We start from the raw sequence: 144,179 nt of genomic DNA on the forward strand, positions 1-144,179 counted from the left end.
TGAATTTTCCTGGCAGAATACCACTTGTTCAGATCAGATCTTGGAAATAAGCTCTTTTGGTCTAAGAATTTCATGGAATGCTACTGATATGTGCACACTGACCCCAGGTTGAAAGTGATTTATTTCAAATTTTGGGCAGAAGTTGATAATTTCTGTTGCTTTCAGAGCAGCAGAGTCATGAGAATTGAGTAATTTAATTATTTTTATTTTGCTATCAAAGATTTCAACAAGCATAACAATACTTTTGCCAGAGCTAAAATCAAGAGAGAAAAATTGCAAGCACAAATTAAATTTAATTCTCAACAGGATTAATTATATATGTTACAGATGCAGAGGACTTTACTCCAGTTTCTTCCAGTTTTGAGCTTTCTCAACTTTGCATAGCATAGTAATTCAGAGTGAAAAGAACTGCAAAGATTTGAAGTGTATAATCTTTTTCTCAAGTTATCCCAAAAGCACATACAGAAGAGGTAAGAGTAACTGTTTTGCAGATTAGACATCTAGAAGAAAATATACCAGTAAATAGAAATATCTACTCAAGGAAAAGATGAAACCTGATGGTTTTGGTAGAAGATGAGGATGTGAGGTTGATCAGTGCCAAGATAAGAGGAATATTATTAGCTCGTTTGAATTCAGCATGAGGTCTTCCTGTTATTTCACCCTTGGTTGTAGAGATGCTTAAGAAGAAATCCCACAGTAACATGAGCATCAAGTCGAACCAAATTAAATAAATTAATTAAATAAACTAATCAAGTCACTTTTTCCATTTGCTTCTTAACGTGATTAAATGTTCAGTGTTTTTAAAAATACCTGACAGTCTGGACCACTGGTGGCTATAGTGCTTTTTAGCTGTGTGCGTATGTAATGTAATAGAAATTTCACAAGTACATGATACAAATCAAGAAAAGAACAAGTTATTCATTACAAAGTTACTATTAAATTTGACAGTCTTCAGTTTTTATGGCAATTGCATTAAAAAGAATGAAAGAGAGAGGGAAGGGAGGAAGGGAGGAAAGGAGGGAGGGAGGAAGGAAGGAAAGGTGGGAGGGAGGGAAGGAGGGAGGGAGGGAAACATGTCTTCTGAAAAGCAAACCAGACAGATTTTCAATGTGCAGTTGCATAGATGGGTAATGCAGAACTTTATAACATGGTTAAGCTGCAATTTAAAACAAACAAAAATCAACTGTGGAAATTTATTATTTTACAACACATTGGAGATCTTGTTGACTATTCTCAAACTTACAGAGATATCCAAGTAGGGTTAAAAAATGAAACAAATAAATAAACATAGCATCCAGCCACCTTACAGAGGCATAGAAAATATAGTTAGTAACTTCATCACTGCATCTTATGTTATTCTGGCTCAAGAAAAAAAGAAACAGTTGCAGACAAAAAATAATTGAAAATAAATAATGATTAAACATGATATGTTATGTTTAGAAATGAAAACTGGTTTGTCAACTATTTGTTCTGAGGTATTTGCTTTCCATATAGAAAATCTTTTTTTTTTTAATTTACAGGGTGTTGGCTAGACATAGACTTTTATCATTCCAGAATCACCCTTTAACTTCTGAATAATCAACACCAATAAGCCATGTTCTGGATATCTTAACACTTCTATCAGGGCACATAATACGATCCTGTTGGGATGCTCTGGGGGCTGATCCTGCTGTGAGACTGAGGCAGCATACTATTGATGGTGGGAAAGCTGTGACCAACATCTACCTAATTGAGGTCACCTCATACCCTTGATACTTTTAGAAAAAGCAATTCCAATGTAATGAGGCATATGAGATGAATTAATCAAAGGGATAAGAGCAAGTGAATTTCATCTCAAAATGTAATGACAATTAACAAATTTTTATACGGACAATTAAGGACACAAAATGTTACATATATATGTGGAAGATAGCATTTCTTGTTTGTGCTTGTATTCAAAAGAAAATATTTTCATGGAAATAATTGAGGATTCATGCTAATTTTAGACTAATTTCTCACCAAATTTACTTAATTGAATGGATTTGTGATAAGGATCTGTCCAAGGGTTGTTGTTTCTCTCTCTCTCTCTCTCTATCTCTATCTCTTTCTCTCTCACACACACACAACCAAAAAAAACCAAAACAACAACAATAAAAGTTCCTCTTCTCTAGGTGACTTAGAAATGAAGTTTAGGGAAACTGAAATATGACATTAATGCATACTAGCATGTCTGAGACATAATCATCAGTACTACAATCCTGAAATAGCCTTCTTAATAATATAAGTGAGGCAAGCATATTCTTGGCCACAGGATAATTGTAGTGTGGCCTGTTATTTAGAGCTTAATAAGCATCCAATGATTTTCTTTTCACTTTTGTATCCTGCAATAAGATACATTTCTCTTTTTCTCTTCTTTGTGAAAAAGAAAAGTGCTTAAACTTGAGATTCATGAAAGTTAAAATGGCATAAAATACAGACAAATGTGAAACTGTTTAACTCTTTTTCTTTTTCTTCTTCTTTTTCTTCTTCTTTTTCTTTTTCTTTTTCTTTCTTTTTCTTTCTTTTTCTTTTTCTTTCTTTTTCTTTCTTTTTCTTTTTCTTCTTCTTTTTCTCTTTCTTTTTCTTCTTCTTTTTCTCTTTCTTTTTCTTTTTCTTTTTCTTTTTCTTTTTCTTTTTCTTTTTCTTTTTCTTTTTCTTTTTCTTTTTCTTTTTCTTTTTCTTTTTCTTTTTCTTTTTCTTTTTCTTTTTCTTTTTCTTTTTCTTTTTCTTTTTCTTTTTCTTTTTCTTTTTCTTTTTCTAGAAATTTAATGGGAATGATTGGAAAGGAACTGCATTGATGAAGAAATAATCAACAATTTTAATCAGAAATAATGTGTTAAAAATGGAATACATTGATGGGAAAATATGGGTAGCCATTAGCAAAAAGTAAATGGGAGCTAGAGATGATATGCAAAATGCATCAACGCAATGGTGTTTTTAAAAAATTAAATAATTCAAATACAAATGTCATTCTAGAAATTTAGTAAGTCAGTCATCTACCACATATGATTATGTTTCTCTGGTAGCCTGAGTGAGGTTTTCAGGTACAATACTATTTCCAACACTGAGCTCTTCATTAAAGCTCTTCATGAAGATACAGGAACATTCAAAAATGAGTAGTTCAGAAAGCAATCTTGCATTTATACCATATACATGAAATACAAATAATAAAGTATGTAGTATAAAACAGATTAAAAGTGGCAAAAGTACTGTAGTTACAAGTTATTCAATTAGGAGAAGGGGTGTTCTAACAGCATAGAATGTTTCCATTCTTATAGATTCGTATATTCATAGATACACTTGGTTGGAAAGGACCTACAAGATCATCTAGTCCAACCATCTTCCTAACACCATCCCTACCCACTAAACTACTAAATCAAATCCCTTAGCACCTCATCTAAACGCTTCTTGAACAGCGCTAGGGATGGTGCCTCAACCACCACCCTAGGCAGGCCATTCCAGTGCCTGACCACTCTTTCAGAGAAAAAATGTTTCCTCAAATCTAATCTAAATCTTCCCCAGTGCAACTTATGGCCATTTCCTCTCATCCTGTCATTATTTATCAGGGAGAAGAGGCCCACCTCCTCCTCACCACAACCCCCCTTCAGGAAGTGGTAGAGTGCAATAAGGTCTCCTCTGAGCCTCCTCTTCTCCAGACTGAACAATCCCAGCCCCCTCAGCCGCTCCTCATAAGACTTGTGCTCCAGACCCCTCACCAGTTTTGTTGCCCTTCTCTGAACATGCTCCAGGGCCTCAATGTCCTTCTTGTACACACTCTAGAAATCTCCTGGACTTCTTCCTCTGTGCAGTATTATATTTCAAGCGTATATCAGGGAAGTTGAGTCCCCTATGAGAACAAGTGCTGGCCATCGTGCAACGTCTACTAGTTGCTTTTAGAACACCTCATCTATCTCTTCATCCTGACTAGGCGGTCTGTAACAGACCCCCACCACAATGTCATCCCTAAAGACCATCCCCCTGATACAAAGACACTCTACTTTATCATTTCCAATCTCAAGCTCTTCAACATCAAAACACTCTTTGATATAGAGAGCTATGCCACCACCCTTTTTTCCCTGTCTATCCCTTCTGAAGAGCTTGTAGCCATTAATCCCAGTACTCCAGTCATGGGAGGGGTCCCACCATGTTTCTGTAATAGCCACAAGGTCTCACAATGGCTTCAAGCTCCTCTTGTTTGTTGCCCATGCTGCCTGCATTGATGTAGATGCACTTCAGCTGAGACATCTGTCTCACCCCTTGCTCCAGCACAGCCCCCTTAGGTTCTTTACTGGTGAGCCCTGTTTTATCCCCTTCCCCTTCACAGCTTGTTTAAAGCTCTCTCGATGAGTCCAGCTAGCTCCTGTGCTAGGATTCATATTATGTTATGTTAAATCATATTATATTATGTTATGTTAAATCATATTATATTATATTATATTACATTATATTATATTATGTTGTATTATATTATATTATATTATATTATATTATATTTATTATATTATATTTGCATTATACCAATGCTAAGCTGCTTTATTATTACTATCCAGCATGTAATCTTGAGCACTGGAATGGAGCTTCATAGTTTTAACAAGTCGAGTATTTTAAATATTGTTCTTGGAGAATTAATTCTTTGCAGAAAGAGAATTTATTTGTTTCTTACAATTTCAGGAAAAAGAAAATAAATCAAATAAATATTGATTGAGCAACAATATTGGAATAGAGAATAGGAAGCTTTACGAGACTACTGACTTATACGGATACTCCTGAAAAACACACGGATCCTCTTTCCTCAAATATTACCTTACAGTGTTCCAAAAGGAAAGATTATTTTTTCTTTTCCTGTCTGGTTATTTTCTGTCCCATATCTCTGATCTATAGAGAATGGCTTGTAGGAATTTGCAGTGCTGTGAATTTTATAAAAATGTGGGTTCCATATGTGCACAAGGATGAATTTTGCTTCCTTGACTCCCCCACATCAAAGCTCTCTGGTATTCTTCCAGCTACCTGTCCTCCCTCATACATAATGCCACTTTTGATACCGTGTAGAAGCAGCTGAAAACAAAGATGCTGCTGAAATCTGAAGTACACTTAATGCTTCATTCACCATCACCACCAGCAGAATTTAAGGAATTACTTATTACTTTTCCAGAGGGGGAGAGAGAGAAAGAGATTTTTCTTCTTGATTGGCATAGTGGAAAGATATACTCAGAAAGTACTCACATATTTCTTCTCCATTCAGTGTAACTCCTTCCAAGTTCTGATGATCGGACTTGTTTTGGTTGCTGAGTCAGCAGCCTGGTGGAATTCCTACTGGTGTGCAACCCATCCATGGCAGGCATGTTGGAATTAGATGGTCTTTAAGAGCCCTTCCAATCCAACCATTCTATGACTATGATCCCTCACTGCTGCACTCTGGGTTTCTCAGTGGGTTGTATGATGTGCTACAAAGTGACATAATAGAACTTCCCAGTAATTTTGAAAAGCCCTGGCTGTGTGTAAATGAGTTTCCTTACCCTAGTGATGTTAGTGATGCTAATGCACATGAATATTTGAGTATTCAGCAAAACTTGTAGAATAACTCTTCATATCCTTCAGTATGTATACTACAAATAATCATGACATGGGGACAACAGTCATCTGTATCATGGTTAGAATAAACTAATGGTCTTGTGATTATTTATTTGAGTGTTTGTGTGTCATTTATTTGAAAAGTAACTTGGACAATTTCTTCAACCTATATGTAATTTCCTTCTACTCATCTTTAACAGTAATCAATTTAATGATAAAAATTGGGTTTATTTACTAAACACAGACCATTCTAGAGTTTTGGTTTATCGTAGTTTTAAAAGGAAGGATGTTTATGGTGTTCTCATTAAAAATTCTGAATGTATCAAAAACTAGGAACCATTAGGATGACTAATTTACCATTTTATTTCTAACAAACTGCACTAAACATACATAACCTACTGAACAATTTCAATTCATCTTTTACAGTACTCCTTGTGTTGTCTCTTTTCTTGTGTATATATATAAATATGCAAACATAAAAACATACAGTAGTAAACATGTAAATAAATGTGTAAATATTTAAATATATATGGGAATACTACAAAAATAATGTCTCCTGCTTTATTATGTTGGCCCACAATATTAGAGGTGAGTGTTGATAGTATGGAAGCAGATTGAACCTTCCCATCAATATTCCATTACATTTTGTTGAGAAATGACAGATGGCAGCCGATAGATAAAATCACATCTGATATGGAAGTGCATATGAAGCAAAGGTGAGGAATTGAATTCCTCTATGTGGAAAAAATTGTAGCCATTGAAATTCATCAACACTTGTTAAATGTTTACAGAGACAAAATAGTGGATGTGAGTATAGTGAAGTGGTGGGTTGTGGGAATACAAGAAAGTATATTCAGAGCAGAAGCTATGGAGCAAGATAAACAGCATGAGAAAGGAGGGCTGGGAACCAAGAACACTCCAGAAGAAAAGGAAAAACAAGTTTAAGCAAGCTGTGTGATGGGAGACCCTGACTGGAGGAAGAGTGCATGGCTTGGAATGATCTTGACTGGATAAGCTCCTGCATGCACTGTTAAGGAGTGTTTGTGGAATATTTTGCTGACATGTAAAGGGAGGTAGGAAAGTTAAAGTTAAAAGAGAAAACTTGTGAATGTATATAAGGGATGTTAGAACCTGTAAGAAATGTTTTGGATTGTCCACATCTGAGTTCATGCCTCAGACGCTGCAGTGAGTGGTGCATTTCAGCAGTATCAACAGCAGTAGTGAGTTACCTCAGCTGGTGAAAAGTTTAATGAATGTGGCACACAAGCTCTTCCACTGTAGATCCTCTGGAGATGAGGCTCTTGTCTGCACCACCTACAAGCTTAAAATATAATTACCAAATATCTTGAGATGTAGGTATTGCAGAAGTTATTCATGTACACTGTTTTCAAGATTATGAGGTAAAGTGCCAGTGGACAATATCCAGACACAACTATCTTACATATTTTTGGATTTGTTCTCATTTTAAGAATCCATTAAACATAAATGATCCAAGGCAGAGACAGTTCTCTGAAAACTAATTTGAACAAGTTCAATAGAAGGATTGCTATTTTTTTCTTCACATTTTGTGAACCTCACAGTCTTAAGTGCAGTGCCAGATGAACATAACTGCATTGCTTCTAAACCTGAACTGTCCTGCATAAAATCACTTTCATGAGATATTAGACAGTAGTACAGCTAAAATCTGTATCCAATATGAAGGGGAGACTAATTTAGGAGTATCTATTTGTTTAATAACTTACTGAAAATATATTGCACCAAATGACAGGATATCCATATAAAATGAGATTTGACACACACATACATAAGAAAAAGTATATATATGTTTGAATGTAGGGGAAAAAAGTCACATAGGTAAACTGAGATTATGTTTAAAAAGATAATCAAGGACATGGAACATCTCCCTTATGAGGAAAGTCTGTTCTGCTTGAAAAAAAGAAGTCTGAGGGTGTATCTTAGGAATACCCAAAGGACAGGAGTAAAGTGGATGGGGGCAAGCTCTTTCCAGTGGTGCCCAGTGATAGAACAAGAGACAGTGAGCACAAACTGGAACATAAAAAAGTCCACTGGAACTAACTGCCTAGCGAGGTTACTGTGTCTCCTTCTCCAGATATACTCAAAATGTGCTTGAATGCCTTCCTGCACATCCTATTCTAGGGAACCTGCTCTAGCAGTGAGGTTGGACTATGTGATATCCCAAGTTTCCTTCCAACTCTTAAGATTCTATGATTCAGTGGGATTATCAAAAACGTGAAGTTTAGGCCTATGACTGCTGCAAAATCAGTATTAAAATTCTCAATGCCTTCCACAGGAGCAACTCATTTCCAATGCTATTCATATTTCTATATCTCACTAATAGGAATTTTTATATTTCAAAAATTAAAGGAACATAATATTCTGATGATTATTTAGTTACTCCAGGATTTCCTCAGATTTCATTTACAAAGTATTTTAGTACATCCATCCAATAAAATGTTAGCTGCAACCAACCTGTTTTCCTGGTATTCAATAGTAATGTGATTGAAAAGGTGACAAAATAGATATCTGAACCTGTCTTCTAACCACATTTCTGCTCTACTTGCAAAATATATATTTGATAAAATATTTCTAGCTTTAAAGTTGCATTAAAATCCTTTAGGTGTAAGTATTGTTAAATTACCTAGTAATTTAACAATAGTATCTTAGGTCAGACAGTTACGAAATGTTTACAACTCCATCATTAACAAAACTATAATGATAAGTGCAAAAATTATTTAAAATAAGAATTATAAAGGAACAGGAAAATTTGTTAATGAAACACTGTAGAGGAAAGTATGTAGAACTATACATCTTTTGCTGCATTATCTACATCACTGACAACTTAAGATGCTTAATGACATAGCTGGCAGGCCAATGTTAATAATAATCATAACTTGTATAGTAGTATTATTCAAAATGAGAAAGATAATTAGATAAAGCCCTTGAGATTTTAGCTTTCAACATGTAGGACAACAATCTGAGTTAATAGAGCAAAACAGGATAAGGTGTTATTTGGATATATATAGTGAGGGGCCAAAGAAGTGCAACCAGAAAAATCAGAATACTTTCATGGAGGAAAAAGAGTGGACCAAGTGACACTTTCTGATTTTCCAAAAAGTGTTTGAAAGCTGATATAAAAATGTATCGCACATTCTATCCAAGACATGTCTGTAATAAACTCCCATTATATCAAGTTAATTAATCCCATGTGAGAATAATTTATCTTACATGAGGCAGAAATGAATTAGCAGGAAGACAAACTGATGTACCTTCATCTTATGCCTGTAGAATATGGGTCACAAAACCAATCATATCCTAGGCAGAGAAATTGCAATCATAAATAATAGTACAGTCAATGCACCTCATACAGGAAATATGGAAGTCTCAGAGAATGTCAATAAACTAATTGAGTTTGAACAAAAACATGGTGAAATTTCAACAGGAAACTGTGTATGGAATTAGACAAAATCTGGTTACAAATGGGAATGTGAATCTGATTAACTATGGTGTAACAAATATTAAACACAAAGTATAAACTAAACCTATTCTGTGAAACTTTTTACTGTTTGGGAATAAAATGGAGAAATTGAGTAAAGAAGTAAAGTGATGACAAAAATCAAGAGAGTAGAGAATTATTTTATCAGTCTAAACTGACATTGCACATATTCCACTATCCTCTCTCTAACAAATACATAGGAAAATCCCTTTCCTTCTTCTGATCTGATTATGGTGTGCAGAGGATGTCACTCTGCAAAGGCCAAAACCACACAGAAAGTCAGGATTGTGCAAGCCAGTGATAAAGCAAACAGACAAAACAGTAAGACAAAACATGCAGACATCTTCTGCAGCACAATCAACGTCTTCTGTGGCAGCAGTGTCTTAGATTATGTCTGCAAAGAATCTGATGCTGCTACTGCTGCAGTCTGTTAACAAGGGACTTTAAAATCTATGTGTTCTATAGTTCTGTATTATGATACAAGAACACAACTCTTCCTGACAAGATAATTGATATGATCCTTAGTAACTCTTTTTGTCCTGTTCTTGCAAGTAATTAAGTCCAGTAGAATAATATTAGTAATAGTTTCCCAGTTATTTTTTTTTGTTTTTGTTTTGTTGTTTTTTTTTTTTTTTTTTACAAAATCTGATGGTACACTAAACAAACATTTTACTTTTCTGCTCTCATAAGTTCATCTCCACCTATATAAAAACATGGAATTTTTTTACAGTTGATGCAATATATAGAAATTTGAAAAAAAAAACAAACTCTAAAAATATAATTTTATTTAAAAGGTTATCTGATCTCAGTCCTATTAAAAGAAAATTTGTCATGCAATTAAAACAACTTAGCTTTTCATTCTCACAGACTACTTTAATTAATGAAAATGAATATCCATAAATTACTGAAATTTTCAACTGGAAATATTTCAAACAATTTCATTAAACGTCAAATGATGATCAGTACTGAACAAAGGCTTTTGAGTACTCTCTTGTTACTGCACTGTAATTATAAGGCTATCTGCTAGTACGGTTTCTTAAATATCCCTATCTTTCCCTGATCTTCACCATTTATTAATTAGTACCTCTAACAGTCACCCAGAAGAGTGCTTCAAGAGCTAACAGATACAGAATGCATCTCAGGCTGCACCTGCTCCTAGTGACACTATATATTTTTTTTAAATTAAATAAAAGAATTTGATAAGGCTGGATCCAGATCCATTATATATATAAACATGATCCATTATATATATATATATATATATATATAAACATGATTATTTGCAAAGTATTTCTTTTTTAAAAATCAGCTATGGCTAATTACAGTTTAGGATGTGGAGTCAATTTCTTTTAAGGTAAAAGTAACAAAGCACTTGGAATTCTGCTAAATTTTAGTAGCTGCTCATCATGAATTTTGTGTTGTTCTATCAGTATAATATTCCAGGGGATATTCCTTAAGCCATACTGAAGACATTTTGTGTTACAGTATAACAAAAAACTAAATATCCCTGAAGAAATTTGAGTCATGAAACAGTTTAGATTCAGCTAGCTCAGTTTCAGCCAAGTCAAGTATTTGCTGTGACTACCACAAAGCGAAGTAATTTCTTAGTGCAAAAGTCACTAAGTAGTTACAAAGAATGTCAGATTCTTTCCTGAATCTGGTATCAAAATGCAGTGACCATAGAGAAAAAGGACTAAGGAGTTGTGTTCTGCCAAATCTGCTCTGGAGCACAGAGGCCAAAGTAAGTTTCAGCTGGGGAAAATGCCAGAAAGAAGTCTGTTTACAGATCCAGATTCTTCAATATCAGGTTAGACCAAAATCTTCAGGAAAGGTTCTGCAAGAACCTATATTTTGAGAGACATTCAGTGAAATTTACTACCATTCATATGGTTTTTTTCTGATGGCTTTTTTTTTTTTTATTAAAAAATAATAATAAGTACTCTGGCATTTTGTATACATTTTGGTGCAATATTTATCAGTTATATTGCAGCTCTGTTGACTTAAGTTCCCCTTTTAACACCTGGTCTTCGAAGAATTTGTGTCAAAATTCAAGCTTTGATCTACACTTCTATTACATGCTGTGTTCAGTTTGCTCATCTGTAAACATAGTTTATTTGTTTTGGGAAGGCAAAGGTGGTAAGAGAATAAAGAATGTGCCACCCTCTTGGCTGCTATTGTCAGAGAAAATCATTTTCCAAATAGAAATGAACTTTGACAATAAACATAATTGTAGTTATATCTTCAAAGGACTAAAGCATATTACTCTATAATACTATCCTGTAAACTAGTTATGTAACTTTATCATCTATTTTTAGCTGAGAAAAAATTACCATGATAATGGTATTTTTCCATCTTCTCCCTAGTTTGCTGTATGTGAATCCAAAACACGCCTCAAAACCAGAATTCCAAAGTGCATGGAAGAAGCAGAAAGAATCTGAAAAAATAATTATATTTGTTCATTTATTTAGCATTGGTAATAAGTCTGAAGATTTCAGTTGTTTGAACTTCAAGGTGATAGTAAAAAGCCTTGACTAGATGCAGCTGTAAATATATACAGGGTTAACTTAGAAATGTAGTAAATGGTATAAATCCTTCAATGTGATGTTAAATAATGCACCAGACAAGAATCAATATGTATCAATACATTATAATGCATTTTGTACTGAAATCATTTTTTTTTCTTCTAACGGGAACAATTTCATTATGGCTAGACAGCCAAGAGTATGTAGAATTATATAAGCAGAAGATAACCATTCAAGCCAATGGTATTTTATTATTCACCCTCTTCATCTGACCTACTGTATCTGAATGCAAGATTTCTCTGTAATCATTTAACATTGCTCAAAGCCTTGGAAATTGTGTGTAGTGACTTTGAACAGAGATACCCTCTAGTGGTTACATTTTCAATATAAAATGAATATCATTTTCTCCTCAGAATGGAGTATTTGCTTAAGAGCTGAAGAGATTAAAAGAGATTTTTTTTCTTTTCCTTTTCCAGTCTATCAGCAAAGGGAAATAACCTTGGGGTTTTCTGATTTCTGACAAGTTAATTGCATTCCTTCTTTTATCACTTCAAATACAACGCGGAGAGACTTCCTGATCACTTGGCCCTGTTCTGGACAGATGTGACAAAATCGAGTCTATCTAAATAGATGTAGAGTCACCTGTTGGCCTGTTTTCATTGAAAATATTTTTGTCTTCCTTACCTTCATGCCAATAGAGATATAAATTATCGCAAAAATGTTGAAACAAAGTGCTCTCATCGAGGGCAATAGATTTTATTCCCAGGTTTGTCACTGAATTTAGCTCCTGACTAGATATTTAAACATTGCATAGCTCAGTTTGAAATAGTTGTGATAATGTGTGCTTCACTCAAAGTATTTTACTGTGTTAATTATGTATTTTTTAAAATTGTGTTTTTATGAATAGAAAAAAGTGCAGTTCCACACTTTTACCTGTAGTTCCTAATCAGAGATGAAACTCTAATTAAATGTAGTCAGGTATCTTTTTCAAGATATGTATATTGCTGAGACTGTCACACTCCAGTCTCTTTCTCCTATGTCTGTAGGCATCTTTGTCCTATCTTAAACTAGCTGTACGAATTTTTTTCAGTATTCTGCAATACCTAAGAAGGAGAAAAATGTAGCAGCAATTATGCATCATCAACTATAAAAGCTATCAGAGGACAGAGGACAGCAAATATATACAAGTCACATAGTGACCAATACACTCCAGTACCCAATGTCCTGCAGGCACTATAGGATAGTTTGATGAAAATATTTTTTCAATTATTTCATTGAATTGCAAGTATTATACACATGTTTACTAAAAGAAGTCTATATTAATGACTAGTTACCTTTGGCATTTTCTCTGTGAAAATAATGGGTAAACTCATAATTTACACCTGTAGTTGTTCAGAAATATCATCAAACAGAGGTCAGTTAGCTGACTATCCATAATGTTAGATGGGAAGAAATAAAAATGTGGAGGAATGAAAGGAGGATTTATTAAATGATTGGAGAAGAACTAAAATTAGCAGCAAGGCATCTTTATGGGGGCAAACAATAATAATATGACAACTTCATGTCTCATCTGGATAAGTAGCATAAAGCAGCTCACAGATTAGGGATAGATTAGCTAATTTAAAAACAAAACCAACAACTAAAGTATGATTCTTTTAAAATTACAATAACTATTTCAGAGAGAATTATTTTTGAATGTTAATCTGGTCATTCTATTTATATGTACATACGCTCATTTCAGCAGCACTTTTGTACAAGCTGCATGCACTGTGAGTGCCTGCTTATTATCAAATATTCCAATTTTCATTATGTACTCCCAAGTACTCATTCATTATCAAATTATTTCATATACTAAGACTTTGACAGGTATTCTGAGATAAATATTCTTTTCCTTCCTTCCTTCCTTCCTTCCTTCCTTCCTTCCTTCCTTCCTTCCTTCCTTCCTTCCTTCCTTCCTTCCTTCCTTCCTTCCTTCCTTCCTTCCTTCCTTTTCCTTCCCTTTCTTTCCATCTCTCTCTGAGTGATTTTATATTTCACTGTAATTATTCCATATTTTTGAAAAAAATATTCCTTGCTAAATGTTAATATGTTCTTATACTAGATTTTAAACATGATTCATTTAACAGTTATATTAAAACTCTCACTGTGTAGTTTAGTTTTGCTATTGTAAAAGAAACATGTACATTTTATTATTTAGCCATGACTAGAAAATAAAGCTTTATAAAATATAATTAATTGTGCACTTTAAAGGCCACTATCAATAAAAATCAACATGTAGATTATAAAGGCCATAGAGAAAATCATTAATGACACTTTCAGATATTCATAAAACCAATATTCTAAAATGCAAGTATAATGAATTTCATCAGAAAGATACGGCAGATTTCTTGTCCCCTGTGACAGAAAAATCATCAGAACCTCACTATTTGTGTTATGAGGTTATGAGGAGTTAGAGAAAAGTAGCATCATAAATTTTGTTCATTGTATTTGTTCTGCAAGTATCTTTCAGTGTTCATCAAAATAACTCATTTTCCATAGTTATTATGAAGATTCTTTAGTTATTAAGAAGATTATTTTATTCTTAGAAAGAATTATAAATTTTCAGAAACTTTTCAGCTTCTTTCCATTTCTCCTTTTTCCCTCTTGTCATCATGGAAGTATCACTAGAGTACATATATATGTTAATAGTGCAAGAGACGGCAGAAATATCATTGGTACCCAACTTGCCTATTAAGAACGAATTCTGAAATGATAATTACTCATAATGAAAATCTTTGTTAAAATTAATCTTCTCATTTTCACAGTGTCTTGAAAATCTCATTTTTAGCCCATCACCTGTTCTTTTACCTTTTCTTTTATTCCTTAGTGGAAAGAAGCTGTTAGATGTATACAGTTGATTTCATGTACTGTTGATACAGGGTAAGAATCTCATTTATTTAATCTATGAGTCATCCTGGAAGTCAAAATATAATTAGTTAAGGTTTTTGTAAAGGTATAGTAAGGATTTCCTAAGAAATACAATCATGAAATACGCTGGTCCTGTTTCTTATTCACACAAAGGCCTCTTTCACGTTCTGACAGCAGAAAAGAACCCTGAAGTGTATTTAAATATAATTTATGCCCACTCTAAGACTTTTTATGCTGCCAGAGCTGTATAAATGAAAATCAGATCAATTGTGTTAGATTGTACTTTTCTTTCATTCAACAGTTACACTGTATGTAAGAAAAAAAAATTCTTTATATCTTTGTAACTCCGACACTATTCTTTCCAAAAATATTAATCAATGTCAACAGCAAAAACCTAGGGTTTAAAAGACAAATAATTTTTAGAGTTAAAATAGGAAGAAAAGAAATCTAATTTTAAATGCAATAAATTATATGAAATGCAATATGTTAAGAATACCTTCCTTGATTTTTCTTTTCGTAATCTGAGAAGCTGTGATAGGGCTTGCAAAATATCAGGGAAAACGGGGAAAGAGGAAGGGAAAGGAAGGGAAGGGAAGGGAAGGGAAGGGAAGGGAAGGGAAGGGAAGGGAAGGGAAGGGAAGGGAAGGGAAGGGAAGGGAAGGGAAGGGAAGGGAAGGGAAGGGAAGGGAAGGGAAGGGAAGGGAAGGGAAGGGAAGGGAAGGGAAGGGAAGGGAAGGGAAGGGAAGGGAAGGGAAGGGAAGGGAAGGGAAGGGAAGGGAAGGGAAGGGAAGGGAAGGGAAGGGAAGGGAAGGGAAGGGAAGGGAAGGGAAGGGAAGGGAAGGGAAGGGAAGGGAAGGGAAGGGAAGGGAAGGGAAGGGAAGGGAAGGGGAAAATGAAGCATATGGAATAAGTAATATTAAATATCATTTATAGGACAAGTGTTTATTTCTCTTGAAGAAAATCCATTATGACAGAAAATTGTTAAGGCCTTTTTTCAGATTTACTCTGATAATATGCAATTTTTGAACAGAAAAGTTAAGTGACCTGCTGTCAAACTATAGTATCTCTGGCCCTTATAGTTAACCACAGTTAAATTATGAGACATCTGTTTGACTACATCTCAGTTCCTGTGTAAGCTGCATCTTCTACTTTCTGCTTTGATTTTAACTATGGACGCTACTGAACAGGTTATTCATAACTGTGAAACATGTGACACAATTAAACAAGCCAAGAGGATGAAATGTCTCTGAGGGGAATGGCAATGGCAAAAGTGTAAATATGGGGAGGTGTGACAAGTATCACCTTGCCACTGACCCATGATGGTAAGTACTATGTGCTTACACAGTAAATGCAACCACTGGGTGGCTTGAAACATTTGCAGTACCCCATGATACCACCTGAAACACCATGTTAAGTCTCAAGAAACAAGTCCTGTGGTGACATGGCACTCCAGAAAGAATTGAGTCAGATAATGGGACGTGTTTCAAAAATTCTCTTGTAAATACTTGGGCCAAAGATCATGGCATTGAGTGGATTTATCATATCCCCTATCACACACCAGCTTCAGGTAAAATCAAACTGTATAATGTGTTGTTAAAAACTATGTTGAAAGCAAAGGGTGGGGGAACATTTAAGCACTGGGAGAAGCATTTGTCAGCAGCCACCTGGTTATTCAACTCTTGAGGATCTACCAATCAAGATGGTCCTACCCAATCCAGCTCCCTACATACTGTAGAAGGAGAGAAGGTCCCTGTGGTACATGTAAATAGCATTCTGGGAAAAGTGGTTTGGGTTTTTCCAGCTTCTGGAAACAGAAAACCTCTCTGACAAACTGTTTTTGCTCAGGGACCTGGGTCCACTTGGTGGGTGGTGCAGGAAAAAGGGAATGTTCAATGTGTACCACAGGGGAATTTGATGCTGGGGGATGTTGGAGCACAATAACACTATTTTGTAGAACTAGTTCTCAGCTACAAAACACTAGTTTTCAGCATAGTCACCACCATTATCTGTGCATTTTTTTCCCCAGGGAAGAATTCAATTTCACACTTTGGCTTCATATGCATTTCTATGTAATTGTATCAGACTGCTCTACTGTCATCTGATTCATGGCAAAAAAAAATTCAATAGAATATTGTTGGGAATGTTCAACTTCTATTGCTATACCACCAAGATCTGCTTCTGATGTTGCAGGCCAAAATAATAAAATAGGAGGCGTTATTTTCAGAGCAGTCCTCACGAAACTTAGGTTCTTAATTCTATCATTCTCCTTGTATTTTCTTATGGCATTATTACCAGAGGTCTTTGAGCAATGAGTGAAAAATAGATGCTGTTGACTGTCACAAAACAGAACTGAAATATCTTGGAGGAAAGCCAAATGGCACTGTGAGATGAAGGAGAATGATAAATAGTCAGACTAAGAACAAAATTTCATAATTACAAGGAAAAGATGGCTGTTTGTGTACATGTAAATCTGGAATATTTAGTTTATAGAATCCTCTTTCCCTACTGAATAAAAATTTACTAATCCAAATATGGTTGGATTTTTGTGTGTGTGTGTGTGTCTCTGTTCATTTATACAAAGTATTTCTTTACTGCTTTTAACACTCCCATCTGCTTACATTTTAAGGACTGGAATTCCCAAAGTTCTTGTGTATCAGTAATGGTTAATATAACCACTCACCTCCAAGAAGCATATAAACATCATTAGGCATGAATTATTTCATTCAATATGAAACATATAGTTCACCAGTTTTCATTATATTTCAAGTTAGTCTTAAAAGATGCTTACTTTAAAAGAGAGTGATTTATTTGTCTGTATTTCAAATTGTCTTATTTATAACAGTTTGTATGCAGTATGGATTAGTTAAGCACAAAATATAAACTAAGGACTTCGCATGACTTTACTGACTTCAGTGTAGTTTGCTTGAACTATTATCCATTTTTTTTACCAACTTGATTCCAAACTGCAGTACAGCAGAACTCATTTAACATGTGATGCAGTTGTTGTAAATGACTGGATTGCCAAAAGTTCACAATCTGTATCCACTACTGCAGTGTTCCCTGTAGCTGACAGAACTGATGAAAATCTAGAACTGAGTGGCTGAGAAGCCTGGAAATCCATAATGCTTTAACATGATTTACACAGTTTCTGAAACTTAGTGCAACATCTTAGATAAGCTGCTGCTGTTCTTATTATATTTCTTCCTAGGAGCAAAATGTCCTGATTGACTTCTTATACTTTATATTTAGTTATTTTGGAAATCATTCAGCAAACTCTTTGTCTACTATTAAATATTACATAAGTAAGGTGTGTGTGCATAAAAATTTTGGCTGATGAGTGAAAACAGGATTTTTACCATTGATCAGATCAAAGGTTGTCCCTAGGTTACCTGGCTTTTTCAGGACACCTCCAAAGATTTTCTAAATTATTTTATATTATGACAATTTTTGCATGTATAAAATGGATTCACATATAAGGTTACACTTCTGTCTTCATCTTTTGAAAGCTCCAGAGATTCGTTCATTGACACAGTATGTTTCTAAGCAAATATAAGACACACATGCTAATAGATTTAGACAGAAAAAGGTGTGTGGAGAAACAGTGAGACTGTTGATTAACACGATGACTGATTTTCACTGGTATCGGCAGCCTCAGCTTTAAAGATTCTTTTACATATTGTGGTACAAAATAATTTCCAGCAAGCTATAAATGGGAGCATGCTGAGGTTTTTTGAAACCACACAGAGAGAACACATTCAGTGATGGCTGCTCTGAAGGTAATCGTTCTTACGTGGATCCATGGTGTCAGAGGCAGATGCTGGTGGCATGGCAGTGGAGTCTGAACCTTTCCAACAATACTCAATTACATTTTGTAATGGATCTCTGGATCAGGTTGCCCTCTAGAACAGGTTGTCCAGAGAGTTTGTGGAGTCTCCTTCTCTGGAGACTAGATGCCTACCTGTGCAACCTGGCCTAAGGAGCTGCTTTGGCAGGGGGGCTGGACTTGATGATCTCTAGAGGTCCCTTCCAACCCCTACAATTCTGTGACTCTGTGACTCTGTGATTCTGTGATTTGTTGCTGCGTGACAGATGGCAGCAGAGGGGCAGTCTGACAAAATGGTGCATGACATGGAAGTGCATGTGAAGCAAAAGCGTGTCACTGTATTTCTCCATGCAGACAAAATGGCACCAATGAATGTCAGTTCACTGATGCTTGCCAAATATTTATGGAGACCAAACAGTGGAGATGAGCACAGTGAAGCCATTTGTGGTGCATTTCAGCAGTGGTAACAGCAAAAGTGAGTCACTTCCACTAGTGTAGATATTTCTGAACATGGTATGCAAGCTCTTGTTCATTCCTGGCAAAAATGCATATCTCATAAAGGTAGTAACTACATTGAAAAATGTTTTGTATTTGAGAATTTGTTCTATCAAATAGTGTTGTGCTCTTTGTAGCTATTGTAGTTTCCATGGAAATAAATAGGAGACATTAATTTTTGAGAGTACTGTGTAAATATGAAGAGCGAGCTGGAAGAAAGGATGAAAACGACTAACTGTAACGTGAAGAGTGGACAGTAAGGATGGATCCAATGTCACCCACATGGATAGTCACAAATCCAGAGATTATCTGTTCTGCAGACTGAATCCTTACTTTGAATCCATCAGGCAACACTACAGAACACTCCTTTGACCTTCACACAGGGAAACACCAGAAGACCTATCAGAGAAATGTATAGATGATAAAGGATGTCTTTGATTTACGTTTAATAATAGATGTCACATCTAATAAAGAGTGACCTGTGGAAAGCTGGAAACATAGCTGTGAGAATCAGAGTACACATACTGTCAAGTATGGATATGTATCTGTTCATTTACTGTTCAATATTAATAATCATCAACCATTTTTGAGTCTGGTATTACAAGACAAAACTCAAAGAAATATTGCACTGTATTTGCTCCATAATTACAGGACAGCAAGTGGTAGTTGTATAAAAACAAAACACCAAAATAAAACCAAAAACATTAAAACCCAAAACCAAAAGAATCTTCTTCAAAATCCAGAAGTAATTGATATAACAGCTTTATCTTTCTAGAAAGTTTACTTTCTTATCAGGATAGGTGAATTAAGCCTAAACCATATTACAGTTTTGTCAGGCTTCCTTGTTTACTGTGTATTCATTCCAATACTAAAACCGAATGTCACAACTTTATGCCAATAGGTAATATTCCTTGAAAGTGTGTACTGTATATAATAGAGTAAAATTCTTCCTTGTCATTAGAGAACAATGTAGACAGTATAAAAATACTTAGGAACTCAAATCTTTACAAAAGATAAAATAACAAAGACATTATCTGAACTAAACTAAAGATCTGAAGGCCTTCACTGCTTTAGCAATTGCATCTGTTTTAGCTCTCTGCAAGTCAGACTTGCATAGGTAGCAGAGAGGACTTGGGAATGTGTGAATGAGGGGGAGGCACACAAGATGAAGTTTTTTAATCTTCTGTTTCACTATACCAAACAGATACCAATGGACAGAATTTTAATCCTTTCAGTATGTCTACAGAGTGCTGAATGCTTATTAACTCCTACTACAAAGCATCATTTTACTAGGGTAAAGGTCTTTTGAGATATTGAGCAGAACTAGTAATAAAACCCCTTATGAATATGTTCATATTTTTCCTACAAGGCTTGCTTCCCCTTGTAAAATGCACATCTCATTTTCACTAATGTATTATCTCAGACCTTCATCTCAGACCTACATCTTTCTTTTACTATTATTCTAGGTGTTCCTATGAGTCAAAATGTCCAGCACAATTAATCGAAATAAATCTTTAAACGAACAGTTGTTGGTTTTGGGGAAAAAAAATACTTTATGGACACAGATCTACCATGACCCTTCCACAGTTACATTTTCACCTGCACACATAAATGCACAGACACTCCTCGTGTATAACCCTGTACCTATTCTCAGTGGCATTTATTACACTTTAAAACACTTGTCAAAACATCCATTTAGTTAGGTAAGATGTTTGGCTTTGTGTACTGTACTCCAATATACTTACTGTAAAAGTAGTTGACCAACTTCTGAGGGGGGAAATTTTCTTCACTTGTGAAAGTCAAATTAAAGCCACCATTGCCAAACAGGAAAGAAGAAAGGGAGGAAAGGAAAAAAGGAGGGAGGGAGTAATAGCATTCAAACAAAGAATATCTAGGAAAATGAGAGTGGTGTCAGGCTATGACTGCTATCTGGTAATTTCTATGTCCTGCCTGTAGCTTATTTCAGCATAAGCTTAAGCATTTACATTCCCACATCACTTATTCTATCTTGATCTATCTGATTTTTGTCAGGATTCTGAGGGTCTTAAATATAATTGGAGAAAATTTTCCATATATTAAAGTATAACGTATTATACTATTTATAAAGAATATAAAGTATTATTAATATATTTAATATTGATAATAATATTCTCATTACAGTACTACGCTGATGATCTATTTAGTACGTGGGTCAAGTTCTATACGCTTATTAAAAATAATGTCATCTCTGAGGCACTTATAATCTAATTAAAATGTGATTTTGTAAGAGATGATCAAATAAAGCTTACCTGGAAATTAATATGCAGGCATTTAATTTTAGTTCGGTACTAAATGGTTTCTTGTATTCATAGACTAGAAAGATTTTGCTATTTATTTATTTTTACAGTAACTGTGGGGTAAAACATTTACTTTATCGTGATAGCATCTCCAGTGCAAAATAAAAGAAATAGAAAGATTGAAAAAAATATATAAATTTCTGATAGTTAACCATACAGTGTTATTGGTTTTGCTTTGTTTTCTTGAAAATGTCCTATTTTACCTGCAATTATTGCTTGACTGCTCACAGCAGGGTGGATCACTTATGATAAGATGAATTAGCTAGATTTTATCAGCAAAAATTTCAAGCATACAGTGCTCTCAAATATTTCAGTACAGATGTGAAATAAGGTAGTTATGATCAAAATTCTCCTGGTTCTCTGGATACAATTACACTTTCACTAAGATGAAACTTCCTTCACTTTCATTCTTCAGCACGCGCCAGGCTCAGTCTTTCTAAAAATTAAAATGCTTATTTTTGTTCTCTGCTAGCATTTCCTCTAAGCTTCTTTCTCTTTTGCTCTTATTTCATATTGCTCTTATGTGTAAATCTGCATGAAATATGTGAGGTATGCTTCTATTTTCTAGGCTTGTATTCCATTTGCATGTGTCTTCCAGCTGTAAGATGCTATAGCTGCACAGAACTTATGGTTTACCAAGTATGCCCTCTGGAATGTGCAATCATGTATAGCTCTGCAGATTCTGTGCAATCACATACATAGCAGTTCCTTCCCTGATAACCAGAAAATGACACACAAACTTTTTTAAATTCTATACACAATTCCACTTAGGTGATACCAATGTTCTGAATTCAAGAGGAGTTTTACTTCATCAAAGTTATCTCACTGCTGTTAGATATTTACTTATTTGTTGTAGAATTGCTGAACCCTTTCTGCTTTGCAGCATATTGTCTATAGACAGTTATGTGAGGATTTCTCAGCTGGTGCTATTTTGCTTGTTTTTAAGGTGGTAAAAATTTTGCAGTTTGTACTATATATAATGAAGATTTGCTAAAGAAATTTTCACACTCCCCCAGCTATTAGGCATACGATATTGTAATTTACTTTTGTGTCATGCTGATGATCATGCACCTACTGGGCAAGTTAGTCTAGTGATCTGATTTGTTACGTACCCCATGCGAATACTTCTGTTACTTTTGTGGAGCAACATATCCTCAACATTGACTTAGATTCCCTAAAGTCTTTTTAAAGTTTTTAATATGCTCTTCATCTTTGGAATGGAAGAGATTTCCTGCAGATTTCCTTACAGCACAGCAAAATTGCCAGCTGCTTCTCTCTTCAAATTGACCTGCTATCATGAAGTACATTGAACATGCTGACCATAAAGATGTCCTTCCATCAGCCAGGCTTCCTGTTTTGTTTCTTACCAATCATATGTGCAGCATCTGAGATTTCAGTGCAACAAACTTAAATCCAAGGCTCTCAAATTACCAGTCTAGATTCTTTAGGTAGTTCTTGGACTCTTTTTCAGATTGCATATCTGAATTTTTACTATTGGACATCAGAAAAAATAAATAAATCTAAACATCTATTTCCTTGCTATTCATTTGCTGCACTCTGGTTTCAAAGCAAGCAACTAATATTGTCTTACATGAGAGGTTTAATAAGCTCTTTTGCTTTCAGACAGAGATTGGATTTTGGTTTGATTTCCCTTAGAAACTGAACACTGCTGAAAATAAAGAAGATATGGATTAGTTAGAATATTAAATACATTCCATTCTCAGCAGCTCAACTCATCACACACAGAGAGGTTGACTGAGAACCCATGTCCAAGGGCTATTTTCTGTTCTGGGTTCTGATTCACTACTTACCTAAAAGTCCATGACTGTAAGATAGCAAATAGATTTAATATAGCTGAATTCATGAGTGCAAGCACTCCAGTCTTTGCCTGAGCTCCAGTCTGAAACTCAATTTTCTTTTATTCCCTCTTCACTTGCCCAAGTAATCAGCCCAGTGGTGCATAACCTCATGCACTTTTGAAAAATTCTATGCTGGGTGGTACAGAGACTCAATATCTTATTCTTACTATTTTTGTATATCCTGGCAGCTGTTACAATACTACTGCTGAAGTTTTTATTTTGTACTAGCTCATGATGTGATTGCTAATGCTTGTTCTTCATCAAAAATGTAATGGATGTGAACAGTAATTGCAGAGAGTTAAAAGGGATTAATTGGGCACACAATTTTCTCTGCAGGTTGTCTGCTTCGCTGTAAAATCCAGTGACACTGTAAAAAAGCATTGTCCCAGTGGAAATATGAAGCCACCATAGAATGCACAAAGCATGCTGACATAATTATGACAGTAAGAGAACTATGCTAAGCTGCTACTATTGCTACATGGAATTTTTTTGTAAGTATCCATGTAGCACTTAATTCATTTTCTCAGTTTTTATGCTAGTGAAAGACAGGAAGAAAAATGTTTGTTTTTGGAAAGACGACATATTCTACAACTCCACGAATACAATGCAAAAAAAAGTATTGTACGTGACAGAGATACTGTGACAAAAAGTTGAGGAAAGAGGAAGTGAAATATTTTCTATGAATTTTTATGATTTTTTGTGGATTATTTTCTTTATCACATTTCATTAATTTCATTTTCTCTTTATTGTTTGCAGGAGATAAATGATCATTGTCATAAAATCACTAAACAAACAGCAAACATAAAACCATATATGAGTACATATACACCTGGAGTTACTGCTATCTGAAATGGTTACTTGGATATTGAGTCTATAAATGCTCTGCATCTTGATAACCATCCAGTACTGTGACTGATGGCAGAAGAAAATTGACACCTCCTACTAGTGTGAATGTCCTTATGCTACAAAAGCTGCTGACATTAATGGGATTTTCTAAGGCACTCATTGAGAAAAAAACTCTGTAATTATAGTGGAGTTATCAGATTCTGGCCCTTGTATAGTAAAATAGAATTCTACCTTCTATGTCTCTCAGAAAAAAAGAGAAAAAAAGGTACAGTACATAATAATGCTTATAATCTGAAGTGACTTTAAGGTATGATTTTCATTATTTTAGTTGTACAAACATGTTTTTTGTTTTGTTTTGTTTTTTTAAGCTTATAAACAACACAGTACATACGGTGCTTTAGGGAAAGTTAGACAAATTCCTGTACACATATACATAATTCTATGATTAGTAGCTGAGCCCTGCTTGCTAATGCTAGCCGTGATGGGCTAGCCATTGAGGCATTCAGCCTGGGTGTTAAGAAAAATGTCTTTACTGTGGGCATGATCAAACACTGGAACAGTGCTAGAGAACTAGTTGATAACCTGGACCTGTAAGCATTCAAGATACTTTTGTAAAATGCCCTCAATAACTTGCTTTAACTTTAGGTTATCCCTGAATTCAGGCTGTTAAACTAGAGGATCTTTGAAGGATCATTCCACCAGAAAATTCTATTATATTCTACATTTGGGAGACTAAATCTTAGAGATTGTTTATGTTTTTGAGATACCAGGTGCACATTTAGAAGAAATTTTGAGGTTTAAGTAGAGACAAATGCTGCAACGAATCTCTTTTTTTTTTTTAACAGTACTAAGATAAGCAGCTATTATTTCCTCAATGTCTCTGCTTCATCTATAGCTGAGCATTTATTTCTAAATAGTTAAATCCTGCTACATTTACATGGTTCTTTCTGAGATATACATTAGCAGTGCTGACTTCTTTACACAGTTAGGTACATAGTAAAACTTTTCTTATGTCCTACCCTGGAGAAGTGAAATGTGTGCTGCTTTGCAGGCAGGGTCTTTCTGTAAAGGTCAGCTAAAATTGTTAAAGAACCCTTGGGGATCTTTTAAAGCTGGACATGGTATTACTAGTGAAACCTTCTCTGCTTTTCATGAAAGTCAGGGTTTTGGTGAGGTGAGTGTTCAGCCACAGCAAAACATACACTCCCAAGTAGTTATTCTGCCTCCAGAATGGCATGAGCCAGTTAAGTCCTTAATGATACCAAATGGGGAAAAAACCTATTAGGCTCTAACGCAAGTTTAGGTTTTAAAAAATAAAGAGAGTAAAAAGAAAATTAAAATTAATGATCTCATCATTAGCACAAAAGGAGTGTAAGAATATGATGACAATTCATTGAGTTATTCTGTGTGTAATATGCAGAGTAATTGAATGGCAACAGCAAAAGGTTGCCACCTCCTGCTGCTCCTGGACTATTAAAAGCAGGGTGTATGAAGTAGCAGTGCATCTGTGTACATCCTTCTGTACTATGGGAATCCTAATAATACTAACAGAACATCCCAATAATATTTCACACCTAGACTTTAATGTGAAATTCTTACTTTGTATTTGTGATTGTCTTACATCCAGGCTCCAGTGGAGCTTCAAAGCTCTTCAGAGACTAGAATAACAACTCAATGTGACATTTAAGCAAACTCCGTACTACACTTGCTTATGCTGTGAGTGGCAAGAGACTAGCTTTTATGACTTTTGTACATTCTGAGTCACTTCTGTCTGCCTTTGAAACCAGTGTCCATAAAATGAAAGATTAATGAGATCATCTCTAGCCATCTCTCACACAAATAATATTCAGCCCCTCGTTGTACTGCCTCTATAGCAATGACATTTAGCCTGCTTCACACAATGTTGCCTGATATTGTATATTGTGCAGTGTTATTTCCCTCAGCTTCCCTATCTTCAAACTTACATGCTTGCATAAAACTAAACAAGAATCAGGATCAGCAGGTATATATGAACGTTCATAGCCCTGCATAAAATGTTCAGCTCAAACACTCAGGGGAGAAAAAATCACTGCGCCAATTCCTGGCTTTTATCCTTCAAAGGGTTAATCTCTTCTTGTCTAGTAACCTATTAAAATGTATTAAGTAAAGCTCTTCAACAAGTCAGAACATATCGATAAAATAATTGTGCTAAGGAGACTAGGTTTCTAGTTATTTATTATTTCCTAACTTTTTAATTCCTTTCTCTTTTGTTCTGAAAAATGATCTGAAGTATAATTTCTACATTTTGCATAAGAGGATGTTTTGCAGAAGAAACGGAGAAAGGAAGAAAAGAGAATGAATAAGAGAGAAGGAGATAAGGAAGGGAGAGAGAGGAAGGAAGCAAAGAAGGAAAGATAATGAAGAAAATGAAAAAAAGGAAAAGGAAGGAACATTACCTCTGCAGGGAAAGTGTGGGAAACTGCAGGGTCCAAAGTACCCTACAAACTCATAATTTATGTTAAAGAAGTTGAATCCAGCTGTTTATTTTGGTTATGAAGGAAACTACAAATCTGCTGCTCATAACTCATATAGTTCCTTTTTCCTTAATTAACTATCTAACTAAAAACCATCTGGTATGCTGCCATGCACAATCATCTCATTACTCAGATTTTCATTTGAAGTTCCTTGACATTATGGTATCCAAAAGACCATTGTTGGCACGGAAAAGGAAATTAATTCACATGTCATTCCTCACTGCATAAAACTCTAAATCCTATGCTACTTTCCCCCTCCTCTAGGAATTTCTTTGATGCAAGACAGAGCATGTATTAAAGCAGAGATATTTTAATGGAGCATTGGATTTCTTACTGGAGGTTTCAGTGAGGGAAATATTTTTGCTTTGGTCACTGGTGACCAAAAATGTATTAAGGGACACAGATGTTTTTCTATCTAAGTATGTGCCTCTACAAAATCCAAGGCAGAGAAGTTTAAACTGGGAAGCTAGAAAGTGACTAGCTTAGAAGATTTGGTAATTAGACCTTTTTGTCTTGGTGAAAGGATAGCAGAAAGTTCAGTGCCAGCTTCAATTCAAATAAAAAAAGGTGACTTATAGTCCCAACAAGCAATTATTCTATGGTAACTGTCACTTCTGTTTTGGGGTACTGCTCTTTCTCATTCTTTCTCTTCCTTTGAAAACATAGTAAGTAAAAAAGAGCAGGCAGTAATCCAAGAACAGTTATCTTCATACAGCACTAAAGCCATGTGTCATTTATCAACACCTGTATGACCATCGTCACTGGTATCATGACACTGAGCCATCATCATCATTAAACTGAATCAAGGAAACAGTCCATTTAATGTAACAGTCACAGGGATAGAAGATGAAACTTGCCTAAAATATTTAGAGAGAAATAGCAATCAGAGGCATTTTGAATCTGGAGAAATAATTGTCATGGAAGTTCTTTACAAGAGATAAGTCTGGCTAAAATGAAATAGATTATGAAAATAAACTGTTTTTTGGTTATTTTTCAGAAGTTTTGTATGCTGAAAACGGATTGAACACTACGGCTCTTTGTACATTTACAGGACAGTGTCTTCTTTACCCCAGAACGTACGTGTTTTTTCCATCTCATTTGGAGCAAGCAATTCAACATACAAAAAGAATATCAAGAAAAGAAAAACAAAAACATAGCAATTTTAGGCAAAATAGACCAATAAGGAGACAGATGGGGAGACTAAAATGAAGGGAAAAAAAGCCTAAGTCCAAGATCATTTGGATTTGAAACCTTATTTATCTGTCTGCGTGTATATAAGCCAGATAAAACAAATGTGAGTAAGGAACTGTAACAAGAAAATACATTGCAAATTTCAAAGTCAGGAGACTTGAAATTAGACTAGAGAGAAAGTAATAAAGCTTTGAATGGGACAGTCTCCTCATTAGAGACACATCTTTCTCTTTAATCTCAGCTCCTGTTATGAAATCCACAGAAATGGATCTTAGAAAATGCAAAGCTGATGGTGATTTGGTTTGGGGAAAATCTTGCTCACTCTCTGAGTTCATAGTTGGAACATAGGAAGATAAATTCATAGCTAGCATGAAATTATATTTTTTACTAGCTTTTAACATTTCCATGGTCTGTGGTCACAATGGAATTTTCTCCACAAAGTGGTATCAGAATCATATGACAAAACCAGAGTTAAGGATAAGGCTCAGGAAGAAAACAAAATAAATAACCCTGACCAGAGCCCTGTATCTCAGGAAAGAAGGGGACATGAGGTAACCAAACAAGAGGAGCAGGTGGAAAAGGTGGAAAGGGAAATATGCAACTAGAGTATAAATGAGTTGACCTAGATCCTTTTCAATTGTTTGTGTGACCTCTAGTGGGCTTTGCTGCCTTCTGTGTCACTGCATTTTCAATTTGTGGAAATCACCTGGACCTATGGGAATGTTAGATAATATTAGGTTCCTGTTTCTAAAGTGATGGGGGGTGAAGGTTAGCTTTGGCTACACTTCTTCCCTTAAAAGAAAAAAAGGCAAAAATATTTTTAATTAAAATAAATATAGCCACTTCTCTTTTTTTCCAGGTAACAACCCCCAGAACAGAATCACATCATGGTTTAGGTTTGAAGGGGCCTCAGGAGATGATCTTGTCCAACCTCAGACCATAGTCAGCTACAGCAGGTTGCACAGGTCTATACACAATTAGGTTTTTTTGAGTACCTCAAAGGATGGAGAATCCATAGCCTCTCTGAACAATCTCTTCCATTATTAAATCACAGGAAAAAGTAATTTTGTTTGTTTGCTTGTTTGTTCATCTTTAAATATAATTTCTTGTATTTCAATTTTTAGCAAGTTTATAAAGTCTTGTTCTTTTGCTGAATAAAAATAACAAGAGCTAAGGCTGAAGACTTTTAAGAACATGAAGAAATTATATAATACATGACAGAGGCAAATTAAATGGTTATAAAACTTACCTATTCCACATATTTTTGTAAGGTGTATTTTCCTCCTTTCTTTCTCTTGTTCCAGCAATTTCTGTGGCCTCTGAGCCTCCACACAGTCCTTACTCTGTGTTTGTTTTACTTGGCTATGTATTTGCTTCCTGTTGCTCTCAGGAGACTCCTTTTCTTCTGCTGGTTGCTCCTAGCTTGCCTATTCTCTCAGACTCTGTTGACCCTTTGCACTTTGTGGCATCCCTTATTTCCATGGGCACTATTTCTCTCAGAAAAGTACAATCATCACACCCTCTCTCTCAAAGGAAACCAGAATGTAGCATCAAGAAGTTAAAGAAGCGATCTTCTTCCCTTTTGTTTAGATGTTGTTTTAATGGAATTATACATATTTTTAAATACATATATATAGAATAGTGCAAGAGAAAAACAAATAAACATATCTTCCACTACTATTATATATGCTGATTGTTCGGTATTGTTTCTAAACATCAATGCTATCTCTCCAATATGTTGGTAAGCTTAATTTAAGATGGGATTTTTTCCAAAATCTCCAGTAAAAAAAAAGATGTATTATTCAAAATGACAATGATTTCTTTTATAGAGGGGTTCATTATGCTGCAAGTAACAGATGGCAGGACTACTTGCCAAATAAGGTATACATAGCACGTGTAAGGAAGGTATATTCTTCACAGCTCTTCCCAGAATAATTACGTTATAATTTTTCCATAAAAAAAAAAAAAAAGGAGATGTTACTAGAATTAGCTTTTTAGCTCTTTTACTTTTCCTGTTACTATCGTGTTCTGATTTCACTGGTTATCCAGTCAATGACAATAATAAAGATCACTACATACTATCACATCAATACATAATCATTTTTGGAGTTTATATTACATTATATTACATTAGTTTGACTGACTCAGATAAAACAACACAGGAAATCTGTAAGAAAAACAAGATATTATTTCATCTTTTATTATTATTATTTGCACTATTTATGCTGTTTCTAATCACAAAGTCTGCCTCTGCTACTGAAAAAAAATGAAAGATTTAGTTCCTCAGAGTACGTCACTATGTCACCAATCCTGACTGACTAAATAACAAAGAGGGGGAGAATAGGATCAGACTGAAAAAGTGAAAAGCTTAGATGAATTTAGGCTTTCTCATAATGCATGAGCAGGATAATTTCCTTTACCCAACAAGTTTTTAGCAGTCACATAATACGTGAAATGTAAAAACAACAATCATTATAATCCTTAAAATATATTTCAAATCAACACCTATTGAGCTGGCCTGGATGTTTTTCAGTCACAAAGAGTGTTAGCTTTCACCCTTTTGGTCTTTTGAATAATAATTTTGCTGTGTGCTTGAATTCTGATATTCAAATGCTTGAGAGGACATAGCTAGTGCTGAGCAGATGGCATAGACTGTTTATGGGTAGAAGAAGCTGGTATTAATTGTTAGTTATGTTTCCATTGTGCTGCAAGTAAATAAATACTGTAAAAACAAACAAATGAAGAAACAAAACCCTAAATTTCTGGTTTTGTTTTCCTAAAGAAAGAACTGATTCCTCACCTGTTTGTGAGAGATGGTAAGCCGTAATGTATTTTTAACATACAGTTTTTATCTCTGCTCAGCAATAAAGACCGTTTATAAATGATATCTCTGCCATAAGGTAAACAAAGTTAAGAGAACTTATTTGCACAAAGCATATGGACCTGTGAATCCAATTTATTTCCTTTTTTTAAATTTCTTCTATTTTTCTAAGGCTTTTGTTCTATTTATTGAGAGTTTAATCGAAAAATGAATCTTGAAGCCATGTCTTCAAATTGTGCATTGTCCCAGTTGCTAATAGCGTAGTGAAGACATCTACTGAACTGTCTTCCAATATAATTTTAATAAAGAGAAAGCTAGAAGAGATCTAGCCAATTATTGACTTAATTCTACCTTGTGTAACTTTAGCATCTTCATTTAATAGAAATGTACTATTAATGAAGATATGCAGTGCAAAAGCAACTTTTGATATCACTTATGTAATGGAGGAACATTTTTAATTTATAAGCCTTAAGATTGCATTTTTTGATTTTGCCATTTTTCTTAAGTAGTATTATTGCTTAAGGAAGAATAATAAAGCTGAATTTTTATAGTATAAAAAAATCTACAAAATATCTTACGGAGTCTAGTGTTTTAATAATTTTTATGAGAATTGGTAACATACAAACCTATGGTTCCAAAATCTTCACCAAGCTGTTTTCAGCCCTGGATAAACTAAAATCTCTCTCAGGAGTCTGACTGTTGTGTTTCCATCTGATGTTAAGAGGCACTGTTCTCACTGAGCTCCCAGTATTTAGATGAGACATAAAACTAATGACTGAGATACATGCAATTGTTTAAAATGTTATGACACTTACATGTAGAAAATTTTAATGTTGATTTCTCTTGACATTAGTTGCATGTTGTAAATACTGTTAAACTGATTCTATTAGAAATATATCTTGATATTTTACAGTGGAAAAGGAGGATATCAGAAAAATCACTATAATTTCAACTAACTTGAATAATGTCAGCAATCAAAACAGTGATTTGTAAGCACTTGGGAAAAACATGATAGATATTGGACAACTTTGACCATCAAGTACAAACTTTGACAAGGCAATCTAATTTTTGTCTCTGCTGTTGTATCAGTCAATATGGATGGAGAAGCAGAAGTCATGTAATTTGTTTGCTGAAAAGCTTTTACCTCAAGTGATGTTTTCCTCAGTAAATTTGGGAAATAATGTAGAACAACTACTGTAAGGAAAATATCACACTGATTCCAGAGTAGAGTTAGGGTCATGTGCAAAGGGGCATGAAGATGGGAACTATCATGAATGCAGTGATGTTTCATATTTATATTAATGGTGTACAGACAACTTGAGGATAGTTCAGAAGGTTCTGAACATTTGGGTTCATAAGTTTTTTACAGTAAGTAGAAGTTTTTCAAACTGAATATGAAATGGAGATTTTAGAATAAACAGGTACAATAGATATTAATAAATAGCCAATAAATGTTAACAAATAGTCAACTAATGCAATATTAAATTGGGAGATCTGTATGGTCACAGAAATGAAATTTATGAAATATAGTAATAAATCTAATCACTTTTAAATATGCTTCACAGAAATTAATACAAGTTGTTTAGAAAGATGTGTGGGAGTGAAACAGGACCAACATGTTTGATACCAACACAAGAAGACAACATATACTTATAAAAATAATAATAGATATAATATACATGGGATGTACAATTACGGAAAATGGAATTTTGGGTCCCACAGTCTTTCAAACAGTAGTTGACATATTAATAAAGTAGATCTGTTGTATGAGCTGAGCAGGAGTCAAGAGTGTAATGCTGTGAAAAGGAAAATGCTAAACTACTGCAGAAATAAATTTAATATAATTCTGATTTTCTTAGCACTGGTGGTATCTCAATAATTTATAGAGCTTTGTTGTGATTTCACTTTGAAAAGTAGAATGCTCAGACAGAATCATCAAAAAGGAAAAGTGAAATAAAAGATCTTAGAAGCATGAACTACAAGAAATGAACTTAGAAGCATGAACTACAAGAAATGATTACAGGATCTAGCCTTGCTTATTGAAGAAAAAATGACAGAGATTAGAAAAAGTAATAGTTTTTATAATCTAAAACTCTTTGGATGGACAAACAATAAATGCTCATTTGTTCAGGATTTACAGGAATTAGTAGGATAAGAAAGAATGGATTTAAGTTTCAGTAAAGGCTTAGAAAAGGTGTTGGGAAAATTTGTATAAAGTATAGATGTGATTCCATGAGATGTCATATTTGTCAATGAATATAACTTACTGAACAGGCATCTATTTGGAATGTATATGAAGTATGAGAAAGAAGGATTATAGGGCTTAAAAAAATCCTCCCTACACATATTTTCTGATTCAGTAATTATTAGTTTGAAGTTCTGTTTCAGGAATTTTAATCCAAGCACTTAATCTCAATAGTTGTACAGTAGTAGCGTTGTGACACTAATTATAACATTTCCAACTAAGCAGCATTTTTTTTTCTCATTGCTTCTTGACAGTTGCTACAGTATTCCTCAAAGGTTAGGTTAGTTTGGCAACGTTCATCCCAGGCCATTATCATTCCAAAGTGCTGATTAATGCCAATCTGGTCTCAGTTAAGAGATGGTAATGAATAGCAGTTTTTTTTTTCTTTGTTTTGTTTTGTTTAGTTTGTTTGTTTTTCCCCGTCTATAACCTAGAATTAAGTATGTTTTCTAGTTTACTAGCTGATATCAAATGAAAGTTTTTGTTTGTCCATACACTTTATATTGGAATGTACACATTGAGTAATCACATGAGGAAAAAAGCACATTACTGGTAAAGGAGCTCAAGAGTTTACAGGCAATTCAAGAATAGATGAATTTGCATTTCCAAATAATTCAGTCTATAATTTCATACTAACATGTCAAAACGACCTCCTAGATCATTATAGATGAAAAGGCACTGGATAAGAGGACATGGATCAGCTTCTCCGGGATGCTATGCTGAGGCATGTGGAAGATAATGAGGTGATACAAGACACCCAGCTTGGCTTCACCATGGGTAAGTTGTGCCTAATCGTCCTATTGGCCTTCTATGATAGTGTAAATGCATCAATAGACAAGGAAAGAGCCACTGATGTAATATATGTAAACTTCAGTAAAGTCTTGACGTGGTCTTCCACAACATTATTCTCTCAAATTTGGAAAGCCATGGATTTGATGGGTGGACTGCTCAATGGGCTAGGAACTTGTTATGATACCCATAGTAGTTCAGCTTCAAAGATTGCTCATAAAACTTCTGTTGTGGAGGGAGAATTCTGATTGGGCACTCATCTCTATTCCAGCAATATATTACAATATATTTTGAAGAATTCTGTGTTATGATGTCACTTAAAGATTCTACAGAATTAGAGTTAATAAAAAGTAACAAAAGGGAAAAGAATAGAAATATGAAGAGAAACAGACAGAGACTTGTGATACTTCTTTTTACTTGGCATACCATGTCTGCCACTACAAACACTAAGCAGAAGGGAAATTACAGAAGTACCAAAAGAAATTGCTAAAAAGAGCTTTCCTTTGAGAAGACCAAAGTCGTTAAAACAGCTAACATGCAGTAGCATGGGTGAGAAACAGTTAAGATACTGAAAGCATATTTGTATGCCAGCTATAAAATTCTTTTTGTTGAATTAAAAAAAATAAATAAAGAGAAATATGCCAAAATAATTTGATTAAAAAGGGGCATTGCTTTATTTTCTCCAGTCATCAAATGAAGCAACTTGTTTTCAGAAAATACTTTTAATACAGCAAAATAAACTCTCAGACTCACTAGTTGTCCTCCATATATCCTTTCCCTTTTATTCATGAATGTGACTTGTTTTTTCAGGTCATATTTTTTTAAGCTTGGAGAACTGTTTTTAACTACTACGTGAATGCATATGAAGTCATATCTTCATAAGCTTGCAATCCATCTACGTATATCTATAAACCATTTTAGGTCATTTGTCAATTTATTTGACAAGAGTTTTTTATAGTTTATTTTCTAAAGCTTTGCTGCATCTCAGCTTCACAGAATCACAGAATTGCAGGGGTTAGAATGGACCTAAGGAGATCATGTAGCCTAACCCTGCTGCTAAAGCAGGTTCCCTCAATAGGTAGCACAGGTAGGTGTCCAGGTGGGTTTTGAGTATCTCCACAGAAAGAGTCTCCACAACATCTCTGGGCAACCTGTTCCAATACTCCATCACCCTTACTGCAAAGTTCTTCCATATGCTTTTATGGAACTTCCAATGTTCAAGTTTCAGGCCATTGCTCCTTGTCATATTGCTACATGCCACTGAGAAGACCCTGCCTTAACCATTTGCCTCCCACCTCCCTTCAGATATTTATACCCATTAATCAAATCCTCTCTCAGTCTTTTTCCCAGGTTGACAAGATAGAGGTTACTCAGCCTTTCCTCATACGGGAGATACTCCATTCACTTTATCATTTTTGTGGCCCTCTGCTGGACTCCTTCTAGGAGATCCCTGACATTTTGTACATCGTAGTTGAAATTTAGCCTCTCTGGGGCAAAGCCGAGGGGGAGGGTCATCTCCTTCAACCCGATGGCCATGCTCTTTTTAATGCACACCAGGGTACCTTTGGCCTTCTTGGTTACAAGGGCATGCTGTTGGCTCATGGCCAACCTGTTGTCCACCAGAACTGGTCCTTCTCCAGCAGATCATCCCCTAAACTGAACTGACCAACTGGGGAATCCCACTAGTGTGTAGGAAAATTTGCTTTTTAAAAAAAGAAAAAGAAGAAATCATGTCAATGCATATGTTCTAGATTTAAGTAATGAGATCTAGGCTATTAATAATCCTATGAAAGAAACCTAATTCAGCAATTAAAATATGAAATATTCCCTTTACAACAGATATGTACTAAAACATCCCATTTAAAGATTATACAACTATTTTAATATTAACTGATTATGATTATTATTATTATTATTATTATGAACTAAGTTTTTCACTTAGAGGGCAATATCTCAATACATTACTTAATTAAGCAACTATTTTAAATGTTGTTAATATAATAGTTTCAAAATCTATTCAGAAAAACATACAAACAAAAAACTAGAAAATGAAAATACGTAATTAGGGAAGTCTTATGGGACATGTAATTTCATTAGGGTAGCCAACCATTGTACCAAGAAGGATATTGTCTTCTAAACTGATCATACCAAGAAGGATAGTGTCTTCTAAAGTGGAATTGGCAGGTTATAACAATTTCTGAGAAACAGATTTTCCCTATCTAACTTGATACTGCTGAATCACTACAGACTCTATTACTTACATTGGCAAGGGTTTCCACAGTACATTTTCTTTAAAATTTTGTTCACATTTATTCTAATTGTAGAGTGATAGTAGAAGAAAAGTAAGTAAAAATAAAATTATAAAAAGCCAAATAGCTTATCAAATTTTAATTGCGCTTTTAAATATTTTAGACCATTTTATAGGTATGCCTACAGCTAAGATAACACATCTGATACCTGAATAAATTATTTTTGTTCAGGGTACGAGTCTCTAAAGTAGGTTAGAGAGAACGTACAAGGACTCGATTACAGCATTTTTAATATGCATGCTATCTTTTTTATCCCACCGGCCAGTAATACAGTATTTTCATTGCTAACAACAAAGCACAGAATGTGTGAGACCTCAGGACTCAAGCTTGTCTAATCTTGCCTTGATCTGCCTGGCATTTTTGACTTCTTTAATTGTAGCAATATTTTTCTCTCCTGAACAGGTGACCGTGCCTATTCAGGCTTGATATTGCTTTTCTTCTTAAAATGTAACCACAGTTTTACATACATAATTGCAATAAGCAGTTATTATGTGTGGAATGACATATTCATGATTCTAAATAATGAAGAAATGAGAGAAGATTATAGTTTAGTTGAAAGGGATCTTCAAAGATCAAATCTACCTTCCTGACCTCTTCAGGGCTACCCAAAATGTCAAAGTGTATAAATGAGAGTATTGTCCAAAAGTCTACTGAACAGTGATAGTCATGAGGCATCAACCAGCTCTCTAGGGAGCCTTTCCCAGCATTTGACTACTCTCAAAGTGCAGAAATTTTTCCTTATGTCCTATCTGACCCTCCCATGTTGCAACTGACATAATCTCTAAGGAGCAGAGCCCAGCACTTCCGTTTGTGCTTCTCCACCTCAGGAAGCTGAAGAGTGCAATGAGGTTGCCTCTCAGTCACCCCCTACTTCAGATCTGACATCCCAAAAGCACTCAGCCTCTCCTCATAGGATATGCCTTCTATCCCATTTACAGTCCATATATATATATATTTAAATGGTGAAACATTACAGAAGAAGAACAGGATGGTGTATAGAGGAATAAAGGGTGACTAAGCACTGGAACAGGTTGTCCATAGAGGCTGTCGAGTCTCTATCCTCGAAGATATTCAAAAGCCATCTAGACACAATTCTGTGTAATGTGCTAAAGGATACCCTACTTGAGAAGGTGGGTTGGACTAGATGATCTCTAGAGATTCCTCCAAACCCTAGTCATTCTGTGATTCTGTGTTTCCTGGGAAAGGCAATCATGGTAAGAGATGGGTCACAGGCTGGCACTGCAGAGACAGTGGCTATAAATAATTTTTCAGTGGTCAATTAAAGAAATGTGAACATGGACAAAATTTTTTTCAGGAATATCATAAGGGACCTGTAGGTAGTAAGTATGGATGTAATGTAGACTTGCAGAATATTAAGTTGAAGAAATCTCTTTGCTAAAATTACGGTAAACTAGAATCTTATCTCCTTTTAAAATGCCTCTAGATAAATTTTTCAGTATAGATCACACAGCTGTATAAGGTGGAATAATAAAAATGCCTACCTTTTATATAGTGCTTATGTCAAGCAGGACAATGAAGAATATATAATTTGCACCTTATAGGCAAGAATCGAAAGGCATGCAGACTCGAGATCAGAATTTCTGTTTTCTATGCACACGTTGACACTGAAGGTTAGAACACTATAGATATTTTACAGAAGAAACCATAACTGAATCTGATGGATTCTCACATAAGTTTTTCTAAGCTGACATTAGAGTTATCATATTTTTGGCTATAGTTATGTTTCTACATTCGGGATTCAGTCTGGAGCTTGTTGAGTCTTTTGTATTCTCTCTCAGGAAGTCAGTAATGTGATCCACAGACTATTCCAGCCCTTTCAAACTCCAATGCAATCCAAATCTTTATTAAAAATTGAAACATTCAAGTATTCTTAAAGAATGTGGATTTCCTATTAAAAATATTAATATAAATTATTGCATATGTGAAGGTACACTTTGGCATTAACTCTCATTCCTTTACAAATTCCAAAAGCTTTCGCTTTTGTCTGTTTAATTTATGATCTTAATTTTTTTTCTAAAGAATGTAATGCATGAGTTTAGCATGTAGCTAAACTCATAAACTGGGTTTAAATCCTGTCTGTGCTGTTCACATTGACCAAGGGGCTTGTAAACATGTTACAGGTCACTCAGCAGTGATCCTTACTCTGATACTCAGGTGCCAAATAGAAAGCTGGAGACTCATGAGGCAAATAGTGTGACACTGAGCACAGGTGTCAGACACTCTTACTGTCCATCATGTTGTTGTAACCCTCCCCTTTCTTGGCACTCTGCATTAGCTGTGCACATTGGGCTGCCTGCAAACCATCCCGGGGTCACCATCAGGGGACTGAAATGATCAGACATTTTTTCTCTCCCCTCTTGCACAGCTGCACTGAGAAGAACCTGTAAGTGGAAAAGTATGAGATATACTCCCCATGATCTGCTCCAGCCGGGGCAGTCAAGCAGGAAAAATGAAAGGAAAAAACCGAGAGCAAATCCAAGAGAGCATTACCAAAGACCTGTCAGGGCCAGGAGCAGCCATTAAACAAAAGGACTGGAATTTCTCATGACTTACAGACCTTTCAAAAGTTGTGATGGTCATATGTTCATTAAAAAATACAACTTTTTAGAGCAAGCAATAAATTTGAACACAAGGAAATCCGTCTTATTCCAGTTTTATACTACTCTGTACTCAACAGCATAATGCTGCTAGTGTCTTACTCATAACTTTTCTATTTTCTATAGTTATTTCAATCTCATTCTTCAGCAAAATCCAAATGAGTGTCTGACACTTTTTACAGTCAGTGTAGTGGAAGTGCTCATCTGACAGTTCATTTCTCTACTATTTCAAATTAAGATAAGCCTTTTAAACTGAAAAATCACGTCTCAATCAAATTCTGTTGCACTACTGGAGCTTTCAGAATTTATACAATTTATCTCTAAACAAGGCAGTGAAATGTCTGCTGTGATCTTTTTGTTTATTTTGTTTTGAAAAATATGCAGACTCTGGCATCATTGGGAGGAAAAAAAAAATGAAGAATTATTCTAATTTAGAAAATACAGGGCTGGAAAATGTAAGTAACCAATATTTTATCTTCTCAATCTAGACATAAAATAATCAGTAGTCTATTACTTCAGGCCTTTAAATAATCAGTTAATCTAATTAAATCCAACTGAAAATGTTTCTCAGATATAGATCGTCTGTATATTTACCAAACTATATCTAAGTACTCCCGATTTGTACCAAATTTTTTTATGTTTGGACCTATATTTATTCAAAATGCACTTCGTAAAATTACAGTTTCTGTCTTCCAAATTCTATCTCCTCTCCCCCCCCCCCCCCCCCCCCCAAATACTGCATTAGCTTTGATGCTCAGAGTTTATGCTGAAAGTTGATGCTGAAAGTTTAAGAATTAGAAAGAAATCTGTTACTCACATATCATTCCATTTACTGGTAGAGATGAACTCTAGCTGGAAAATAATTAAGTTCTAGGAAAACAAGCATTTTGAATACTATTCTGTTTCTGAATATGACAAATTTAGAAATACATATGCAATACAGTGTGCAACAAATAAATTATAAAGACTCATAATAAGAAAAATGTTTTACATTGCAAAGGCATGTATTTTAAAGAGGAGAATATTAGATTCACAGCTCTTCATGAAATACCCTTGTTTTTACTTCAGGTTTGGCTCAGAAATGGGCAGTATAGGAGATCAGAGCAAGGTTTGGGACTTAGAGGATTTGCTTTGTAGGCTACCACATAGTTAGGTACACAGTCATTGACCCTGGCCCAGTAGCTTGTGCTCCAAGTCATAGAATTTGACATGTTATACTTTAATATAATTATAGAGTCAGGATACCCAAGTTGCATTGGAATAACTGAAGCAATCTGCAGGCTTTCATATTTCATTTCAGCAGCCAAGTACAAGGAGAATGTCAGGGTACAAAGAAAGAGGTGTAAAGGCTGTAAAGGCATGTGATATTCCCTACATATTTGCTGCAAATAGAGAACCTCCAAAACTACACTGGAAAAATATTTCAAAGAAAACACTGCAAATTTCTAAGTCTTTCTGGAGTAGCACACTAGCTATATGTTTCTTGTCAGCAAGATATTTTTTCAACAGTTAGATAAATGAATTGAGGAAAATAGGTGACAAGAAGAGGTGGGTAATGGAGAACGCTGATCATATGAGTTGCTAGATCCAAATACATCCTCACAGGCATGAGAACATTCCTCATTTTGGACTTCACACAATAATTCAGTATAATAAAATTTCTACACGAAGCAGAAGGTGAAGGGTGAGTTGAAAAACAGTTAATATGAGAAGGAAAAATTGTTAAGCTCAGGGAAAGAAATGTAGTTGCAGAGAAGGAAAGTGCATAGAAATATTAAATTCTAATACTAACAATTTAGAAACATCTGAATCATTATCTGCTTGGTTCATTTGTAGTTTTAGTTATACACAGTCTTCTCCTACATTCTTCTCTGTCTGCAGTTCAACAGCCACTCATTCCTGATATAAACTGATTTATCAGCTGTGCTTTGTGTACTGGAAAGTATGTTTGAGAAAGTGCAGAGTATCTCTTACAGAAGCTGTGTTAATCTTCTCTGTATTATTCAAGTTTTTGTGCACACACTATCAAGGCATATAAGTTACTGACAAGATACTCTCACCAAAATAATAATAATAACAATTCATGATATTCTACATCTTTGCACTCTCCAAAGAGCTTAAGTGAAACAGAAATGAGAAACAAATTCAGAATAAAAGATCAGTTAACAAAAGATCAGCTCAACATAAACTGATTTGTATTTATACACATAGATACACATAGCATATACTTGTATATATTCTTATGTTTATGTCTGTGTACCTAAATGATAGTGCACTTGTATGCATGTATGTGTGCATATTTTAATGTAGGTGCAAAAATGGTGAGTGTCACATGTTGCAGGTGTAACAAAAAAAACCAAATCACTACTGCAGCATCCCAAAATTGCAGTCAATCAAAACTGATTTTCTTTTTTTTTCTCTTAAAAAAAGAAAAATCTTAAATACCAACAGTTTTAAATGTTGTTATCTAGTGAAGCAGCTAGCAGAAATCTATCCTCTAAGTTAATCATTCTAGAAAAAAAGTTGACATGATGGAGTAAAAATAACTTTAAGACAAGGGAAGTGTTGTAGGGTTGGTAACAATGGGTATTTTATGGTCTGAATCCAGAACTTGTAGGAAATTATAACTAAAAGACTGAAAAAAAATCGAAAAAAGAAAAACTTGAACTCAGATCCTTCTCTGCTTTGGTAGGCCCTCTGTTGGACTCCCAAGATGATTAAGTGGAATAACCTTCATGGGGTCCTGTACAAAACAAATGTTGTGCACGATGTTGAAGAGGATCTCTAATTTCCTGCATCCTCTCATGAAATACTCCAGCTCCACTCTGCCATCTTCTTGAGTCAGACAGGCAGAATGGCAAGACTCCCATGATTTCGCTCCTTTTCAGGAGTTTCACTTAGTTTTCTGAGAGACATCTATGAGAAATAGCTGACTTACTCAGAAGTCAATCTGTTGTATTTGAGTGAGAAAGAAGAAATATTCTCTTTGTACAGTTACTGGTATTAATTTGTAATAACTGAACCTATAAACATAAAATTCCTATAACCACAAATCTGAGATTAAGATTTCAGAGCAAAACTTCCTAGTTGTAATGAAATGTTGAAAAATAATGAATTTTTGAGCAGGTATCACGTAAAGACAGTAAATTACATCTCAAAATTTTCACAGATGACAAAGTTTTCAGTGCATGGAGAGACTTCCAAATAAATATCATGACCAATTAGATCTGAGAATACCACAAACCTAACATTATTCCCTATAATCAGGCAAAAAAAAAAAAGAAATGGTTGTCTCCAAGATACACAATGAAAATATAAATGAAAAGCTCCATAGACTTACTGCTTGTGAATGAAAAATAGAATGCATACTGTGTTGAGATTTTTAGTAAGAAAAGCTTTAATTTTAAGATTTTTTTTTGTCTTTTTTTTTTAACTCAATTACGTATTATTATAATTACTATGATCATTTGAAATATCTCCCCTTTCTCCGTGTATTTACTTTTCTAAGTTATACATGCATTTCAGCAACTAGGAGTAGTGTCTAGTATTGGTGAGAAAAGATTTTTTGAAAAACAACAGAGTAAACATACATGTATTTTTTCTGCAGTTCATACCTACAAAGGAACACTAATGCCCTTCTTGAAGAAATGACATTTGCATAACATACACTACAGTATCTGATATCACACCAACTCTCAAATTTTCTTAACATGTTTCTTTAATCAGGAATATACTTAACATTTGCATTTTAAGTCAGAGAACAATGAATTACACATTGGTTCTTGAACTGTGAATGCACAAACCAGTTTGTGAAGACATATGAGATCAGCCTTACAAGACTATCATTGAAGTTATGTGATTCTAAGGCCAAGTCAAAGTTTTATATTAAGGTGAGTGGGTTAGAAATTTGGAAGGACTTATAACTAGAAATAATAAGCTATTCTAGTTTGTGAGTAATCTTTTCAAATAATAAAGTTTTGCATGAGAAAGCACTGTGAATTTCCTGTAAATAGCAATTCTATTGCATTTTCTTGAATCTATCTATTTAAAGGAGTTGTAGGCATTTCTGAGGATTAAACTGTTTCGGAATATTGTATATCTATTAGAAGAGGATCTGATTTGAAAAATCTGAAAAAAACTGCAGAGGAAATGTAAAATTATGTTAAAGGGCATATGAATCTTTTCTTATGTCCAAAATATGTCAATAAAATGAAGTATTACTGTTTTATGTAAATAATTACTACCATATGTCATCTTCACAGAAAATAATTTTTTTTCATTAACAGCAATTTATTTTAAAGTATAAAAATTATATAATTTCATTCTTTACATATATTCTTCAAATACCTATCACCAAGTATTTTATTTACCTGTGTCATTACTGCTCAATATTTATAAGAGTTAAAATAATTATTTCACTTGAGCAATACAACATTTGAATTGTATATTTCTGGCAATTGTGCTTTTCAAGAAAAGTCGTGCTCACTTTAGCGCTTGGCCTATTATTCACCACAGAAACATCTTGCTTTTGTGCAGAGCACTTCAAAGCTGTAAACGTGCTAGTTCAAGCTGGATTTTCTGTAACAGTTTATACATCTTCATTTTTCAAGGTATTCAACATTTTGAAAGACAGTATAGTGTAATCAGCATGATTTTTGTTCTTCTGTCCGCTTTCTACATTTCAATAGACCCAGTGAATAGAGTCAAGATTGTTCTTATTCTACATGAGATGCTCCTAAGACATCATGTTTATCTATAATATAAACTTTTAATGGATAAAACTTCTAATGCAAACTCATGCATGCATTTTTGCAGTTACATATGTTATCCTATGTATGGAGTTCTAAGCAGAAGATATGCATGCTTGTATGCAGAAGAGCCTTCCTGCTGTGCTCAGTGGCTTGCTTATGAATTTTAAAAGCTCACATTTTCTCTGTCTTTGGAATGGACATTGTTGTTCTGCTTTATAGTTTATTATTTTATTATCTTCTTACAGTTTCTCAAAGTATTTGCATTTCTTTGCACCACTACCATTTCAATACAGATATCAAGTTTATAAAACTGAGGCCTACTGTTTTGCTTATTTCATATGAGGACACTACACAGTGTAACACTATATAGTGTATCATACTGGGAGTTTTTAATAAACTTTCTGATATATTTTTTATTCCTATAAATATTTGAATTATAATTGAAATCATTGGAGCCAGGATTTCACTATAACTGTTCTAGCTCTTTTAAAGAATCTAAATTATTGTTGAATTGTCACCACATTTTGACCCATGTAGTAAAATTATTTTAGTGGCTCTTAATTTGAGTCTTCATTGACAGTGGGGTTTCAAGAGGAACAAAATTATTTATTTCATTCTACCATAACTAAATACAATCTTTCCTTATGGCACCATTCCTCTTCATGCATAGAAGTATTCATTTTAAAGTGAAATATTGAAAAATACTGACTGAAAATGTTTGAAAAATACTCTTCCTTGTATTTACTTTGAGAGTTCCTTCTGCCTTAATCCTTGGGAAAACCCCTGGAACTAAAACACAATTAGCTTGTAAGAACAGATAACTGAGCTTACAAATGAAAAAATATAATTATTGTTCTCTACTAAGATAAATCACTCTGGGCTACTAAAGTATTAACTGGTAAAGCAGTCTGTGCTTTCTTTTTCCTTACTTTTCTTCCTCTTTTTTAAGAAGGGAAAACAAAATCATTGCTTGGAAATGGTGATTTTTTAAATTTTTTAATTTTCTGACAGAAAACCTAAATGGCCACCAGTGCTAATATATTTCTGTTACTTCTGTTCTCCACCTTCCCATGGTAAGAAAAGGTAACTTAGGTACCAGTCTAGCTCAGAGGAAATAACAAGTTCAGGAAGCGTAGTGAGTGATGGAGGGAGTGGTGTACATGTAGACGTATTTCACAGCAACTATTGGTAGTTTTCCTTGTCTTTCAGGGTTAAGATAGAGAATGAGGTCACTTACAGAGGAATTTTGACATTCAGCATTCCTAAACTCTAAAGTAACACAGCTTGTAACATTCAGCATTTCAGGTTCTGGCTAAGTGGAAAATTTGTTATTGTACATGTAACTATCCTTTCCCATGTATCTAAAGCATATCTTTATACACACTGCATATATTGCCAAATATATTAGGTAGAAGAGAGACAACAATTTTTTAAGGCTTGTGTCTGAAAAATTCTGAAAATTCAAGAAAAACTTTAAAGAGAGAACTGGGGAAAAAAAAAAGATCACATTTCATTTCAAGGAAAGAATAAATAGGTAAAATGCACGTTTAAGACTGTCAAGGATGAATGTCAAATGCATTTAATGAATGATTGTGCATATAATGGGTCCCACCTTCAACATGTAGGTATTACAGATGTGTATAGTTGCTTAACTGTGCCCATTAATTGCAAATACTGGATTGCAAACTGTTCTTAACACTGTTTTCCTATATGTATATCAAATTGAGATAATCCTGTAAGGATCAAGTCTGAGAAACTGAAGTAACAAACGATTTCACTCTGACAGACAGAAGATAAAATGTTTCATCCTTTAGCATCTGCAAAGCATGGACAAAACATTTGAAAAAAGTCCAGGAATTAGATAACAGAAGTTGACATTTTTGTTTTTCTATTTTCCCTCTCAGATGTTCATATTCTTATTTTGATCAACTTGTTCATATAAATACAGCAGGAATTATGTTACTGTTTTTAACTAACTTTTTACTGAATATGTCAACAATATATAGTGTATAGCAAAGTTCTGAAGTTAACAATGCGTGCAACATGGCATATTGCAGAAAACAGATAATGTACATTTCAAATCATCTTCTTTTTTTATGTTAAAGATGGAAAATATAGCAAACAGAACAGAATCATGGATGCGTGTCTCAGTTAAAGACAGTTTTATAAAAGATCATCTTCACATATCTGGGACCAAGTAATTATGACAACTTATTTAGAGACTTCTTTCTGAAAGTTGTCAGTTGTCACTAGGTACAATTCCTACATAGTTCCAGTATAATAAGAGCTTGCCAGATCTCTTTTGTACTGTTAAAAGAGCAAGGCATTCTATGCTGTACTTAAGTTTAATGCCAAATAGTTTGATATTGCCTGCATTATCATTCAACATAGAGAGAGCCCGGTTCAGTAGAGTTCAGGGAAGAAGTGATCATCAGTTTCCTAGGATTATCTCTTTGTTTGGAAGAGAGCATCAGGTATGATTTAATGAAGCTTGAAGCCAGTAATGCTTGAATTTGGCACCCATTTCTTTCTTGTTTTTGTTGTTGTTGCTGCTGTTTGTTTCTTTGTTTTCCCTCTGAGTAAAACCATTATTCTTATGCACTAAAGAAAAAAAATCTTAAAATTAATATATCCATGTTATAATTTATGGTGAAGAAGTACTAAAGATGGGAATTAACCACTTCACTGTCAAAATCTGAGACAACTTTCCTTTCAATATCATCAGTAAAGTGCCTTATGTAGACTCTTAACTTCTTAACAATATAATATGTATAAAGTTATTTTCCTTGTAAAATTAAAATGAAAACTTTTCTTAGAGGAAAAAAAAATCTCTCTTTGATTGAGAGAAAAAAAAAGGAGTTGAACTACTCTAGTAGAAAATGGCAAAAGCTATTTCATTTTTCTTTTAACATCATATGCATTGTATTTCTGTATGGGCTTACAGGAAAAATTGCTAATATTTGAAGTCAAAAGTAAACCAATGTTTAAATAAATATTCTTTTGAAGCAATTCAATAATAGTGTTTCCAGTAAAAACATTTTAACAAAAAGTCCATGCATATTTTTTTCTTTTTTTTCTTTTTTGCTAACAAGCTACATGCAAGGAACATCTGTTATGACAGAATCTGTGAAAACAAGGACCTGCTTGTAAATAAATAAACCTTCAGGAAGAACTGTAGCACTGAACAAAGTGGTCTTGTAATACCAGTTTAACATAATTTCACTTAAACTCTTATTTTATTCCACTCATCACTCTTATCTGTACACTCAGGTCACTTATTAGCAGTTTACAATGGATGATGAGTTAGAGGTTGTCTGTAACCATTCATTTGTCCCCACATTCAATGAACACTTGCAAATAAGGATCAAAAATTGATCACTTTTGAGTTTCTAATGAGTTGTATATGCACACACACGGGACTTCTGCTCTGTAGTTCCTTTAACTGTAGTCAGACATTTCTACTAAGTGAAGATGACCCTATTTTCACAAACCCAAGGAAAATGGTTACTGATATTAAACTCTGTATCTCCAAAAGATCATTGCCCATTTTTAACTCTGCTATCAATAAATAATCATGTATCAATGCATGATTTTTTTTTCCAAATCTAACGAAAACTCCTCAATATTCTTATCCAGATGATAAGAAATGAAGCTTCAGTTGTCTGCATGACTAACACAATGAAAATTCCCAAATTTTGCTGTAGGCTGAAATACATGAATTCTTCTGCAGCTGTAAAGCAATTACAATAGGAAGAAACATTCTTCAAATTCAGTGTATGTCTTTGTGGATTATTAAGACTACAATTTTGAATTTGCTTAGGTAATTCTCCCACGGCTATCCTTGAATTTTGTTGTAAATTACTTTCCACTTTTTTCTGAAATGTACTTCATGAAAATAATCTGTCAGTATCCTTTATCAATATATATTTTCTTATTCAAACTGAAAAGAAGCTTAAACTATACTGTCTTTAATAACACTTTGATTTTTTATCTAGGTAAGCCAGTTATACTCTGCAGGCATATATATACATTTCATCATCTGAGATCAAAACAAACATCTTATGAATGTCTGCAATTTTCACCTTATTGGAAAAGTAACCACACTTGTTGTCTTCATTTTGGGCTTGTGATCTTTCACTCAGAGCACACCTGAACTCCCTGAATAAGAAATTTGCTACAAGTAAGGCGCCTAGCTCATCCTAAAACTGTGGTATCCTGAGGCCTAGAGCAGAAGATCTTCAAAAAGGAGCATAAAGATTCCTCTAGCATCAGTCATTGAAATACGAAAAGCTAGCATGTGCATACATTCAAAAGATTCCTTTTGAAATCAAACATACACTTTGTTATTTCTGTGAAATTATATGTTACATACACACCCAATTGAAATCTCAGTCTCTACTTAATCTCAAACTCTTACATGTCCATCATGCAATGGAAGCGTGCAAGAGGCACAGCTATTTGCTGCTTGTCTTTTGGGCTTGGGCAAAACATATTAAACAAACAAACCAAAAATTTCAACCTTCTCATCATAATCTTGAGCATACAGGTTATAGAGAAAAGACTTTGCATAGACATTTCTATCTAGAATTACACCACTTGAAATCATATGGCAGCCTTTTATTCAGCAAAATTTCAGTGACTTTACTATTACAGTAGCCACACAGGTTGCCTAAAATACCTGTAATAGCTGGAGAAAATAACAAATATACAGAATATAGGGTGGAATTTCAAACTGCAGTTATAAAAGGTGTTAGGGTGAGGATGCAGTTCCTTACATAATGATTGTACTTTGCCATTGATCAAAACTGGATTCATTTTGCTTTTGCAGAAAATGAAAATAATCATGCAATTTGAATTTGAGAAAACACACACTCATAGACTGCTGGGTTTCAACAATGGATTGATTGAAATGAGCAAAGGAAAGGATTAAAACCCTCTCTCCCAACATAAGCAGCCTCATAAAATGAAAAGTCTAAGCACTGCACAGCAAAAGTACTCCAGCTTTTACTTCCAATTCACTTCTTTATCCCTAGATAGTCACTGCAAAAAAAAAAATAAAAATAAAATCTTTTATTCCCTACTCTTTCTCTCTCTCTCAAAAAAAAAAAATTCTTTTTTCTCCTCGTTGTGAACTTCTGCTTGTATGCAAGCTCAAGAGAAAGTAAGTCACATAAAAAAATAAAAAATTAAATTAAATTCCACCACTGAGTTGGCATGAAATTCAGAATTCTTAGCAGTCAGAGTCAGTGGAGTCGTTGGAACACTGTCTAATTATGAGAGCAGCATTATAACTTTCATACAAACATGATGCTTCACATAATGCATCACTCAGAAGTGATTCCAGATAAAGAATTTGAGGGAATAGAAGAACAAATTCTAAGTCCACCTGCTGATTTTTAAATATAGATCACTGTGGAAAGCTTAAAAAGATTGAGATATGAGAAAGGTAATTTGAAGAAACAGTGTTCTCAAAATTCCTCAATTAATATCCATCTCTGTTCACCTGAATGGAAAAAAAACCTTGATGATTTTTTCATGATTTTCCTGTTGTACGTATTTCAGTTCACAGTAGGCATGGAGGCCTTTTCAGTAATAAATTAATTTAAAAGAAATTAAAAAGGTCTTTGATGTTTTTGGGGTTTTTTTTTTGTTGTTTTTATCTTTTTCTTACTTCATACTGAATGCAACTCAAACCCTTAAACGAAATAGAGTCTGAACAATAAAAGCCAATATCAACCTTTCCATTGGCACTATATTTTGCAATGTTTTCAGCAATTTCCACTTTTAGACTGTGAATTCTACATGAAACTGCAGAGCTGGGAGCACTTAGAATTTCCCTTGTTCGGGTTTTACCTGAACGTGCTGTGTCAACAAATGCTGCTCTATTAACGAGAGGTGCAATCTAATGACAACTATCTGTTACATACTGATAACCTTCGTCTCCCACTGAGAAGGGTCAAAGAATTCTTGAAGCTTCTTATCATAATGAAAGGCAGGAACCATTTCTAACATAAAAATGCATGGCACTAGGGGACATTTTCAGAATAGAATTTGCAAATAGGAATCAAGGTCACTTCAAGTTTGACACTGAGTTCTGTCTACCTTTCCAAGTATATTGGGGAAAACTAATCAAATGAGAAGTAGCCTTTCTGGTAGCAGTCAGAACTCCAGCTTTGAGTTGGAGGTAGGAACTGACAAAGGGAAACAGAAATATTTCAAATTGTTTGAAGCTCAACAGCAACTGCTGGATTAGAGTCAAAAGGGTTTTACCCATTTTATCCGAATTGCTTTTGGCTGTTCCTAGTAACCCTGCTTTAATATGCACTTATTTTCCTGTATTACAGGACACCTAGGAACTTACATCCCTCAGACAGCTTCGACAGCAAAGTGGTTAATGTTTGAAGAATGAGTCATTCTTTCCTTTGCCATGACATTGGGTTCTTTTGTACAACCCTGTACAGTACTTAGCAATATTTTTTTAAGATTTAAAAAGCAAAGAGTTACAAAACCATTTGCAATTGACTTGAAATAGAAAAGATAGCACTTTTTAAATCCCATTATATAGTACACCGTATAAATTACAGAGTATTCAAATGCATAAATGCATCTGTGTAACATTTATCAAATGTAATTTTTTTCATTGTTGTGAGGGTTACTTTTTCCAGAGTTTTTTCTCTTTGTCCTTGACACCCCCATCTCCCCTCACTATCACGTATGACAGTGCTCCAGGTCTGAGACATTGCTATTGCAGTATCGCATGTTGTTGGGGATGTGGCAGTCTGTGTAGCTAATGCCCCCATTTGGGGTATAAATGGGCTGCAGTCTGAAATCTCCTTTAAGGAGCTGATCATTATTTAAGGACACAATCTGGAAGCTGGTTTCCGTCATTTCCAGGATGGAGTTGTCCTTCTTGGTCCCTGCCTCACAGTAGTCATCTTTCCGTCGGCCCCGATTGTATTTCCACTTCTGGGATGTATAACGCCCCTTTTTGTGCATGTGCCAGCAAAAAATGCTGAGCAGGACCACGAGCACAAATATCACAGCACCCCCAATTAACCCTGCAAGCAGAAATGGGGAGCCCAGGTTCTGAGAAGTTGTCTGCTCATGGCTGGAGGGGATGTTGCTGCCATTGTTCAAAAAGGAAGCCTTAGTTGTGGCTTCTGAACAGACAGTGTCTTCTCCAGTTCGGTAATTATTATAAGCATCCAGAGGAACCAAGCAAATCCGATAGGTGGATTTGGGCTCCAGATTTACCAAGCTTAAGTGTTGCTTCTCACCACTAACTATTCGTTCCTGAACAATTCCTCCTACCAGACTATGGCCCATTTTAACCCATGTGAGTTTATATGCCATCACAGTAAAAAGAGATATCCAGCTAACCTGGATGCAAGTATCATTCACAAAATGGATAGAGAGTTGAATTCGTTCAGATATAGGAGGTGTTACCCTTTCTCTGTCTTCCTTTTCAGGCACAGTGGGGAGTGTGACTATGACAGGAGTCAGAGGACTATATTTAGTACTTGGGGGAGGAACTGATGAGGAGAGAACTAATGTAGTTGGCTTGGCTGTAGCAGGGACTGGGGTGATGATAACTGACAGATCAGGGGTGGTGGTGGGGCATGACAGCATATTCATATTAAGTTCCCTGACTGCCATACCTCGGACCTGCTCTGGTCCTTGGCACATAAAACCCCGTACATTGATAGAAGAGGGAATAAATTTGAGCCATTCAGTGACCCACTTAATACTGCAGTCACACAACCACGGATTATTCCTTACAGTGAGTTGCCTCAGGTTGTGGAGATTATCAAATACACCTTTTGCCAACATCCGAAGCTGATTGTTGGAAATATCAAGACGTTCCAGTTTGTGAAGATCTGAAAAGGCTGTAAGTGGTATATGGGTTATCTGGTTGTCTTGCAAGTAGAGCCTTAGGAGATGTGTACCTGGAAGATCAGAAGGAGGATAGGCCAGTGAATTACGCACTATAGAGAATTCCTTGAGCTTGGAGAGGTGGCTAAAGGTGCCTTCAGCTATGCCTTTATTAGTAAGCAGATTGCCATCCAAAATCAGACGCTCCAAACTTGTAAGATTCTGGAAGGCCAAGTCTGAAATGACAGCAATTCTGTTTTCATCTACTCGAAGTTCTTGTAAGTCCACTGGAAGGCCTACTGGTACGCTGCTTAAGTGATTCTTGGACAAGAACAGAAGCTTGAGGCTGATGGCTTCCCGGAATGCCCCATCCTCAACTCCAACAGTGGAGATGGAATTGTCATCCAGGTGCAGTTCTTCCAACTTCAAGAGCTGAGCAAGAGCAGCCCGAGAAATGGTCTGAATGTTGTTTTCCTGCAAGTGGAGAACCCTAACATTTTTGGGCAGGTTCATCGGGAATTCATCCAATTGGTTGCCATACAGATAGACTGTGTGCACAGACTGGACATTGTGCAATTCTGCAGGAAATCCAGCATTATTAATTTGGTTATTATGGAGGTAGAGGACGGTTACACCCTCTGGTATCCCAAGAGGCACTGAGGTCAAGCTTCGCTCATTACAGTAGACAAAGTTTCGGTCACAGCGGCATACTTTTGGACAGGCTGAAGTTTTGGAGACCTGCATGTATAGCCCCAGGGAAAAGATAATCCATGATTTCATGAGAACAGCCCAGTCTGAGGGCCACATTCTAGTCCAGGAACCCATTTCCAATTTGAAGAAATAAAGTATCAAAGTGTTAAAGAACTGATAACAATACTAAAGGACAAGTAGCAAAATCTCAGGTCATTAAAATTGGCTTCAGTTTATGTCCAGTGTTCACGCAGAGATAAAGTCCTTCAGGCTAAGTATAAAATAATCCTTTTACAATTGGCCCACCTCCTACTTTTGATAAGTAAGCCACAGTCCTAACAGCCAGGGTTACAAATTTTGTTGCTTTCCTCCATGTGTGCTGAAAGAAACAATAGCCGTGTTCTTGTAGGTGAGCAGCCAGCTAATTTAAAGCTACCAAAAGTTGTCTGTGTACAAGTTGCTTGGAGTGATAATATTTCCTTTCACTGAAGTCTGTTGATGTTATGCTCAGCTTTCTGAAGTCAGCAAAGTCCTCATAACAGCTATCAGCTGGATCTGGCCTGCCTGTTAAATAAAAGAAGAAAAAAAAATGAATACCATGAAATGTTTAATAGGGAAGATCTAGCCCTATGGAAGACTATTCTAAGGCTGTGCTCTTTATGGCTTTCTGGTTGAAAAAAAAAAAAAAGGCATTAATATTAAACATTAGCTTAATATTACTATTAAATGGTCTTGAAATAGATTTGATGCAAAGTCACTGCAATGATTGAAAGACTTTCAGTGACTTCAGTGAAGGCTAGATCTATCACTTCTGCTTTAATATTGTATCTCCAGTCTTTGTCTTCTCAAAGAATTTCAAATGTTAAAACTTAAAGATTTTACTTTGACTTTTTTTTTCTTTCTTTTTTTTTTTTAAAGAACTCCAATGACTCCTGTTCATTGATGCTTGACAGACTAGATTCTAGGCCATATGACTTAATCACACTGCATTTTTTCATCTACTTTCAGACTCTGGAATGTTCTGCTTCCGTTTCCATAATGCCCTTACGTATTTTCTCATTCAGCTTTAATGTACACTGCCACACTACTGCACCTCACTACAGTGAATTAGCTATGTATGAGGGGAGCCTTCTCAAGGAGGATATAAGGCATGTATTACTCTGCTGTAAGGCATGTATTTGTTAAAGCAATTATCTTGATACTGTTACGTATGTGAACAGTGCTGTCAATAGACTTCAGAATTAGCATTCCACTAAATGAAACTGGCTCACATCTGCTCAGTTACTGTTTTAGAATAATAGCTCAGAAAACAACAGTTTTCCCAGAGAACACCTTTTCTGAAACCATAAAGGCGAGATACTTCTTTAAATTCTGCTACACAGTAGTTGGTGAATGGCTTCATAAAAAAAAAAAAAAGTGTTAGTTCTCATGTAGCTGAGTTTCTACTTTCAGCTTTTAAGAGTACTTTTAACTTTAATCTTCCCAGATACTATTTGTCATTCAGATCTCTTACTAAAAAATTTAACACTTTAACGCATGCAATGGAAGATACTGCACTGCATGCTATTGTAAAACATTCCATGTCTTACTGTATGTATAAATACGTATAACTATGTACAAAATTATAACATATAAAATATACATTTTATAACCCAGAATAGAGGATATAAATAAGTTTTGTAGATCTCAATGTTTTCCACTGTAATTACCTGAACAAAATAATTTTCCAGATTTTTTTTTATCAAACTCAAAGTTCATTGGCTGTGATTTCAGATGAACAGAATTTCATTGAACAGAAATCATCTTTAAAATTCACTTTTCCTATATTTACACAGACTAAGCATCACCAATTTTTTTCAGAAGTGCAAGAAATGTAATTCAGGAGTGCATGAAAGCTTGTCTTCCTGTTATAGTTGTACAGTCTGTAACATATCCCAAATGCTACATGGGACTGTAAGTGCAGAAAACCTCTTCAGGAGTCAAAATCTTATAACCCTGCAATCTTGCATTTGCAGATAACTGTATTTATTTGGAATATCATTACATACCAGCCTCAGTCTGGAATAGCTGGAGATAAAAAGGGAGGCCCTGAAAATGCCTATATTTCACCAATATGTCTTCAAACAGTAAATGCATAATATGCATGCTGTCCTTTTCTTGAAACAGTAAGATTATCAATACCACTATTCAAAGATTTCTGTCACGAGCGTATTTTGTTGAAGAGTGTTTTCAGTCACATAAAACTATGTGATTCTGTAGAGAAGTCCTAGCAGGGTTACATCCTACTACGATCCTACATACATGACAGTTCATCTGTCTCTAATATGTCCTGTCTCCCATCTAGATCATACTGCACTGGTTGGTCCTGACACTGTCTTTCCAAAATAAGAAAGGATGTGCAGAAAAGCCTTCTCTGAGATGCATGAGATCACACAGAATAATAATGGTTCTCTTACTCCCTTTTATCAGAAAAAGATATTTCTCACTCCCTTTTATTTTATCAGAAATCCCCTAAGATTTAATACATTATATTCAGTTCTGCTTTGATTATAAATACGATTGTTGACTAGGCTTTTCTGACACTCAGCTACGACAGAAAACCAAGTTAAGGGCATGCAGCCACAGTCAGCTACAGCTCCTGATATAATAGGCATCTCCTGAGGTGAGAATGTTGTATTAATATGTACCTACACATTCATCTTACTCTAGGACTCTGCCTGAAGTGCCTCTCAGCCAGGTAAACACAGTTTCAAAAATAAAAGATTTCAGTAAAAATTTCACTAAATTGGGTGAAATCATACAGTGCTTCTCATGACATATTAAAAGTAAAAGAATTTTGACTAGATGATCACTTAAGAACAGCAGCACTTCGGAAGGTGACACTGCAGTTCCCCTCCTTTTTGTGGTTACAGTGATTTTGCACTTGGAAGTCTTTTACAGATTTTCTGCTGCATGTTTCCTTCCCTTACACTACTGATACTGGTCGACTACAAAGCTGGTGCTAGGATTTGGACTAGATGACCTCTACAGGTCCCTTCCAGATCTAAGGATTCTATGAGTTCAATCCAAAAGATGCAAAAAATATCAGATTTTAACAACATTCTTGATTTGAAAATGAAATTCCCTGAGGGAAAAACATTTAAGGCAAATTCCAGAAGGCTGGAAAAGTTGTCTTCAGCTACTCATCAACACTGACAGCAGGTAGAATAATTGTGCTTTCTCCCCTTCTCTGTAATGTTGGCTTTCTGAAGAAAAATCACTATTTATAGTATCCTTAGAAGATCTTAACTGAGTTTGTCCATAAACGAATTGGTCATTTCCAGGGGCAGAATTAGTGGATAAATTAAAGGCACTCAGTATTTCCGTATATCATGATCACAAATCTTCAGAATTGACTCACTCAATAGCTTGCTCAGCATGAAGACAGCAAGTTCTAAAAATCAAACAAGGTAAGAGAGGATAATGGTAAAAGAATATGTTGCAGTTAACTTATTTTTTTTAAATCAACAAGCAGTAATAACACATCTACTCATCATCATCTTCATCATTTCTGTTTCCATTTCTTTATTATTACACTCAATATCTGTTATTCCCCACTGTATCCTCCTTGGAGCACAAGATATGCCTTCAAAGTTTCTAGGACATTTCCTGTCTTACTGCAACTAGGGTATTACATCCTGTTAGGATTTGAGTGAAGCATACTGAAATAGATGAGAGTATACGCACACATTTTAGGTGGCCATGTCTGAAAATTTGGCTTAGTGGCCTGAGTTCCTGACATCAGTGAAAATGTTCCCTTTCATATCTTAGATGTTTTTGTGGAATGTTTTTATCTCACTGTCTTCTCAAACCTGCTTTATTTAAATTCTCCTTCGGCATAATTAATATATACCTTTGAGTATTAGATAAAAATTTCAAATTTGCTTTTGTTCAATACTGAACTGAACTGCTTCTATCACATACTTTGATTATGGCCACAAGTTGTGCAAGGGAAGATTTAGATTAGATCTGAGGAAAAATATTTTCTCTGAAAGAGTGGTCAGGCACTGGAATGGCCTGCCTAGGGAGGTGGTTGAGGCACCATCCCTGGCGCTGTTCAAGAAGCGTTTAGATGAGGTGCTAAGGGATTTGATTTAGTAGTTCAGTGGTTAGGGATGGTGTTAGGAGGATGGTTGGACTAGATGATCTTGTAGGTCCTTTCCAACCTAATGTACCTATGAACTTATGAACCTGTGTACCTATGATTAAAGTTATTAAAAAGGCTGAAATATCTGGCTGCAAGTTGGAAAGGTGAAGGTTTTATCAGTCTCCCTTTCACTGCTGAGAAGCATACACACAAGTTCAAGTTTCAGTCATTCTGCTTTGCATAGGCCATGAGATTTAGCTTCAATAAATAATCATGTATCAATAATTAATATGTATTACTGAAAATGCTACCAAGTTACAAACTTGTAGTAAATAGGAATAAAAACTTTTTTATGGATCTCTTTCCTGTCTTGCTCACCAACACTGCTTTGGTGGTTGGGTCTACAGTGCCTATAAAATCTTTCAAATGGCCAAAGGGCAACCTTCACCAACTTTCATTCTGTGGACCTCCAAACACGCAGTCCCAGTTGTAGAAGTCAAGACCTTTGTGGCTGCCTCAGAATCTGCTGAGGTTAAGGGGGTAGAAAACAAGCACAGGAATCAAGGAGGAAGAATAGCTTGTGGAAGACAGTATATTATATGCAATAATGCATATATATACTTACAGACCTGTGTTATAAGCACAGGTGTCTTGCTATGTTCCTGAAACCAGGTTGTCTGTCTTTGGTAGTTTTCTCATGTTGTACAGAGAGTCTATTGATTTTTTAGAAGGAGTAAAAAATAACAATGTTAACCATTCCATCCTTCAAGGAATCCTAACAGTAATTAAAAACAGTTCCCGGGGATCCAGATATTTTTTCTGATAATCAAACCACACAGCATCACTTTTCTTATATGAATTGAATGTCAAAAAATGACATAAATCAAAAAGTAGACAATCCAAAACCAGATAGTCTACCCTATTGACTACTACCAGATTGTGAATACTGTTCAGCACAAGACAATTTGGCATAAATTTTCTTGTTTTTTCCACATACCAAGGTCATAATCAAGTCATAGTCTTATTCTGCATAATTATACAGTAAGTGCAAGGACATTATTTCTGGAATCAAATGACATCCAGAAAATAAATGTAATCCATTTCTCTGGAATCCACCACTTAAGGAAGATATCCTGTATTTCTATCACTTGGTAACTGCATATCAATACCTGTTAATAAATATCTTTTTTGTATGTAAGTAGGATCTAAATGTGAATCAACATTATACTTTTTAATGAGTATGAGAAAAATGTGTTGCTTTACTGTGCATGAACCCCTGTGATTTACTTGGTTTTGAAACTCCTTAGTATCAAGCTATAATCTCTGCATCACAGGCACAGAGTAAATGGCATTATTTCCTGAAAAACTGAAGTGCTTTATGGGAAACCTTTCTGCATGCTTCCTTCTGTGACTGCTTCATATTTAGGAGTGTGCATAATGTAAGAAGAAGAGATAAGGAGAAGGAAAAAGAGGTGAAGAACAAGACAAGAAATCCTCTCTGATAAGCGAATACTGATATTGGGATAATGGTCAGTAGCCAGCACTGGAAAGAAGAAAGTGTCTCTGCACACAGTTGAAGTCAAAATGAAGTCTATATGGACAGATTTTGGCAGATGAAGTCATTATTACCTCTGCAGTACTGTTATAAGAATGATTCAGCAAATATACACAATGAGCTCTTCCCTCATATTCTTCCCTGCCTTGATCAGGGTATTTCTGGTTTTGCCTCCCATTTTGCCCTTACAACTACTTTCAAAATCTCAGATCAAGCAAGTGAAATCAATTTGGATCTGATAGGTGGAGACAGAAGAAATTTTAGAAAGTGGTTCAAATTGCAGCAATATGTGTAGAGATCTTTCTCCCTCCTGCTCCTACGTCTCTTTCTAAGCAACATTCCTGCAAATTATTAAGCAGTATTATTTTCCAGAAAGACGGAGCCTTCAAGAAATCCTTTTTTGAAAGTCACAACATTATACTCAACAAAAGCCTTGCATTTGGAAATGTGAGTCAAGTAATTGTTCTTGCAAGTCAACGGGAAGCTGACAGACTCCAATTCCTGTCCTCGAGAAGGAGAAGCTAAGACAGCGGAAAAACTCTCCTCTCTTTCCATAAAAACAAAACAAAAACAAATAAACAAACAAACAAACAAAGAATGAAAGGATAAATATGGAACTTGTTTTCTTCCTGCTTTGTTCATTCCTACAATCAAAGAAATATAATTTCACTAATTAGGAGTCTAAGATTATCAGTCCATTGTTAGCTTTACAGCACTTCTGCATCACTGACAAATCATTCAAGCTCTAAAGCAGTCTGGAAAAAATATTATTTATGTATTCTAATAGTAAGCATTGTTCCAAGTTAGAATTTTATTTCCTTTCTTGTTCAGGATTGTTGTTTGCCTTGAGTGCAATTGTTGCACAGAAACAAGGAGGTCAAAACAGACAACAATCTACTGGACCACCTGAAGTGATCACTGTACACCAGTAAGGAGGGCTGAAGTAGCTACAAGATCAGTAGTGTAAAGGCTTTGAGTCAAGGCTGCTCTTCATCCCATCAGACACTTCGCTGTGCCTCTTCTCTGAATCAATTTTGTGGACCTGTCCATAAGCAGACTTTGAAGCGCATAAGTTCAGACATGGAGATTGCTGCCTGTCTAGACTAATGTATATTTGTTCCTGAGTTTAATTCACTAGTTATTTATTTGTGAGAGACGAACGTTATTCACAAAACTTGATATTGTGTAACTTTGTCAAGATTGTATCACCTGTGACAATTAATTAACAGCTACTACAGCCTCTGAGCCCTGAAACATCTGTATTTCCACTCACCAAGAAAAAATTCATCTCTGCTTATGTGAACAGATAACTTATAGATCAATAAAATCTTTTTCAGACAACAAAATCAGAGCATATGACTACATTTGAAAATAATAATAATAAAAAAGCCTATTTCAATTTCAGAAATTAAATGCTATAGAACATCTAATGGCAAATATCAAAGAAAGTATGCTTCCTATTGCAAATGGACACTGTGGTGCTATCCATTCAAATTTACCTTTCAGTTCATTGTACTACATAGTCTAATCTGAATGTCTGTCTGCATGGATTAATCTTACACAGACTTCTGCTATTAAATGTTTCAGCTTCTGGCAGAACCAGAAGGAGAGTTCTAGAAATGGAAAACTTCCTCTGGAGTTCTGAATTCTAATGTAAGAATTATCAAAAACAGTTATGACAGCCAGTTACAGCTATCAAGAGGAAAAGGTAATGAAGACTCAAATGGCATATCAAAACCAAAATCTTTGCTTGCACAGGCACTTAGGGCTTCATCATAAAACAAACAGGAGAAAAACATGTGCAGAACTCCAGCTTTTTAACTAACATGAGCATTTGACATGAAGGCAGCCCAAAATTTACTGATAACCTAAGCACGTGCTTAGAAGGAAGTATGTGTATATTCATTATAAAACAGCCAATTGTTGAAAATTTACTCCAGATGGTAACCATCATGAAATTTTCACTCTAGTGGGCAAAGAGGAATACATGATCACCTCCAGGGCTCATATTTAATGGAATTTTGCACGTACTAGCAAAATGCTACTGATGTCTTTATTAACCTTCCCCAAGGGTCTAGTCCAATTTTTCACCAGTCTAACGCTGCTCTTTCCAAAACTTGACAAACTTGTTAAAAAGTGAGAACAACTGATTTACTATGGTGGAGAATTAATTCCTAAGTCTTTCATCTCCGAAGACCTGATCTCATCTTTGGTGAAATAGTTTTGATGAATCTCACCTAGTACTCCATAAACTTCACAATGTATTATGTGCTGATATAAAGCTGGATTGAGAAAGTTGAAAATGGCAGATGAAAAGAATATTACATGATGAGCTATCTGGAACATTTCAGGAAAATGCATTTTCATTAAAATATATGATTTCACTGAAACCCAAAATGTTTCATGGAGATTTGTCAGTTTTGATTACATTTTCAAAAATAAATGTGCCTGTTCCACTTCTTTCTGATCAGTTATCATCAGTGAGAGAAAAAAAAAAGTGAGAAAGTGTCAAAATTTGACCTTTTTATACAAAAAGGTAAGCTTTGACAAAATTTCATTTCATGAAAGCATTCACAAAGTACATTTAAAACCATGAAAGCTGCAGAATTATCTGCCTTTGGACAGCTCTACTTGGCATGGTTAAGGGAAAAGAAAGAAATTGCTTGCTTTCTTGATCCTTTTCCAGAGGGCTTACTGCTTTCTGTGACAAAAACTGAATGTGTATGTTAAAAAAAAACCCAACCCCCCTCCCTGCCCACAAAAATAGCAACAACAACAACAAAAACTCTAACAATACTAAACTAATTTTAAATAATTCCTCTTTTGTAACACAAACATTTCATACTGTGTTTAACATAATCCATTTTGTACTAAGAAAAAAATGACGGCAACCTGCTGTTTCTTTGCAAACAAATTGGTCACTACCTATAAATTATTCTACACTGTGAAGCAAAAAGTTTGCTTTTATCTAGAGATATGTGGTCAGCCTGGCAAAATGCCTTTAGATAATTTGAAAAAGCTGCTTTTAGTGACCTAAGTTACTAAACATTGCTTCTGTGGAGATAACATCTTGACAAATTTTACATGTCTTGCATGGTGTTACATGGTTGATGAGATTGTGTGTGGTGTTGCATTACCTTGTAGGAACTATTCATTTTAAAAAATGAGCGTGGGATGCCATATTTTATCTTTATTATTTAGGGTGCATGGTCTAGGGAGAAAATATAGCAAACTGCCCACAGCTCCCGAAGTACCCTAATATAAATAAAGATTTGAAGTGGTGTATGTACATCTTTGCAGCAAGATTTCTCCTATCCTTTCCCATTGCTTTGCATGCTGCTAACATTAACAGTACTAAGAAGCATTCCATAAACACTGCTAAGGAACTATAAAAAATAATAAAGCTGCTTGCACCCTAATTGCCTCTGAATACTGAAGAGAACCTGTCATACATATGCCATAGCCATTTACCACTGAATGTACCTCTGAACAAAAGACTGTCCCCAGCTAGAGAGCAAGTCTTGCTCACAGGACACAGTCCATGTAATAGGCAAACAGAAGGTTATTAAACAAAATTTTAAATAATTGTCATCAGATAGCTAGTTAATAGGAAAAGGATAAGATACTGAAAGAATGGATAAAGAATGCACAATTAAGCCTCTGAAATCCCTATTCAGCTAAATAGCTGAAATATTCATCAACTACAATGTCATAGCATCAACAGTGCCTGACAAGGGTCTGGGGACCTGGGATTGTTATCTTTTTTCTGCAATCCAATTTTCTGCATGCAAAGGTGAAGCAAGTGCAATATTCTCACTATTTCAAGCATGTCTCTAGAGCACTTCATATAGGAAACGCAATCTGCTTTTACATACAACAGAATTAAAAATATACATCAAAATTTAGCGATACAAATTAGTAGTTACAGCAGTAGCTATTTTCTAGCAGTAGAAAAGTTCCCAGCAGGCAGTGACATTTTCTTAAAATCCACTATTTACCTAGGCACTGGTAAAAGTAATTATTCACATTAGAGTACAGAAAGAAAGACAGAGGCATTAGAACAGAAGAGTTTACCAAGGATACAGTCCATGTAAAAACTTATTTTCTTTTAATTTTGTTTGATGGTCATTTATTTTTTTTCTTTCTTTCATTCAGATTTCTGTTAACTCGGTATGATACTCCCTTTTTTCAGTGAGAGGGTCCTATTTTCCCTTTCAATATTGATGGCCGAGTACATATTCTAAGAAGGAAACAGAGGCATAAAAGGACAAAGAAAACATGATGGATAGTTCGATACAATAATTTGGTGCAGAGAGGCTGTAAATCCAAATCTTGATTCTAACAGAGAGCAGATTTTTTTTTTGTCACTTTATTCTGGTTTGGTTCTCTTTTGATGAAAGCATGTAACACTACATTTCTAAGGCAGACAGTAAGTTTTTCCATTTAACTCGAGAAGCTGAAATGAACTGCACAGATTGAAACACAGGGCAGCTATAGTTCTAGGTACAAATATAATAAGTGCAAGCTCAAAACAGTAAATAGACATTTCTGACCCAGTGATTCCAAGTCTAAATTAAAACAAGAAGATCGTGAGAGGTCTTAAGGGATAACAAAGTAATAAATAAAGGCAATGTCAGGCAGCAAGAGCACTGCTCCTACAGGATGAAGGAGAACAGATTAAATGTTTAAACACTGGCTGCAGCATGATAGTTCCATCATCCAAGGAACTATTAGATGCCTTTAATTTCTGACAGCAGTTCAGCTCCTTTGGAAAAAAAGGCAAATAAGCAGAAATGATGCTTATATCTGCAGATGTGAATCAAGTCACTTCTCATCTTCCTCCTGTTATACTCCCTTCTTGAAGGAGCAGAGGTCCTGCATTCACAAAGGATACACAAAGACAAAGCAGAGCTGTGTAGACACCTTATTTCCAGATGCTGGAAATATGCTGCCCCAGCCAGTTATTTCCTGCCTCGCCATGATGGCTGCAGAACAGAATACTCCATGTGAGTAGTTTTACATGCTATACAGCATCAGAAGTCTTAACCATGAAGAGAGGAAATGGGATAAAGACATCTACTGGTCAGCAACTAATTTCTAGAGAATGTACTGAGTGATCAGAGTCTACCATTTGGACGTGTTCATGAAGAAGTAACTTACAGTAGAATAAACACTGGTATGATGTCCTAATTTTTCTGTCATTATACTTTCTTTCCTTATAGATGCTCTAAGAATTTTTCCAACAGTTCTCCTAGTCTTATGTTACTTAGGAGGTTCAAAGCCTTCGTGCTGAAGGAATCCTGACAAAGTTAGAAGAAAGCGCTGAAAGACATTCAACTCTGTTTCTCCACTTCTTCACTTTGCCTTTCAGGTCTCTATGCGGTTGGATCAGTGAGATAAAAACGTGAACAGGCCTTAAAAATGACATCTACCATCAGCATAACAAAAGAAGAGTCCTCTCCCATTAATGCTTCTCACTGGGTGATCTTTAGCCTTGTGCAGACAGCCATCAAGAGACTTGTGTACCACTTAAACTCTCTTAATAGCTTTTAAATGGGCCCAAAGAGGTACAGAAGCCTGAAGTTGGCCTTTAGCCCAAAAGCAAATTCCATCTGACATGTGCAAAAGCACTTCAGGCAAACAGGCTCCTTATCAATATGTCTCCTTGTGCTACTTTTCAGCACAGCCATTACTGCATGGTATCACAGCAGCATTATCATCAATATTTTGCGCTTACACAAAACTAGACATCTCAAATGAGTCTAGGAAGGGACTCAAGGGAGAGCCAGAAGGACAAACAGAATAAAAAAGTTAGATACAGTTTTAAGCTATTCCACATGCAGCAAATATGCCTGTTCAAAAATGCAATTAATGTTGTACTCTGCCTGCAGAGCACTCTATCTACTCAGGTCACTGTATGAATCAAATAAGAAGACACTCTTTTATGTTTGCTGTGTAGTCCACTAGGTATTTCAAATGGACCCCATATGAAGATCCACTGAGAGATCTGGCAGTCTGCTGATTTTTTTTTTTTTCTCGGACAAAAACTGAGATAGGTTTCTTCTCACGTATGGGAAATTTAGGATCCTTACCTATTTCTACACCAAAATTTTCTATACTGGAGGCATAGTTTTACTAATTTTGCCTTGTTTTGTTACATTTATTGCTGCTCATTGATGAAGGGTATAAAACCAGGATAAGCACTAAATCCAATACATAGTATTTTCAGCACTTTTACTTCTGCCATTCTGTTATGATCTCTACACAAACCTTTTGTATAAGGAGCTATAAAACAAGAGAAGTGAAAAGCAAATCAGCTGTGATGGCCAAGGAATAATCCTACTGCTCAGATACATAACACCAGACATCAGGCTCTCATTTCATCTCATATTGAACATATACTTGCAGAAGGATACCTATGAAGCAGATGAGGAGACAAAACAAAATAAAACAAAATAAAATAATAATAGTAATAATAATAAAAACTAGAGTCTTATAAGCAGTCGGGAAAAAAATTATTCAGAGAACTGGAGCAAGTCACAGATACTGATTTAATTACCCAAAGGAGCTCTATTCCACCTCTGTCTTTGAGCTACTTGATCTGTGTGATGATACACAGGAGGTACAGCTTAGCTATTGTGCACACACACACACACACACACACACACACACCGTACTTCAGATTAGATTTGGTAGGAATTTATCAGGCACTCCATTCCAGATTTATCTAGACCTCTCTGATCCATTACAGTAAATAGCTAACTTTAATTTAAATAGTGGTGCAAAATCAATGAAAGACAAAAGCAAGAAAGTTACAACTATTCCAGTGGATAAGAGGCTTGCTGATTCTTAAGAGTCAGTCCAGCACAGTGAAGTCTGTTTACTGTGTAACATTATTTTAGAAATCCTTTCCCTGCTAGCTCAATCAAAATGAACTGCATTTCCTAATACCATATATCCTGAGAGATAGTGCCACTATCCAAACAGAGGCTTAAACTAACCCACCCTGGCAGCAATTATCTTCAAGGCTTTTGAGCCTCTTGGGAGATATTGCCCTTCTCTGTTCCAGTGAAGCAGAAAACCATCCTGTATCCAAAAGGAAAAAAAATAGTTTCCACATTCACTGCAAATATTTTAAGCATTACTCTTCCTCCCTCTAAAAAGAATGTATTTTCCTCAAATCTTCTGTGTAGAAATCTTCTCTGTAGAATTGTCTGTGGCTTAGAAAACGGTTACTCGTCAAAGCAAAGTTTTAATTATTTTTATTAATCATCAAATAATTTTGAAGAACAGATAAGGACTAATGACTAATGTTTAAATATATACACTGGGGCTGTTCTGATCACTTTATTAATTCACTTCCCACAAATTATTGAGCTATGCTGTGATGAAATCATTTTAAGATGCACCTTTAGCAAATTCATACATTCATAGGCACTAGTCTTAAGCTGTAAAGCACCTAACTCACACTGCCCAACAGCAAGCAATGAATTAGGGAAAATCTTGTATGAAAATAATGTTTACAATGCCAAGAGTTACTGAAATTAATTGAAACTGGTAAGATATCCATTTAAAACACAGAAACCAAAGTACTTCCTTACATAACAGATGACAAACTTAAATTAGGTCTATAATAACAAATCTATGTGGCAGGTTGAAATATGAATTCATTAATTTCATGGACATCATGTCTTTAAGCAGGTTCTCTTACAAGAGAAGAGGTGAAAATACATTTTCTAACATGCTGGACTCTTGCTTTGGGCACTGCTGAAAGTGTGCTATGTACAGCAAAAAGCAACAATTCCTTGTCAATTCTAGAGAAAAAGTGCTGAGCTAGCTAGACCACTAGCTTGTCTCAGTTATGAATTTCTTGTTACAGTTAGGAATTCCTTGTTTTAGTGAGTCACACTTTATGGTCAGAACAAGAAGGTGAGAGATACAAGGAAAATAGTGCCCTTTAACACCTTTGTCAGTGACACAGGAAGTGGGATCCAGTGCATACTCATAAAATCTGAGGATGACATCAAGCTGAGTCATGCACCTGACACTACAGAAGGAAGAGATGCCATCCAGAGTGACCTGGACATGCTCAAAAAGTGGGCAGATAAGAACTTAATGAGGTTCAACAAGGCCAAGTGTAAGGTGCTGCTCTTGGGTCGAGGCAATCCCAGGTATCTGCACAGATTGGGAGAAGAACTCCTTGAGAAAAGCCCTGCAGAGAAGAATTTGTGGATGCTGGTGCACAAAAAACTGCACGAGTCAGCAGTGTGCACTTGCAGTCCAGAAAGCCAACAGTACTCTGGACTGCATCAAAAGAGGGATGGCCAGTAGGGAGAGGGAGGACTGTCTCACTTTTCTCTACTTTCATGAGGCCCTATCTGGAATACTGCATTGAGGCCCAGCACATGAAATATGCAGAGCTATTGGAGCAGATCTAGAGGATGGTCACAAAGATGATCAGAGAGATGGAATACCTCTCCTCTGAAGACAAGCTGAAGGAGCTGAGCTTATTTAGCTTGAAGAAGAGGAGGCTGCAAAAAGATGTCATTTTAGCCTGCCAGTACTTGAAAGAAGCTTATAATCAGGAGGGAGACCAACTTTTACTGCTGATATATAGTGATAAAACATGGAAGAATGGCTTTAAACCAAAAGAGGGGAGATTTAAGCTAGGTGTTAGGAAGAAATTCTTTATTCACAGGGTGGTAAAGCACTGCTACAGGCTGCCCAGAGAAGTGGTGAATGCTCCATCCCCAGAAGTGTTCAAGTTCAGGCTATAGGTGGTCCCGGGCAGCCTGATCTAGTGCCTCATTTAGTGGCTGGCAGACCTGCATTCAGCAGAGGGTTTCGAACTAGATGATCTTTAAGGTGTTTTCCAACTCAAGACATTCTACGATTCTGTGATATAATTTGACAAAATGAACTTATATAGACCTGCCCATTTACTCTTGCAGAATATTCAAGCCAGAAATGAAATAGTAGTGGTATTTTGTAATTTATTTGATACCTTAAAAGTCATGAACACAGATCAGATTCTGCATTTTGAACTTCTGTATAGATGCTAATAAGCACTAGTAAAATATTAAGCTAAAACTTATCAAACAATGTTATCTAAACCATTTGTTATTTACTCCCAAGCATTTCAAATGCAACAAAAATGAAAACGAAGAGTTCAGTTTCTTTTTTGCTTCTGAAAGCATGAGTTTGTTAAGTGAGAACAAAAATGAAATGGTAGAATACTGTTGCATAGATATGCTGTCAGTGTTACAGTAAGTTCTAGTTCCGTAAATAGCAATGTCCTGCTTTAGCTTTAGAGGACTGGGAAATTTGTATAGTTAAGTACTGACCACAGTGGGAACTGAAACATGTAATCATGTTTTGGATTCTTTTCTTTGAACCTTTCTGTAGAGAATAACCCAAGCCACAATGTCTGTATATAGAGATGCACTGCCTTGAAGATCAGAATGGCTTAAATATAGAGTTTCAGCCTCAACACATCTGTAATTTTTATTTCTCTAGTTTTACAGAAACATCATCTGAAAAGAATCTTTCAATGTGTGTTCTTTGAATGATATAGATAGGATATTTCTTCTTAATCTCCTGCCCAAACTTTGATGAAAGATATCACTGGACCAGCTGCTAGTCTAAGAACTTGCTAGATTGCATCTTTTCCTTTTTTTTTTTTTTTTTGTGTGTGTGTGTGAAAGGCTTGCTCACTAGCACACTTCACCTCTGAGATACAGCATCTTGAAACAGCTTCATCTTTCACTAGCTTATTGAATCCATAATTTTGGTGGTGTTTCATTGTGAAGGAAGTTTCGCAAAACTGTTAGCTCTTTCTGAATTCAATATTTCTACTAAAAACAACAACACTAAACAAAACAAAGCTAAAACAGAATAAATATAGTGATTAAACAAAACAAAAGCAGAGGAAATTCACACCTTTGCTTCTTCTGATTCTTTCAATTTTCACTCCAACTGCTAGTCCTACTGTAGCATTCAGCCCCATAAATTCCTCACTCTGGTGGATGAGCCTTTCGCTAATCTCTGCCATTTTTAGCCTAAATAATAACAATCACAATTTTTGAAGTCTGTTTTTTCTATCACTGCCTTTGTGCTGTTTGAATACACTGAACTAAATAAAATAAATTATTGATTGTTCCTATACAGCTGTCATGGCTTTCTGATTTTTTGTTATCAGTATTCCACACCATAACATCACGTAGTGTACTGCAAGTTAAAGAGTTAATGCTTCAGTTCAGGGGACTGTTCCAGGTACACCTGTCTCAGAAGAGAAGAACTACATATCCCAGAAGGCTTTGTGTTAACCTTGCATTTTTCCATTTTTCACTCAGAGGGAAAGATAAAACTGTTGGAAAGTCACGAAATCCCTCTCCTTCCCTTTTGGCTCATCCCAGGATTGTGTGCTCCTTAACCTTCTCACCTTCAGCATTAGAGTAAGGCCTTTGGTTTTCGGACATTCTCTATTTTATTTGATTAATTAGCATCAACTCCTATTGTATTGTATTGTGTTATTTTGCATTCCAATATCTTATTTAGTAAATTAGGTTTCCTCCTCAGATCATTGCTGCTGTTTTGTCTTAGGCCCAACTCCCTTATCCTTTTCCCAGGGCATGGGTACATGTGTCCCCTTGCCCCATTCATCATGGAACTGGGCCAAACTAGCCCATAAACTGCTCACAACAGCTATGGTACTAGGCAATCAGTAAATGCTTGCCAACACCAAACAAGCTATTTTTTTCCTTCCTTAAAGAATTCAGTTTTGAATTTGTAATCGTGAGGATTTCCTTACTCTGGTGTATCTGCAGTCTCAGAGAGTCAGCTCAGCTTTTGCTTCAGCTACTGTAGGACACAGTGATCATAATCTTATAGTTTTAACACGGCCATGAAGGTTCTATTACTGAAGGATAATTGCATTCCATAAGCTGGTAGGCACAGTCATACTTGTCATTTTATACACCATTATTCACCTTCTGATTGCCCTTTCTAATCCAGACTTAATCAGTAGTATCCAACCATCAGTCCTTAAATAGATGATCAGCATGATGAAAAATGAAGTAGTAGCTTAAAGCTATTCCTTAGAGGAAGTAGTCTGAAATCATGTGAATAGGAAGCAGTTTTGTGTAAGCCAGTCATACCTCTGCCTGACACCAACTCCAAAGCCCACATTCATCACTGAACCAGGACTAAAAGAGTAGACCTCTAGAGAGCGAGCTCGAAGAGGCAGTATTAAATACTTACAGAAAAACAAGAACAACAGCAACAAAAATAACTGTGCTCTTCAAGCTTCTGTTTGATACTATTTTTCCATAACAAGCTCTCTGGGTGAAAATCATCTTACTGGCAGAACCACAGAATCATAGAATTGTAGGGGTTGGATGGGACCTCTAGAGATATCCAGTCCAAACCCTCTGCAAAAGCAGGCTCCCTAGATCAGGTTACACAGGTAGGTGTCCAGGTGGGTCTTAAATGTCTCCAGAGAAGGAGACTCCACAACCTCCTGGGCAACCTATTCCAGTGCTTACTGTGAAGAAGTTCCCATGCACAGATGAAGACAGCACTGAAAACAGTACATCCTGTTAATATACAGCAAGTAGTGTACTTCCATACCCAGAGAAGTTCTAAATGTGTTGTTTAATTGATGAATTTTTATTTTTTTTCGAGAGATACTATGGTGGCCTGGATGAACAGCCTTTAGCACTTACATTAGCAAGCACTATTCACATCCCTGTAATCACAAAGTCTTGAATCTTATGGAGGGAAAGCTCAAGTTCTTCTGGACGCACAAGATTCCAGAAGGACTCATAAACAAAACACTAAGTAACCTAAGATTCACAATGACAGGGCTGGAAAATTTGCAATTTGTAACCTATAATCAGGCATATAACTGGTGAATGTGTTTCTTAAACTCAGTGTGAGTTATATTTACTCAAATACTACTTTACCTAAGTATATAGGACTGATTAATCCAAACCCACCTGGCTTCCACTTGAATTATGATAACTATATCTTTCCTAAGAGCAAGAGAAAGTAAAAGGAAGGAAAGCACCAAAAAAACAAAACAAAACAAAACAAAACAAAACAAAACAAAAACCACCATCCTCCATCAGGCTGTGTGGATAGGCTGTCCCAGATATCACACTACAAAGGAGATAAAAACAACACAAAGTGTCTTGTGTGGCTTGTGTTCAATTAGGAAAGAACCAGGTTTATGACAGTATCACAAGATTTACTGAGCCAGTGTCTTGGTAGAAATAAAGACAATCTTATTTTTAATTTTCTGATACTTAAACAAAAACAAAACAAAAACTTGTCTACTTTTGGATTCTTCTAAATAGGAGATCAAAAGGTGAGACCTCATAAGCTTTGTGAAGGCATTTGTCAACAGTATAAGATAAATTTAACTATACTCACCTCAACGCTCAGTTGCATATGTAAGGTTGAGAGTGCTGGAGCTATAATCCTGACCATGTTGCTGGCCAGATATCTATCAGCAGGCAACAGAACATGTGGTAATCACAGAATCACAGAGTCACCAAGATTGGAAAAAAAAATCCAAGATCATCTAGTTCAACCATAGATAGGAGCTGATGTATACTTTTTTCTTTCTGATGTGAATTCTTGCATGGTCCTTCTCATTTTCTCCTGTGAGTTAAAACTTTGGGCTTCAGCTGCTTTTGCTCCCAGGGATAGCCAAAATCCCTTACAAAATCTCAGCATGACAAGCATTATTAAATTCCTTTTGGAATTCAATAAACATTTTTTTTCTTCAGTTCAGGTTGAGATTCATGGCTGTGCATTTTGAGTTCAGCTGTGGACTACATACAGTACCACGGCAGAATACAGGAGCTATCAAAACCCTTTAGCTTCTTTGAATAAAATTGTTCTGGCAGGGACAATACCAAAAGCTGCTTGGACTTTTCTAAGAAATTCAGGATAAAACACAGTATATGTGATATAAGGCTGAGGGCTTTAGGATTTTACAAAAGTGTACTTGTTATACTGGAAGCTTCTTTGAGGAGGCCTTCCCAAACCCTTAGTCAAGAATGAAGACAATCCAAAGTGTATCTTAAACCTTGTTTGGCCACTTGAATTGATTTGACATTATTTTTTTGATAGTTTTGATATTAAAAAAGGCAGTGATACATCTTCCTAGGAGTTGAATTAAGACACTTAAGCTTGCATAGAGAGACAGAAACGCCAGTAAAATTAAAAGTTACAAGTTCCCGTCCCCTCATCTGCATTCAATCAATGAAACCACGTGTTCTTTCTGCTTAGACATGCAGCTTTGAAGACAGGGCCCTTAATGGCCTGAGGTTTTACTGTTGCAGCTTTGTTTATTCTGGTTTGTTATTTTCCCTTCACTCTTTACCACCAACCTCAGACAGTCATTCAATGCAAGTACAGGGAGGAAGACTGGTGTCACAGTAGGGAATTAAATTTAATGAAAGCATTTGTAGAAATTATTTTGTTTGTTGAAAGTATGCAAATTGACAGTATGATTTACAAGGTTACAAGGAAACAAGTACCTAACTTCCTCTGATGCTGCAGTTAAGGTAGTTTGGAGACTATTGTGCGGTTTGACAGAACAGCACAAACATGCTGCTGGAAGCCACAGCAACTATTCAAATCCATCTTTGCTTTAAGTACCAACTATTAAACTAACCATGCTGGTTTTACTTTGTTCTCTCTGACAGCAGGTGACAGAAGTCCTTTCAAATCGTGAAAAGTTGCAAGACTGCCTTTTCTGAATTGCAGAATGAATCTATCTTAGAGGTATTTGAATGTCACAGTGAAGACAAAGCTAGAAAGGGAAGTTCCACATACTGTCATCTTCAACTATGCTCAGCAAAAAGCAAATACAAACTTGGAATATGGAGACTTGGAATATGAATTAAAGTATCTAGATTTTATGGCATACAGGTTTTAATGAGGTAAAAAAAAGAAATGGAAAGAAACTCATGAAAAAAAATATAGCTCATGTTGATGATGCCATACTATTTAACAGAGGAAGATTACCCCAGTCTCTTGATGACAACAGTATCATGTGAACATTTTTTTGCAAGATAAATAGTTTTTGCATCTTTCATCACTTCTTGAACTTCCAAGGCCATAAAATTGAATGAACCATCTTAATCCTCAATCTAAGATTCAAAAAATCTACAAAAGTTTACTAGAAAATATCACCTCTTACTCTGTTTCTGGACTGTTTTTGATTCAAATATCTTGATTTTCTAAAAAATACAAACTATTTGAAATTACACAATGAAATGTTATCTGAATTACAGAAATTACTGAAAATGTCCTTAATGGACATTTGCACCTGGTCACATTAGTTATATTAAGATCTTATGTTCCAGTGTTCAAGGCTTATAATTCCTGAGATCAATTTTCTTTCACAGAAAAAATACTTAAGATAGATTCAACACAAGTTGTGGTTCACTTTACAAAGTCTTCTAAAGCCTCATGAATGCAAATGCTTCAAAACACAAAGAAAAAAAGAATGCAAATGCATCTCTGCAGTTTTCTGGAATTTCTGCTTCCAAGGCCAAATTCTCTATTGTTGAAAACAAGCAATTTTATTGTGCTTGTCCAGCAGAGAACACACTGTAGAATGTTTTGACCTTTCAAACCGAAGTCTAAGGGCTTACATGGACATTTTAAGAGACAGGAAAAATGAATTACAGAATTTTTAGTACCTCACAAAGGTTTCTTTCATGCTGAGTTTGAAAGAAATCTAAGATTTGTGAGAAATATTTATTTCTTGAAAATGATGCCACAGTCTGGTAATGAAATTCAAGAGAACACGTTTTCTTTCTCTCGTTACAAACAAAACCCAAAAGCACTCTTCCAACCTTCATTCCAATATTGTATGTTAATATGTTAGAACCAAATCTATATACTTTATCAAAAAACCTGGTATTTCTGTTGTTAGTATAACAGTAAAAAAAAGATTGTGACTGACAGAGGTATTTTATTGTTTAATTTTAAATACTCATGATACATAATAATTTCCTTTGTACTTTATATTCAGAAGGGAGTTGAATTTATTTGTGCTAGGCTGCAAGACAGTGTGCTTTATTTCAAGAAAAGACAAACAACTAAAGCTGTTAACTGAAGGTGCTTTATAATAAAAATAGAGTTTTGAGAAAATAGTAGAAAATCATAGTCATGGATTCCTTTCCTGTGTATGAAACACCACGGCTGTGATTCTACTCTAATTCTTTTGAAGTTAATGGAAATTTTCCCATTAGTTTCAGTTGGCTCTTTGTTGCATTTTCAGAAGTGTTTTAAAGTTTCCCATTTTAAGTTTCCATGATTTAACCTTGGGTGTGATCTTGAAAGGAAGAATTTTTATGCACGAGTAGACAGAATTACTGAACTCAATGAGCCTGGGGGGCTGGACCCAACATCACCACTCACAGTGCCATATTCTGTTAACTGCACAGACTGCCAATCACAACGCTTGATTTCTTCATTCCACTTTATGACTCAGGATAAACATCTCTGCAGCTTATGCAAGAGTTATATTGCTAACAATGTCAGCTCAATAAAACCAATTATTATTTTGTAAAATGACAAAGAACTAAAATTGGAAAAGAGTATTTTTGATACATTAAGAAAAAAAAACCTAACTTCACCTACTTTCTTGGGACTCTTCTGAATGACTTCGAACATAACAGGCTTCAGAACAATATTGTGGGGAAAAAACCTCCAGAAACTTTGATTTCCATGAAGTCAGTTGATTCTGACATGTATTTATTGCTGCATCAAGGAATTTTTAAATCTCTGAAAAATAAACAAATATTTAAGTGTCCTATTTAATTTTCACAGTCTCATCTGATGCAGTGTACCATCATGCACTGAGAAGAATCTAACAGCTATGGTTTGATTTAATTGTAAGTAAAAATAAAAACACTGATGCATGTTACAGCAGCCCCGCTAATATTCTTCAGTCAAAATTTTAACTAATTTCAGGAGTTGTTCTTCGCTTTCCATAAGATCAGTATCATTTTATTTGTCATCAGACAATTTTCTAAAGTGCTTTTTCCCCTTCTGAAGGAATAGATCATTGGTAACAGCGAAGTGCTGAGGAAAAAACTAAATGGAACAGTGTACTGAATATTTTTTGCTCTGCAAAAAGCATCCCCTCTTTCTTCAATCTATATTTCATTTCCTTTCTCTTTTTTGCAAGTTTATTCTACATTCTTTCTCCCCTGTCTCCCCAGTCCCTCAGGTCCTGTCCACGAGATTTCTGTGGATGCCAGTGAGAGAGAACCAGTTTCTGACTGCTGCTCTCTTCCTTCTGTGACTTTTATTATCCAAACAGTATCTGGATTTTTGAAAGGACTGTATTTGGTTAGAAACAGAATACTTCTTTGAACCTTAATGGTTCCAAACAGAATTTCTGTGTGTTTTTATTATTATTATATAATTGAAGTAACTGTATGTTATTGTATGGAAAAAAATAATTCAAGTAGGTTCATAGGTTCATAAGGTTGGAAAGGACCTACAAGATCATCTAGTCCAACCATCCTCCTATCACTATCCCTACCCAACTACTAAATCAAATCAGTAACTGAATGTCTAGCAGATCTAAGTGCTCCTTAGATTTTTGAGCTGAATGTTTTTTTCCTTTAGGATGCTGATATTTTTCTAAAATGGTATCAATGCAAAAAGCATAGAAAAGAAATCCACTCTTGTAGCTCTCGGTCTTCTGTACTAAATAAATGAATTTCAGAGTGTTTAGCCTCTGCTCACAGGAGATAGTAAGAACATTTAGTGCTTAGAGTAAATGTTCAGAGATTTTCATCTTCTAAGTACAGTAGAAACATTAAGTAATGAACCTCCACTCTAACAGAAAAACACAACATGGGTAATTAAGAAAATAATAAACATTTACAAAATCTGGAAAAATTCAGACATACAGCCAGGCCAGTTCATTACGCCCAGTTGTACTTGATTTCTACTGCAACTATAAGAACTGTAATATCCAGCAGATATCCCTCTACTGAAAGCCAAGTGTGCCAAGAATCTCTTGACCTACTGATTTTAAGTAACATCTTGTTTAAATATACCTCTTTTAAATTAAACATTGGAGTTGGGGATGCTAGACTAACCAAAGAAAGAATACTAGATACCTGGGAAGTAAGCAGTACATAACACACTTTATCTATATTAAGTTGAACAAAGAAATTATGAGCAGCAATTAAACATTAATTAAGTGCTAATGTTTATCACAAAAGACTGCAGAAGTGAAGTTCAGGAATCAGGAAGAAAATAGTCATCAAGGACTCAAAAACACATCCTGTGTTTAAAAGTAAAATGCCTGCAAGCAGAATTCCTCACACAACTGTGACTGAGACCAATGTGATAATACGTAAAACAGAAAAAAATGAGATGTACCTGAATAAGACCTCTATCCAGTACGGAAGAATTCCAGATATAAACAACATATGAATTTGTGATAAGAGCACTACATTATGTGGTACATTATTACCTTCAGAAGTTCAAAGAGATCAAATAAACTGTTTGACTGTCATGTATTCAGTTTCAGGATTTTAATGTAAGAGACAAAAATATATTTATCCCTTGATAAATAATTTAGGGATAAGGACTTTTTGCTCCAGTTGGATACTAAAGCACAATTGCAAAGAGAGGAGGAAGTGAATGTATCTTGTCCGCTTTTCCCTGGTGAGATTCTCCTGTGTTCCTTGCAGCAGTATAATCTCTCACATATGAACTTGGTATGGATAAAAAACATGCTCTGAGTTATACTCATTGTCAGGCTTAGGTTTAAAAGTAAACGTTTTCCTACTCCCAACTGTTTTCCGAGGGAAATATTGGATTATTTGTCACCCTACCTGGTGTTGGTAGTGTTTCGCTTCTAGGCTACAGAGAGTTCCCTGTAACAAATCCACCACTTCTACAGATATTGCTTTTTCTATTCCATGTTACCCCCACCGCCCAAATTGTTCTGTTTGCCCTGAACAGTATTTTCTTGCCTGCAGTATATGATAGTAGGAAAAAAAATGATGTGAACTAATTACTGAATGATTGCAAAACTCCTTCCAATTTGTTTCTACCAATAATAAAGATACTTGTGCAGAATCAGTATTCTTCTCACATATCTGTCAAACACAATAAGGCATCCAATGCTGCCACAAAGGGCTTGCAAATCCCAGGTTCTGAAATGATCTGTGCTCAGAGGATCTCTGCTCTGTGATAATGCCTGCTCTGTTGCTCTAAGGTAGCTCTGGTACTTAGAAAATTTAGAGGCACTTCAGATGTCTCTAAGCTATTCTGGCCGGTATCAGTCTCCACACAGTTATTTGCCATCTGAGAACAATTGTAAGCAGATGCCAAGCAGTTGCCTCTTGCAAACAGCTGGCTCTGGCCCATCTAACCCCCAGGATAACTCATTTTTTGTGGCCAGGCTAGTGATGGAATTATCAACTAGAAATAAGCAGTACTACTCATTCTACTATTTTGTTCTACCAAAGCCAAGTTGGATTGCAAGATGAAAACTGAACACTTATCTGAAGGGTAAACAATATATATATTAAAAATTATTGAAGTACATAGTATTTTGCATACAAAGAATCATTCAAAGGCTTCTACACTGGCATCTAAAATTCTATCTTGATGACAATGCAAACGTTCCCCACACTAACAATGGACAAGTAGCTTTTTTCTTCCCTTCATTTTATTTCATTAGAAAAGGTGATGAAACTGGTGATGAGTGTGAGTACTTGGATACTGATTCACATGAGCTCCCTGGATGGACAAAGCCCTACTGAACAGTTTCTTTCTAGCCCATGAAAGTTGCAGAGGGAGACTTACTCTACCCTCTTGGCTACGTAGGAATTCCTATCTCAATTGGTTCATTGACAATATCAGCAGAATTAAGACAAGACCATGTATAAGAAGTGGTGTTTTATGGAGATATGGGCTACTGAGCACATCTAACTCCCCTTGGACTAAAAGGGAAGAAAGACTACTTATATCTTTGAAGACTCTGGCCTCTAACTGTTATGACTACTCTGAAAATGGCACTCTTCTGACTAATATCAGATACCATAGCAGAGACGAAAGTTTCTGAAAGAAGAGCTTAGAATAATCCTTTTTAAAAGAATTGCCAACCTTGAAAGCAGTTCTCATTATGAGTCAAAAGACAGATGGGAATAATGGGTGTGGAAAATAAAATTTTCTAATTCTATTTAAGAAAACATTAGAGGTATCTAATACTATGATCACATCCAAAACAACTGTTTATAGATTTTAATGAAATTCTTTGATTTCACTCATATAATCACTACAGTGTTAACATTTGAGTGTTTTCTAAATACTAAATTATTATTCCAATCAGTTAGATACTGTAATTATATAAAGAAACAAGATTTTTATCTAAGAAAGTAAAAAACTAATGAAACATCAGTATGTCAGTCAAGCCCTGAGTGCAATCAGGAAGTTCATCAGATTAATAGCTGTTAGCAGTGCATGCATCAAGCAATTCTTGATTTATATGTCTTTTTTATGTTTAAAAGCATATTCTAAGCATTTACAAGTCACCAAAAATACTGCAAGATAGATAAATATTGCAGACAAATGAAGTGAAGAATGAAGAAATGTATTTTCAAGATTCTGAGCAGCCACAGGTAGCTTGATTTCAAATAGGATTTTGATAATCCTTACTAGACTAGCATTTATTTTCCAGCAGTGAATATTTTCTGGTGGGAAAATCTGAATCAAAAACATTGAACAGGTTTGTACAGAACTGATTTAATTAGATTTTTCATAGGAAATAAAAGTTAAAAATTGTTCAGACATGGCTGATGTTCTCACTGTTTATGCAAACCACAACCTTCCTACTCCTGATACAGGATAGGCCTGAGAGTTGATCCTGTCTCACAATTTTCTCACAGAAAGCAGATAATCATCTACTGTACTTCCTCTTGTCTAGGTATCTACCAAGCAGGAAGAAAGGATGGATCTGGAAGAATTCAGACTTGGATTGAGTCTTCTTACTAAACCTAATTTCTGGCAGCAAGGTGCTGTAGCCATGCTCACATAATCAGACCCAAGTGTCAAAGCTAGCACTGACAGATAATTTTAACTAAATAAGAAATGTGAAAACATTAGATTAAATTAGATGCCTTGAAAAATACCAAAGCATTGATAGAATGACTGTTAAAGAAGAAGAAATATATTTAAGCAAAAAATTTTAACATAGTTCTCTTCATCACAGATTTTTTCGAAGAAACAATAGAAAATAAGCAGGACTTAGTACTAGGACTGTTTAGATTTGCCCGAAAGCAGTAGGGGTCAAATGCAATTAGCTCTAGTTTCTACATTAGAGTCAGACAGATCAATTTTAGTTTCTACATTGTCTACTTCCAGATTCAGACTGGAAATACTGGGCAGAAAAAAACACAGACTGTGGATATGTTATTAGATTAAAGTCATTATAAGGAATTGTTTGGTTGAAAAACTTGTAATGGACTACAATAACCCTCAAACTTCGGGATATTATTTCAAAACCATCTCAGCTGGATCCAAACATTGTTGCCAGTGGATGGCAGATCTGTATGAAATGAGTAAGCAGATTCCAGCACAGTTATCTCTGGGCAGGTGTGACAATAAAAATCACAGTTCTCATTTGCAGGAACTAGCCCCACATGAGGCCAAAAAAAAAAAACAAACAAAAAAAAACAATAAGCATGGAGATAAAATTAACCACCTATTCACAGAAAGCTCTCTCTGGGCTATGTTGAGGGACAGAGTTAGACAAAATACTTATGTATGAAAAGAGGATAGAAATATTCATTGCTCATACTTCTACTATATTTTCTCTATAACGTCCATTGTTCAAGGTTTTCAGTCTGGTAAATCAGCAATACATCAGTTAATTGCTGAAAAAAAGGGTAAAAACAAATATTTTCCACTCTCTAAAATGACAAGATGACAATGTATAAGTATCTTAGTATATTTTCTATTCTGTATCAAAACAGAAAGCTATTTAAATGTATTTCTTCCTATACTTCTTAACACAGTATCAAACACAAATTGATCATACTCATCCCTCTTTAAAAAAACAAAATGAACAAAAAATCCCTAACAGAAAAATGTCTGTGTGCTGCCCGCAGATTTACCTATGATCTCCATTTACTTTAATAGGAACCCTCAGTCTAAATCCCCAGGCCCTTCAACAAATATACTCTTTCCAATTCAAGAAAGAACTGCAGAAATGAGGGAATGAGATCTAACATGAAAAAAATCAGTAGAAATCCAACGGTAACTGCTGTTGCAATAAGAGACAGCAAAAACACTGAAGAATTTTTCAGCTTTCAAAATAAGGGGCGTCTTGGATTCCAGCAGAGTTCACAGAAGTTAAAAACAGCACTGGACCAAGAAGATTAGGAAGTCAAGTAGCCTATCATAACCTCCAGGAATAGTAGCATATGTGTCCAAGATGGTACAGGATGGATAATTTTTATTAACATAAATATATTATTTATAGTGATTAATCACAGTATCCTGTATTTTGTTATTGGATAATTGGCTTAGAATTAATTTTGATCTTGTTTCAGTAAAGGGAAGATGGAAGAAGAAACATATGAACTACTTGAGATTTTACAAGTAAATGTCAAAATAATATTGCAAATAAGATGAGCTCCAATTACAGCTTACTCTACATTAAATATAATTTTGCTGCCTGATCTAGTGGATGTCAGCCCTGCGTACAATAGCATGGTTCAACTCAATTATATTTCAGACAAATAAATATATTTTCATGCTATAGGGTGCTACAGAAATAGTTATTAAAGGCATTTGAAAGACAGACAAGAAAATAAATTTAATCAGACTGATGTAGTGTGGCTGGACATCTCCAATATATGTTGTGAAAAAAATATTTTGTACACCAGGCAAAGCTATGATGGAGAGAAGAGTAAATAGGCAGGGAAAAGGTAAAATGAACAAATGTTTTATTTTACCATGTGCTCTAGAAAAATACAAATTTCTTAAGGAGTTGAACAAGAAGAATTAAAATTAAGCATTAATTCTACATAAAAGATTGTTCTCTGAATTGTGATTAGGATTGCAATTCTACACTAGGAAACTCAGATGTAGTAGACATTCAGGTCACTAACTGCACCTTGATTTTTACTCCTGCTTCACTCTGAAGTGTTCAGAAGTTTAAGTTTTGAATTGACACTTCAAACAGTTTGGTCCTCTTGCAGCACAAGAAGCTTTGACTTACTCTGCATCTATTCTAACTGTCTTCTTATTTTGCATTCAGTCATATATACAGCTAGGTGTACTTCGTGAATCGAGAATCAGTAGACTCAAATGGCTGTGAAAATGACAAAGATAGTGTCCCAAAGTAACAGATAAAACTTACACAGAGTTAAATAGAGAAGAACTGAGCTTTAGGATTGATATAGAAAAGATCTTATACCTTTGTCACCAGTATTTGATGGAACAGCTTAAAAGCAGTTATATCCTTCATTAAAATTTCCTACTATTGAAATCAATACATTCATATAATAAAACTTAAAAAGGAAATGTCATCAGATGAAATTCTTTTTAAATATACAAGATCTAATTTCTCTTTAACTTTAAAATAAGAAGTAAAGAATTATCAGAACTAGTATCATCATTATGAAGAAAAGTGATGAAGGTTTTAAAAAAAATCTGAAATCTCTCTTCAGAAATTTGTGTGCAAGAAACACAGTATATGAGTGCAAGTATGTGCATGTATACATATGTATATATTTTTCTGAGAAGTCCTTTTTCATTTTTCCAAAGGAATGTTACTGAAAGGATTAAAGACATAATATTAATGCTATACCACACTGATGTCAGCAGTTTATAATGGGATGGTGGGTTCCACTGCCAGAAGCTACAGCACAGGAAAGAGTGTTATTATAACAGTGTGATTCTCTATGAAAGCCTGTCATCTTCTGTTCTTGAACATTTGCAAATGTACTACAGCGATGTGCCCAGATAGAAAATGCATGTTTTCCGGCAGTAATGTGGTGGCTATTAATACAGTTACTACTATACAAAGATAATAAAGGATGTGGAACACCTCCTTTATGACGAGAGGCTAAGAGACCTGGGTCTGTTCTGCCTTGAAAAAAGAAGACCCAGAGGGGATCTGATCCATGTCTATAAATATCTAAGGAGCAGGAGGCAAAGGGACGAGGCTGAACTCAGCAGTATGTGGTGACAGCGCAAGGGGAAATGGCCACAAACCGAGGCATAGGACGTTCTGCACAAATGTGTGTGGGAAGTTCTTCGCAGTGCAGGTAACAGAGCACTGGCACAGCTGCACAGAGAGGTTGTGAAGTCTCCATCTCTGGAGACGTTCATGAGCTGCCTGGATGCCTACCTGTGCAACCTGGTTCAGGGAGCTGCTTTGGCAAGTGGGTTGGACTTGATGATCTCTGGAGGTCCCTTCCAACCCCTTCAATTCTGTGATTCTGTGAATAAATGGCTGCTTCTGCTTGCCATCTTTCTAAATTCACAGAGACATTGGAATCTTTTGGGAAACCATTGTTTCTATAGGGACACATACTTTACTCCTTATTCAGATGAAGGTCATAATAACTTCACTCAGTAGGAACTTTCTTTTTAAGAATTTTAAGCTCTTGAGATCAACTGGGTACAACTACCATACTGTGCCAGACCCCATTCAGTGTGATTGACACGGCATAATGCAATACGTGAGTTGAAATTTTTCTGCATTGCTGTTCTCATACTTGCATATTCTTCTAACAGTTGGGACAATACCAGCGTCCAGCACATGCTCGGCAGCATGGAAACAGAAAATCTGAATATTATCACTGGCTTACCATTACATCTGAATAACAGCTTTGACAACTCATAGTAGATAAACAAAAGTTTTAACACTTGTTTAACTCTAGCCAGAAATTTCTTCATTCAACTACCACTTTCACAAATTACTTATTGATATTCCAATGATTTCCTTACTTCTCTTTCAAACCTAAAGAGAAACTTTCAGTCTTAAAGAAATTTTGTGCACAGCATTTAATAATCACTGATGATTTTGATTAGACTAATGTGTACTTGAAATTTTGCCAAGGAATATGCAGCTAATTCTACAAGGACAGTTTTACCTGGCTGTCTGTAGCCTATATACTAAGCAAATCATCAACAGTGTTTATTCTTGGAAAGAGAATTTTGCGTATGCTGTTCATCGAGACAGAAATCTGAACCACAAAGTTGAACAGATGCACCTTAATCATGCCAGTCACCAGAGCCAGCTAAGTCACCAGCGCAAACATGGCACTCTGAGGCATCAGAGCACTCAAAGCATCAGCTCTGCGAGATTGGAGAGCAAGAAAATTTTGTGGAATCAGTAGAATTTATACAGAAAATATGTACAGATAGACATTTGCATCCCTGAATTTGATTTTCCAATATGTAAAAAACAAATACTTCCTTAAAGTTAAAAAATTAGCTGTTAACGTCTTTTACGCTAAAACTAAAACCTATCCTGTGTATAAATTACTGTTCACACTTGAAGTACTGCTACAGCAGCTGTAAAACTGGTTGCTGTTCATATATACTCAAATATAATTTGTACTCAGAAAGTTACTACCTACTTTCCATGTAATTCGCTGCCTTCATTCACCCCAATCTATTTGCCTGACAAAAACACATGAAGCAAAACTTGAAAATTCACTGGACAATGCAGAATTATTGTTTTATTTTCCTTATAAAAGAGTGAGAGAAAAAAATAAAAATAATAACAAAAATAAAACACAAAGACAAGCATCCTAGAAACTGTCTCACTGTTGTAAACTGTTGGAAATAAAAACTGAAGAGACTTTGAACAAAATCCCAGCAGAGGAAACAACTAATCACAGAAACAGGTAGTCTACTCATCCAAGCACAAAACTGCAATTTGTATGAGCACTTGCTGTAGAACTAGAGGATACATCCTGGGTCAGTGAATCCAATTCCCTGCTATCGTAAGTAATCATGTCATATAATCCCATTCATTTCATTTGAGCTTCATCTTAAAACCCTTTTTATGAATTTGCAGAATAAATGCATTCATAGCTAGTTTATATTCATTTGTTCTTGTGTAACCTTGTCCGTTAGCAAAAATAGCTCATCCTCCTCCCTCCCCTCATTTATTTATAGAAAGCAATCACACATATTCTCAGCTATTATTTTGCTAGCCTAAGTCCAGCTCTTTCAGTACCCTCATGTATAAAATGTTCTTCTTTCCCCTAATTGTCAGACAAGTTTGTTTCTGTACCTGCTCCACTTCAAACATTTTTTTTAAATACTCTCTACACTGTTCCTACTATTAACCAGAATGGTTTCATTAAATACTAGAAAAACTATACATTCTAAGATGTTTTGTTTTTGAGATGTTTTGTTTCATTCTCTCTCTTCCTCTCCTTTCCTTTCTCTCTCTTTTTCTATCTGCCATGGCCGTATCAAACAAGTTTTCTGTCACTGACTCACAAAAATTCTAGTAAAAAAAATAGGTAGCATAGGTAATATTTATGTGCAGGTGCATATATGTATGTGTGTGGGTATACTGCAAGATCCTGACAAAAAAATTGTTTCATATTGACAATATGTATCGCACACAAAAGGAGGGAGAAGAAGGGCAAGCCAGACCAGCCAAAAGCAATTCATTTCAGACAATTGTAAAGACTGAAACACCAAAAAGACCCCGAAGTCTCATTGTTTACATATTTATATAGAACTTTCTTAGTTTCTATGCAGCTCCTGAGTATTTAACAATTATCTTATTTACTCACTCACGGGGGCACATATCCCCATATGTACAAAATATTTTATGTTTTGTATCTAGGAATGTCTCATTACCCATACAAATATTTAACTATTAGCCCTGAGTATAAATATTTTTCTTTATGGATGTAGCACTGAATTTAGTAGGATACCTCTTAGCTGTAGAGAATGCAATCACTTCATTAAATATTTGTTTATTTTTATAGCATTATCTGTGCATGCTTTTATTTTGATATAATGAAAAGAATATTTTCAAAAATTCATTTTATTTTCTCTATCTTTGTATTTCCATACTAGGTTTTGGAGAACCTTTCTGGGATTGGCCTATACTCTTAAACAAAGAGGTTCAACAGATAAAGGAGTGGAACAAGTAGTCTTAAAGAGTCACTGGCAGAGTCAGATGGATTAAGACATATGAGTGGACAGAACTGTTTGAAGTCAGCACAAAGTTCTCACTGCTTTTTGCAGAGACAGAATTCCACTGCAGTTTCTACAACACACTTTTTCCTCCTCTAATTGCTAAAGCACAGTTTTGCTGAATGGCTCTTCAGTTACTAACATTTTGAAGGCTGATTTGTTACTGGTACTAGTAGTAGTTTTTGCCCTCAAAGGTACTTGATTTCACGTGATTTCACAACAACAGTCATCATCCAATACTTCAATAATACTAGTTAAGTAGTATGATTTACAAATCAGTGACACTATAGTCCCCTCAAAAGAATCCAGCATAGTACCAATGACACAGGGAATTAAAATGACAGTGTAACATAAAAACTGAATCAAGTAAACTATAATTAAAATTTGTGTAGAAAGATGCATCTAATTTTAGGTTATTTTCACCACAGAGCATGATGGTAATACATGCTATTTACGTACCTGATCTAGAAATGCTTTAAAAAAATTGTTTATAAGGGGCTCATACTAATGAACAATGGTAACATTAATTGTCCCAAATCCTTACATACTGGGAAACAAAGTCAGTGAAAAGAATACTGCACTTTTGTTCAGTCTAGAGACACTCAAATTCTCCAGCAGATTTAAATTTTGCTCTTCTGATAGCAACAAAGCCATTCAGATTTTTTTTAAAATAATTCTTGTTTGTTCTCCTTTACACAAAACAAAAACTCATTACAAAGATTCACAAGCACCAAATATTTTTGTTTTAGAAACTGTCATGGTTTTATGATTTTTGGTATTGGTATTCCTCATCATAACATCATGTAGTGCATTGAGAATTAAAGAGTTAATGCTCCAGTTCAGTGGATCATCAATAGTTATGGGTGTACGTGTCTCAGAAGAGAAGAACTACGTTCCCCAAAGGATTCTGCATTGCTTTGTATTTTTACGTTTTTCCACTCAGAGGGAAAGGTAAAAACTGTCTGTGGTCACGGGACACTCTCTTTCCTTTGGGATCGACTCAGCAGTGGGTGCTCGCTGCCGTCTCGCCTTCAGTGTTAGCATAAAGCCTTTGGTTTATTGGACACTCTCTCTTGCTCATTTTATTTGATTTATTAGCTTCAATTCCAATTATATTGTATTATATTGTGTTATTTTGCTTACCAATATATTATTTAGTAAATTAGCTTTTCTCCTCAGAGTGTTGTCGCTGTTTTGTTTCTAGGCCCATCTCCCTTTTCCCTTTTCCCCTTCCCCTTTCCCAGGGTGTGGGTCCATGGGTCCCCCGCACCAATCATCACGAAACCATGCAGAACTGGGCCAAACCAGCCTGTAAAACGTTGACAAGAACAACACCTAAAAACCAGTGGAAGCCTATCTTGGACATCTTCAATATTTTCTTTATAAATACAGTAATTTTCTAATGACATCAATTCTCCAGAATTTTGTTCAAAATGCTTTAGAAGTACTTGAAATAGAAGAAGCAATGCTTTGATTTACACTTTAGAACAAAGCAGATAGGCATATTTTTCAGTTCAGTTTCATCAGTAACTAACAACCTGATAGATACAACTCGTATATTACTGCAATAATGCTACTGCTATTAATAATCTCAAAGAATCCTCGAGTTTGAAGGCACTGCATAGATGCAGATGGCTGCATAAAGGTCATTATTTTTATAGATATAACATTAAAATAATGGAAACACCGCACATAAGACTTCGTACTGCAATGTGTTTACCTTCAAAAAGCCAGAAAAGGACTTGACAGAAAGAGTACCTGGAGGAAACATAACACTACATAAATGACACTCCAGTGCAAGCTAGGCTTCCGGCAATATAAATATTGATGTTATTGATGTCACCTAAACCATGCAAGTATAAAACATACTTCCCTATCCTGTATGCAATGTAGCATTCTGAAAGGCATTAATACTATAGCAATACATTTTATATGAAAATGATTTATTGCTTTTAAGTCTTTGAGGCAGGAAAAGGAACTTGAGGAGGTGCACAGTGGGAACAAGAGGAACAGAGAAAGGAAGGAGAAATGGATGCAGTCAGCACTCAGTAACATAAATGATCACAACATTTCCCAAAGGTTTCTACAGTACATGATTGAAACCGTTTGTCCATAGTGTATGTATTTCTCTTGTATGAACGTAGTTTCCGGAAGTGAATGGAAATTCGGATATTTGTAAGAGTTTAGCTTGGGTCTAGGGATCTAGGATATACAGTGAAGAGATTTTACGAATAGGCTTCAGGGCAAAAACTGTCAGTGGTCAAAAGATTCCTGCTACAATTTCAGTGTCATGAGTTCACCCTGTCTTTGTAATCACTCACCCACAGCTCCAATTGAAGACAATGGTATTGCAATCCCTATATCTTTTGCTAAAGCAGAAATACAAATCCTACAGTAAGATCCAACCCAGTTGTTCTTTTTGTTACGTCAAATGTTCAAATCCAGTTAATTAACTTATTTTAAGTAACAGGAAAGTTTCCTTATGTCATCTGTACCAGATTCATGTCTGCAGGCATATTTTCAACACTAACGCAACAGCACTTTGTCAAAGTCAGTCTTATCTGTGCCCAGAAATGAGGCTTCCATAATTTTGTGGAGACCATGTAATATATCTTGTTTTCAGAAACCATGTCCTGATATTTTGTCTATTTGAAAAAAAAAGCTAAAAGAGTAAATATGACTTTCCAGCTAGTGAGGCATGCATTTTAAAGAATAATTCAGCATATCTAACGGATTTTTTACACAATAGTCTGAGCTGAATTGCTTTTAAGAAATCTATTATACTGTGAAGAGTTCAAGAGTGAGTGAATAAATATAAAATAGCACATGGTTTTACAATTTTTCTTCAGATTAAACTTCAATATCACAGAAACAGAGTTGCAGGCATTGGAAGGGACCTCTAGAGATCTTCTAGTCCAACCCCCCCTGCCAAAGCAGCTCCCTAGCCCAGGTTGCACATGTAGGCATCCATGCGCATCTTGAACGTCTCCAGAGAAGGGGACTCCACCACCTCTCTGTGAAGCTGTGCCAGTGCTCCGTCAACCTTATGGTGAAGAAGTTCTTAGGCACATTTGTGCAGAACTTCCTATGCATCAGTTTGTGGCCATTTCTCCTTGTCCTACCACCACACACTGCTGAGAAGAGTCCAGCCTTGCTCCTCAGCCTCCTGCTCCTTAGATACTTATAGATGTGGATCAGATACCCTCTGAGTCTTTTTTCTCAACCCTGAGCTTGGAAGAAGCACTGTATAATGCTGACCAGCTCTCACAGGCCTCCTTACTTTTTAACACCCTAGACCATAGGATGCATGTCCTGGAAGAGATGGAAGTTGTTTCTCCTGAAGTCCAGGGTAGCAATCCTTCTTTTTGGTTTGCTTCTTGCCCCCAGCCTTCACTTCCCTAACTAGCCCATCTTTATTAGTCAGAACAAGGTCCAGTAATATCTCACTCTTCATCGGCTCCTCCACCACCTGCATCAGAAGGTTATCTACAACACATTGCAGGAACCATCTGGGGCATGTCTGGCCATGTTGCTTTCCCAACAAACATCTGGATAATTGAAATCCCCCATAACAACCAGTGCCTGAGATCACAAGGCTACTACAAGCTGCTTATAGAAGGCCTCATCAACTCCCTCCTACTGATCAAACAGTGTTCCCCCAAACTACCCTGCCCCTTAATTCTCACCCACAAACTCTCCACTGGTACACAACCCTTCCCCAGGCAAAGTTTGATGCATTCTAGCTGCTCTCTCACATTAACAAGCAACTCCACCACCCTGCCTCACTATCCTGGCTTTCCTAAAAAACACATAGCCATCCATGACAGCATTCCAGTAATGTGAGCCATCCTACCAGATCTCTGTGACTGCTATGAGATCACTGTCTTGCAACTGCACACAGACCTCTAACTCTTCCTGTTTATTTCCCACACTGCATGCATTACCATACAGACATTTTAGGGAAGCAACACTCTAGCGAGCAACATTTTCTCCCTGTCTCCCTTCATAACTATTTTAAAGCTCTATCAATGAGCCCTGCCAGCTTCTGGCCTAGGATCCACTTTCCCCTTGGATACAGACTAGACCCATCTGCAGCCACCAGGCCAGGTGCTGAGTAAACTGCCCCATGAACAAAGAGCCCGAAGTTCCTGTGGTTTCACCAGCCTTTCAGCCACTTACTTATTCAGAGCCTAATATTTCCTAGAATGCTCCGTGTCCCTCACTACCCCAGAGGAAAACACCATTTTTGCTCCCACTCCCTCAACCAACCTCCTCAAACCCCTGAAATCTCTTTTGATGGTTCGCAGGCTTCCTTGATTAATTTCATTACTGCCTGCCTGAACGATCAGTAACAGATAATAATCAGAGCGCTGAACCAGACCTTAGAGTTTTCTGGTGATGCACCTGACCTGGTCCCAGGCAGTACACCTCCCTATAGGTCAGGTCTGCATACTGGGGCCCTCCAATCCCCTAAGAAGGAAATCATCTACCACAATTATTCCTCTTTCTTTCCTGGCAAGACATTCTCAAGGTGCGGTGATGACTGCTTTGCCCTAGTTCCCCCTCTTAGGCAAATCCTCCCTCACCAGCCCATTCACATTCTCATCAGTTTCCAGCACCCCAAACCTATTGGTTAGGGGAACCTGGGGAAGTAGGGTAGGCAGGGAGGGTGTACAATCTCCATGGTGAGCTGGGACTTTTTTCCAACCCGCCTCAAGCGTCAGATCTGTCTGACTGTGACAGGGTGGGGGGTCCACCACTTTTTTTAGGTTGTCCACCCCGGCACCCCTCCCTCTGCCCCAGCAGCTGTCTCCACTCCAGCAGTCAGTCACTTGCTCACACTCCCTGATGGCTCTCAATCTCTCCACCTCCTTCCTGAGCTCCACCACCAGGCTGAGCAGCTCATCCACCTGCTCACACCTCTTGCAGGTGAAATCCTGGCCACCCTCCCTTGGCAGCATCAGGCTCAGGCACTCCCTGCAGCCAGAGGCCTGAACTGCCACATTTCTAGGCAGGCCCTCCATATGACAATTTCTATGTTTGGGTTTTACTTGTTTTGTTTCTTTGTTTTGCTTTGCTTTACACCTGACACAAACTAACATGCAGTACTGTGTCTAAATTACACACAGAAATGATAGGTATTAGTTTAGATTCCAGGTATCTGTTTGGCTTTAGAGTGTTCTACCTCTCAGTGTGCATCTTCCATCAGTACAGTGAGCATAAAAAAAGGCCACAGCCATTTCCACGACTTTGTAGTTAAAACTAGCACTCATATCACAAGTTAAGTATTCATAAGTCTTTGATTGGAAGTATACTCATTTGCACAAGAGAGGAAACGGAGCTCAAAATTACATTAGCAGTCAGTATGAATGAAGTCCTAATTCTACATAAGGGATGTAGAAAGGATACTCTGAAGAAGTAATCCTGCTCCTCTGATGTTAGAGGAAATTACTTCTATTGACTTTCCTGAAGGCTAAAGCATCACCTAGGTCTTGTTCTTCAGCAACTTTAGTCAGGTATATCCAATAGAGACTCACATGGCTGTTTCTGTGGGCTGGTATTTTTTTGTACTATCAGCCATGCTTTCCGCTGCATGAAATAATGGGCTGATGGTAAATTTTTGGCTTTGACTGCAATCAAGATGTTATTTAGGGAAGCAAGAAATTCTTCATTACTGTTGATAGTGTTCTGCCACATCAAAATGTTTTGGTATCCTTTTCCCAAAATTTTCAAACGAATCTGAACATAATGCTAAATCTAAAATAAACGACTGTGTTAAATCTAAGTAGAATGTCTTCATCAGTAATATCAGACATTCTCATCAGAGTTCACTATGCTTGAAAGCTAATCTAGAAATCAGAAAACTAGTTAACTATTAATTCTTTGATTCAAAACCTAAACCAACCTCTCATCTTGACAATTAAATTCAAGAAAATTGTGTCACTACAGTACAGATCAATTGAGGAGCAGACCTGCATGTTCAGATTACAGAGCATATATTCTAGTATTGTTAGATACACTGAATGTCTAATCAGTAAGTGGGCATTACAGCCCACTGGAATCACGTTCGCTATTTTATCACAATAGTTTCTCTCCAGGAACAAGTTTGGACGGGAAAATTAAGATATATAAGAAAAGCTGCTTAGGTGAGGCTGTGAAAACTACTTCAGTAAGCATTCTTTACTTGTGAAATGAATTTGGAAAGTTTTAGTACAGAGATTACGTTGTGTAATTCAAGCAAAGCAAGACATGCCAAAAGCATTCCTTTGGAAAAGAAAAAAAAACACTTTAATTCTTCCCATGTCTTTAGAAGGAAACTGTTTTTGAATGACTATATTTTGCCACTATGTAATTTAATAATTCATATCAACATTTACCAAGAGAGATTCTTACCGAATACCAGTCAAGCTACAGCTCATTCTTACGACTTTTATGACTTGTTGCTATTATTTTTCTAGACTATGCAGGTAATAATGCTACAATTAAACACAAATTATGATATTCAGAAAGGGATTTTATTTCAAATCGTCTCAGATTTATATTTCAGCTCATATTAAATTTGAAATTAAGTATCTCACAAAAAAAAACCCTAACAATGTAATGGGTTCTTCTTATTTCTTCAACTGAAGATAGCTGCAAGCCATGTCTGTTAATTTAAGTATATGTGGAGACCCTGAAAAATTATTATTATGTTCAAAACCTCCTGACTGGAATTTAAAGTACTCAGAAGTTCTGTCTCAGCTGTGGAAATGGTCTGCTTCTCAATTTTTTTTTTACAAGCTGTAAATGGAAGGAGACAATGTGATACACAGCATAAAATGACAGCTTGCGTTTCATAGGATAACACCCTAGTCACAACTGGAACTGGGGACAGGCAGGAGAAAATTAAAGCAACTTCTATTGCTTTTGCATGGAATGAGTATGTTCCATAAGTATAGCTGCAGGATTCTTAAGCTTCGGGGAAAAAAATCTTACATATTGCTAAACAAAAGTCATGTGAATTAAATTCTGCTTAGGAAAAATAGCTTATATGCATGTAATGCAATATAGGCTATTATATTACTTACTGCATATTAGACTAATACTTATGAGAAAACATTCCTGATTTATACAGCTAAAATGGAGAGCAAAACCCTTTCATATCAACCATGCCTGCATATAACTCTCTGTAACAAGCAACAGATAAGTAATTTATAATACTGACAGTAACAGTCACTTTATGGCAGAATTCTTCAGTCTTGCTGTACTTTGAACAGCCTCACAATGTCCTAGCACTATATACTTCAAATTCAGTTTGCACATGGAAAAATACAATACTGGTAGCTGCAGCTTAATGAGGGATTACCTGATTATTATAACAGTTTTAATTCCTGCCCTAAGACTGGAAGTAGATATTTTAATTATTCTCATGGGCTCCCAACACTCAGACATTGTAAGTTGTAAGTTTTTCTACAGAATGGCATATTACCACCAAAATAAACCAATAAATCAGTAAATCAAAACAACATGATATGTCTTACTGTTTACAGAATACTAGTTAATTTTCACAATTTATAAGAAAAACTGGAAGATTCTTCTTCATTTCCATATTATTATTTATGAAGATTTAACATGCCATTTTGCTTCGGACTAAATGTTCTTTTTTGATTCTGCTGTCAAAAAATGTGGATCTTTTTGCATTTGCTTTCTGAACTCTACTATGAGTGTGGAGGGGTATGCCAACAGCCTCACTGAAGTCATCCATTTGATTTGGTGATTCACTGATATTTATGCGTTGATTCATAAACCATCAGCAGTCCCTAATTCACTTCATACTTTTAATATAGTTCGGCAAATGCACTGCATTTCTGATTATTTACAATCTTAAATACTTGTTGCTACGACATAATTAATTGCTCTGCTGTAAGGACACTCATATTTCTGCTTATCCCATGATGAAGATTAGGAATAAGAAATATGTCTCTTTAACTCTGGTTATTTAAAAAAAAATCCAGATTTGATAAGAATAAATCCTAATTTATACTGGAGAAAATCTATACAGGAATTGTGACCAGTCATGCAGTACTTCTTGCTTTTTCAAGTCCTATAATTCCATTTCCCTTATTCAACATACTGCTACATGAGAAGACTCAAATAGTGCAAAAATGTCACTGATCCTTCTTTTCAGTTCAGTAATATAAATGAGATATACAGATATTCAAGCTCATCTGATTTTATTTCCAGCTTTGCATAAGGGAAAGAAATAAGGATCTTCATGTGATTGCTAGCAACTATACAGCACGCATGTACTTTCTTATCCCAAGGAAGAGTCTTTACTGAAAACTGCCTGAAAACCAGGCAGTATATTGTACTGATTAATTCAACTTGTATAATCACCTGGGAGCAAGTTGCTCTCACAGATAAGAGATGTTAAAGTACATAGAATTGTGGGTCCATGAAAGTACAGCCCTTCGACCTTGGTGGGAGGACCTAGCCTCCAACATATCTAGGCTTTTAGCCGTTTCATGTTAAGATCATAGAAAGGAAAGGAAGGTGAGAAAGACTATATACTACATATATACAAGATCTATTGGGAGTCACTTTTGCAGCACTACTATTTCCATTTGGAATATGAAGCATAATTAATGTCATTTTACTAATCACTGATCTAGATTTTTCACACATACAAAATCAGTGGAATTATAAATACTATTTGTATACTTATAAATAATTGTGGGTGCAAACCACTGTCCTAAATTTTGTATTCAGAAGGGAATTTTAAAGCTTTTTAATTTTGACCAGGTCTCACGTTGCAAATATTAATAACTCTGTACATGAAATAAAATAATTCAGTACTATCAAACATTGCAAAATTGTTTTGTAAGGATATCTTTCAGTAAAAATTTATAGATTGGTGTTAGGCTACTACAGTGATAAGCAGAATGTAAGATTAAACAGAGCAGAACACAGCCCACTGCCACTTAGATTAGTTTATACCTAGATGCAAAACACTGTACTAGTTTCTACAAAGGAAAACATGACTAACAGAATGAATACATTTACTCTCAGACACTAACAGCCTTGGAGGTACTACTGAAATTTGTACTGGGAAAAGCCCAGTAAATCATGTATTGTAACACATCACTAGTCACCAGCTAGCACAGCTTTATACACTTTGCTTCCCATTTCTGTTTGCGGACAGCAGCATAAAGTCTCACTATACATTCTAAATATTAACCTGCAAAGCAGCAGACCTCAATTGTGTCCAGTCATATTAAAGCAATTTTCTTACACAGCTCTTATCTTACTTAGACAATACCATCACCAAAATATGCACAATTATCAGCTGAATAGAACTGAAAAAGTGGCAAATTGACAGAGGACATCTGTCATTTTTCTCCCCACTCCTGCAGTATAGAGTTCCTGTAGCAAGAGAAATTATTAAATTCACTAAAACTGAACAGTTAAAATTTAATGCAAGTACCAAATGTCTAGAGTTGCATTGATAAAAACCATTATGCTTGCAGTCCTTTGGCACAAGGAGATGAAGGTTAGGCTGGTAAATTTTTTAGAGCTATATTACATGCCCATGCTGGTCACATGCATATGAAAATCAAGCCTCATTAGATAAAGCAATGGTGGCAAGCCTGAAAAATGTCATGGAAAATATTTCAGTCACAAAGGGTGTAGCAATTGCTATGAGACAGATTTAAGAAACATGAACTGAAGTATAAATAGATGCCTCAGTAAATTATATAACCACATCCACACATGAATCTAAAGCATCGAACTATGCAGTAACTAAAGCAGTGCTGTACATGTGACCACAGACCATCTTGTGCCCAAACATCTCATCAGTCACCCGTTAAATCAAGAAAATATGTGTGGAAATATATATATAAATGTGTGTGTACACATATATATATATGTGTGTGTGTGTGTGTGTACGCACTTACTTCGTGTGAGAGATCTGAAGACCAGGATTCTTTATTGATTCAGAGGCAATTGGGGCCCTAACAGTGCAGTATCAGATCCCAAACTGCAATCTGTTGCTTTCCTGCTAAGGAAAGAAGCTTTTTCTACAGTTCTGGCTCTAGCAAATATCTTAATAGATAAGTTTTCTTTTTCAAGATTTGGATATTCAGCTACTGTGGACTGACCCAGCCCTAATTTATACAAGCATTATATATCTACTATCAAGCAGCTTTCTGAATCTGCTTGTGCAACAACATTCCCTGATCCAATCCTGCTATTAATTTTTCCTTTTGTCTTTCATCTGTGACATCATTTTTTACACAAAGAGAAATAGTAGAGTTAGTTTCTGTCTATGTACTTCCTACAAGGACCTGTACAGCATGACTTAGGCTCAGCTCTGCTTTGAGAACAGAGGAAGAGGAGGACATGGAAGTGAAAGAATGGCTCACCCCCCTAACCTAAAAAATCTTTCCACTGCTGACAAGGATGGAAAAATGAGTTAACAGTAGTGAGTTATGCAAGCCCACAACCTTTCATTTAATATAGATCACTGTAAGTTGTGTCTAGATTTCAAACAGAAACAGAAAGATTTTGTATTCAGTAGGAAAAACCCTGTGTCATATTGTCCCCTCTTAAACTGTAAGAATTGCATTTTCTTGTTACTTGTCCTGGCCTGTTAGGAAAGATGTATCAGAATCTATAATATTGTTCTTGAGAACAAGACAGAAATGATGACAAGTAAGAAACAATTCAGACTGTTCTAATTTTCACTTGTACTTCATTTCTTTGAAATGTCTAATAAAAGACTTGAAAATCTGACCAAAATATGAGTTTTCTCTAACTCTTTAAAACCAGTTAATTTTAAAAGCCTGTTTTAGTGCTTCTGAAAATGGAATAGTGAAGTGTTTCAGACACTGCTGAAGCATCACACACTGGTCCTTGGGGCAGTTCTGTCAATGCAGTTTAGTCCCACACCTGCCCTAGAATATTCACACAGCTAATCTATGTGGTTGTTATTCCCATGTGGGCAACTATCCATGAGAAGCTTGACTGAGACCATCCAACTTGCATTTCATCACTCACAGGAAGCTTCATCTGAGTGAATATCCATATTAACCCTTACAGTGCTGCCTTTCCACTGAGGTTTTTCTTTTCTTTTACAATTGCTGTAACTGCATCCTAGTCAGGTTCTTTGCTAGTCTTTCTGTATCATTACAAGGATGCAAGTTAGCAGAGTTACATACTGTCCCAAATATTATTCCTACCTGAGCACCTGTGGAGAACACTGAAATCATTAGAAGATTGTACACCTCTAATAAAGCAAGGATGCATATACATATCCTCTCTCAAAAAGGATCCATCTCCTTCATCTTAAATGCTTGGATTTAGTACCGCTGATGACTAAGGGCATTTGCAGTGCCTGGAGGAAGAGAAATGTCAGCCCTTCCATATGTGCATGCATGCAGGGAGTTCCTGTGACTGCTGTCCTTTCGGTCCCCAGCATGCACCACTCTTCGTCCCCTGATCATTTTAAAAATTCAGAGTTGAATTCCATCTCACATTCAGCTGCAAGGGCATGCTACGAGCTCAGACCACAGTGTGGAGTTTGATCAATGCCTGACCTACCCAGTGATTTAATCAACAGGACAGCATGAATGCACTAATGACGCAGGAGAAACATCACAACTCTGTGTGTTGCAGTACACAATGATCATTTCCTTCAGCATGTTTCTTTTAAGCAAGAATAAAGAAGGCCCACTTCAGTGTAATTTGTCCCCAGTTTTACTCAAATTAAGTCTTTTTATTACATAATGGAACTCCAGGCTCTTTCAGACGAGAGGTCTCAAAGCAAGAGAAATCTAAACAACATAAAAGCTGACAAGGTCTATATTACATATATTAAATAACAAATTATCATTATTCCACTTTTATTCCACAGATTTATCTTTGTAAAAGGGACTTTATGTCCTCATGCCTGAGAGAAAAATTTGAGATTAGTTACTCTCTAGTTACTTCTTCCATCCTGCCTTTACTCCATAACCCATATTTTTCCTTAAGGTTAACGTGCAGAGTGCCTGCGGTCACAAAAAATGAGGGCATAGAACAATATTAAGAGAGAACACAAGCTCACCAGGTCTGATTCACCAAAGCAGACAGAATTTTATTGTAGAGCTAAAATACAATGAGATAACATTAAATCTCCCTGATAATTCACATACGCTGTTTCCGCAACAGAAGTAAGAGAGAACATCACAGATCTTTCTCTTCCAGCTCCTCCTCAATTGTATACTGCCCTCCTTCGTTCTCCAATAAATAAGATATTAGGTTAGAACTGCGATCATTAAGAAATTCCAACTTCCTGTAGTGCTGAAAGCTGATTGTTTATCTCTGTGCCTCATTCAGCCCTGACAATTTTGATTACTCACTATCATCCTGTTTTTCACCCAGTTATTTTCTAATCGCTTTCCCTTTCCTGCTTTTATCCCACATCTGCAGAAAACCATGTATTTAAATAAAAATACAAGCTTCCATTTGAATTACTGTTTATTTTAGCTTCCATAGTACTTTTAGGATACTTTGTGCCCTCAATATACTTGGTGCAGTAGATAGAACAGAACAAGCTCTAGCTTTAAAATAGTCCTTCTTAGCTGATAACAAATTCAAAATTCTGATTCAGCCTAGGCTGCCACATGTATTTAAAGAGCAAAGACAGAGAAAGATGGGCGAGAAGCGTGCTGCTACCAGAATATAAATATATGTCAATGAAAGTAGCCCAGAGGGTGGGAGGGAGTGTAAATGTCATAGCAAGGCTACTGATTTTTGTGGTGTTGTTTGTCGCTCTTCTAGTATGCGAGACATTCTTTTAGCATAATACCGAAGGGGGTAAATGAAAGTCTTTTCACTAAACATGGTTATAATTCAGCAAAAGATAATACCTCTTCCCAAGTTTCCCAAAAGATATATTCACAAGAACTGATTAGTTTGTGAACAAATACTGATGTCTGAAATTGAAAGGCGTTTAGTGCTTTAAGAAGATAATCTTTCCACAGCTAGATGACTAGACTGTAGGATGTCTTCTCTCAGTCAGCACATGTATAACCAGACAACCATTCAGTAGCTTGTAAAATATGATTGCATATGAGATATTGATGGCCTAAGGGAAGTTCTGAATATCAGAGGTTCATAATTAGAATACCTATGCATTTGATTCAAGAGAGTTTTCATCAATGTCACAAAGATGAGTGGTTATGAATTTCAGAGTCATCTCTGCCCATACAGACTGATTTATGCACTTTTGACTCTGGACAAATGAAGGGCGAAAAATTAAAGCCAAACCCTCCTACCTAAACAGCTCCTTATCATTGGGGGGGGCTCTGAAATTTATGATCCCCACTCCCAGTGTTCAGGATCAAGCCCTTGAGCTGGTAACTCATAACCTATTTACGCTTATGCCATCCATCTGCTTTCAGTCATTTTTGTCCTCTTATCTGTAAATCCACAGTTGCAACATGTAGGATGTGTGGATCTGCTGATAAGAAATTTTTGCAGGAAAGGGAATCTGGGCAGAAAAACAGTTCTGTTGCCAGAGCTCCTGGCAGCAACTCTAACATCTCATTAATTCCAGATTTATAAAGATCCACTGTCCTGATCTGAGGATAGAGCTGAACATTTGAATTCTGTGATAATAGACTATCTAGTTGAAACCTGTATTTGGTACTAAATATAAAGTTAAATAGATACTGATAAGATTACGCAGCATAGGACAAAATATTGTTAACATCATGTTAACAATGAGAATTCCATAGCTCCTGGGCTGGGAGTTTTTATTTTTAACTTTTTTATTTAATATTAAATCACTGAATTTTAATGGAATCATGCATAACTAAAAATTAAAGCACTAGCGTGTAGACAGATACACCACTATGCAGAAATTCAATTGCATCATTCTTTTTAAAACTATATCAGAGTACCACTTGTGGAAACATTACTCTATTAACTATGAAGGAGAAGAGCTAGGTGACAAACTGGGAAAGCTCATACAGTTTCTGTATCAATATTCTACAGTATCACTTATTGTCCTGCCATCTACTTAAATAATAACCAAATAGGAAGACGCTAACTAAGCACTAGAAGGAATTTATTTTGCTGAATGATCCTTTACTATTCAAATTCTTTCAGAAAGCTTTTTTAATTTTTTTTCACACTTTGTCTGAATGCCAGTACATGCCCATTTAACACAATGCCACATGCATAAAAAAGAGATTTTCAGAGGGCACTACGTAGATAGGGCAAATAAAATGACCCTTCTTACATATGCTCTAACACAGTTGCTCAGGTGTCTCTGGACAATGATAACCAACTTGGCTCTGTCAGTGGCATCCAAAACATACACAAAAGAGGGAGACATGTCCACTGTGCTTCCTTCTTGCCTGAGTATTTTCAAAACTATCATGGTAGATGCTGCTCTCTGGGAAAAGACTGTCACACTGCACTGTGAAAGAATAAGGTTCTGAAACTAATTTTGTCAAAGAGTGAAAGTAATTCCTCAAATAAAAAAAAAAAAAAGATTTTTACTGGCAAGATGCATTTTACAATTTACTGCTGAAATGCTGCTAGAAGCAGCTCTTCACTGAGCAGCATGGCACAAAGCCAAAATGAGCTATTTCAAAAATCACTGTTGGGCATATACCAATTTGATACACAGGATTTAGCAATACAGTTGGGAATGACTGTGTGGATGTGCTCATGTTCTGTTAAATTTTAACAGTCTCTAACTGTATACTCATCTTCAGCATGAGGAAATTTGTTTCTAGACTGCAAAATTTGTTTTATGTATAGGGAATTATATCAGTCTGAATAATAATGGTTGGTTTTTTTTTACATATTTTCTGTTATAAATTAATTTTCTGTGGGCAGTTCAAAGGATAAAAAGTCTCAGATTAAATCTTTGAAAACATTTAAAGCAAGCATGTAAATTTTATGAGTCTGAGCTATAGGCTAGCCTTTTCCACCTCCAGATTTTCTGGTTCCATGAATAATGTGGAGATTTATAGTAGTGGATAAGTTCAATAGGACACAATATGCATTTAGAGATTTAGTGTATGAAAATAAGACTCCTTCTAATCCTTTTACCACCCAATACAGGTTCATATCAATTTAAGTGTTTAGGGGACAGAGCTTAAAAAAAAATTAGATACATACAGGTATCTAAACTGTTATGAAATAAGCAGTAAGTTTTCAAGTAATACAGCTTAAAAGAATGTTTAGTCTAGGAGTGCTTGCAACTAACACCAAAGCTAAGTGGTTAACAATAAGGTAAACCTAGATCAGTCAGTAAGGTGACCTGTGAAACAAGACAAACAAGATAGCTAAATGGAGTACATTTAGCTTGATGCAAATCTTTCAGTGACACAAGAAGCACCACCTAGATCACAAGTGAAATTATAAGGTAACACAAACATCCAGAGTTCATTTAGAAACACCTCACTTGATTTCAACTAACATTTTAGGCATGCAATAGGCTTGCTACCTCTCTAGAATAATCATTAATTAAATGATATGCACACCCAGCGCCTTGACTACGGATGGGTTCTGCAGCAGCGCAACTACGTAGGTTGTGTCCATAATAAACACATATATTGCTAGAGTCCTAATATGGATGTAATCCTACTCATTTAAATCAATTCTATCTGCATAGCTTTCCACAAACGTATAAGAAGTTACTAAGGAAAGCATATATACATTAATACAACCAGACACACACTGATGGTGTATTATCATCTTCAATTACAGTTAAATGACATCACTTTGGGGGTATACAAATTATTATTCATGAGTAAACCCTAATCGTAACAAGAGTGACTGTGAAAGTAACTTGCTAGTGAAGAACTGAGTCTGAGAACAAATTAATTTAAAAAGCAGTCTTTACACTGTGAAGTTCAGTCTAAGCACAGGTAGGTTTGCTACAGATTCCTTCCATTGACCTTGGGAATAATACTGAGCAATACCTCATTTTCAACCCAATTTAGAAAATTCCAGTACAATGGGAAAAATATGTTATTTTTCTCTTGCTTCATTTTATTTGCAATTCATCAATGAAATTATTTTCACTGAAAATTCTAAGTTTTTACGGGTCTGAGAGTGACCTCCATGATTACAGACATTGTTACATATATAATTAATGTATATGCTACATAGGTATGTGTGTGGTTGTAAATTGCATTTCTTCATTAGAACTACCAGTATTAAATATCTTGACCTTTCAAGAAAAGTGTTGTTGGTCTTTTAGAAACAATAAAACAGTATTTTTTTCTTCTGGTAGTCATTTACAATGACACAGTGAATGTTGTACACACCTTAAAACAAGTCAAATACTGCAGCTGTTTTTCCTTGTAGGAAGAGCATGTAGGAAATCTCTAGAGAAAAAGAATAGTTGCGACTCTGAACGTTCAAGTCTAGGGCCGATACCCTAAGACTGCAGATTGACCAAGGCTTGGTCCTCTGTTGTGCATCACCAAAGACTCCTAGAAGTGCTAATGCATGCACTGCATCCTTTCCCTCTTTGGGTTGCCCTCTCCCACACGATGTTTCTTCGTTTGTTCGCTTATGAAACAGCTCTTCAAGGTAATAGTTAATCACACAACTACAAGGGGCAGGACCAGAACTACTGTTGAGAAAAGTTTTTCTCTTCAGCTTAATTTTCCCAGTTAGTTTTGATGAGGGGATAACAAAAGCTGACAGCAGAAATTGGGATGACACTGCTGCACACTGATTTCAGTTCTGAGAAGGTGCTGATGAGGCTTTTCATTCAGGGCTTTGACCTTTCCTGCTCTTAATGGGTCATGGAGTATTTCCGTGCAGTTTATAGTTCTTACTACAAGAAAAGTCTAGCATCTGGTCTGCCCAGACTGTACTGGTGTCACTATGCATGACAGTAAATGGCTAACAAATCAGGGAGATTAATCTAAATCTTCTGCTGTAATCCTGTAATTCTCCATCAAGATGCCTGACATTAACATAATTTTGTAAGAACGGAGATTGTAGAATAGCTTCAGATTAATTCCATCATAGTTAACATGTTTTCAGAAAGAAACTAATTTGATGTCTATATGATCTTTTTTATTGCGTTTTATAGATAATTGGACTTCACATGACAGTCTGGCCATAATAAAGGACTTTCACCAATGAGAACCTTCCCTCCCCCACCCCAGCACTCCATTCAAATGGTTTAACTGTCATATGATCACAAATGATGATAAAAGGAACTAAAAACCCTCTTCTGCAATCCTTGGTTCAAGATACATCCCCATCTGGACCAGGAATTACAAAACTAGACTGCACACTGTTACACTAATCTACAGATTATTGCCCAAACTACCTTTAAAACTATTCTTTTCATATTACTTTGGCTGTAACCGATAAAGTCTTTAACCGATAACTGTCACAGAAAATTAAAATGTTAATTTATCTTATGAATATGTGGCAGTGATTAATAATTACTAAAATGGCCTTTTGATTTGAAAGCCAAGTCAGAATATTAACCATGACCTTTAATATTCTGCTACAAAAGGAGCAGGTCCTACAAAATACTGACCACTCCATGCTGGAGGCAAGTCCCCTCTCACTTGCGGCTGAAGTAAATTTCTCTCCTTCAAGACCAAGTCTAGCAATGATCTTATTCTGCATATCCAAAGCCTATTAAGTTTTGCCTGCAAGGACTGAAGGATCCGTTTCAATAAACCTTTGAATGATTAACAGTTCCACAAGTTGCATGTTTCTCTACGTTATGCTGAAAAAGAAGTGGGTTTTTAAAAACTACAACAACAAACGTACAAATTAATAAATAAAACAGAGCTTGAAGTAGAATGTACAAAAGATTGCTTCCACGTAGAGCTGACGGATAGCACAATATTTATTTTTAGAAGAGATGTTATATGCACCGTATATATCATTAAGTTTTCAGGAATGTTGAATGATGGACTTGTTCTAAAACTGTTGCCAGTATTTAGTTTTGATTCAGTTCAAGAATGAACTGAAGAGGGAAAAACAAAATGAAGACAACAAAAAACTGTTTAGCTAGATAAATCACCAATTTAAAAGTAATGTATAAAAAGTTTCCACCAGCTTTCATCAGTGGCTGAAAATGTTAGATTAAATTTCACTATTCCTGAGAGATACTGTTTGACATGACTAGAGTATAATTTGTTGAGCAGATAATAGTTTTTATTTAACATCATTCTTTTCTAGGTATTACCCATGGATTTAAGATTGGGTCTACTTTAAATACATGAATAAAACATCCTTGTCAAGAAAAATATTTTAATGATTTTTTTGTGGTTGTTTTTTTCTTTAAAAGAAGTCAGTTACTTGAAAGGAATAGGTTATGTATAGCTTTAGGGGGACAAAACCTCATATCTGTAGTGTATGCTAAATTAGCCTACTTTACAATAATAGTTATATCTCTTTTATATATATATATATATATACGTTTCACCAAAAGAAAATAAAATGCGATTTTTATACCTTTAGGGCAAGTTCCAGTTCATTCAGTTTCTTGAAGAAATAAATAAAAAGCAATGACAGAGAAATTCTAAAAAGACTGCCCAAGGGGGAGGAAAGGAAGCACCTAAAACCATCATTATTACCAAGTGCTGAGGTAATCAACCACAGTCTGGGAAATGTCAAACAATGGTATTCACCTACCCAAAGATACTGCTGGTCAAGTCGTCAACTGCCATTTATAATCACTAACTAAAACATGGAATATAGATGTGGATATAAACAAGAGACAAATTAGTATTGGGAAGCTGGGTTTAATAATCCTCTAAAAGAGACCATCTGTTTATAAAGACCCCCTTTTCCTTGATCTCTGACATGTATTCCTAATATAGACACAGCTGGATATATATATATATTTTTCATTTTTTAAACACCCTGCTACTATAAAGTCTACTTATAGTATATCTGGTCAGAGTGTTTGTCTCAAATTTCAGATATTATGTAAGCACTCAAGGGCAATAAAAAATCACATACAGTCAGCCAGCTTTAAAGTAAGTATTAAACCATCAGAGTAATGTAAATGCACTTCTTTTTTTATTGATCTTTAATATTGTTGTATTCTTTATCCTTTTCAGATTTTTTGCAAATGCTTGTTATCACTGAAATTGATGTCCAAAATTCAGGTTGTTTTTTTTTTTTTTTTCAAGTTCTTGACATACATTTGGAACTAGAGTTTAGTTTTCTTGTTTTCCTGTTTAAATTAGTAGCAAAACACAGTCAGTGACAGATACAGTATTGACAATCTGACAAGCTAGATGTAGGAATAAAAGACCAAAGTGATACACAGCATGCGTTTCCAAGCCACAATAGAGAAAAAAAGGAAAAAAAAAAAAACGAACAAAAAAACCATCTCTGACTATACACTTCTCACAGATAGAGGTCACTAATGGACTGGATTTGAATCAGTCTGTTAACAGCCTGAAAGCAATCTTGTGAAAAATGAACTCATTTTGAGATTAAAGAGGTAGTAGAAATGATTAAGAAATAAAGTTCTCACCTTCCTGGAAACAATATTATCCTAAGTATGCCTTCTTTACAGTTCTTTAAATAGAAAGTACAGTACAGGAAAAGCCAGATAGTGATGTTTGTTTGAAATTCTTTTTGTTTTCTTGACTTGGTAAAACTACGTCTCTCCATCCTTTCTGCAGGAAGTGTAGGGAAGTCAGCCCTAAAGACATGCCACATTTTGGATACTGCTATTTTAAGCATTTAAAGGTAAGCACATTCTTTATTCTTAGAAAAAAACATAGCCTATGTAATGCAGATTCCAACTGGGAGGGTGTAGGGTTCCAGAAAGGAGATATGTCTACATCCTAAATCAAACTATCCAGCAGGCCAGGATATATATGACTTGTAACAGTGGCTCAAATTAGATCCAGACTCTTGAAGCCAAATACAGATAACATCACCTTATACAAAGTATAGGGTGTACGTGCGTAAGGAGTGAATCTTTAAAGTATGTTGGATGCACTCCAGCACAACTTCTACTTGCTACAGACTGGAACTTAGGAGAAACACTGTTGACTGTTCCAGTTGCAGGTAGTTTTATAGATACTGTATTTAAACAGTGCTCTGATTTGTTTTTACCTACAGTACCCCAGTTCTTCACTATCACTTTTAACTGCTTAACTACCTTGTAAGAACAGAGAACAACAGTTTAAATAGCAAATCTCCTACAAATGGTAATGATGTTTGAAAACTTTCCCATCATTTTTGGAAACAAGACCAACACTAACATCTTTTTTATCATTTTGATTTTGTCCCAGTGCTAGCGTTGCATATGTTAACTCTTAAAAAAAAATAAAAAATAAGAAGTGGGTAACATTGCAGATATGAAGATGTGATATGTTTTAAAAGATAAAAAAATTTAAAAAAAGTCAGGACAGACATTTTCCCCCTTCCAAAAACATGGATTTCTAAAGCCAACCCACAAATTGTCTCTGAGAATACAGTTGCATAAGGTGCTCTTGGAAAAAGGTGTTGTCAGAGAAAGAAAAAATGAATGTTCCACAGAAGTTGGTGTTTGTTGTAACCCAAGTAGTGATCAATCTCAAACTTTCAAATGGTTTAATCTCCCTACAAGCACCGAAGTCAGATGCACTGAGTAAAAATCTTTTTTTTAACATACACCTTCTTTTTGTGCGCCTGTGTGTGTGTGTGTGCATGTATGAAAGAGGTCTGACTTGCTTTATTATCTTTTCATGCAAGGAACTTCTCCCTTTAGCTGAGCTCTGCACTGAAAAAAAGATAAAAATAAAAATCTCAGCATCTGAAGAAATCTTATCAGTACTTTCCACACACGGTACAGGAATTTACACGGATTTGTGTCCTGGATTTATTAGCTTATTGTAAGCCTTAAAACAGATTTCCTCCATTAAAATTAATTAAAAGCTCCTGTTGACTGATTCCCACTACAAAAAGGACAAAAAGGAGGTGGACAGTCTTACTTTCCTACTTTGCTACTGATTTCTTTATCTTTCATGGGATTACATCCCACGCACTAGAGAGATCTTTTCGGCTGTTTGATTTCTTTTCGCGATCTGTTTCTCCACTCATTCTTCCCCTCCCCCTGCCAGCCCCCTTTGCAATATTTGCTATTATTTTGCCAGAGATCGCCGTCTAATTTAGGAGCTCTATGAGGGGCTCCTTTGCACTCAGAAACCTTGATCCCATTTCCCCACCCAGTCACCAACCAGCCCCTGCTCGGGGAGCTTCTGATGGGAACGTGACAAAACCTCCTGGAGGCCGCAGCCCCCTGTTCTCCCCGTCCTTTACACCTCCAAACGCTCAGCCGACCGCCTCCACCGACCGAGCCTCATCCTTTAAAGTTCCCGTTTCTGCAAACCACCTCCCCGAACGCGGCGATGGTCGCGCTCGTACGAGCGGTCTGCCGGTTCCCTGTAACGGGAGGGCTGCTCTGCGCGGCGGCGGCCGGGGGCCGGGGCCGAAACGACCCGAGGAGCTGGTGACTGGCGGCTGAGAGCTCCCGACCCGAGCGCTGCCGTGCAACCGCCCGCCGACCCTCCTCGCACTTGCCGCCGGCCATTCATAAACTGCGCGTGTGCCTGCCGCCGCACGCTTGCAGGCACGGGGCTCTAATGAGGCGCACGCGATCCAGGCACCTCAACTTTGCTTTCTCAAAGGCACCGGGGTCTTTAAATGGCCTGGGCTAGAATTACCAGGAAGGAAAAAGAGAGAGATATGAAATCCCGACTGTACCTGACGGTGTCTGGGAATCCCTCGCCGGCACCGATCATAATCCCCCTCCGCGCCTCTGGACCCCCACGCCAAAACTTTTCCGCTGCTGCCGCCGCCGCTCCTCGCTCCTGGCCGCCGCCCGCCGCTCCTGGCCAGCCCCTGGGGCCCGCTGCCCGCCGCCGTTCCGCTCCGGAGCGGCCCCCGCGCCTCCCTCCTCCCTTAGGAGGCAGCGGCATCGTCCTCCCCCCTTCTCCGCCACCTCCTCCTACGGCGTGCAGCCCGCGGCTCTGGCATCCCCAGCGCACTTTCTCTCCTCGATTCGCTCCTCTTTCAACCGCCGCTCCTCCTTCTCCGGCAAAAAAAAAAAAAAAAAGGGGGCCGCGAGGACGTTGCTTTCTTTTTTTTTTTTTCTCCCTGTCCTCTAGAAATGGTGAGAGGATCACATGAGTAGCTGGCACGGAGACCCCGGACCCTTGGACGTCGGAGGAGGCATCGGACACATAGATGTATGTGTGAGTGCGTGCGGCTGGCTCTCTCCGACTGCCGCGCCTGCCTCCAGCCGGAGTTGCAGGCTGATCTTAGCAGTAATGATGCCTCAGATCTGACTATTCCCTACTAATGTGAGTCGTGCCTTTTTTTCCTCCCTGCCTGACACCCCAGGGAGATGTTTACAGTAATGAATTCACTTGATAGCCATCTCTCTCTCCTCTCTCTCTCTCCCCTGGAGTCCCTCCCACATTTCTAGTTTTAAAGAATGCTTGGAAGGCAGGGCTGCAACCTAAACTGCAACCTAAAGCTTTCCAAGAGGCAAAGTCAGGCTAGGTTTTCTCTTTCTCTTTTCCTTTTTTTTTTTTTTTTTTTGGGGAGCCTGCTGTTAACTCATTGCTTTCTGACGGCAGCTCACCGACCTCCCTCCCATCGCTCTCCTCCCCGCCCCCGGCTCGCAGCGAGGGGCAGCGGCGGGCGGTGCTCCAGGGCTGCGCGGCCCCCACTGCGCGCCCCGCCTCGCCGGGGGCCGGGGCTGAGCGGAAGGAGGGTGCGGGGATAAGTGCGCGCCGTGGCGGGCGGTCTCAGCCTCGCTGCTCGGGGGTCCTTGAGGGGGTATCGGAAGGGGAGGCGGGGAGCAAGCTGGAAAACTCCGCGAGCTGCGGACCTTAGTCGGGAGATGCCCTCGGTAGCTATATAGTCAGAGCCGCGCTCTCCGCCAACATGGCGATATTTCGCGTGCTGCCGTCTCCGAGCCCGCCTCTCGTTCTTTCCCTTTCTATTCCTCTCCCTCGCGAACTTTTGGGTGGGCAGCAGCAGCACGGGATAAATATAACACGGAATGAAAGTCTAGCCCTCAGGGGAGAGACAGAGCTCCTTCAGTATTCCGTCTGGTTTTCATGCTCAGCGAGGAAGGCTCTAAAACCGCTGGAGAAACCACCTTTTGCCCCAGAGCGCTACCAACACCCCCGCAGTAATCCCTTCTGCAGTGTGTATATAGAGTTATCTGGGATTGTTTCGGGGTAACCCAGTTCCCTGTTAGGCTCCTGCCTTGTCCTGACAAGCCCAGGTAGGAGAGTGTTTAACACCGAGAAGCACCTGGGCAATGGGACGCAGCCGTCAAGGTAGACGTGGGGTGTGAGGATTTGTCTCAAATTCCTCCATTAGTAAAGAAATCGCGCAGTATAGTTTTGGCTGCGAGTTACTTTAAGAGAGGGGCTGGAAAGGGATGGAGGAGAGCTGATCAATACCATGTGTCCAGGAAACAGAGAAGGCAACTGAAATGCCTCGGGTGTGCTTTCCCCTCACCCCCAGCTGCGCGCTGCCTCGCGATTTCAGCTCAGCCGTATTTCAGAAGCTGAATCATTCGCCATTGTCTCCACACCTCCCTCGCCCTTCTCCAGGGGGAGGGCTGACTCACTCTCAGCTTCAGAGGCGTTCCGAGTGGGGTCTCGGGTCAGCCTGGCCCGGTGGGCCCCGACTCTGCGTGATGCAGGGGAGTGGGAGAGCCTCGAGTATTACGGCCCCCAGCCAAGCCGCGCTGCCTGCTCGGGGAGGGACTTGTGCCCTCGCATACGTGGATGCGGGGAGAAAGTGCAAAAGGGAGGGCACAGATAGTCTGGCGTTCCGAAGGGGTCTCGGCGAGGGGAAAAAAATCTGACGGGGAGACATCGCCTCCTCTACTAGCATCGCTGAGAGGAATTGCTGTCTCGGCGCTCCACGCCCCCTCGATGAAGTACCCACGCTCCCAGCCCCTCGGCAAAGCTCGGCCACCCGCGCTGAGCGGGGCTGGCGCGGCTCAGAGCCGCGGGGCCAGCCGCCGTCCCCGGCAAAGGGACGGAGCTGCTCTGAAGTCGTCTCTCACTGCAGCTCCCAGCTGGTCCCGAGGGATGAAAGGAGCAGAAGCCCCGCAGGGTCCAAAGGTGAACGAACAACCTTTTTTTTTAAAAAAAGGTTATTCTGGGTCCTCTTTGACTTATCAAGACCCGTCTTCTTTTGTAGGATGTTTTTTAAAGCTCTACATACTTCTATAGCACTTATATGCGCATGATTTATGGCTCTTTCCTGAAGCTGATGGAAAACCGGTGCGTTTTCTCCTGAACGTTTCCTCATCCTCTCTTCACCCGTCCCCAGTATTACCAACCTGTCGCTACCCCAGGCAGAGATCTGGCAGAGCGCTCCTTTGTCGAGCAGGAGCACTTCTGCCCCCTGTTCCCCCCACCACGGAGCAAAGTGGAAACACGAAAACTCCATCAAGACTAAGGGATGCTGCCCTGCCCCGAGGCTCGCTGGGGTTGGGTGGGGTTCCACCTCCAGCACACACTTCACATCAAAGAAAAATACTCAGGACACACTTTGGTCATATCAAGATCGTGTCAGTCCGGAAGAGTCTTTAGCCATTACCTGCTCCTGCGGAGGTCTCCGGTAATCACCCAAAGCCCACCGGGTCCGGCCGGTTGCAAGGGGGGAAAGTGGCAGAACAGCTGGGCTCCGGCATGGTATTTTTTTAATAATCACCACCAAGGTCTCTGCTTTCCATAGCTGCCGATGGTCACCATCGCCTAAGGTTTCTTTCAAGGAAAGGAAGAAGGAAACGTACTTCCAAAGCCTCTGTCTAGCCAGTCGTTTGACCCTGAAACCGCTGATGACTGAGGAACCCCCTCCGTTGTGTTAAACGCCCGTAATTTCCCTCTGCTTCTTCCCCGGCGGCTCCGACGCACCACCACCGTGCGATCTTATCGCCGCGTGATCATTATTCACCGGTGACAAGCGGAGATACGGAGCTCCTAAGCGAGGGTGACAGATTTCAAACGCGGCGCTGCGGCGTGCTCAGCCTCAAGATACTCTTCCTCAAACTTTGCCTAGCAAGCAAGTTTTCGTCTTAACCCTTTGCATCCCAGCTTGTCGCACGGGCACCGCTTACTTGCTGGGGGACTCTTCATTACATGTCATTTTCTGTTCTTGAATGGAAACAAATCAGAACCGCCAACTCTGGGGAGCAGTTGGAGAGCTGAATATTTTTGTGGTTAGAGACTGGAAAAATCCTCCCGGCAAAGCAATCCCTGGGGAGCTCACCTGCAGTCCTTTTGTCATCGGCTTTGGTATGCAAGGCGTCGCTTGTATCATGGTATTCATACAGAAATGCACCTTCCTCAGCTTGGTGTGGCTAAAAGTACGTACCTAAAAGTGCTATTTCAACTCAGACCTTCAGATCCATCTGCTTTACAGGTTATAAGTTAACAGTAAAGCAAGTGAAAAAGGACGTTATTTCCATGGGGGGTATGAAAAACAAACAAAAAAAACCAAGACTTTCTGACACATGCACTTCATAGTCAAAGGAAATGTCGATGGCTAGCAAACTTTAGCATGCCATAACATGCTTCCTCCGAAGCAGTAGAGAGCCTTGAAATGAGGGAGAACAGCAACAACAAGGAAAAAAACCACACCAAAAAACAAGAAAAACTCAACACACATGTGCAATTCAAAGCTGAAATATAGTGCATGAAAGCTTTCCAAGGTCACTGCATCAGCAAAGCAGAGCCTAATGACACGACTGTGTTGTAGATTGTAGCATGGAGACATAAGGAGGATACAAGATTTGCAAAGTCCTTTACATTTCTAATGTTCATTTATATATGTTTTCCGTAAGTAACCCTCCCTTGCTTCCCAACCCCAGCTTTCTCCCCCCGCCCCCCCCCCCCAAAAAAATACCAAAACCAGACCAAAAGCCACCCAGTATACATTTACACATCCTTCTTATAATAACGGGTGGCATGGGGGCTGACCCGAGCGAGGTTCCCAAGCCGGCGGGCTGCACGTCCCGCAGTGCGGCCCAGGTGGCAGCAGAGCACAACGCTCGACGTGGAGCCTCAGCTGGGAAAACTTCCCCCATTTTCTCCCTTCGGCACGCTCCGTTAGAACTGTTTCCCCCGCCCCCTTCCCTCAATTATTAATTTTAGTTATAGTCTGGTTGCTTGGGCTTCATTTTTTGTTTTTCCCCGCTGTAACTCTGTGAAACGTTTATTTATTTATTACCGAACTGCTTTGCATGGTTGAAAGGCTGTAGAATGAAAGGAGAATGTAACATTCTCTTATATTATCTTCGATTATAAAAGATACTAGCCTGGAGTGATGGTCTACTGATCCATAATGCAACCTCACTTGTTTTAAAGCGGATGTGAAATAGGGTAACATTAAAAAAGATTATGAAAATAAAAGTGCCTTCTTTATAAATGTCTTTTTATTTTTTTCATTTAGATACAATGCTAGAATCAATGCTGCTGCTTGCAAGACAGAAAGTAAAAGTAGAAAATAATTCTGTAACTGGGAGGCTGGTCTAAAATGCACTGAAGATTTTTTCCATTTTTGTCAATAAAAGTATATTTTATCAGTCTTTAAATTTATGCAGCTGACGGGGAAAGAAATGCAATGTGAATTCTTCATCAAATTTTTGCAAAATCAATTATTTCAAAAAATGTTTGAGGAAGTGGAGAGCAGAAGAAACAGAAGTGGAGAGTAGGAGGGGGGTGAGGAGAAGAGTTGCTTTTAGAATGGCAGACCAATGAGGTATTATATATATAATTGAGGTATTATATTCTGTGTTGAATTCTAGGCAAGTTGAGGAGCTGAATGTGTTCTTTTCCATCTTAATGAAACAAATGAAGAACTTTGACTAGAACTACACTGAACTGAAGAGCCCCTCTCCTCCAACAGGCTTTCTCTACACTCTCACATCTGTGGTGAGATTAAAATGAAAATATCATGGGTTCTGAAGCAGACTTTGGCATATTTTGTTATATAACTCAAATGGTAGATTTCTACCATTTTCTAGTGTAGAGATTAGAGCCTGATTCAAAATAAAATTAATAAAACAAAAGTGTACCATTGGACTATTCCCTGCCTCATCTCTTCCTTCCCACTTTCTTTCCCTTTAGCCTACTGTTATTATCTGTATTCTTTTTTCATATTGTTAGGTATGACTTTGTAACACTCTATAATGCCTTGGGATGTCACATTTCATAGACTGAACTTAGAGTAGGCATTCCCTTCTTCTCTCCAAGGGATTTCTGCATTTAGCTTTTGACAATATCATGACCAACTATTTCTAAGGGCTGCCTTTGGCCACCCTTTTCTTCCTTGACCCAGGACACAGGGATCAGAGAATTCAGTAGATTCTTAAAATTCTTGGTCTTAAACACTTGCTCTTTAATACTGACCAAGAAGATTCAAGACGTTTTGTTTTCAGTTTCTTTGTCAAGTTGATTTCCAAAAAACCTAGGATGTAAGTTGGTCAAAATCTGATTAAAATATTTTTATGCTTTTTTATTTTTTGTGTGTTTGTTGTAATTTTTAAAATGTTTTTGTTGTTGTTTCCTTTGTAGTGAGTCAAATCAAATTTTGTTCAAAATTGTTCCATCCAGATGCTGATGGCAGCCATATTGGAAGTTGATGGATTAGTAGGCAAGACTGAAATAGAAAATTATTACATTTAATTTGAAAAAATGAAAAAAAATCGCACTTTTGTAACCAAAGAAAACCATGGCAAATCACACTACGTATTGTACCATATAATTTTAAGTAAAAATTCTGCAGGAAAGACAAAATTCTACTTATAAATCACTGATAGAACATCTTACTTTTTTTGCTATAAACATTTGCAGAAATATGAATTATTCCAGACAGTCAGTAATTGTATTTGATGAAACTGAAGTAATTTGAATGGCTTAATCTCAACGGACATAAGAAACACACTCTTATACATTCTTACTTTTTTATTTTTTCTTTTTTTCTTTCCTGCTTATTTGTTTGATGTATGCAAAATATAAAGGAAAAATAGAAAAACAAGAAAAGAAACTGGCTGAAATCAACACATAGTCAAAAAAAATTATTTATTTTGGGCCTAGCTACTTATTAGGCTGATGAGAGTGGAAAGCATAAGCAAAATCTTGTGAATAGCATTAAAGTGGTCCAGGTAAGCTATTCTTTAACAAATTCTAAGCAAAATCATTAAGGTCCTTTTTGTTGTTGTAGCCAGCTTTTAAAATAATTTTTTTTCCTCTGGTTCTGTCACTGTACATTTACCTTTTTGGGAAAAAATAGCAGATGCTTTTGTCAATAGTACTCTAGTTGCACTACATAGAACTAAAAATCCACCTCTGTTGCAATACATTCATTAAATTTGTAGTTATGCATTCATCCGTCTTCTTTCATTTTAAGTGGAGAAGGCTAGAAGGCAGACTATCAATCTGCTCTAGAAAAAGCATCACTTTCTGATTGCAAGGCCATCTGCCCTGTCTCCCAAAGGACTTCATGATCTCACACTTTCTAAAGTTTAGTGATTAAAAAACAGATTCATTCGTACTTTCTTATCCACAGGTCCAGCGAGCTAAAGTCATTCTTTCACTTCATCTCTGTCAAGTCTATTTCTGTAAGGTTTTGTATTTTCAAGGGGATTGTTGCAATTATTGCAGACTCTCTCTGAATGATCTGTTTTCTTTCAGCTCAATAAACATGACAGAACAATTTTTAAAATTATGAGTATTTATAGAAGTTGGGCAGGAGAAAATAATTTCAAAACAGCCTGGTCAAAGCCACTCTTTCAATATTCAAGTGAATACAAGAAAAAAAGTGCTACAATTTATTATATAGACCCCAAGCTTCACACCATGGCTCTTATAGCTGTATTTATTGATTTCCATGAAGCACCTCACAAAAGACTAGCAAAACATTTCTTCAACATTTAGAAAATCCTTGAGCTCTACCTGCTAAATCTTGTTAACCATCTTTCAATTCCAGTACAAGTTAATTACATGCAATAGGATACAAATAAGGATGTAGATTTTCTATTGCAATTTATTGACTTCTACTTTTTCTGGACTAATCCTTTGATTACTATAAAGAGGTAATACCATTTTGTGAAGCTGTTTCTAATCCTTTCTGTTTATTTTAGAACATACCACTCTAAAAGTGATGAGTGAGAAGAAAATTGTTTTCAAAAAATAGAGAAGAAGGTATAAACATGCTACCCTGACCATTAAGCTTGACATGAATGAACAATGTGCACGTGTAGCTTGGAAGGGCAACCATATCCTGGACTGCATTAACAGAGGGGTGGCTGCAGGGAGGGAGAAAGGATTGTCTTCCTCTGCTCTGCCGTCATACAGTCCCATCTGGAGTTCTCTGTCCAGGTCTGGGGCCTCCAGCACAAGAAGGTTGTGGAGCTGTTGGAGTGGGTCCAGAAAAGGACCACAAGGATTCTCAGAGAGCTGGAGCACCTCTCCTGTGAAGACAGGCTGAGGGAACTGGGCTTGTTCAGCTTGGAGAAGAAAAGGCTCTGGGGAGACCTCACTGCAGCCTACAATACTTAAAGGAAGTTAATAATCAGAAAGGAGACAGAATTTTACATGGTCTGATAGCGATAGGAGAAGGAGGAATGGTTTTAAACTAAAAGAGATGTGATTTAGATTAGATGTTAGGAGGAAGTTTTTTACTTATAGGGTGATGAGGAACTAGAACAAGTTGCCCAGAGGAACTGTGGAATGCCCCATCCCTGAAGGTATTGAAGGATGGATGGGGCCACAGACACTCTGATCTAGTGGGTGGCAACCCTGCCCATGGCAAGTGGGTTGGAACTAGATAATCCTTATGATCCTTCCCAACCCACGAGTCTATGAGTTTATGATTCTATGACCAAGTATCAAGAATTAGAAGCTACACAATTACATGTCCAAACAGAAATGAATGAGCAAGAATTTCTACATGCTGATCTGCCAGAAGATCTACTTTCAAATCCACTTTATTTCTTGAGAGCGAAAAAGCATTTCACTATGGTACAGAATGATCACCTGAAAGGAAAGTGGAACCGAAAAACAGCCAATCACAGGTACAGGCAGAGTGATTAGGCAGATTGCATCTGTTTTGAATCCTGATAAATCAGCAGTAAGCTCTCAGGTTTTTGAGGGGATTTTGAGGTAGTGAAAATATCTTATGAAACCATTTGTTTTGCTCTTCAGCAATGCTAAGCACCCACATCACAGGTTGTGTGGACTGAGGGGGAAAGAAAGGTTGTCACAGCAGTCAACAACTCTTCATCAGTTTTGAAGTGCAGGGAACTAGCTTCTTTTTTATTTTCCTTTTTTGTTTGTTTGTTCTAAATTTAACATTAGTGAAAGGAATATTATGCTACTTAAATGCTCTTTATAAACAGAAAGGCATTGCCTTTTAGACTTAGGAGTGGCCTTGGTAGAAGCAAAAGGATCAGTGATAAGATCAACTGAACCCATGACAGGTTCAGCACTCATTCGGTTAAACGTTGCCTGCTGGCAGAGAAATAGAAGAGAAGAGCTTTAGTGAGGGATGCGTGCTATGTGAAATACAGCAGAAATACACTGCTGACAAGAAGGATGCTAGTCATTAAATCGATGCTGTGAAGAATATTTAGTCACTGTTACCAAATTATTTTTTCCTAATTTTATTCCCATATTGCAGCAAAACTGAGTAAGGCTCTAAGTTTATTTCACTAACAGGATTCTTAAGGAACCTGTCTGGTGAATAAAAAAAAGAAATAGGGTGAGTTTAATTCAGGTAAGAGTAGCAGTAAGGCAATAATACTTTGCTAGTTTTGTTTTTCTTTATTTTTCACTCCTTGCATTTTTCAAGACCTTGAATATTCTCTGGAGAATGAGCTAGAATCAACTTCATATGAACTGTAACTATTCAGCCTGTGAGACAGTGTTGATCATTTTGTAAAGATGAAACAACTGTATGCAAAGGTACCACATGGGAGAGCTTTTGTGGATCATGTAATATTTTTTTCTCAACTACCTTGCTGAATTTATAATTGAGTTGTTTCAGTTTGCATCTCTGTCACCTTTGACTCAAACTGAATCTTCCTCAAAGAGTTTTCTCTTCTGTTAATGTTTCTTACCTGTTGGTGACAAATTTGACTTGAAATAAGCCTTAAGTTTATTTAGTTAAACTCCACATGTACAATGTGCTAGGTAGTTATTAAGGAGAGTCAGGAATATACCCCTAGGATAAAAGGAATTTTTTACTTGTGTCATAAAATGATCTTCCCTTCTGTGCCTCAGGCAAAAGTAATGCTAAAAAGTTAAACTATTCTTTTGGTAAAGTTAGAGAAGACAATGATGTCCTCCCTGAAGAAAATCAAGCAGTTTGTTTATAACAGTTGCTGTAACTGCTGTGTATAACTGTGTGTTTAACAGTTTAGTGGTGTCTTTTAGTAGGCCCAAACAAAATGAGTTAGGAAGCGTTTTTCAATTTCAGGAATTGACTCCTACATTTAATTTCTTAAGCATATACATGGTTGTCAGCATTCATTCAGCAGAGGGAAAGATTTCTACAAGCTCAGAGCCAAGCTAGATTTTCACTATAGGAACATCTTTGGAGCTTTCTTCGTGCATTTGTTTGACATAATTAGACTTAATCACTCTTGAAAAAATAGACTAATTCCATTGCTATCATTATTGATATCTAACTTGTTGGCTATCAGATACAGTTATGATCTTTCTGGGTATCCTTGCTGTCTTACTGCTAGATTTATTGTCAAGTAGCAACTAAAGCAGGATGTCTCCACTGGAAGGATAAGCTGAAAGGCCAGGGTGACTCCATGTAGAGACACTTCCCTCACCCAGGCCCACAGTGGAATGTAGAGTGGGCAGAGCAGGGCGCTTGAGACAAGGTTCATTACCAGTCCCAGATGGAGCACGGTGGTCAGTCAGGCTCAGGATTCACCCAGGAGACATGTCTGGAGATAGGCTATCATGTATGTCCAGAATTTATTCAGAAGACACAACTAGAGACTTGCATACCTCTAACAGTGCTCAGGTCTGGGAATTAGCCTTGAGGTAACACAGAGCCCCTCCAGTGTGGAAAAGGGTGGGTGGGAACTCACTTTTCTCAGTCTTCTTATAGTACATAAAATTGAGTAGTCTTACAGAGCAGATGCAGTATTATCATTTTGAATGACTGCATTTTTGCTTTCCCTATAATTGGTGATGATCTGACAGAGCTAATTTTTGAGTAAGGAGATTACTTGAGACACCTTTTGAAGACACCTAAACTGACATGATTTACACAACTGTTGCTCAAAGCTCTTTGCCATGTTCCTGCAGGTGCTTTTACCCCTGAAGGTATTACTGAGACATATTCTTAACATCTGCAATTGACAACAAAAGACATACTGACCAGAGTCAAGTTTCAGCTTCCTTTTCTATGTTTAGCTATCAGGAGTTGCTGCCAGTCTGAAAGCTTTTCCATTGAGGGAGAATGAGAAAAGAGAAAAGAAGATAGCTTGGGGAAGTAGATATTTTAACCATCACTGCTTGATCGGCCACTTCAAATAATCAAAACTTTTGAAAAAAATCCTCAAATTTAAAAAAAATAATCACCCCCAAGCAAATATGCTCTACGATGACATAAGAAAATACTGAACTGTGTTTGTGTCACATGATATATGAACTAAGGACTGCATTGTTGTGTATGAGCACTATTCAAGATTGACAGGTGATAATATTAATCCATTTGTCAGCTCCTATGAAATCCATTCTTGGAGACATGGGAGCATATACTCTGAGAATATCTCCTCTGTAGTTATTCTAAAATTGTGGGCATGAAATTGCTTCCTAAAGATTGGATTACTATTACGAATCTGGTTACTTATATAAATCTATACCTCTGAGAGATAAATGGCCAAAAATTACTCCTGTTTTTGGCTATCAAGTCTCCTGAATCAGATTCCATTCACTGCACAACTTTTTATGTGATGAATAAAAGATTTTTAACAGATATGTCAGCACTTCACTACCTGGTCATGACATTGCTTGTCATGTTAGAGAAATGTTAAAAACCAGCTGGCCAACTCTTAAAGTTACATATCTCGATTAATAAGTTATGGATTGAGAATCATGTCAGAAAAACTGATGATCATCTTCTAATTGAGTGCTCAGCAAGTCACGTTGTATTCAGTAGTACATTAAAGAAATTCTCTTTTGTTTCTCACTATTTTTCTAAATTATATTTTATGAAGCATGGATAAACTAATCCGCAGATATACACAATTGGGTGATTGAGACTCATTAAATGCATCAATTTGTCTTTCTTCTTTTTGTTTCTTATCAGTAATTAGTGATGCACAGTGACTTGCCTCCCAATTTTTCCATCTGTTTTCATCTATATTCCTCATATTTTATTGTTTTCAAAGAGTAGTCCTATGTCATGAAGGCTCATCAAAGTCATAATTATATTTCACTCATCTGCGCTGAACTGTCTATCATCTGTTAACGTTTTGAATGCTCTATATCCTTCTGCACTTGTCTTCTAACTGTTTAATTCCTCAACTTTATACTACTTATTGCTAACTGCTTTCCAGTTTCTGCTTTTATTTTTTTTAATTATAATCTACATTTGTAAACTATCATTTCCTACACATATATGTCGCCACTGCTTTTTTCACCATTTAGCAAGTATATTAAAATACAGTGTTTATACTTCAAACAGTCATGTTTATCTGAGTCCAGTGTGCTAAAATAAATAAGGATATATTTCAAGATTAAGCAGCTGTCATATCCCACATCTGTCTACAGTTTTTCATAGTGCATCTTTTATATTCTGAACACTGTCCCTGACATGAAATTCAAAAATATTAAAAATTCCCAGTTTATGTAATGTCTTTTGTAAAATCATCAACAGATAATTACTAGATTGATGGTCAGGAGTAAGTAAAACTATTACTGTTAGTTTTCGTACTTTTCGTTTTTATTATGTATAATGTTTTATTTATTTTAAATTATTTCCTTATTTTTTCCTTCTCATCTAGCATTTTATGCTTTTCTTTGAGATTTTTCTAATTCTATATAACTGTTCCATCATTTATTTCATCTTACTTTTAAATAAAATCTTACAGCAAGGCTTTCTTTTCTTATATATGCAGTATTTGACAAAATTAGATCCCAAAAACCGATTTGAAGCTTAGACAAAGAATCTGAATTTTAAAGACCTGCTTAGAAAAAAATATCAAAAACATTAATTTTGCACTATACCAACAGTATATTCCTTATCTGCAAAATGGGACAAGTAAGCATAATTTTATTCACAAAGAAGTCATTCTTATGAATAGGTGAAAGTTATCAGACAGAATGTTCCTGTAGAATGATAATGAAGCATACATTTTTAAGATGGTTTATAGAAAAGTAAATGTACATGGGGTTGTTTGCTCTTGCTTTCTAGAGCGGTGAATACAGATCTAAATTTGGTGTTATTACATTATGCTGGCTGATTTCAGAGGCCTAGGAACTTTATTTACTGAAGTTGAGGTCAACAAAGCACTACTTAGTGTTTAGTAATTCTTTAAATGAGAACTAGTAGTAGATTCCAAGAAATATTTGGAGGTTCAGTTTCCTTTCATATCTACCTGCAATTCATTAAAACAGAAACTTCTAATGATGCATGCAAACTGTTCAGTAGCAGGAAGAGCAGATGCCACCACACCACAGATATGGAAATAAAACAACAAACAATTTTGCTAGTCTACTTCTGTCTGATTTAATTTCAATACAATTTGTAAATTGTGGAAATCCTTGATATTTTCATACACTGTGTATAATAACATTAAGCAAAAAAAAAAAAAATTAAGAGGTATTTTAAGAGTAGTAATACAAACATCTGAGTGATGTGACAATTGTGACATTGCTAGAATATGCGCAATTTCATTTTAGAATGTTTATTTTAAACTAGTAACTTCTAATTGAGAAAAAAATGTAATTTAGAAAAATAATTAAACTCTTGATAATCCATCGTAATAGTTAATTGTCTTCATTGCTAATTATAAATCTGAATTTTCTATATTGAATTTTTAGCTTCTGGACCCTAATAATGATCTGATTAAAGATAACTTTTTCATGCACCTACTTGTAAATGAAGACCAAAGGCATATTAAATTCTTTTCACTTGCAAAATGGATTTGTCTCCTTAACTCTCTTGAGGAATTAAATATTTTTTCTTTTTTTCCATTGTTTTGTTGGTTAACAGTTTCTTGTCAACTACAGCACCACCAATGCACACTTTTCAGCTGCCTCTGTCTCATTTTCTACCCAAAATAGCAGAATGCATCATCTGTTATCAGTAAAGTCATTCATTCTCAAAAAAATAATAGAGAAAAAGTATATCTACAAGACTGTTAGCAGCTATCCAGATTTGAAAGATTAAGGAATTCTATTTGTATTTCCTGATCTTTATCTGCACATATGATATGTCTTTGGAACTTCTGAACTTCCAGGAGAAACAGCTAGTCACAATATGGGAATAGAACAAGTTTGTGGTATTTTCCAGGTAGCCTGCAAAAAAAAATAATTTCTAATGTAGCAGTCGGGTGGAGGTCCTTCCTTCTTGTCCCTGGGAGCCATAGACATGACTTTACCTCTCACTTCCCATGTCCTCATCTTCTTTCTTGCTCTGAGGCAAACTCTCACTTTTTCATCCAGTCATTTCATATCCCGCTTCTTCATGCGATTTAATTACCCATGCCAATGTTATAGTAAAATCAAACTTTTTTGACTGACTCCTCTTTAGTGTAATTTAATTATTTTTGCTAGCTTCAACCTCTTTTCTGCCAAGGGATTGACTGCTCCATTAGTGCCACACTTAGAATCTCCTCTCCCTGCATTACCACCAGGGTTATGTTGCATCCAAATACAGCACATGTGCCTATTAGAGTCTTCATGCTCAGTTCTGTATAGTAATGGCAGGTGAAAGCAAAAGACCTATTCCAGCTTATTTAGTTGACAGTATAGTTTAAGGTGACTTTCTGCTTGCCTGATTATTTCTACAACCTTTCCACCTAACAGTAAGAAGTTGCTGAAATTCCATATGTTTTGACCTCTCTTGTTCCTGTCACTCTCCTGCCAAGGAATTTTATGAGAAGACCAGGCCTGAAACAGCTTTATTCTAAATGGAGATTCATCTAGAGGCAGAATATGGCTATATTTGTGCCTGTGTGGCACAATTCCTGGTCAAGAAGAGGATCTCCCTCTCTCTGTGCCACAGAGAGACCTGTTCACACACCATACTGGGGAAGAACTTTTTACTGGAATGGGCCCAAAAGCTTTTTAGGACGCACATCCCAAACATGAAACAATAGGACAAACTAGCCACTCTTTGGTGTTAAATAAAAGTCAAAATTTTTTGCTTTGTTTCCTTTTTTCTTGTTGTGTTTTGTGAAAAGAATGTTTTATTATTCCTTTCTGGCATAGACAGGCATCTTCATTATACAATACAGTGTATAAGTGTGTGAATGCAAAAAAATGTATTAGTATAGGCAAGGATCTGTATATATTGGAAAAATCTTTAAGCTAAATTCAACATTCATATAGCTTATTTCCCATGTTATCCTGATGTAATCAGTGTGTGTGTTTTGGATTAAGCAGGCAAGGTTGGAGCTTTCAGATAACAGATTAGATACACTACACTTGCACCCTTCACCCTGTCAAGTTTTCTTGCAGACTCTGAATTCTCAAGTCATAAAAATGACATCAGTCTGATTACCTTCTTGTTTTCCTTCTGTTTCTAGTTAAAGATCAGTAGTTATTATCACCACAGTTAATGATGTCATTTCTTAAAGCATGGAAAGCTTTCTAAATTATTAAAAAAAAAAAAAAGAAATATTTTCTGAGATCACAGAATCACAGAATTGTAGGGGTTGGATGGGACCTCTAAAGATCTTCTATTCCAACCCCCCCCCCCTGCCAAAGCAGCTCCCTAGCCCAGGTTGCACAGGTAGGCGTCCAGGCGGGTCTTGAATGTCTCCAGAGAAGGAGACTCCACCACCTCTCTGTGCAGCTGTGCCAGTGCTCTGTCACTGCATTGTGAAGAATTTCCCATGCACATTTGTGTGGAACTTCCTATGCTTCAGTCTGTGGCCATTTCTCCTCATCCTATTGCCACACACTGCTGAGAAGAGCCCAACTTCGTCCCTTTGCCTCCCACTCCTTAGATATTTATAGACGTTTAATAGACCCCCCCTGAGATGGCCAAAGCTGTGCTCCCTCTAATTCTGGATTTCTATAAAGTGGACAGGAGTTGTCCTCACTGATTTCAGCCTCAATTTCAGGTATGACTGTTAGCTATTGGTGTCCTTTAGCCGCCATATCTCAGAAAAAGTTTTACACTGAAAGCAACTGTGTTATGTTTTAGCTCTCATAAAAACATTTAGATGAGTGCAAGATGCAATAATTTTGGCATTGGTAAGAAGAAGTTGCATTATGAAGAAGTGGCTGCTGTGATCTTAGAAGATCCAGTGACAGTCTGATTACTTGTGTACTTACTGGAAGTTTATGTGTATTTCTGAAGGTTTGTAATAATATCCAGGTTCAGTATTATTTTTCAGAACTACTTTTTACTTTCAGCTGAAGAATGCAAATAGGTTAAATATCTGATATACACAAATACAGAGAAGTAGTGATGTGACTTTGTTATGTACTTACACAATGTAGAGTAATGGCTTCAGACAATATTTTTTGGCCTATTGAGTGAATAAATTTAATTTCTTAAAGCATCTCAATTGCACTTTTACAGTATTAAGGGAAATGAGCTAATTACTACTAAGGCTGTTTAAATAAATTTCCTGTGTATATTTACCTGAGAGACTCATGCTGTTTGAGAGGAATTTTCAGCAATTATTGTTTAATTTCCTAAATAATGTCCTTTTAAATTCTGGTGGATAACAAAAAGGCTGGAAAATCATCAGTGAGGCTTTAATTTAATTTGGTTACTTAATTAAAGATAAACAAAATTTTAAGACCATTCACACTTAAAAAACAAAATGTGGCCTAGCCAAAGTGAAAGAAGTATATTTAAAGGAAATTCAGTAATCCAGAGATCTAAAGATTTGTGAAATACAGTTCTGATGGGCAGAGGTATTAAGAAGCGTGTGATCAGTATGTTTGGCTTGGCTGACATAAATGTCTTTGACATAGTTATTCCAAAACGTGCTGTGACTGAAATAATTTATTTTTCTTGGTGGGAAATTAACATGAATCAGAAGTGGAAAAGTACAGTATATTCAGGATACTGTGCAGTAACTCTACTAACACTTTGTCCATCATACAAGTGGGAGTACCTGCACATTCAGAACAAAATCCTTAATGAGACAACTTGGCGCCTAGGATAGTTCTCTCCCAGAGGTTTCCTCCCCTGTGTGCATGCTGCTTTACTCTAGCCCTACACATTGCTTAAAGCAAGGTCTGCTTGTTGTCAGAGGAGGTTGCTCAGGGCTTTATCATCTCAGTCCTTGAAAATATCTAAGGATGGAGACCTCTGGGCAACCTGTTTCATCCTGACTGTTCTCATAGTTTTTCCTTATGTCTTTTGAATTCTTCAGTTTGTGCCTGTTGTCTCTCATCCTCTCACCACAAACCACTGTGAAGAGATTGCCTCTATCTTCTCAACATCTTTCCTGAAAGTGTCAGGTTCTCCCAAAGCCCTTTCTTTTCCAGACTGAAGAAACCCTGGTCTCTCAACCTCTTCTCATAGAGTGAGTGTTCCACCCCCTCTGTCTGATCTTACTTCTGTTTATCATTGTCTTTATTACTACACAAAGTGGACTGAAACTGGACAGAGTAGCATAATGAATTCTATATAAGGGAAGGTAAGCACTTTCTTCAATCTCCTCAGCATTTTATGTGTCTATATATATAGTGCATGATGCTGTTGGTTCTTGTACACTGAAAACTTAGGATGAACTTGTTGCCCACTGTGACTCCCAGAGCATTTTCCATAGAGTTGCCTGCAAACAATCAGTTCCCAGAATATAACACTGCAAGAAGTTCTGCTTCCCGTGAGTGGAACTTTGCATTTACCTTTGCAGACCTTTACATTTGCCTTTGCTTTGACAAGGTTCCTGTTGGCCCCTTTTTTCCAGCAGCCTGTATTTCTCTGGATGGAAACTTTGCATCAACTGTATCATCTCGTTACATCCCTGCTTGGTACCACATGCAAACTTGAAGAAAAAGTACTTAATTGCCTTATTTGGGTTATTGGTAATTATGTTAAACTAGGTAGCTACTTACATGACATTAGTGTTTCAAAAATGCAGATAACTCATTGAGTCTTCCAGTCTATGAAACTAACAGTCTCTAACCTCAATGTTCTTAACTCTGACCAGTTAATTAGATTTGAATCAAGAGCAGGTCATGGGCTGTATTGTAACACCAGAAAATGCCTTTATTTCACTGAATATATGTTGCATGAATGAAGACTGAAAGATTTTGTCCAGTATGTGGTTCATAATATTCAGAAGAGATTCAAGAGAAGGATTTCAAGAAAAGTTCTGCTTCAGCAAATGCATAAAAGTGAGTCTCTTGATGTTCATAGCTGTACAGTATAGTACTGGCAGGGTGAGTTGGTGTATAATTATTTCAAGAATGAATTCTATTAAAGTCAAAATGAAAGATCTGTGAGAAAATATGAGCTCTAAACTGTAAATAATGCTTTCTAAGGATTACCATTATTTTGAAGCCTTAAACTAAATAAATGTTTCCAGAAACAAACACAGACTATTCAGATGCCAAACTCTTTTGTCTTCATAAGTGTCCCTTCGAATGCATTGAATTCAGCGTTTACCACTTGGCATCTAATTAATTTGTTATCATGGAAAAAGTCACAAAGCAATGCAATTCCACATTCCCACAAGTAAAAAAACTGTAGAGGCAGAGCACTAATAATAACAGGTTTCTCAGTGTAAAATACTATTTCACTTCTAGCTTCACATCATGCCTTAAGGATGCCTTACCCCAAGCTTGGGAAAAAATTAAAATTAAGACTTCTAAGCAGTATATAACCCTTATGATTTATTTTTCCTGTTATTTAATTATATTGTTCTCTTATTCTGCTTTGAAAAGCTCTTTCTTTATATCTTTATTATCACCATTATGGAAATTGAGATAATATTCTGAAGAAGATGAATCAAGGAGTTTGCCTGTTTTCTCTACATTGACTTCCAAGTGTCAAGTTATTTTAACTGGTATAACGGAGGGATAGTTCTATTATTTACCTTTTCAAAGTGCAGAACAAGCTTCAGTTTTACTGAGTAGGCTCATCAAATTTACGTCACCGTTTAATTTAATGTTTGTAGCAATAATTAACTTCAGGAGTAAGTCATTTGGTAATAAATACATTTCACTGTTCCTAAATAGTAGCTTTCTGAGTCTGAAAAGCTATTCATAACCTGTTAGTTTTTCCACAAACCTCATCAATAATTCACTTAAATGCATATTCCATTGTAAAATTGACAATGAATCAGAATGACATTTAACAAGAGATTTCACCACATCACTGAAAGCAGAAAATAAAATAAATATCTCTGGAACTCTTTTCAATTATATATTAATATATATCAAAATTGAAATATGAAAAATCAAATAGAAAAAAGCTATTTATTTAATGTCTTCATGTTTTTTCTACATTTTTGACATGCTTAAATAATTTTGTTCACATCTCAATTTGAGTTCAGTAATGTTTCCAGTAAGAATGTATAAGGTTCTATTAGTCTTGATAAAATGCATTGATAACTTCAAGAAACCAAAATGTACATACATTTCACAACTTTCCTCTTCCAAACTATTGATTTATGACTCTGTTGGTTTTTTTTGTTTTTTGGTTTTTTTTAAACCATGAGCTAATTTCAGAGGTGATGTGTAAGCTGTATAATTCAGAGTCCTTTATGCTCAGTTAGACACCTTAAGACCTACTTATACTCACTTACTAAAGTCAGTGAAATTGAGTGTAAATTGATGTAATGTGGAGGAACCAAAAGAGAAAGAAGATATTACCTATAGGAGGGAACAGACTTTTTATGGACACTTTCTTATATTCAGCTGGTTTTCTTGCTACACCTCTGTCACTGTGTAAGCACACTTGGATTTGCCTGCTTAATCTACTGTGCATTCAGTAAGAATTTCTGTGCCCAAATCACTGATGATATGTAAAAAGTGTTAGAAGTTGTGTTCTGAGGACATTCTGTTCTGCAGTTACCTGCAATGGCTGAAAAAAAACTCTTATGAGAGATACTTGCTCTGCCTTCTATTCAGAAGGGTTTTTGCGTGTAGTACACCCAACACATTATGCCCTGGTGACTTGTTTAACAAGCTGGCAGGTAAAAAGTATACTCTGTCAACTCTGGAATGAGAACATGCACCTGGCAGCTACCACGGAACTGTGATTTCATGCTCTAACTTACCCTGTTGTAAGTTACTCTTTTGCCAAATGAGCTATGTAAAGCCTTGTCAGTTTCCAGACTTATACCATTTGAAACACATCTATTAAAGCACTACCAGTATCAAGGCGATTCCTCCAGGATTAAGAACCATTAATCTATTAGTCTCAAATTCTACTTGCTTGAAAAACTCTATTGATAACAAACCAATATTAATTATTTGTTTTAATTTTATTTCTGACTAAAATACTTATCCATACACAAATGAAAGATTCTGTGGAGTCTCCTTCTCTGGAGATATTTAAGACCCGCCTGGACACCTACCTGTGTGACCTGGTTTAGAGAACCTGCTTTGGCAGGGGGTTGGACTCGATGACCTCTAGAGGTCCCTTCCAACCCCTACGAGTCTGTGATTCTGTGTGATTCATTTAAAACAAATCCCTTCCCTTCATTCATTCATTATCTTATGTTGCATTTAGTTTACCATTTCATTATAGTAGTGAAGTTATCTTTTTTTTTTTATATACAGGATGATGTAAATATGTCAAATACATCAAATTTCATGTCATGTATATTAATGTGATATACAGGTATCATTAAATCGTAAATACAGGAAGAGCTAAGCTTTCTTATGAGCTCTAATTTTTCCAATGCAATATCCTTTCTTCTTTCTCTTCTGTAATTAAACTATAAACAGCTAGCTTAACTACTATGACAAAGCCTACTCTGGGATTATATTGGTATTTCAGTTTGCATTCAAATCTTTATATAACAGCAAGTTTTCCAGTGTAGCCAGAACCTTTTTCTGCCTAGGACGGAGTCTAACTAAGACTTTCTGGAACTGCTGCTTTTCTTGCTTTTTTCACATACCAGAATGATCATATGCCCCCATATTAACCCAGTCTTTATAAGACTTTCATTTTTTAATTATGATTCTTGAAGGTGTTAAATGATTTCTACAAGAAAAAAAAAATCCTTTTTATTTTTTCTTACAAAAATTCTACAATCACTCTTGAATTTAGGCATATATTTTTCCAAAATACTAATTTGTTTTAAAATGATATGCATTAATGTCACACAGTTTATTATGTCCTTTTTCAGTAAAAAAAGACAAAGCTATGAAATAATTTTATTAAATAGACAATCACAATGAAATTCATTTTCATCTCATTGACACCACAATATTGCATTTCACAAATAAATAAATATTTACTTATACCCACATCTATTTCAAAACATTGCATTTTGAAAAAAAATAATAATAATTAAAAAAAATTTAAAATAATAATAGTAAAGAATTCCAAGTAAAATACAGCTCTGATTTTAAGAAATATAAAGGAAAGTCTGGGAGGCCTTGTAACTTAATTTTCATGTTGTTCTTTGACAAAAAAGAAAGATGAAAGTAAAAAGAGAGAAATTCAGAAGCAGGAAAACATATGCCTGCAAGTTGGCTTTGAATATCTTCAATCTGGATAACAAATATGATGTCACTTGCAGAAAAAGGCGATGTTCATGTGAGCAAATTTTTATTTTAAGGAAAAGTGACTCAGTAAATGGGAAAGTTAATGCAAATGTCACTGAAACAATTTTCTATGAAGAAGCAAGACATTAGAAAGAATTTGGATGTAGAAATGGAGCTTAGGAAATTGCAAAGCTATTGCAGGGAAGTCCTGGTTAAACAGGGAGCTTGTCATAGCGTAGTCATACACATGAACTCATTGATTTACCAGTATCATTTTGTCTTTGAAAAAGTCCAATTATAGCTGAGGTCTCATGCAGAGATGTACTGGAAGTAACTAAGAGGAATATAATCATATTATCTTTATATGACTACAGTTACTGCAATATTTTGGTACCATCTGTATTGTTAGGGTAGCAACACTGGCACAAAGTGATACATATCTTACCGTGATTCAGTTGAGGGTTCAGGGAGAAACTTTTGTATTTCTCTGAGTTCTTGTATTTTTCCTTTTTATAGAATACTTAGGGGTACCAGATTGTTAAGATTCACAATTAACATGACTGACAAAAAAAAAACTGAGAGTAAATCAGGATGTAGATGATGTTTTTTTTTGTTTTTTTTTTATTGCAGTCACTGCAGACATAAATCTACCTTGGCACAGACTAAAATAGGAGTTCAGAAGTTCACCTCTCCTGTGAGGAGAAGCCCAAGAAGTTCTTCATAGAGGATTTGCTACCTATATTTCAAAAATCTTGGTCTTTCTCTTGTTGCATTTAAATGATTTTCTTGGAACATTTTGGGATGAAATTTCGCAGGAATTTTTTATTTCTGTTTGTCAGATTTTGGAAAGTTAAATCTAAGCATACCAGCATTCATCAAAGAAAATTAGAAGCTATTTCCCAGCACCTTAATCTCACCACATTTTCAGTAAATATAATCAACATTGAAGGTTTTTTATATTTTTTATTTTTATTTTTTTCAACAAAATCACTGCCACTGATGTCAGGTATGGGAAGAAAAGTAAACTTGCATAACTTTAAACAGTTTTACCAATGGCATATAACTTAAGGACAAGAAGATTTTGAGTATTCCAATTATTTTCTGCTTTGTATAAGCTTTTGGTGAGTAAACGAGATGTTTTTTTCAAGCATAGTTCTTATATTTATGTAGTTCCTGTACAGTATACATACATAAGCAGTTCCCATATATGTGTGAATTGTGCGACACTAGCCAAGTTCAATTACTAGTTCCAACCAAGCTGTTTGTTGTATATTCCTTATTAAGTATGACCAGGGATAGTTTTTCAAAGCTCTGCAGTTGTCTTAAAAAGCAGATAGGTAACTATTGGAATTTTCAAAAGCAGATCACATTCCAAAAGTGGTATTGCATATTTAGGTTTTAGAATATATTATGAAATTTGATCCATGAGGTTAATTTGCTGATGTAATCCCAGTTATTATTTGTATTCCTTTGTTTTGAAGAGCAGACTAGAGTGCAAAGTTCATAGGATGCATATTCTGATTTGATGTAACAAAGCCACACTAATGTCAAGGATGTCACCCTATTCTCTCATGATTGAATGATTTGTATCCTCACTGAAGTATAAGAGTGACTCCAGATTGTCAAAAGTGTGAAATGAGAACAGGATCTTTCCCTACCATGCATTACTGTGAATCTTAACACCATACATATGCCTAAAATCTGAAGTGATTCATATCTATATTTGGCTTTGGAAGCATATGACATTTGAAGGAGCATTTTTCTCAACCACAAAAAATTAAAAATAGTTGATAAAGATATCTAATACAGAGCAAAATCAGATAAAAATGGCCTATGAATGAATTAATGAACAGTTGATTGATTCATGAGTAGTTTATGTCTTGATCTTTACAGCAAGCGTAACTATTCTGGATTTTATGATGGTAGCTGTATTGAAAATAGCACATTCCCTGATCACTGTCAGGTCTCTATTGTGCCAGGTTTTTATTTTTGTGCTCTTCAAATAAATTCCCTTTTAATATTACAGAATGAGAAAAATGAATCCCTAGCAGTAATGCCAATGTTACACCTCACGAACTGTATTTCTGCTTCAGCTGTAGAAGTATTATTACAGGAGATGTATGCTGAAGTAATGACATTCAGAAATACTAGATCAAAGTTACAGGAAGCCAGGAAGAGAAGTCTTTTATGTTCTGATCTAATCTGTTGGGAGTGATCAGCTCTCTCATGGAATGCTTATAGGGTAGAAACCTTCACTGAAATCTTTAATAGAAGGAAGAAAGCCTCTGTATTTCAGTACAGGTGAAATAATTAATGCATTTGTCATGTCCTCAGATTCCTCTTCCCTGTATTCGATCCTTTGTATATTTTGGGCTTGAACCCATGCTACTCATGTCCTTGCTCAATCTTCTGTTTTTTAACCTCTGAAATATCAAGGAACAAAGGAAGGCCAGGTGCTCTTAAGAAAAGCATAGTTCACAGACACATTCCCAGAGTGCTGTCCAGTTTGTTTCCTCTTTCACTTGTAGTATCTACTTGCAAGATACAAAATGGTGCTTAGGAAATAAACATATTCTATACACATGAACATAATCCAATTTAATCTTCATGGCACGATATCCATGTTTTTTTTGTTTTGTTTTGTTTTGTCTTTTTTAGGGCACTCCATTTGCATTGCTTTCTTGAAGAGAATGAGAAGAAGCAATCAAATTTCATCAGAGTATTTCTGGCGAAAAATCCGGACATAAATGGTGTCACAGATAAATCTTTTGAATCTCTGCCAGGACTTTAGTTTCACAACAAGCAGAGAATACTGGTGTTTGGTCTCCACAGCAAGGAGCATGTGCTCCTTAGCTATGTGCTCTTATGAATAAAACTGGGTAGGATTCAGTCTAAATTGAAATCTGAATCTAACTTAGATATAGAGTAGCAGTTGGACTAATGGCCTCTGGATTATCTTTCTATCCTAAATTACTGCATGATTAAAGAAAAGTGTTTTTTACATTTTTTTGTTAGGTCCAGATTGCTGGGCTTAAGGCTGAAATTGGAACTTGTTTCTACTGGAAAACAGAAGAACAAACAACTGTAACAAGGAATAATAACTTCCTTAAACTAAGTCAATAACTGAATGAATCAGTAGATGACAATAATCTGCAAAACACAGATAGAGTGTTTCATATTATAAAATTAAAACTCATTTTCTTATCCTTGGGATTACCTCTAAAGATAAGTGGTGAGCTAATCAAGTAAAGTAGATCCAAAGCCACACTTCAGACCTGCAGAAATCACAGACCATAACCTACTTGTTGATGTGCCTAAAAAGGCAACTTCTGTCTGACAACACTGCATGAAAACACTGCCAACCGTTTGGTCAGTGCTTCCACTCTTTGCAGAGTGCATCCTGGACAAGTAGCATCTCTCTTCCCCTCTTTGACTGTTTAGATAGTCTTAAAAGGGCAAAGGTAAAAGACAGTGGTTATTTTTTATTAATATTTTTTAGTGTCAGATATCCATCAGTTCACATTTTGATCTGATTTTGATTTAAATTCTGATTATTGCATCTTGGTACTTTATGAGCTGTCTCAAAAAGGTGAAAGGATGAGTGTGAAACTCTTGTACCTGGGACAGAAGGAGAAAACAGCTAATACAAGGCATATGGTGTGGCAGGAACAGATGCACTAGAAGTATTTTTTATTTGGGATTGAGTTGATGAGAAATAACTCATAGAGCAAAGGTGGAAGTCTGAAGAGGTACCACATTTTGCAGCGATGGCTTTTCTGGTGGCTTTTTAAATACTGGCTTGCACTAGTCTTTTCAACAGTGTTTGCATGTGGGAAAACTTAAAAAAAAAGAAAGCATAAATTCCAGGAACAAGTTAGAAATTAATTTAAATATTTATTTTCTAGAACTGCTCTAGAAAGTGAACACATTTATAAAACCACACATTTATAAAACCCTTATGAAAGATCCATCTCTGTGTACAGTGTATTCTTACTTTTTTTTCTTCTGAGTACATTATATTTATAATCCAATTAAATATACTGTGGGTAAGAATCCAAATTTGTCTTCTCACTGTTTTTCTTTGAACAATGCTCTAAATCATTAGATGTGGTAATTATTATTAGAGAAATATCAGTTCCTGGGCTTGGAGTCAATTAAAAAGGGGATCAACTGTAAGATACATAAGTTATAGGTGAATTTAAATAGTGATTCCAGTCACCATTCCCTTCACAACTTGTGACTCTGCTCTCATATTAAGTTCTGGTGAAGAAAGAATGAATGAAATCAGCTCTTCTTGCCGAACTCCTAAGATGCATGTAAAATCCAGTTATCTCTTCAGTGTCTTCTCAAGAGAAAACTTACTGTTGTGTGCCCATTAGGAAGAAGATAGGATCTGAAAAATTATTTCAAAGCTTAGGAATCAGTCACTCTGATTATCTACATATCCCTGGCTTTAACCTGACTGGTGGAAGAGAAGAAAACAGCTTAAGTGCCTTTGAGGATATTGCTGTAAGACACTAATGTTGCTCCTTTTGGCATAATGACATAGATTAAAAGAGACAACAAATATCAACTTACCAGAGACCTCGGGAGAGATAGATGCTTTCATTCACCATGTTAAATAAATAATTTCATTTGCTTTTTTTTCAATTTCCTGATAATATTTTCAATTTCCCTGTCTCTTAAATAGCTCTAGTTACTTCTACTTGTCAGAAAGGGTCTTCTATGGATCACCCTCATGAACTTGCTAGCATGTATTCAAGATTGCCAGGTATTTTAGTAACTAATAACATTGTAATTTCATGATTGTGATCACAAAAAATGTGGTGAATTGTGGCTCACAAAAATATAGTATTGATAGATTTTAAAGTTATTTAAAAGGGTGATTTCTGAAAGTTTTCTGCTGCTTCACTGCTTTTTTGTTCCTACAGTGACATGGATTTCCTAAGAAAATCCTTGATCCTTAGAGACCAGATCATGTGATCTCTTGTTGTATATCTTCTCTCCAAGGCAAGAAATTGTGATTCACTTGCTGTTGATGTCAGTTTATACTCAGGACAGTTGCTTCACTCTGTTGTTCTTTCAAATGAGTTCTCACTTTACTTATCCCTTAGAGTCCTTTGGGGAAAATTAAATTATGAACAAGTGGACAAAAACTACTAGGTTTCATCACTAGTAGACAAATTCTTAACTAAATATATGAAATAATGATTAATTAGCCTGAAACAAATTGTAGTACAAAAATGATGGGAAAGCAGAATAAGGTTCCAGATATTTTATAGCATAATTCTATTTCTGTAGATTATTGACTATGATGACAGCAAGGGCAAGATCAAGTCTTTCATATCTCTTGAAGGGAACTTCTTTTAAAACTTAAAATTTAATACAACTTAGAGGAAAAATATACTCACTCATCTGACTCAACTTAACTTTGCTCCTTTTCCCCTTAATTTTCTTGCAATGTTCGGAAAACAAAACAAAACAGAGGAAAAGATATATCAGGGCCTTTAAAAAGTTTGAGGAGCAGAATTTATTCAATGTTAAATGACTTTGTTATTAATGGACTCTGGTGCTCCAGGCCCGTGAAATGGAAACAAAAAGTTCCTTTGGTAATGATAATTCACAAGTGATATTTGGCCTGAATATCAAAGCTGTAAGTACAGACTTAGGACCTTAGTGATTCAATAAATTCAGGCATGTCAGCTCCATTTATAGTTGTTTTTTTTTTTTGCATAGGCTTTCTAAAAATTTGCAGCCACGTAATTTTCCAAGTGCTGCATATCATTGTACAAGAAATGTAACATATGTCCACTTAAACAGAAAGCATGAAGCACTGCACCAGGGTGTTTCAGTCACACTTACCTCCTGTTTCCAAGATCCAGATTTAAAGCCTTCCTTGACAGAGTTATCAATGCTCTTTTCTCGTAAGGAAATGAATTATGCTTATCAGATTCCCTTCAAGGTGAGGTTTAGAAATACCATCTCCTTCCTTTTTACATAACTAGAACTCTAGGAGTGGCTTTTTTCTGTGTTCTTTGATAATGGTGTACTAGCTTCACTAGGTTACCTTCTAATTTGCAGTGACTTCAATCAGAAGAGATTCAGGTCTGTCATGCTGGTGATTTACATGAACAACTCCTTGTTCCATATACAACACTGGTACAACTTTTGATGGGAAAGAATTCACAGTACCTGACCTATTTATCACTTTTTTGTTCCATTTCTTGAGATAAAAATGTCATATAGATGAATCACAGGCAATAGAGTTTGCATGTTTGGTTACTGTGTCACTTTTGGTTAATCACAGAGAAAAATCCTTTCTAATCAGCTAGCCTTTAACTTAATAACACTTTTGATAAATTGCTTGTATACAGTAGGTTATCAAACCCAAACATTAAAGACTTCAGTTTGACACTGCTGGAATGAATCATACAGAAAAAAAAGGTCAAATTTACAATTCTTTATCTGAAGTTTAAAAAAAAATTCGTTTCAGCCTCAAGACCTGCAGTAATGACTGAGGAAAAGATTCTAGATCGGTCCTAGGGAATTTAAAGATATACTTGCAGCAGAACTGTTCATTTCAACATTTCTATTTACTATTAATTTTAGTGTTCTCCATAGATCACTTTTCTGTAATTAATTACATGACACCACTAGGACAGTCTTCCTTATATTCTTTTTCTTTAACTATTCTGTTCTGTTCTGTTCTATTCTATTCTTTCCAATTTCTTATACTTTTTTGACTTTTCCTCCTGCTGAAGGAGAAATATATGAGTGACAATATGTTTGACAGCCTCTGGGACAGTGAAGTATTGAGCAGGAGAAAGCCCCCTCAGCATGTTCATGGAATCGGTAGAAATAGCGGCATGGATACCAGTGACATATATTCCTGTCAGCTAACAAGGTATCAGTATAAAGTGAGTGCAGCCATACTTTCTTTCACAGAAAAAGAGGAAAGGCTGAAGAAACATTCACTAGATAGCTAGTTGAAAGATTAAAATGGTTTACAATTTATAAAATAAGGCTCCGTTCAGAGTACTTTGTAGATGGACCTGCTCCTCATTTCTGTAACTTTTACACACATTTTCACTCAGAGAGTGATGATGCACTGGAACAGGTTGCTCAGAGAGGTTGTGGATGCCCCTTCCCTGGAGGCACTCAAGACAAGACTGGATATGATTCTGGGCAGCCTGGTCAAGTGGTTGTCAACCCTGCCCACAGCAGGGGGGTTAAGCAAAATGATCTTTGAGGTCCTTTTCAACCCAGGCCATTCTATGATTCTATGATACACTGTAAAGATGTCTTACCATGAATATAAGCATAATTTATTTGAACTTTATAGTCTTTTATGCTTCTGGAACATTGTGCTGAGGCTTCAGTATAAATAATGACAAAGTGCCAGCATGTGCCATTAAAGCTTTCATTGGGCTAAATTAGAAATCCACAGAAAGGAGATCATGGAGATAAAACCACTTCACAGGGTAACCTTGACTGCACAAGGGAAACACTTTGTTCAGTTTCTCCATGACTCAAGCATGTCCTGCTTTTAGCAGCCATGAGTGTGCACACATATGCTAGCCTACATGCTTCATTTGGGTGTAACTATAATAACTGCTGAGACCCTGGTACAAAAAGACCCTCCAAGGAAATGGCAGCAATGCAATTGTATCTGGCCCATTTTTTTAGAGAAAGGTAGAGAGTATGTTGGCTATATATAGTTTGGTGGCAGGTACAGGGAAGTAGCTATGTACTGGAAGGTCCACACCTGTGGAGCAGGAATCTACAAGTTGTTTCAGTCTCTCCTAATTTGTAAAAACAAAACTGCACTTCTCATTTGAGTTTGCATTCCAGTGTGCTCTATTTTCCCTGCTGCAAAGTTAATAATCCTTGGTAGCTGAATGAAACTGAGCACTTACCATGTTTATTGTCCCTATTAAAACCACACCACCAAATGTAACCAAACATTCTGAGACTATGAGAATAAGCACATTTCCATTCTGATTGAACATCATAACAGCCTGGTAAAAAATTAATTTCATGGGTTTGTTTTGTTACAGGCAAAAATAATAGTAGCCTATTTAAATCTGATGGGTGAGAGACTTAAATATATGTGTCTGAAAAAGAATTGCTATCTGTGTTTTCAACAGAGTGCAGGAGCCCAAGCTTCTGTCTTGTGCTCCCACAGTCAAGTCATATCTCACAGAGCTGAACTGGTGATGAATGTACTATGGAATTTGCTTTGCAAAACAAATATTTAACTTCCTACAGATCACTGAAGTCTTGATAAAACTCAGAAGTGTCACCTAACAAATTTCCTTTTTTAATGAAAGGGTTTTTTTATTCCTTTCAACTAACTATAAAATTGGGAATGCTATTTATAATTATCTTAAAAAATCTTTCAAAAAACAAGCCTTCACAAAATCATGGTGCTCACAAGAAGACTTTGTGAGATAAATTTCCAGTTAAAATTATCAGTTATTTCAAATATAAAAATTACATACTCTATTAGTCAAGAGGGCCAGTGTCTCTTTTTTTCGCTTTTACATGTGGAGTGATGAGCAAATGCCAGAGGCAAAAGGCCAGGAAGGGTGAATAATGTAGACAGCTTGGCAGCTCCTGCACTGCTCCCTGGCATGCAAGCCTGTGGAACAGATTCCAGAGTGGGGAAGGGCAGACTGGGAGCCAAGTGAGTAAGACAGCAAGATTGGGAGGTAGATAGCTCCCTCCCATCAAAGGCATGGGAATGCCCAGTTAATAATTTGCCCAGCTCCAATCTTGAAAACAAGAGATTGAAAAACACAGGAGTAATTCAGAACATGACTGGAGTGAGATTTTTGTTGTTGCTGCTGTTTGCAGTTCTTTTGAGAACTGAAGGATTTCCTATGTTTGAGTAGAAGAGTAAAGACTGTATAGATGCTGAAAAATATATCCAGTTAGAAAGATGGTAGCAAAAAAACATCCAAAAAAAGTCAGTTTGAAGCAAGTAGATTTTACCTGGCAGTTTTTCAGCCATTTTTAGTAAATTAGCCAAAAATAATACCTATCATTTTTTATTCTTTTTCACTTGAATCACCTTGCTTATAGGAAGTTTTCAATATGATAGAATATTTTTAAATTAAAATCTTATAGATTCAAATTTGAAATACTTTGTGTCAAACTTTTGTCCCTACTTCGCTTCTCCCTAGGTAGTAAAGAAGGTCACTTGAAAGTGTTAAAACATTTCACTCTAACAAGTTCTGATACTGAAAAACGTTAAAAAAGTAACTGAAAACAAAGAAACAAACAAACAAAAATATCCAATCCAGTTTTTGAAAAGAGACTGAATATGAAATGGAAACCATCATTTTGTTACCACGTATGTTGGTGGAAAGAATAAGTGTTGCACGCATTTTTGATCTTTTTACCTTAGAATATGATACAGTAAAACAAGACAAGGTCCAACAAAAGGAGAGAATTCTTAAAAACTCCAATGACTTCAGTATTAAGAATGTACATACATGTTTTTCGTTTCTTTTTTATTAAGATTAAGAAGATAGAAGACAGAAAGACAGAAATGTGGGGGAAATTAGACAGATCTAAGTAAGCACTATTTGCCTGGAGACAGTATAATTGTATGCAATGACTATTCATTGCTTCTTTGAACATGAGGCAATTGAAATCAAATTAAGTTTTGATATAGTAGATTCAAAACAAATAAAATGACTTTTTTCTACATGATAAAGTATAAATCTGAGCGACATCTTGCTACAATATGTTGTTGAAGCCAAAAATTTACACAAATTGCAAAACTAATTCCCTCTTAGAGAAGAGTAAGCCATTGAAGACTGATAAAAATGAGATAATCTGCTACTCAGGAACACCATGAACTTCTCCTCAGAGCAAGTTCATAGAGAATATTAGGAAAGCAACTGTATAATAAATTTTGCTGCATTTATATACTTTTCTGTAGTTGATTTTACTCTTCTAACATCTTCCTTGGTCAGCACAGTAGATTTTTTATTATACCAAGATAGGTTGTTCTCTTTTTCTGGAAGTCAAAAAATCTGAACAAAACATTCAAATTTTAGCAAAACTAAATGTTTTGATAGCCATAAAAATGTTTGTCAGATTATTGCAATTTAAGATTAAAAAAAAAAAAGAGAGAGAAAGAAAAAAAAGAAATAATATAAATGGGTGAACTATCTATTTGTATGACAGAAAATCTCATTTTCCTCCCACACCTATTCATATATACTCACAGTTGTTACTGTTACAAACACTGCTGCGGAGGACACTTGAACATATAATTACATTAAACATATGGCTAGTAAAGTAGTAAAACAGGGTGAATAATGTAGTTCCAAAGTAAAGCTTATTTTATATTCGACTGTTTAAAATGAAATTTTATTATTATTTTTGGTTCATCTCCACTGAAAGGATTAAAGAATTCCTTGCTGTTTTTTAATCTAGGATTCTTTTGTTGTCTTGCTTGCCTCAGTCAGTTTGCCATACTTCTACTACCTAGTTCTCTAAAAGAGAAAGTTGTAAGAACTATTTTTCAGCAACAAAAAAAAAAATCTAAGCGATTTTCTATTATGCTCTGCTCTGAAATGAGATGATTTCTTCTCATTTCAACTAATTATTCTATCTCCTTCAAATTCTTTGTAAGCATAAATCTTGCTTTTCTTCTCTATGATTTACACAAACAGGGGACATCTGAGCCTAAACAAACGAATGTATACAAAAATACAAATTAACAAGAAAAGAAATATAAAAGAACAAATATTTCAAATGTTTGTAACAAAATTGAGTTTATTACCCCCCAAATATAACGTACTAATTGTGCAACTTTGCATTCACATTACTGAATCTTGATAGTCTTAACATCCATTATAGTATGATTACTAGTTAATTCAGAGAATTGTGAAGTTACATGGAAAGATTATTTTGTTAAATCAACTGAATCTAAATAAATTTTAACTGTCAAACAGACAGACTTTTATACACAGATCTTTCTGTGGGCCTAGAAAAACAAAAAAAGAACAAAACAAACAAACAACAAAAAATGCAAAAGAACAAAAACATTTCCTTGCTAGAAAACCATGCTGTATTTCTTTTTTTTTTTTCATGTTTTCACTCTTTATAATGACAAAGATTTCCTCTTACAAAAATTTTGCAACAACTTTCTATACTCCTAGCCTTTATCATGTCTATGATATCAGTATTAAAACAAAGAGATCCTAAGGGATCTGCAGACTGAAAAATTACTAAGAAGATTTCAGAGCAATCACTATTTATTTGGGAATAGATATCCATCTGTAACTCATGTAGAAGTGATGATCTAGCAAGGTCAGAACTGGATCTGCTTGCTCTAAACAGATGGAAGAACACAGGTAAAGCATGTATGATTCAGTACCATTCTGTGTTAGAAAAATCCAGCACATCATGGGAATAATGAATAGCCATGATTTGTCTAGACTGGTCCCTCTGCAGTACAGAATTTGTCTGTTTGAGTTTACTCAGTATTTGAGATAAGAAAAGACTGACTCTATCCAAAATTCCTTAAGAAACCAGACTCCTGAACGACAAACAGATGACGTAAGCAGTAATGGTCAATAATTCAGAAGTTTATCTCTTATGTACAATTCAGTGGGTGTTTAATCATTGATTTTATTAAAATGAAGACCAAGCTCCTGGGTTTAAAATTAGTTTTTAACTGATGTACAAAAACAAAATGCTTCATTAATTTGCTGCTACTGTGTTTTATGTTGCAACTTCAATGCCTTTTTTTTTTTTGCTGTTTTAGAGACCTCAGTTCAGCAGCCCTTCATCCTCTGAGCTGCTTGAAATCAACAGCATCCATAAAATAGCAAGAATGCTGATAGCTTAAATCCCTTTTAGGACATAGAGATATGGGTTCTTACGTGCTTATTACTAGTCCACTTGCATTTAAGAACAAAACAAGGGTTGAGTAATACTGTTTCAAAGCATAATCTATTTTGTTTACCTGAAGCTTTGTATAAGAAAGTCCTGTTGCTTAGTAGGCTCTTTTGAACTTACAGATGAGTACAAAAGCTCAGGGTCAAATTCTGAACATTCTCTTCCTGAAGTTTTCTGCTTTTTGAAGTCAAAATTCAGGCACTGTTGGACTACAGTCTGCTAATGTGACATTCAGCTTGCATTCAGATTCCTTCCATTAAGGATAACATGTCTATTTGGTAAATATGCCAATCTGCTATCTGCTTGACAGTACTGGACTAAATCATGCAGAATGTTCCCACTATATATGAATGGATAGAAAAATAATAGCCAATGTATGTCCTTAACATACAGATAAGTCTGAACACATATGTTATACTTCTAATTTAAATATAAAGCAGCTTACATACAACCTGTTGTATATTATTTTATCTGATGACATACAGACTGTACTTTGCATGAAAATACAGCTGCACATCAAGCCATAAGTCTACACTTTGGGGTGAATAAAAAATATTATATTGATATCCATGGGCTTTCAGTTAGATCCTGGGTACACACTGAAGATGTAGACTTCATCTACAAAAGTAGATAAAATTTTTTACAGCAAAATGCATCATATTTAAGGCATGAATATTTTGTTTTCACTTTGTAATCTAAACTGGACTGGTTTTCCTCAGGAAGATTTTACAGCCTCACTCTTGTTGCAGTAAAACAAGTATAAAATAGTTTAAACCTTTTTTTTTCTTTTGCTACCTCACATAATTTTACTGAAGAGTTTGATCTTTCATAGATGGTTTCAATTACATTTTAGTACTACATTCAATATGCATAAAACATTAATTTGGAAAAATAATGTTTATAAGTTCAAACACACAGAATGAACAGAAGAAATGCCACTTTGCAACTTACTGAATTTTAATAACTTGGAAAGTAAAAGAGAAGAGAAGAGAAGAGAAGAGAAGAGAAGAGAAGAGAAGAGAAGAGAAGAGAAGAGAAGAGAAGAGAAGAGAAGAGAAGAGAAGAGAAGAGAAGAGAAGAGAAGAGAAGAGAAGAGAAGAGAAGAGAAGAGAAGAGAAGAGAAGAGAAGAGAAGAGAAGAGAAAAGAGAAGAGAAGAGAAGAGAAGAGAAGAGAAGAGAAGAGAAGAGAAGAGAAAAGAGAAGAGAAGAGAAGAGAAGAGAAGAGAAGAGAAGAGAAGAGAAGAGAAGAGAAAGAAAAGAAAAGAAAGAAAAGAAAAGAAAAGAAAAGAAAAGAAAAGAAAAGAAAAGAAAAGAAAAGAAAAGAAAAGAAAAGAAAAGAAAAGAAAAGAAAAGAAAAGAAAAGAAAAGAAAAGAAAAGAAAAGAAAAGAAAAGAAAAGAAAGAAAAGAAAAGAAAAACTCCCTCCACTAAACATAAGTTTTTCTATCTTTTTAATTTTCCTATGTTACACTTACCCCATTTTTGTTATTTCAAGCTTCAAATGATCATGCTTCTCATTTTTAACAGAAAATAAATTTTTCCTGAATCCACCTAATTAAGAGTTATATTTATTTCAAAGCACAGCCTAAATCTTTCTGTCTTGTTCTGTGAAGCATTTCAGAAGTTGATTTCTGAGAGAAGAGTATACAGAAGAATCAGGAGAAACTCAGATGGTTTTAATGTCAGAGCAAAGTTGCATTTAACTATGGAACTGAGAAAGTGATAGTGTCAGAAACAGAACATCTACAATATAGGCAAATTCCTTCTTTGTCAATTTTCTCAATGTAGCTAAACTTGGCAAAATTATTCTTACATCTATCTACTTCAGTCCCAGCTGAGAGGTGAGTTGTAAACAGGAGTCTGCTGTATACTCTTCTCCCTGGACCAGGAGGCTCAGACCAGCAGCATTTGAGTTATTATCATCAGTTCTGCACAAATGTGCATAGGAACTTCTTCACAGTGAGGGTGATGGAGCACTGGCACAGGCTGCCCAGAGAGGTTGTGGACTCTCCTTCTCTGGAGATGTTCAAGACACACCTGTGCAACCTGGAGTAGGGAGCTGCTTTGGCAGGGCACTCTTGGCTCTAGAGGTCCCTTCCAACTCCTACAATTCTGTGATTCTGTGATTCTTACAGCTCCACAGCCAGAGGTCTGGTATCATGCAGTTGCTCTGTGTGAAAAGGGGAATATGACACTACATTAAGATTCCTCATTCCTGTAAAAGAATTGATCATTGTATTTGTTTCTTTGATTGTGAACATAGCCAGTGCTTTCTCATCTGATCTGAGATGTAAAAGGAACACTGGAAGCGGAGAGCACATCAAAATCAAAACACAGCTGGTAAGTTCTTTCAGATCTTAGCACATATGACAATATTAGTGACCTCTGAAGTATAACCACGGGGAGCTTTCTTTGTGTGCAGTGTCTCAGACATGGACTCAGATGTGAACAATCCAAACCATTTATTACAGGTCCTAACATCCCTTATATACATTCACAAGTTTTCTCTTTTGACTTTCCCACCCACTTGTACACATCAACAAAGTATTCCACAAACACTCCTTAACTGTGCATGCAGGAACTTAACCAGTCAGGGTCATGAGTTGTTCCTATCCACACTCTCTTCCTCCAATCAGGGTCATCATCATGCGGCCATCACGCAGCTTACTGGACTTTGTTGTTATTTTGGATGTGATCTTACTTCTCAGCCTCACTTTCTCATGCTGTTTATCTTGCTCCACAGCTTCTGCTCTGAATAATCTCTCTTATATTCCCACAGTTGTGCTTGTTGCTTTACTTCTTTTAGGCAGCCCCATGCAGTCATATCTATGACAATAACGGTGTTAGGAAAAATTAACACTGGCCACATCTATTTGTAGGATCTGTCTAAGAAAGTGCAACTCTGTAGGCAATAACTACAGTTAAGCTGTAACTTGAAAACCCTCAGATGCACTTAAACATGAAATGAGACTGAAAGCTCCTGAAACCTTGGCAACAATACCACTTCTATTGATGTTATAACTGGTTAATCTGCACCAACTGGGAATTAATTATAAAAAAAAATACAAGTATAGATAAAGCCACTGTGAGTGCAATTGTTCACTATTAATGGGGATAGATAAAAAGCATTACAAAAGAGATATTTTCCCCACACATTCTGCTGAATCTGTGTTTGCATAGATTAAACTTGAAATGTTATGACATTTTTGGACTTTTTCTTAGAATGGCTCACAGCTAACAAAAGGAGACACTTAATTCTGTTAGCTTTGATACACAGACATTTAAATAAATAAGGCATTAGGAAGATGACCTGCAGAACTATTTGCACTTGAGCTTTTCTTACTTAAGGGACTAAGTCTGTGTTTTCCTTCCGATTTCTCTAAGAGCAGCTATAGATCTTATGTCCTCAGCACAAAGAAGATGGACTGCACAAAAATGTAAGAGGAAACAGACAGATCCAAGCTTTTTTTTTTCTTGTATCTGCTTTTTTTCTATTTTCACCTAGAAACCTTCCTTGCCCAATTCCTTTTTTACAGTAAGAGAGCAGCAACAGTATTTGACTGCTGTAGGGCCCTGAGGGCATTAATAAATTTCAGTGACCATGACCAAACTCACCTGGGAGATCCAAACCTGCAAAAGATCCAAGAGTTCTCTTTAAGTTCAGGTTTGGAAGCTTAGCACTTCTTTGAGTCATCTTGTCTTTACTTATGTCAATCTTTATCCTAAATGGAAGATATCACATAGGTATGTAGCCTTGTTTGTTCCGACATGTTAAAAGACTGGTCCAAGCCTTGGAATAAGTCTTGATAAATGTACTTTTTTTTTGTTTTTCCTAATTGTCCTGCTTAGGGTTTTATATCTCCTTGAGGTAACTACAGCACAGTGTAATCAAAGCACTCTTAACTTGTTCCTATAACAGGGCCAAGAAACAGATGATGAAGTAAATATATGACCATATGCTATGCAGGGAGTGAATGTTTTTACTGGAGGTGCAGGATGGACTGCCTTCAATCTGATTTGTGCATTTATAGCCTGAAAAGGGTCAGAGTGAATATGTATTCCTCACAGCAGGTTGGCCTTTCCTGTGTAAGTTATGCTGTGTCTGAACTTTCAATAATAATGAAGATGAATTTGAAGCAGCCACTGGTATATTGCATCCTAATGTATGTAGAGTTGGTGAATGGATTTAACTGCTTTCCAATTCTGTGGTAGCAGAGGAAGGAGATTAACTTATCCACTTGACATGTGCCTGTGTTATCTTTGTCCAAGATTGCAGAGTCCAACATTTGATGATTATATATTAGGCACAGATTAAAAAATCAATGGACAAAAAGAATAAAAGAATGACTTGGATTGAAAGGGACCATAAAGACCACCTAGTTCCAACCCAATGCTGTGGTTGCCACCCACCACATCAGACTTCACAGGGCTCTGTTCAACCTGACCCTGAATGCCTTCAGAAATGGGACATCCACAGTTTCTTTTGGCAGCCTGTGCCACTGACCCATCACTCTCTGAATAAGAAATTTCCATGTCATATCTACTCTGAATCTCCTCTCTTCTAGCTTTTCTAACCATTCCCCCTTGTTCTATCATTATCAGACCATGTAGAAAGCAGGTCTCCCTGATTTTTTAAGCTCTCTTTAAGTACTGGATAGCTGTAATGGAATATTCCATAAATCTTCAAGCTGAACATGCCTGTCTTTGCAGGAGAGGTGTTCCAGCCCTCTGAGAATCTTAATATCTCTCTTCTGGACCCACTCCAACAGTTCCACCTCTTTTGAGAGCTGGGGTCCCCATACCTGGATGCAGCACTTCAGATAGGACTTCACAAAGACACAGCAGAGGAGAGCAATCCCCTCCTGCTCCCTGCCACCATTCCTCTTGATGAAACCCAGGATACTGTTGGCCTTCTGGGCTGCAAGCACATTGCTGGCTCATGTCCAGATTTTCATCCACCAGGAACCCCTAGTCCTTCTTCGCAGGGCTTCCCTCAGTGAGGTTTTTTCCCAGTCTGAACACAGTTGATATTGCCCTGACCCAAGTGCTGCACCTTGCAGTTGGTCTTGTTGAACCTCATTTAGTTCCCTTGAGCCCACTTTTCAAGCCTATCAAGGTCATTCTGGATGACATATCTTTCTTGTATAGTGTCAGCTGCACCACTCAGCATGGTATCATCAGCAAACTGCAGAGGGTGCACTTAATTTCATGTTTTAGGTTATTGATCCAGGTGAGTGGTAATGTGGATGTTGAAACGTCTATGTGGAGTGCATGATTTAAAAGCACTAAAGCTTTCTTAAAAATAGTTAAATAGTTAGGATCGAAATGTGGAAAATGACTCAAACAGAATTTCTGTCTGTATTAACTCTCAATTTCACTTCTCTTGCTAAGTACTGTGATTCAACAGTGAAAGAGTCTCTATGAAAGTGTAGATGTGGTGTGTATATAGTGTTTATCACTGAAGAATAAACAGATGCCAAATACCCTTAAGTGTAGGGAGAAGAGGTCTTTAAGTTACTGTGTTGAGACCCTCTTTCTCTGTGAGGTTTTATGGCTATATAAAATAAATAGAGGCAGATCACTGCTCCTTGATTTTTTAGCAAGTTACAGCTGGCATACATAGCTGCAGACAAGACAAATGTGAACTATAATTGCTTTTCACCCTTCACCTCCACATTTATGTTGCATATCACTCTTTTCCTTAACAAGCTGTGTATAGTTCTGTCTCAGTTTTGGCTGGAATTTTTTATAATTCAATCTGTTTCTGAAAT

At 36.2% G+C, this 144,179-nt stretch overlaps 1 protein-coding gene across 1 annotated transcript; it reads right to left on the bottom strand.

Moving 5' to 3' along the window:
- Positions 1-48,773: 48,773 nt before the first annotated feature.
- Positions 48,774-108,615, bottom strand: FLRT2 (fibronectin leucine rich transmembrane protein 2). Its single transcript, XM_065751731.1, has 3 exons — positions 108,207-108,615; positions 105,339-105,663; positions 48,774-52,254 (listed from the first exon to the last, which is right to left on the bottom strand). Exon 3 carries the CDS (start codon positions 51,823-51,825, stop codon positions 49,837-49,839), a length of 1,989 nt encoding a protein of 662 aa, XP_065607803.1. The 5' UTR covers positions 51,826-52,254; positions 105,339-105,663; positions 108,207-108,615; the 3' UTR covers positions 48,774-49,836.
- Between the last annotated feature and the right edge of the window lie 35,564 nt (positions 108,616-144,179).

The sequence above is a fragment of the Cyrtonyx montezumae genome, unplaced genomic scaffold, assembly GCF_038088225.1.
Source record: "Cyrtonyx montezumae isolate F1298 unplaced genomic scaffold, pur_monq_1.0 scaffold_10, whole genome shotgun sequence".
Taxonomy (NCBI): domain Eukaryota; kingdom Metazoa; phylum Chordata; class Aves; order Galliformes; family Odontophoridae; genus Cyrtonyx; species Cyrtonyx montezumae.

Coding starts and splice junctions, on each gene's coding strand:
- FLRT2 (XM_065751731.1), bottom strand. CDS start 51,825: ATGGGTTCCTGGACTAGAATGTGGCCCTCAGACTGGGCTGTTCTCATG.